General features: G+C 47.8%; 2 protein-coding genes across 22 annotated transcripts in view; both read left to right on the forward strand.

The window, feature by feature from the left end:
* The first annotated feature begins 9,317 nt into the window (after positions 1 to 9,317).
* On the forward strand, positions 9,318 to 113,712 carry C16H10orf143 (chromosome 16 C10orf143 homolog). Of its 5 annotated transcripts, none has more exons than XM_033841587.2 (5): positions 9,318 to 9,477; positions 33,983 to 34,156; positions 34,255 to 34,317; positions 99,226 to 99,340; positions 113,226 to 113,712. In XM_033841587.2, the coding sequence occupies exons 1-5, from the start codon at positions 9,409 to 9,411 to the stop codon at positions 113,375 to 113,377; spliced, it is 573 nt and encodes a 190-aa protein (XP_033697478.1). In that variant the 5' UTR covers positions 9,318 to 9,408; the 3' UTR covers positions 113,378 to 113,712. The 5 variants fall into 5 exon arrangements, with proteins under 5 accessions (XP_033697478.1, XP_033697477.1, XP_033697479.1 ...); XM_033841586.2 differs by lacking the exons at positions 99,226 to 99,340; positions 113,226 to 113,712 and adding exons at positions 46,002 to 46,304; positions 46,724 to 47,164; XM_033841588.2 differs by lacking the exons at positions 99,226 to 99,340; positions 113,226 to 113,712 and adding an exon at positions 58,302 to 59,671.
* Positions 113,713 to 125,528: 11,816 nt separating this feature from the next.
* The window catches only part of EBF3 (EBF transcription factor 3), a 117,641-nt gene continuing 113,478 nt past the window's right edge, over positions 125,529 to 129,691 (forward strand). For all 17 annotated transcript variants that reach the window (XM_073793799.1, XM_033842499.2, XM_033842503.2 and 14 more), the window contains exons 1-4: positions 125,529 to 126,184; positions 126,290 to 126,446; positions 126,810 to 126,873; positions 127,573 to 127,628. In XM_073793799.1, coding sequence (XP_073649900.1) covers positions 126,051 to 126,184; positions 126,290 to 126,446; positions 126,810 to 126,873; positions 127,573 to 127,628 — 411 coding nt within the window. In that variant the 5' untranslated portion in view covers positions 125,529 to 126,050. The remainder of the gene's footprint in view (positions 126,185 to 126,289; positions 126,447 to 126,809; positions 126,874 to 127,572; positions 127,629 to 129,691) is intronic.

Below are 129,691 nucleotides of genomic sequence, written 5' to 3' on the forward strand. Positions count from 1 at the left end.
CTCTGCCAGGCACTGAGCCGTCAGAAGTCAGGCTGCGGCTGCCCTGAGGGCTGAGATGGAAGAGGCAAAGCTCCCGGGGCGTCAGGTAGGTCTTCAGTCTCAGCCTGCTACCCTCACACCCCCAGCCCCTCTACACGGGAGGCCCCAGCTCCTAAACTGCTGTGTTTATTCCTATTGCCCCAAACTCTCAGGCCTTTCTCCCCAACGGGTAAGGACCAGGAAGATGCTCTCGCCCACTTGGATGAAATGCTGCTTCTCTGGTTTCCGCATGTTCTCTGTCACTGCATCACAGCTAGAAATGACTGGGTACACTTCACATGGATTCTGGGCCCTGTTTTTTTTTCTCCCATTGAATCAGGTTATTATATCATTCCTTACCCAGGACAGAGTTATTATCGGGCATAACTGTATTTACCCTACAGATATATGTCCTTTTATGATGGGACATAAATATTAATAACAGTGTTCTGGAATTCCTGTCCACTAACACAGTAGGGGGGAGCCACATTCTGAGGAATCCCGAGGCCTACTCCAATCCTTAAATGAAATGTTCTGTTTTAAGGGATGGCTATAAAAATCTTTAACACTATTTAGCAATCTCTTTGGAGGGGTTTGTCTCTTATTTACCGGAAGATATAGTATGTGAGTTTGTGTGCCTTTGCTTTCGTTTTATAATTTCAAATAGTCAGAAAATATGGCATCTGCTGGCAATCAGTTTATTTTGATAGATAAAAAGGGGTTAATAAAAACCCCTTAGAAATAAAAAGAAGGTGACTAGTAATATATCTTTCATGGTGCTTTCTTCCAGCTGTGCATAAAGAGAGCAAGCTTTTTTACTTCTCCCCAGTAAGTCTTCTCCCCTTATTTTCTCTACCTACCGAGTCATTTATAATCATTATTTCCAACCCACATACTAACGCGGCCTCAGTCATATTTCCACATCCTGGGGGTTTCTCCTTACTATATTGTGAGAGCTGAGGGGCAAAAACACCTTATAATTTACATGAAAATACATGCCAAAAATGGATTCTCAAACATAGCCAGTGTGACTTCATATACTTGCAAATAAAAAAATCTTAGGATGAAATATAAAACATCATGCTAAAATTTTAACCTATTGTGGAAACATAGTGTCTCATAGGAAGTACACTGGTGTCTGGCACTTAACAATCATTACCCAGCGATTAGAAGCAGGGGTAGGTTAAAATGAAATACAGTTACTACTTTCTGTTCGAACCTAAAGCTATTGCTTTTAGAAGGCGCGTTTGTGGTTTATTAATATTTCAATTTTTCTACGGCACCTGTTTAGCAGACTATAAAATCCTGGCCTGCGGCGTAAAGCAAGTGTTTACAGTTCCATTATGGGATGGACGGGGGCACATATGTTATACTGTATCATACAAATCTCTGACTTGCACTGGTCATAACGTCTTTCAAATAATTATCTATTTTTGATCATCCCTGAAGAGCATATTTACAATGTCAGGAAATAATATAGGGAAATGGCTCAGATCACAAAGGTCTCCATGTAGAGATATTATTTTGAAAGTTGAAAATGATGGGTTATTATTACTGTTATTCTTATTTGCCTTAATGAAATATTCCTGGATCATTATAAGGATTGCATTTAGAAAAATCTTATACTGAGTCTTGCCATAAAAAAAGTAATAACCTGAGTTAAAATGACGTGGGAACAAAACCATGACCCTTAGGAAGATGAACATGCGCTGACTTTCTGGAGAGACAGGCATCCTTCAGATTACCCCTCTTGGGATGGGGCAGCTGTCCACAGCGCGTGGGCCCTCAAGTCACCTGTGTACTGTTGAGCTGAAGACCAAGGCAGAAGATGCAGGCAGAGCGTGGGGACCTGCAGGCAGTCCTGACCAGCCACTCTTCAGTAACACTTTGACTGTGGCCCAGAAGCAGAAGATGTAATCACCGAGACAAGAGGTGGACTAGTGCACGGCTTGTGCACTCTGTTCTTCCTTGTCCCATTTAAAATCCCAGCGATGTTAGATGTCTTTAGCTAAAAACAGCCCAGAGGGGCCAGGAGGGCAGGGGCACCTGTCTTGAGGCCTCCCTGGGCTCTGGCTGGAGCTGATGCCACACAGCTACCTCTGCTGAACTCATTTATTCACTGGCCTATCTCTGAGTACTCACGCTGGGTCCCGCCTGTGCTGGGCGCTGGGGACACAGATTCTCAAGAGGAGAAGCCCTTGGCCACACACTCCCGTTCATGAACCACTTCGAATGCAAAGGTGGGTGATCAGAATAAAGATTATTCATGTCCGGGTGCAGCAGAGGCTCACCTTGAGGAAGCCGGCTGGGACTCTGTACCTGCCAACAGCGTCTGGAAAATTGTGTGGTGAAATTAAGGCCCTTGGGGCAACTAGCAGAGCCGTTTTGTTTGTTGAACTGTTGTTGTTTATTTGTTTGATCAAACTTACGGAGGCTTTCCACCGGAACCAAAGGCAAGGCGCGCAGAAGGGTAAGAAATCCGGACAGAGTTGTGTCTGAATCCAGGTCTGCCCTTCAACCTTTTGCAGCCCTGGGCACCGCAGGCAACATCTCTGAGCCTGATGTTTCTCTGTTCCTTTATCTGAACATGAAGACAGCCCGAGCCCTGCTGTGTTGCTGGGAGGATGAAGTGAGATCAATGTTGCAAAATTGACCACTAAAGTCTGTTAACGCCCAGTGTATGGTTATTTCCTGAGTGCCAACTGCAGGCCTGCATCTGCCCAGTGGAGAACAGTCCTCCTGGAGGGGATATGGAACATCAATGGATAAAAAAAGAAAGCTTCCCACCATCCAGGCATGAGTGCCCTGAGGGACCGGAATCAGGCAGATGGGGTGGGGGCGGGGTGGGCTCGGCGTCTCTCCGGAGGGATGGTTCCCTCGACCTCTGAAAAACAAGAAGGAGAGCTGTTGCAGTTTAGAGAGAAGTGTTTCCAGGCAAAGACGATAACCGACATTGTCATATAATGTCTAAAGAAACTGTGAATTTCAGAGGAAAAAAATAACCTATTCTAGTGCCCAAAGTAGTTCTGGGAATTTTTTTAAAATAAGAGGGCAAGAAGGAAGGGAAAGAGCATTTATTAAACACTTATTATGTGCCAGGCTATGTGTTTCTGGAGATATGCATGTATATAGATACACTATATATATTCTCTGTTACATGCCAACAAGATAAGCAGAGGTAGTCATCTTTTAGAGAGGTCACTAAAGATTTAAAGAAGGAAGGTTAAGTCAATGGAAGAGTAGAAGTAATGACCTTGCCACAGTTGAATCAAAACTGTTTCTGGCACCCTCCTCACAACACATACACAGACACAGACGTGCAAGACACATGCGCATGGGCACAACCCATCTGAGGGAAGCGGAGCTGAGCATGTTATTAAAGACAACCCCCAGCTACTCCATGAAGCTCTGACTTCCCTGGAAGGCTTTATTCCTATTTTACAGATGAGGAAACTGAGGCTCAGGAATGAACACTCCCCCCAGCACACCTCACTAGTTAAGCAAACAAAACCTCTCCACAAACTTCCTGGACTCCGATTGGTCGGTCCAGTGCTCGGCTGGGAAAGACTAGAGATTCCTCATTCCAGCTACAGTGAACTGCGGGCTTGCCAAGTACCACGCATCACGCTGGGCACTATACAGACGGTGTCTCACTGTAAACTCGGAGCACTCCACTGTAGGAGACACCGTTTATATATATATATTTAAAGCTGAGGAATCAAAGCAGCTTGCCCAGGTGCTGGAAATTGGCCAGGTGGAATCGGAGCTCAGGTACCTTCCTCTGAGAGCCGCTTTCCCTGTAGGTGGTGTGCAAGGTGACTGGAAGTGGTGCACAGAGAAACAACTTTTCTTTCAATAGTTAACTTTTATTTATTTTTATTGTGTTACAATACACAGAACATAAGATGACCATTTTAATCATTTTTAACTGTACAGTGCAGCGGCATTAAGCACAGTCCCATTGCTGTGCAACCATCACCACCACCGGTGTCCAGAACTCTGTTCATCTTCCTAATTGAAACTCTGCCCCGCTTAAACACCAACTCTTCATTCCCCTCCCCCAGCCCCTGCTGCTGCCTGTCTGTGAGTCTGACTACTCTGTCCCCTCCCCCAGCCCCCAGGAGCCACCCTGCAGCTGTCTGTCTGTGAGTCTGACTACTCTGCTATTTAATAGAAGTGGAATTGTATTGTACCTGTCCTTCTGTGACCCACTTATTTCATTTCACATGTCCTCAGGGTTCATCCACGTTGTAACCTGTGTCAGAACTTCCTTTCTTTTAAAGACTGAATAATATTCCATTGTATGGATGGACTGCATTTTGCTTATCCATTCACCCATCTATGGTCACTTGGGTTCTTTCCACCTTTTGGCCGCTGTGAATAGTACTGCTATGAACATAGGTGGTCAAGTCCCTTCTTTCCATTATTTAGTGTGTATACTCAAAAGTGGAATTGCAGGATCATATCATAATTTTATGTTTAACTTTTTGAGGAAATACCATACAGTTTTTAATAGTGGCTGCACCATTTTACCTTCTTGCCTTCTCCCCTCGAACAGGGGTCCCAGTTCCCCCACATCCTAGCCAACACTTGTTTGTTTGTTTGTGTTATAATAGCCCTCCTCATGCAGGGGTCCCCAATCCCCAAGTCATGGACCGGTGCTGGTCCGTGGCCTGTTATGAACCGGGCCACACAGCAGGAGGGGAGCGGTGGACAAGTGAGCGAAGCTTCATCTGTATCTACAGCCGCTCCCCATCGCTTGCATTACCTCCTGAGCTCCACCTTTTGTCAGATCAGCGGCAGCAGTAGATTCTCATAGGAGTAGGAGCTCGAACACTACTGTGAACTGCAAATGCAAGGCATCTAGGTTGCACGCTCCTCATGAGAATCTAATGCCTGATGATCTGAGGTGGAGCTGAGGCGGTGATGCTAGCACTGGGGAGCGGATGCAAATACAGATCATCATTAGCGGAGAGGTTTGACGGCACAGAGACCATAATAAATCAACTGCTTACAGACTCATATCAAAACCCTATCAGTGAGCGGCAAGTGACAATTAAGCCGCATCTTACAGAGTAGACTGGATATAAGCAACACACTTCGGGTGTCACTGTCTCCCATCACCCCCAGATGGGACCATCTAATTGCAGGACAACAAGCTAAGGGTTCCCACTGATTCTGCATTATGGTGAGTTGTATAATTATTTCATTATATATTACAATGTAATGAAAATATAAATAAAGTGCATAATAAATGTAATGTGCTTGAATCATCCCCAAACCATCCCCCACCTCCCTGGTCCATGGAAAAATTGTGTTCCATGAGACCGGTCCCTGGTGCCAAAAAAGTTGGGGACCGCTGTCCTAATAGATATGAAGAGGCATTTCATTTGGTTTTTAAAGAATTTTTTTAAATTAATTAATTTGTTTATTTTTATTTTTGGCTGCCTTGGGTCTTTGTTGCTGCACACAGGCTTTCTCTAGTTGCAGTGAGCAGGGGCTACTCTTTGTTGCGGTGCACAGGCTTCTCATTTTGATGGCTTCTCTCGTTGGCTTCTCTTGTTGCAAAGCACGGGCTCTAGGCACGCAGGCTTCAGTAGTTGTGGCTCGCAGGCTTAGTTGCAGCATGTGGGATCTTCCCAGACCAGGGCTTGAACCTGTGTCCCCTGCATTGGCAGGCAGATTCTTAATAGCTGCACCACCAGAGAAGTCTCTCTCATTTGGTTCTGATTTGCATTTCCCTAATGATTAGTGATGTTGGGCACCTTTTCATGGCCATTTGTATGTCATCTTTGGAGAAACGTCTATTCCAGTCCTTTGTTTTTTAAACAAGTTGTTTGGTTTTTGTTGTTGAGTTGTAGGTGTTCTTTTTTTAAATTTTTTTTCTAAAATTTTATTTATCTATTTTTGGCTATGCTGGGTCTTCGCTGCTGCACACGGGCTTTCTCTAGCTGTGGCGAGCAGGGGCTACTCTTCGTTGCAGTGTGTGGGCTTCTCATCGCGGTGGCTTCTTTTGTTGCAGCACACAAGCTCTAGGCATGTGGGCGTCAGTAGTTGTGGTGCACGGGCTTAGTTGCTCTGCGGCATGTGGGATCTTCCCGGACCAGGGATCAAACCCGTGTCCCCTGCATTGGCAGGCAAATTCTTATCCAGTGCGCCTCCAGGGAAGCCCCTGTAGGTGTTCTTTATGTGTTGCGGATGTTAACTCCTTATCAGATATATAATTTGCAAATATTTACTCCATTTCTTGGGTTGCATTTCACTGTGTTAATAGTGTCCTTTGATGCACAAAGGTTTTACATTTTTATACAGTTCAGTTTATCTAATTTTTCTTTTGTTGACTGTGTTTTTGGCATCATATGCAAGAATCCAATGCCATGAAGCTTTCTCCTGTTTTCTTCTGTTAATGTATTTAACATATTAGAATAACAAGTCCTTTAAACTATTACTTTATAGATATTTTGTATTATTTTTAAAGTCTTAAATTTTAAGATATTAAGAATTTAAATATACTAGGTAAATAATAGGAGAGGTTTAGTATACATCTTTCGGTTGGTACCCAAATGACTGATGTTTGGTAAATAGTGTGATAAGCTAAACTGCATCCTTCTAAATATACCAATTGTGTTAAAGAAAAAAGTAATCGTGACACTTGTTAAAGAATGATAAGGCAGACTTTACTCAGGGGGACCCCACTGTGACAGGTATAGTGACTACTGAAATGGGCTTTTGCAGGAGTGGAGAGATTGGGCTCAACTCTAAATACAAGGGAAAGTGGTAACTTATAGCCAAGGAGCATGGCGGGGTCGGGGAGTGGGGTCAGTGGATGGAAAATTTCTACGAGGAAACATCAAGGGTAAGAGGAGATTCTAGCTAAACTAACCTAGCAGCATTCTTGCTGAAAGCAGGCCACCATGACCAGACAACCCCTGGGGGATGTTGGAGGATGAGAAGCCCAATCAGAAACCAAGGCTGGGGGCTTCTGGCTAAGTTGCCTTAGCAAGATTCTTGCTGAAACTGGAAAATGCAGGGATGAACACGGGAGCCCAAAGGTCAGAGCCTAGTTGATAAGAGATTTCAGAGGAACCTGAGTAGTTTGGTCAAGGAGACCATCTGTCACTACTTCAGGGACTAAGCGTTTGTACCCCCATTACCCAACGGTTGGCTCAAGCATCTGAAAAAGCAGCCCTAGGTGCAAAGAACAGTGAAATTGAAACTGGACGACAAAGCAGGTCATTTAATCTCAACTGCAAGACACATACATGCAAAGTTTTTAAAGTAGAGGTAGTAATACAGGTCCACAGTAGTACTTTATTTTCAATTCTGAAATGCAAAAAGTTCTAAAACATAGAAGTTTCCCCCTAAGTTTGGAGCAAACTCCTTGGAACTAACATAAGACTATAGCCTTTATATATCCCACTTCGGGTTAATATTTGTGAATATTCACACATTTTTGCTGCAGAAATATTGTCTTTGATTATATGCCGTTCCAGACCCCGCTGAAGGTGTTTCATGCAGTATGCATACTGCCCTTTAACACAGAATCCAAAAAATTTTGAATTCCAAAACATCTGGCCCCAAGGTCCCCCACCCCCATCTTTATTGAGCTATAACTGACATTTGTCATTTAAGTTTACTGTGTACAATGTAATGATCTATGTATATACTGCAAAATGATTACTACAGTCAGGTAAGTTAACACATCCATCACATAGTTACATTTTGTGTGTGTGTGTGTTGTGTGAGAACTTTTAAAATCTACTCTCTGATCATCTTTCAAATATATAAAGAAAACAGGATTGCTAACTATAATCACCATGCTGTATATTACACACCCAGAACTTAATCACCTTGTAACTGGAAGGTTCCAAGGTTTTTGATACAGGATTAACTAGTAGTCCTAGAAGTACTAGTAGTAGAATTGAGCACTTAGTTTGTGTCAGGCATGGTTCTAAGCACTTTACATTTAATCCTCCCAATACCAGAAGAGTCATCATCTTTTATAAATGAGAAAACTTACGTGATTAGCTACTTAATTTGCTGAATATCCTGCATAAAGTAGCCCAGCTGAGTAGGGATTCATGCTTTTCACCACAACGGGTAAGGACAAGTCTTTGTGACAAAAGATGCCTCCAACTGAAGCAAAATGGTAAATTTACAGTGACTCAAATAACAGAGACAAGACAAGACGTCTGGAGATTGGTGGTCAGCTGGTTTGGGGTTGGTTCAGAAGCTCACATTGTTAGAGCCTGGATGCCTTCCTACTTTTCACTAAGTTTCCAACCAGCTGCCCTCATGGTGATAAGAAGGCTGCAGCAGCTCCAGGGAGCTTCCACTGGCAACAACAGCAGGAAAGAACTAAGCCCCCAACCATCCAGCCCCTTTTTTAAACAGTAAGGAACATCTGTCCCAGAGCCAGCCATGCCCCTAACAGACCCACTAGCCAATCACTGTCAAAGGACTGGCTTATACTAATTTTAGTTAACCAGAAAGGACCTCGGGCTCGGCGATTTGGTGCAGAAGCCGGTGCGGCTCTGCGGTGGGGTACTGGTGCCGGCCGAGCCTGAGCACGCTCCAGCCTGGACAGGTCCCTCGGCTCCCTGAGATGAGGGCAGTGCAGCTCCGCACAGCACTGGGTCGGGGGTGCGATGCCCACGGTTTGGGGACTGCTCACAGAGGGAATCCCACCCCACGACGGCGCGGACAGCAAGGCCTCGGTTTCCCCTTCCGCACAGCCCAAAGGCCCCGGCAGCTCAGGCCTGCTGCCTCAGAGAAGCGGGTGCTCCCGGGGCCTCCAGACGAGAAGCTACCGTACAACGAGCAAACTCGGCAGGAGGCCACTGCGCGGTCTCGCAGCAACCGGGGGCCCACTCCCACCCGGAAGTTGAAGCTGCATCCCCGGGACTACATCTCCCAGAGACGCCAGAGCTTCTCCCATGCTGATAAGGCCCGCTGCGCCTTCTATCAGCCAACCAGACACAGGAAGACGGCCGCAGACTGGGCTCGGAGACCAATCACAAGAAAGGAGGCGGGCGCTCCTCCAGCCGGTCCAGGGTCTGTAGTCGAATCGTGACGAAACCCTAAGAGTAGGTTCTTTGGAGCCCCACGGCCGACTCAGTGATCGGAGAAGTGACGTTCAGCCCTCTTCCCGAATCAATGACCTGAGGCAAACGTCCCCTCGTCTCCTCAAGGCTCTGGCCTCCGCTACTCCGGCCTGTCGCCTGGGCCCGCCGGGTCTCAAGGGTTCCTTGCGGCGCCCCGCCCCCAGCCCCTCATTGGCTCCCTCGGGGCACGTGGGCGGAGAGGGCGTGGTCGCGGCGGCGTGGGGCGGCGGCGGCACCTTGCAGCCTGTGGGCATGAGAGGCTGGGCGGCCTCGGGCCTGGGCCCGCATGGACCCCCTGGCGCTGGGCCGGTGGCGACGGCGGAGGCCAGAGGAGCTGCAGGTTCCGGGGGACGCGGTGAGTCCCCCGGGGCCTGGGCCTTAGGAACGGGAAGGCGGTGGCTCTCGGCGGGCCCCCACTGGGCCTCGCGTCTTCTGGCGCCCTGCCTGGGAGGAGGCCTGGCCGGAGCGGGGCACGCGCACCTGCTGAGGCGGAGGGTAGTGGGCGGGGCCGCCCCTCAGACCGCGCCTGCGCAGAGATGCGAACCCGGGCGCTCAGGAGCACTGGAGACGTAGGGTCCCTCAGATGTGCGCGGGGCTCCCTGCAGGGTCTCGATGTCTAGGTCAGGGGGGTGTCCTGCGTTCTGCACGCCGCTGTTCCTAAGTCACGCCTCCACGTGCAGGCGCTGGACTGGGTGTGGTATGGGTGCCAGGTGAGTAGACACGCCAGTCCTTTGCTGTGAGAGAGCAGGGTAAGAGGTGATCAGTAAGGGGGGCCAGGGCCTAATCAAGCTGGGGTGGGAGGGTAATCGGGTCTCTGTGAGGCTTGAAGGGGAAACAGTGTGGTTAGGAAGCGCGTAGGCTTTTAGGGAACTGAAAGAAGTCCTGTGGGACTGGAGCAGGAGTGCAGGGCCTCTGAGCTGCGCTCTTGTCTAACACCTCTGCCTGCGAATTGCTGTTTCTCACTTCATCTCGTTTATTTCCTTCTAAGAGCAGCAAGGATCTGCCACCATACCGTGCTTCTTAATTGTTTGTCTGCTTCTTCTGGACCTACGGGCTCCATAAGCACGGGGTGTGCCTTCTGAGTTAATGCAGGCAACGTTTTTCTCAAATGTTTTGCACAGCATAGCAGGAGTGACGAGCTTTCTACTCTGCAGCATGTTTCCTCACCACCCACTGCCTGACCACGAGCCAGTATCACTTATGTTCTGTCACAGTGGCGCCCCACTCCCTTGTGCCATATTACAGGGCATAGGTTAAGCTTCTGTAACAGAGGGACTTCAAACCACATTGGCTCAAACCGGATGGAAGTTTGATTCTCCCGTACATTACAGTATGGAGGTGAGCCCAGGGCCGTGGAACACAGAGCCGCTAAATATAAGTATGGGACTGGTGGTACCCAGATCAAAGACATCCAAGGACTCAGTTACCTTTTGTCCATGGCTTCACCACTCCCTGGGTGTTGTCCTCCAGACAGTGGGAAGTAAATAGTAGAATGATACGATCATACTGACATTTAAAGAGCTAACTCTTTCCACAGAGCAGCTTTGTGGGAAATGAAAGGGATAGTGGTCAGAGGGGAGGCCAGGAATAAATAGATCGTGGGAGGCGACAGAGGTTCAGACAGAGGGGAGTGAGATGGTGACAGTACACAGACTTGGCTGTATATTTTGGAGGAAGAACTGTCAGGTCTTGCTGGTGGAGTGGATGTGGAAGGAAATATAAAGGGAGGAGTCCAGGTGACTCCCAGGGTTGTGACTTGAGCACCCAGATATGCAGTGGTGCTGTCATTGAGGAAAGATTGACGTGTGACTGCAGGAGAAAATGAGGAATTCCTGTTAGGCCACACTGAGTTGTGTGTCTTAGAGACATTTAGCAGAGATGTGGCAGATACTGCCAGTCCTTGAGCGGCTGCCATGTGGGTTATCAGTTTCACAACAATCCGTTATTATACCCGTATTACCAATGAGGAAACTCAGGTACAGAGAGGTTAATCAACTGGCCTAAGGATGCACAGCTAGCAAGTGGTGGCAGTAGGTCTTAAACCCCACTGTCTGCCTCCAGAGCCTGTGTTCTTAACCACTGGGCTATACAGCTTCCCATGGGGGGCTTGTGGACCTAAAACATGAGACTTCAAAACGAAGTCCTAAATTGGCCATCAAATGATGAAAAGTGTGATGTCATGGGCTGTCAGGGGTGGGGAGCCGGAGGTCACTATTGATCAGAGAGAACAGGAAGGGCTTAATGGAAGAGACCTTGAGTGATCTTACAGACTGGAATTGCTGAAATTAAACGCCCAGGTTGAGGCTACAACACTTCCTGATTGTGACCAAAGAAGGATGAGGTGGTATCTTATTGCTGTGGTGTGTATTGCCTCCTAATTTGATAAAGTTCTTGTTTATGTTGTATTGTGTCCTAGTCTTTGATCTAATAATCCAGATTGAGTTCAATTAAGTAGCCAAGCTCTTGTCCCAAGTTTTCCGTTCTCTCTCACACACACACCCCCCCTTCAGAATTTGGTCACTCAGGAAGTGCAGCTCCTTTCCTACCTCTGTGGCAGCCTAGTGGCCCTACACCCTGTGCGTTAAAACCAGCCGTGGAGTTAGGAGCTACAGCCACCAGGACCCATCTCTGGAATGAGTGAGAGTCATGAACCAGAGTCAGGTGCCTCTCCTGTAATCTTGTTAGTGTCCTGATCATGGTAAGGTTGGCTAATGTGGTAACACGTGCAGCAGTTAAATATCAGTAGTGATTATCGTTTCCGTCGGGTAGCCGTTTTTTGAGCATCTATTGTGTATCAGGAACTGTTCTAGGCTCTGGAAGAAGAGACGTGAGGTCCTTGCCTAGGTTGACCCCGTGACTCGGGGCATCCAGTGCCTGGCTCCTTTCAGTCCCTGCCCACCACACTCACCTTTCCTTTAAGAATAGAAGTTTCTGCCTAGAACAGCTGAAGATTCATGTCTACTCAGCCTTTCATCTCCCTGAAGACTCTCCTTCCATAAAAGCTCTGTAAAGAGCAAGTTCTCTAGGCAGAGCATACCTGGGCTCACGTTGAATTGATATTTTTTTCTGGTTTAATCTGAGGTGATCCAAGATCCCCTTTCCCAACTTTTGGTTCCTAGGGATAAGTGGCCATTTCCTGTGTTGTAATTTCTTTCCATTCTTTGTCAATGTCCTTTAGAAATAAAATAGAAGGATACATTAATTGATTGGCTATTGCAGGGTTTTTTGCCTATAATTTTTCTTTCTTTTTATTTATTTTTTAACAACATTATTGGGGTATAACAAACTACAAGTACTTAAAGTGTACAACTTGGCTTTTTGGCTATTATAAATAATGCTTTTATGAACATGTTCAAGCTTTTGTATAGACATATATTTTTATTTCTCTTGGGTATATACCTAGTGGTGGAATTTCTGGGTCATATGGTAACTCTCTAACCATTTGAGGAACTGCTAAATTGTTTTCCAAAGTGGCTGCCACATTTTACATTCCCACCGGCAGTGTATGAGGGTTTCAGTTTCTCTGCATCATCACCAACACTTAGTCTGCTTTCTAAATTGTAAATTATAACCATTCTAAGTGGATATGAAGTAATACCTCTTTGTAGTTTTGATTTGCATTTTCTTGATAACTAATGATGTTGAGCATCTTTTCATGTGTTTCTTTGGCTATTTGTATATCTTCTTTGGAGAAATGTCTGTCAGATCCTTTGCGCATTTTTAAATTGGGTTGTTGTCTTTTTATTATTAAGTTGTAATAGTTCTTTGTATATTTTAATACCAGTCCCTTATTGGATACATGATTTTCAAAATTATTCTATTTCATACCCCAGTATTTTTCCTAAAAGTCATAGTTTTAGCTTTTACATTTAGATCTACATTCCATTTCAAGTTAATTTTTATATATGGTGTGAGGTAAGGTTCCAACTTCATTCATTTGTGTGTAGGTATTAAGCTGTCCAAGCACCATTTGTTGAAAAGACTATTCTTTCCCCCCATTTAGTTGTCTTGGCACCTTTGCTGAAAACCAACCCACTGCAAAGGTGAGGGTTTTTTCCTGGATTCTCAGTTCTGTTCCATTGATCAGTATGTCTGTCCTTATATCAGTACCATACTGTCTTGATTACTGTAGCTTTATAGTAAGTTTTGAAACCTGGAAGTGAGAGTCCCCCAACTTTGTTCTTTTTCAACATCGTTTTTGCTATTCTGGGTTCCTTGAATTTCCATAGGAATTTTAGGATCAACTTGTCAATTTCTGCAAAGAAGTCAGCTGGAATTCTGAATTGAATCTATAGATTAATTTGAGGAATATTATCTCTTAATATCTTAACAATATTAAGTCTCTGATCTATGTACATGTGATGTCTTTCTAAGTTTCACTGATTTTTCTCTATTGCTTTTCTATTTACTTTGTCAATAATTTTCACTCTCATCTTCTTTATTTCCCTTTTTCTTCTCATGTTGGGTTCACTGGTTCTTTTGTTTCTTGTGACTGAAGGTGGATTCTGAGGTCACTAGGTGGAGGCCTTTCATGTTTTCTAACGTAGGCACTGACCGCTATACATTTCTTCTTTAGTGAATGTAATGTTTTGTTTTTTATTTTTTCAGTTCAAAATGCTTTATAATTTTCCAGTTGATTTTTTCTTGGATGCATTTGTTATTTAGAAGTGTGTTATTTAGTTTCCAGATATTTGGGGATTTTCTAGAGATCTTTGTTACTGCTTTCTAGTTTAATTCCACTGTGGTCCAAGAACATACTTGGTGTGACTTGAATCCTTTGAAGTTTACTGACACTTTTTTCTTTTTCTAAAATTTAATTTAATTTATTTTTAAAATTTTATTGTAGTAAGAATGCTTAACATGAGATCTGTCCTCTTAACAAATCATAGGTGTACAATCAGTTATTGTTGACTGTAGGTACGGTGTTGTACAGCGGGTCTCTGCTGATGAATAACTCTCCATTTCCTCCTCTCCACAGCCCCTGGAGTTAGCATTCCAGTCTTCGTTTTGTGAATTTGACTATTTTAGATACCTCGTATAAATGGAATCATGCAGTGCTCGTCTTTCATTATCTTGCATATTTTGCTTAGCATAATGTCCTCGATGCCCCTCCATGTTGTTGCATATTGTGAAATTTCCTATTTTTTAAGGGCTGAATGGTATTCATTGTTTGAATATACCACATTTTCTCTATCCATTCATTTGAAATGGACATTTCGGTTGTTTCTACATCTTGGCCATTGTGCATAGTGCTGCAGTGAACATGGACATGCTAAATGTCTCTTTGAGATGTTGATTTCAATTCTTTTTGATAAATGTCCAGAAGTAGGGTTGCCAGATCATATGGTATTTTTAATTTTTTTGAGGAACCTCCATACTGTTTTTCCTATGAGATGACTTCTTTTATGACTCAAAATATGGTTAGTCTTGGAAAATGTGTATTCTGCTGTTGAGTGAAGTGTTCTATAAGTGTCAGTTAAGTCAGGTTGGTTGATAGTTTGGTGTATATCTTCTGTATCCTTAACAATTTTTTTCATGTCCTATAATATTTTTAATGTTGTAATGGTTTTTGTGAGATGGTATTGAAACCTCTGAATATAATTGTAGATTTGTCTTTTCTCCTTGCAAACAACTTGCAAAAACTCCTTGCAAAAACTTCTATAAGTTTTTGTTTCATGTACTGTGAAACTCTTATGTGCATATACATTTATGAATTGTATGTCGTCTTGATTAAATGACTCCTCTGTCATTATGAAATCACCTTTTATATCCCTGGTAACATTCTCCATTCTGAAATCTATTTTGTCTGATATTAGTATAGCCACCTTAGCTTTCTTTGGATTAGTGTCAGCATTGTATATCTTATTTCACCTTTTTACTTTTAATCTATTTGTATCTTTGTATTAAAGTGAGTTTCTTGTAGACAGTCTATAATTGGGGTTTTTTTTGTTACTCAGTCTGATAATCTCTGCCTTTTCATTAGAGTATTTAGTCTATTTACTTTTAATGTGACTGTTAATATAATTAAAGTCTATCATATTGCTTTTTGTTTGTTTTATTTACTTCTTTTTGGTTTAGTAAGATTTTTTTATGATTTCATGTTATTTCCTTCATTGACTTAACTGTAACTTTGTTTTTTGCTTTATGATTTAGAATATGCATCTTCAAATTGTACAGTCTGTCATCAGGTGGTACCATACCACTGTACATGTAAGAACCTTACAATATACACTTCCATCCCTCTCCTCTCTGCTTTTCTGCTCTTGTCCTACAGTTTACCTTGATATATGCTGCAAACCATACTATATTATTACTACTTCTGCTTAAACAGTCAGTCATCTTTTAAAGAAGTTTCAGTAACAAGAGCAAAAACTTACTGTTTGCCCACAGAGTTACCATTTCCAGTGCACTTCATTCTTTTGTGTAGATTCGTAGATTCGTATTTCCATCTGGTTTTATATTTTGGTTTTCTTCCTGAAGGAATTCCTTTAACATTTTTTATAGGACAAACCTACTGGTGATAAAAATTTTGACCTTTTGTATGTCTTTACTTCACCCTCATTTTTGAAAGATATTTCTACGACATACAGAATTCTAAGTTGGTAGTTTTTTCTTTCAGTACTTTAAAGATGTTGCTGCGCTGTCTTCCTAATTGGTTTGTTTCTAATGAGAAATTTGCCGTCATCCCATCTCAGTTCCTCAGAATGTAATATCTTTGGTCTCTGTGTGCTTTTAGTTTTCTCTTTATCAGTGGCTTCGAGCAATTTGCCCATGGTGTTCTTTGGTATAATTGTCTCCATGTTTTTGTGTGTTTGGTGTTACTGAAATTCTTGGATCTGTGGGTTTATAGTTTTCCTCAAACTTGGGACATTTTCAGCCATTATATCTTCAAATATTTTTTTCTGTTTCCCCTCTCTTCTCTCCTACTGAAACTCCAGTTATACATCATTTAAGCTTCTTGAGGTCATACCACTGATGCTCTGTTCTTTTTTAAAAATCTGTTTTTTTTTATTTTCAGGTAGTTTCTATTGCTGTGCCTTCAAGTCCACTAACCTTTTCTTCAGTGTCTAATCTGCTGTTGATTATATCCGTTACTTTTTTTTTTAATCTCAGACATTGTAGATTTCAACTTATAACGTTTGATTGGGATTTAAAATATCTTGCATATCTCTGCGTAGCATTCCAGACACATAGAATACAGTCAAAATGACTTTCTAAATGTCCTTCTCTGCTAATTCTTACACCTGTGTCAGTTTGGGGCCAGCTTTGGTAGGTTGTTCTCTTCACTGTGCATCATATTTTTCTGCTGCTTTGCTGCTCAGATATTGTGAATTTTACCATATGGGGTGCTGGATATTTTTAGATTCCTATAAGCATGCTTGAACTTTGTTCTGGGTCACAGATAAGTTACTTGGAAAAAGTTTGAGCCTTTGGATCATGCTTTTAAGATTTGTTAGGTGAGACCAGAATAGGGCTTGGTCTAGGGCTAATAAGTCCCCACTCCTGAAGCAAGATCTGTGTAGTCTGCCCTCTGCGTCATGAGTCATGAGGTTTTCCAGGTTTGGCGGCAGGGTCAGACAGTATTCCCAGCCATGTCTGAGCACCAGGCACTACTGCTCCTAATCCTTCCGGGTGGCTCTTCTCCTGCCCTTGGGTACTTCCTTTACACATGTATGCTGATCAGCACTCAGCTGTATGTGTGTGCATCATCCTGTTTCTCGCTCTAGGCCACTGTCTTTTCTCCAGGGCTCTGTCCTGTGAGCCCCCAACATGCTCAGGAATGTGCTATGAACTCAGGGAGTCCCCCAGGCTCTGCCTCGGTTCCCCTTGCCATGCCGCAGCCTGGAAACTCAAGGCAGTGAGGGAGGGCAGGTATAGGGCTCAGCCCGTTTGTGTCCCTCTCTCAGGGGTCACTGTTCTTTGTTACTTGTTGGTCAGTGTCTTGAAATCTGTTGTTTCATTTATTTTGTCCATTTTTGGTTGTTTCGTGCAGGAGGGTGAATCTGGCCCCTGTTGCTCCATCTTGGCCTGAAGAGCTACTTGCATTATTGATTCAAAGCTTATAGAAAGAAGTTGCGACACACACACATACACTCAGTAAAGTTAAGTTTGAGGCACTCCTTAAACAGTGCAAGAATGTCAATTGTGAATGCTTTCTATCTGTTTTGACTTAGAATATTTAGAAGTTTGTGTAGGTTGTGCACTGCAGCAGCGAAGTCACTGCTAGCTAAAACCGCTAACAATGTGAATGTTTTCTGCACAGCATTTAGCTTGTCAGCCCTGGTGTGACTTTATTTAGCTGTGCTGTGTGGGCTCTTCTGCAGGGTTGAAGGTGTTCAGGTGCACATGCTGTTGGCAGACATGTTTTTCCTTGTGGGCACCACACCTGTACACAGGTCATGTCTTCAGTCCAGGGATGAGCAGGCTTGAGCTTGGGGAGAGGGCAGGTAATTGTGAGCTGCAATCTGGAATGTTTTGGATGCAGCTGTTGAAATTCAGATGTGAGTAAATTGTAAAATTCCAGTCTGCCGTTTTCACCAATTCTTGGTATTATGAATAGCTGCCCCTAAATTAGAGGGCCGAGGGTATTTTATATCCACTCTTTTCTGGATAACTTTTAGATCTGCCTTTGTTAACACTTGAAAAGTTATCCAGTAAAGCTAGTAGTCCTTGTAGGCAAAACCACTTAGACATATTGATGGCTTTAACTCCATCCAGGTTGTCCTATGGGGTTGAACTTACAAAGTGAGAAAATTCAGAGTTAAATTTGCTTGTTTCGTCCTGTAGGATGTAGGTTTTATTGGCTCATCTGCTGAATTGAGATCCCCACTGTGAAAATCTAATGAACAGGGACTTCCCTGGTGGCGCAGTGGTTAAGAATCTGCCTGCCAATGCAGGAGACACGGGTTTGAGCCCTGGTCCAGGAACATCCCACATGCCACGGAGCAACTAAGCCCGTGCGCCACAACTACTAAGCCTGTGCTCTAGAGCCCACGAACCACAACTACTGAGCCCATGTACCACAACTACTGAATCCCATGTGCCTAGAGCCCATGCTCTGCAACAAGGAAAGCCACTGCAATGAGAAGCCCTTGCACTGTAGCGAAGAATAGACCCCGCTCACCGCAACTAGAGAAAGCCCACGTGCAGCAACGAAGGCCCAACCCAGCCAAAAATAAATTAAAAAGCAAAACTAAACAAAAAACCTAATGTATAGTAGCTGATGATGCGGACCCCTGACAGAGCCCTTTTGTTTTGCCTTTCTGTGGCCACTCTTCATTCTAAGTAATTGTAACCCACTCTTCAAGAAACAAGTTATTTATTTCTCTCACCTGTCTTTTAGTTTAGAAATCATCTGTTGAGCTACTTCGTATTGTCTGGTCTACTCAGTTTAATTGTATTCAGCCATTCTTCCATCTTGAAAAAGGAAATTTATCAATCATAATTCACCTTCAGTTATAACTCTAATACAAATACTCATACTGCCAGCTACACATAGCCTCAGTCATTTCTAGTTTTCAGCAGATTTCTTTGTACATGACACAGAAAAGTCAAAATGAGGTTAGGTCAGTCAGGAGGTAGTTTTCCACGGTTTGGGCCCTTGTAGGTGTCTGTTGTGTTCAGCAGTGGCCCATGGAAGACCACGACCTGGCGTCTGCTTCTCTAATTACCAGGTGCCCAGAGCCAAGCGAGGCACCCAGTAGGTGTTCAGCACCTACTTCGTGACTGCTTAACGTGGAAGAGCATGTGTGTATGTGTGTTTAACTGAAAAGAAGTGAAGGGAGGATTACATTGATGCATAAAATTGTTGATATTTTCTAAGTTTCATTTATTTAGGGGAAATTATATATCAGCTGAGTGCAGTGTTCCCCTTCAGGACCATGCCCATGGCCCATGACTTCTCGGATTTCCCTTTTGCGCTTATCATCAAGACCACGTTGATTAGGGTTTTTAAAATATTAAGTGTACAATGAAGTGATGTTTCGTCACTTTAGTTGTGCAACCATCGCCACCCAGTTTTAGACTGCTTCACCTCAGAAAGAACTCTTGTGCCCGTTTGCAATGACTCCTGTTCCCACCCCCAGTTCCAGTCAAGTGCTGATCTACTTTCTGTTTCTCTAGATTTGCCTTTTCTGGACACTTCATGTAAACAGAATCATACAGTGTGTGGTTTTGCAGCTGACTTCTTTCACTCTCATAATGTTTTTTGAGGTTCATCCATGATGAAGCATATATTAGTGTATTGTTTTTTGATTGCTAAATAATATTCCATTGTATAGATAGCCCACATTTTGTTTATTCATCAGCGGATGGACATTGGGGCTGTTTTTCCTTTTTGGCTATTATGCATAGTGCTGAGAACTCACAAGGGTCACATAGAGATCATTGTGTGGACATAACTTTTCATTTCTGCTAGATAGATGTCCCTCACCGGGATGGCTGGTTCCAATGGTAAATTGATGTTTAACTTCCTAGAAACTGCCAGACTGTTTCCCAAAGTGGCAGTAGCATTTTGCACCTCCACTGGCCTCCTGTGAGTATTCTGGTTTGTCCACATCCTCACGGTGTCTGTCGTTTTGATTATAGTTATCCTCGTAGGTGTGAAGTTAGGTATTCACAGCAATATAAATTTGCATTTCCCTAACGACGAACGATGTTGAAGATCTTTTTATGTATTTATTAATCATTTATATCTTTCTTGGTGGACTGTCTATTCAGTTTTTTTGCCCATTAAAAAAATAGCTTTATTTATGTATCATTTTAAATGGGTTCCTGGACCCAGTTCCAATGTGTGTATGTGTTGGAGGAGAGGCTTGCCCACAGCAGTTCTGGGACACCAGTAGGATGTCCAAGGATTCAGCTCAATCCTGACACTAACTACCCAGGGACAGTATCAGACCCCACAGGTAAAGGGCTCAGTCCCCCAAGGCTGCCCTGCACTTCAGATGCCCGTTGAAAGCTCAGGTTGTTACCAACTGGCTATAAATCAGAGGGTCCCACGACCCCCTCCTTAGATTCAATTAACTTCCTAAAACAGCTCACAGAACTCAGGAAGCCCGTTTACTCACTAGATTACCAATTTATTGTAAAAGGACATTGAAGGATACGAATCAACAGCCAGATGGAGAAACACATAGGATGAGTTCCTGAACAAAGGAGGTTCTGTCTTCCTGGAGCTTGGGGCCTGGCACACTGGTTGTGGAAGCGTCTGGTTCCCCATCCTGGAAGCTCTCCGAACCCCCTCCTTCTGGGCTTTGTGGTGGCTTTGTTATATATGCATGGTTGAACACTGACTCTGTCCCCTCTCCCCTCCCCGGAAATCAGGGGGTGGGACTGAAAGTTCCATCCATCTAGTTTTCTACCTTTTTCCTCAGGCAGCAAGTGCCCCCACCCCCCAGGTGCTTGTCAAAAGTCACTTCATTAGCATAAACCTAGTTGGGGTGGAAGGGGGCTTGTTATGAATAAGGAGACACCCACTTCACCTTTATGGCTGTGAAGTGGTTTCAGGAACTGAGGACTAGAGACCACGTATTATTGACAGAGAACACTCACGTTGCTCTAATCACGTGGCAAATTCCAAGGGTTTTGGGAGCTGTGATCCAGGAACCATGGACAAAGACCACATATATCTGAAAAATATGTGTTGGTCACCGGAATGACGATATATATATTTCTTATAAATCACAGTATTGCAAATTTATATACCGTTAAGTCCACTCTGTTAAAGTGCACGGATCCGTGGTTTTAGTGTACGTACAGGGTTGTGTAGACATCATCGTAATCTAATTTCAGAACATTTTCATCACCCCAAAAGAAACCTGGTACTCACTAGCAGCTCCCCCTCCCCCAGCTCTGTCTCTTGATTTGCCTTCTCTGGCCACTTCATATACATGGAATCACACAGTGTTTGGTCTCTTGTGACTGGCTTCTTTCACTTAGCGTAATAATGTTTTTAAGGTTCATCCATATTGAAGCATATATCAGTATTTTATTCCGTCTTGTTTCTAAATAACATTGCATTGTATAGATAATACCACATTTTATTTAACCATTTCTCAGTTGATGGACATTCAGGTTGTTTGCACTTTGGGGATTTTATAAGTAATGATGCTGTGAACATTCATGACCGAGTTTTTGTGTGGACATATGTTTTCATCTCTCTTGGGTGCGTACCTAGCTGGGGAATTCTGGGTTGTCAGCTAACTCTGCACTTAACATTTTGAGGAGTCACCAAACTGCTTTGTAAAGCAGCTGCACCATTTAAATTCCCACTAGCAACAAATGAGTGTCCCATTTTCTCCACATCCTTGCCAACACTTGTTTGGATTATAACCATTCTAAGTGGGTGGGAAGCGGTATCCCATTGTGGGTTTTTTTTTTTTTTTTTTGCGGTACGCAGGCCTCTCACTGTTGTGGCCTCTCCCATTGCGGAGCACAGGCTCCGGACGCGCAGGCTCAGCGGCCATGGCCCACGGGCCCAGCCGCTCCTCAGCCTGTGGGACCTTCCCGGACTGGGGCACGAACCCATGTCCCCTGCATCGGCAGGCGGACTCTCAGTCACTGCACCACCAGGGAAGCGCCATTGTGGTTTTGATTTGCCTTTTTCTAATGACTAATGATGTTGAACATCTTTTCATGTACTTATTGACCGTATGTATATATTTGTTGGCAGAATTACTATTCAGATCCTTTGCCCGTTTAAAAAATTGTGTTGTCTTCTTGTGAGGTTGAAAGACTTCTTTATATATTCTGGAGACAAGTCCTTTAACGTGTGTATGGTGTGTAAGCAGTTTCTCCAAGAATGTGCCTTGTCTTTTCACTTTCTTAATGGTGTCTTTTGGAGCCCCAAAGTTTTCGATATTGATCAAATCCAATTTATCAATTTGTTTCTTTTACGAGTCATGCTTTTGCTGTCATATCTAAAAAAATCTTTGCCTAACCAAAGATCACAGAGATATTCTCCTATGTTCTCCTCTAAAAATTTAATACTTTTAGTTCTGACATTTAGCTCTCTGATCCATTTTGAGCTCATCTTTGTGTGTGGTAAACGACAGGGCCCTGTGCTTCTCTTTGTGTGTATGGATATAGCATTACACCAGCACCATTCCTTATAAAGACGCTTCTCTCTCTGTTGAATTGTCTCGGCACTCTTGTCAAAAGTTAGTTGACCGTAAATGGAAGGGTTTATTCTGGACTCTCAATTCCATTCCATTGATCTGTTATATGTATCCCTGTGCCATTACCACACTATCTTGATGACTATAGCTTTATATTAAGTTTTGAAATATTTTTCCTACATTATTGTAAAGTTTTTAGTGTTGCTTTAGTGTATGTTTCAGTCTTGTCTCCCCAGTTAGAATGAATGCACACTGAGCCCCAGCTCTGCCATCTCAAATCACCAGGCAAGTTACCTGAGGTTTGTGGACTTCATAGAAATAAAATTCCCTATCCTTCCTACGTCGCAGAATTTTTGTTTGTTATTGAAATAACAAATGCACGGACTTCCCTGGTGGCGCAGTGGTTAAGAATCCGCCTGCCAATGCAGATAGAACCCTTCCCGGACCAGGGTTCTATCCCACTTGCCGCGGAGCAACTAAGCCCGTGCGCCACAACTGCTGAAGCCCATGCGCCTAGAGCCCGTGCTCCGCAACAAGAGAAGCCACAGCAATGAGAAGCCCGCGCACCACAAAGAAAACCCTTGCCGCAACTAGAGAAAACCCACACGCAGCAACGAAGACCCAAATGCAGCCAAAAAACCCCAAAAAACCAGAAAGAACACATGCAGAAACACTCCAAGCTGTAGTTTTTTATCATTGCAGGGACGGTTACTAGGCTCCACCTGTGGTGAGTAGATTTTTACAATTTAGGGTTATAGTGTCCTTGGTAAACCATGCAAGCAGAATTAATCCTCAGCCTAGAGTGTGCATTTGTCTTTTAATTGGAAGTAAAGAGTGATTTTTCTTCACTCTCCTCCGCTACCTTCCTCTAGGGAACCAGCTCTCACTCCTGCCCGAGGCTTAACCTCGTTCATCTCCTCATCGGGAGGTGATGCATTCTCTTTGCTGAGCTAGACTTGGTCCAGGGCGTGGATGCAAGCCCGTGCCCGGTAAGGTGTGGAGTCTTCTGGAAAGGGCAGCTGAGGGAAGCGCAGCATCTCAATATTACGGTCCACGTGGCTGAAGTCCTGGGATGCCCTGACAACATGGGGTTGAGAGTAGGGACCCTAGCTTCTGGTGTTTTCTGTAGTTTGCTCTGTGCCGCAGAAAGCAGCCCCTCCCCAAGAGCACAAGGTCGTTTCCAAGTGTCACTGAGGGGGAATCTCTGCTTGATGGAAACACACTTTCTTTCTCAACGACAGTCTGTAGGCCTTATTAATCCTGTTCATAAGCACTAAGGGTTCTGTATCAGAGCTGATGGACGTCTGCATCCTATTCCAGAAAAAGTAAACTTTCTTTACTACGATAGAGTTAAAAGTAACCTATAAAAAACTCACTCAGCAGATTTTCTGATAACTAGAACCCAGTTAACCAGCATCACACGTTTATAATACAAATGATCTTTTGAATAATCTCCATTAGTCAATAAAAATCCTTAAAATACCTTTGAAATGAAAGCTGAGATTATTGTGTGTGTGTGTGTAGAGAATTACCTTTAATTGCATTACCAACTTCTAATGATTTACACTGGTGTTCTAACTTAAATATGCTTGACATATATTAGCATACGTATTATATATGCTTAACTTAAGGTTTTTAAGAGCGTGCCACTTTGTTGCTGTGCTGACTGAAGAGGATACACGCTGTGTTTCTGTCAGGGTTCAGGAAGTTGGCGTCTTTATCCTCCACATCCTTCTCGAGCACAGAGTCGAGAAATGGGTTTCCAGAGGTGGCCGCATGTGTGGGTTCAGTCCAGGTCAGAGCTGGCCCTCGACAGAGCCGGGCTGGACGGTGCTCTGTGTGCTCCCTGTTGCTGGCTCACCCATGTGTGCCCGGGCGCATCAGGAGAACAGCCCCCGTCTGGTTTCTACTAGCCAGGGCTGTGCACTCCGTTTCTGCCAGCTTGTGAAACCTTTACCCCACCTCCCGTTCACCCCACTCACCAAGCTCGCCGGGGCCCCATCACTTCCAGTAAAGGAAAGAGTCCCGGCAGCAAAGGCATGACCTGCCTTCTCAATGGAGGGGAGCTTGTCTTTCCCAGACAGGCCAGCTGTGTGTCCCATCATTGTGGGAACATGATACATCTTTTATGTTTTAATTTATGCATCTTATCAAGTGTCTTCTCTTACTCAACCATGTTCCTGTTTCAACTCCTCTCTGGCGAGGTTGCTGTTCGGTAGATCTTCAATTATTAAGTAAGTAATGGGGTCTTTGTGTATACTCAGGATTTTAATTTTGTTTATACAGAGCAAGAGTCTTTTATTTGGGTGGTAAATCTTCATCTTCATAGACTTTTCCAGTCTATGAGGCTTCCTCAGTCTTTCCTGACCTTGGCACTTTTTTTTTTTTTTTAGTAAATTTATTTATTTTTGGCTGTGTTGGGTCTTCGTTGCTGCGTGCGGCCTTTCTCTAGTTGCAGCAAGTGGGGCTACTCTTCCTTGTGGTGCATGGGCTTCTCATTGCAGTGGCTTCTCTTGTTGTGGGACACGGGCTCTAGGCGCATGGGCTTCAGTAGTTGTGGTACGCGGACTCAGTAGTTGTGGCACGCGGGCTCAGTAGTTGTGGCTTGCAGGCTCTAGAGCTCAGCCTCAGTAGTTGTGGTGCATGGGCTTAGTTGCACCACAGCATGTGGGATCTTCCCGGACCAGGGCTTGAACCCATGTCCCCTGCATTGGCAGGCGGATTCTTAACCACTGCGCCACCAGGGAAGTCCCGACCTTGGCACTTTTAAGGAGCAGTGGTCAGTTATTTTGCAGAAGAACGTCACTCAATTTTGGTTGTTCAGCATTTTCTGTCATGAGGTTGAGGCCGTGCATTTTCGGGCACGAATGTCACAGAGGTGATGTTACACTTTCTTAGCGCATCCCATTGGGGGTCCATGATGTCAGGATGTCTCATTACTGGTGATATTAACCTTCATTCTATCTCTGGATGAAGGTGGTTTCATCCCCTGTAAAGTTACTGGTTTTCTCTTCATAATTAATACATACCTTGGGGGAGATACTTTGAGACTGTGCCATATCCTACTTCTCCTTAAACCTTTGCCTACTGATTTAGCATCTAGTAGTAAATCTTGCCTGAAATTTTTTTTACTGTGGTATATACTTAATGATGATTTTGTCTTTCCCTCATTCATTTTATACTTATTAATTAGAATTCATCTGCAGGGAAGAGCTATTCTTTCTCCCCCAATTATTCAATTATTTTTGTTTTGGTTAGCCTCACAGGTATTTATTCTGTGGATTACAATCCACTGCTATTGTTATTTATTTTATTGCTTGAGCTGTTTCAGCTTTGGCCGTTAGAAACTCCTTCAGGTTGGTGCTATTTTTTTTTTTTTGATGTGCCCTTGTCCTTTAAAAAAAAGCACAACTCTTTCTTATTTTGGGTGCCAGAAAATGTTTAAGGCTCAGCTTATATTTTCCCCGCTCCATCCCTGAATCAGCCACTTTCCACGGAGCCCAGATTCCTTTAATGGGAGAATGATATTTAGAAACCAGTATCTAGGGGCTTAGGTGTAGTCTTGCTGGTAGGGTGCCATTGTTCTCAGCAGACATAGCTAGGAAATGTATATATTATATACATATTTATAATGTGTACATTATAAAATACATATTTTATATATGTGGGTAAATGTATATGTATTTGTATTTACATATGTATACACACATCTATGTATATTTCTGTATCTCTATCTGGATATGTATTAAAAACTGTGCATTCATACTAATAATTCCATTGCTAATCCAGCACCCCTGGGTTCATTGTAGCCTTCTCCCTTTCTTTATTTGTAATTTTTCTTCATTAATAGAAAGCTGGCTCTCATTATTGACAGTATATTTACCTATTTATTCAATCCTAGTATGCCAATAAAGCTTCAAAACTGGTAACCCTGCGAGAAACAGATTTCCTAACTAGAGTCAGTAATTGCATACAGCCTCTTTACTTTAAAAGAGGTACTTTTAAAGAGGTGGCCTCTTCTCTTTTCTCTTTATCCTTGATGTTCTGCAGTTACATTGTGATATGTCTGGATATGGGTTCTTCTTCTGTCAATCCTGTGTGGCGTTTGGTTGGATTTTCAAATCTAATTCATTTCATGCCTTGGTTCTGAAAAATTCTGTCTTTAGTTCAAATATTGCCTCACTATCATTTATTTATTTTAACACTCCAAATCTGGAGGATGTGTGAGTGTTGGATCTTCTCAGTCTACCTTCCTTCTCCTTTACTGGTTTTCATAGTTTTTTGTGTCTCTGACTCTGCGCTGCGGTCCAGGTAATTTTTTTGGTTCTCTCTCATAGTTGATTAGTGATTTTTCATCAGTGACTCACTGTTTAGTGATCTACTGAGTTTTTCCATAACTACTTTTCATTTCCATAATTTCTAATGGGCTCTGTCATTAGCCGTTTAAGTTTCTAGTCAGAATAGTATTTTCCAGGCTTACTCAGGATGGTTCTGTCCTTCAGTGGCTATGTTACTCTTTTGTAATACAGTTCTGTTTGTTTGTTATTGTTTGTGTTCCATTTGGGTACCCTCTCCCTGACATGCTTTTTGATTTAAATTTCAAACTTATTGTTTGGGCACATGAAATGTTACTATGGTTCTAAGACTCGGAACTACCCAAGAACAAGCTCAGCAGGGCGGGGCTCCCGCCTCATCCCTGGTGCCAGCCCCCTTCTGGCCAGCCCCTTCCCACCCACTGTCTTCAGCTTCTGATATATCCTCCCAGTATTTCTCTTGCACAGATGAGCAGAGAGGTGTATAATGTCTTATATCCCCTTCTTTCTTACATGCAGGATAGCAGATCATAGATATTCTCTTGCAGTTTGTCTTTTTACTTCATGGTATATCATGGAAATCAGTGCAAGCCAGGGACCCTCCTCCTTTTTACCGCTGCATGGCACTCCACTGCCTGGAGAGTACCATGTTTGTCCGACCACTCTCCATCTAGGTTGTTTCCAATACCTTGCGCTTTAACCAGTGCTGCCATGAATAACCCCGTGCAGTTTTTACTTTTCACACGCTTGTTGCTGTGCCTGGAGGGTAGATTCCTAGAGGTGTAGTTTCTGGGTTAAAAAGTGAGCTTTGTTGCATACCGCCAAATTTCCCTGCAGAGTGCACTCCCATCAGCAGCCAAATTTCCCTGCAGAGTGCACTCCCATCAGCAGCGTGCCTGTTTCCTACAGCCTCACCAACAGAGGCCGCATCACACTTGAAAACTTTTGCCAGCCTGATAGATGACAGTGGTATCTTGATATTGTCTTAATTTTCACTTCTGTAAATATAAGTGAGTTTGAGCCTTTCCTGTGTTTGGAGGCCATTTTTATAACTTTGTCTGTTCATGTCTTTTTTTTCCTATTTTTCTCTTGGGTTTCTGGTTCTTTGTCCCTCAATTTTTATGAGAGTTTCATGTATTAGGGTTATTAGCTCTTCTCTTGTGGTGTATGCTGCAAATACTTCCCTCCAACTTGTAGTTATCTCTTTACTTTGTTTAGGGTTTGGTTTTGTTTTGCCCTGCAGACATCTTTATTTTTAAATAGTCAAATTTATCCATTTTTGTTTTGTTGCTCTGGATTTTGAGTCATAGTTAGAAGGTGTTTCCCTACACCAAGGTTCAAGAAGCATCTATTCGCATTTTCTTCTAGGAATTATAGTTTCTTTTCTCTTTTACATTTAGCTCCCTAATCCATTTGAGGTTTACTTTTGTATGTGGTATGGGATACAGATTGTATTTTATCTTTTTCCAAATGGCTGCCCGGTTGTCCCAGCACCATGTATTAAAGAGTCCATCTTTATCCCACTGGCTCGAGATGCCAGATTTTCATACACATTCAGGTTTCTTTCTGAACTTCTGTCCCATTGGTCTGTTTGTCTGTTTATCACCAGTACTACCCCTCCTTTTTCTCATTGAAGTATAGTTGATTTACAATATTGTGTTAGTTTCAGGTGTACTTGTGAAATTTCTTTTTTCAGATTGTATTCTTTTGTAGGTTATTACAAGATATTGGGTATAATATCTTGTACTATACAGTAAATCCTTGTTGCTTATCTATTTTAAGCACAGTAGTGTGTCTCTGTTAATCCAGTACTCCTACTTTCCCCCCCACCTTTGGTAATTTGTTTTCTATATCTGGTGGGTCTGTTTCTGTTTTGTATATAGATTCATTTGTAATATTTTTTTAGATTCCACATATAAGTGAGGTCATACAGTATCTGTCTTTCTCTGTCTGACTTACTTTACTAAGCATAATATTCTCTAGGTCCATCCATGCTCCTACAAATGGCAATATTTTGATATTTTTAATGGCTGAGTAGTATTCCATTGTGCATATACACCACATCTTCTTACGTCAGTCGTCTGTTGATGGGCACTTAGGTTGCCTTCCATGTCTTGGCTATCGTAAATGTGGTGCTGTGAACATTGAGGTGTGTGTATCTTTTTGAATTTGAGTTTTCATTTTTTCCAAATATATACCCATGAGTGGAATTGCTGGGTCATATGGTAGTTCTCCTTTTATTTTTTTAAGGTACCTCCATAATGTTTTCCATAGCGGCTGTACCAATTTACATTCCCACCAACAGGGTACAAGGGTTTCCTTTTCTCTACACCCCCTCCAGCATTTGTTATTTGTAGACTTTCTGATGATGGCCATTCTGTAACTCTATTGGGTAACATAATACCTCTAGGACAATGGTGAACTGAAGTGGAGACTGGGCATTCTTGCTTTGTTCCTGATCTTAGTGGAAATGCTGCTAGTCTTTTTACAATAAATAAGATACTGGCTTTAGGATTAAGCTATGTATATTTTTCCATGTTAAGAATATAACACTCAATTCCTATTTTCTTTAGTTTTTATAAATGGGTTTTAATTTTGTCAAAGGATTTTTCAGCATCCATGGAGATAATATTATTTTTTCCTTAGCTTTATTAATACAGTGAATGATATTAATGGATTTCCTAATACTGAACCCAACTTTCATTTCTAGAAAAATATCCTACTTGGTCATGATATGTGATTGCCTAATGTGATATTTAATTCTATTTGTTAATATTTTATGTAATATTTTTGCATTGAAATTCATAAGTGATACTGGTCTGCAGTTTTCTTTCTTTGTTCTGTTTATCTGATTTATCAGAGTTATACATGCTTCATAAAAGGAGTTGGAAAGTTTCCTTCCTTGTCGGTGCTCTGGAATAATTTCTGTGTAGTGCACTGGAATGATCTGATCTTTGAAAGTTTAGTGGAATTCCCCTGTGGAACTGGCTGGTCCTGGTGCTTCTTGTGGGGTACTTGCTCATAACCCTTTCTGGTTTTTTCTCTATGGCAGTCATCTGTTTAAGTTTCCTATCTCTGATGGGGTCAGGTTTTGTCATCTGAATTTTCTTAGGAAGTTATCCATTTTGTCTACATTTTCAAATTCATTTGTATAGAAATCTACAAAATAGTCTCTTACGAGTTTTAAAATTTCTTGTGTTTCATTTTATTTCCCTGTGTCATTTCTTATTTTCTGTATTTGTGCTTTTTCCCCTTTTTTTCTTGGTTAAGTTAGCCAGTGGATTGTCTGTTTTGTTAATTCCTCTCTCCCCACCCCCAACTCCCCAGGATTTACATCTACTGTTTTTCGATGGAAAAAAACCCTCTACTTCATTAATCAGCTTTTCCCTCCATTATTTCCTTCCTTGTGTTTTCTTTTGGGTTACTGTGTTGTTCTTTTCCTAGTTTTTATGAGCTGAGGTTTTATTAATTTTATTCTTTCATTTTTATTGGTAACATGTTAGTATAATGAAGTTTTCTCTGATAACTGCTTTAAATCCATTGCATAGACTCTGATAGGTAGTGTTTTCCTTGTAGGTTCTTGAGAAGAATGTGATTCTGTGTTATCAGGGTATGAAGTTCAGTACATAGCCGTAAGATCTACCTTGATTGAGAACGCCATTTAGATCTTCTGTCTTCTTCTTACTTTTTGGAACCCTTGCTCTGCCTTGTACTGAGGATGGTGTATTAAGTCTCCTATGATTAGCATGATTTTGTCTCCTTGTATCTCTGTATTGTCTTTGCTTCGTAAAGGTGGTGGTTATATTGTTTGGTGCATAGATGTTCATGAGCATTAAGTCTTCACTGTGAACTATGGCTTTTAGCATTAAATATGTCCTCTGTTGTATTTAATGCTTTGTGGCTTGAAATCTACTTGGTCTATTCCTTCTTTCTGTTTTCATTTGCTGGTATATGTTTGTCCATTCTTTTTATTTTTAGCCTTTCAAAATCATTTTATTTTAGGTGTGCCTCTTGTATACAGCATATAATTGGGTCTTGTTTTGTGAACCAAATTTAAAACCTTTCTGTAAAAATAGGTGAGTTAAGCTCATTGACATTTGACGTGACTGATTTATTTGCGTGCAACTCTATCATAATATTCCATAATTATGTATATTTTCTTATATTTGCTATTTCTTTATGCAATCTGTATTCTTTGCTTTTTTATTGAGATTTTTTATTTTGAATTTAGGAGGATTTGTATTTTCTAGTGATTAGTTTTATATTTAAACCTATTTTAATGTCCTTAGTAATCAGTTTTATCATTTAACTCTTTACTGTCTGATTTATCAATTTTTTCCTAGTATTGTTTAATATGCTCCTGTCACTTATACAGTATTGGCCTATACACAGTCAGAATTTCTCGTAGTGACTTTTTTTTTTTCTTTTTTTTTTTTTGTGGTATGTGGGCCTCTCACTGTTGTGGCCTCTCGTTGCGGAGCACAGGCTCCGGACGCGCAGGCTCAGCGGCCATGGCTCATGGGCCCAGCTGCTCCGCGGCATGTGGGATCTTCCCACACCGGGCACAAACCCGTGTCCCCTGCATCGGCAGGCGGACTCCCAACCACTGAGCCACCAGGGAAGCCCCCACAGTCAGAATTTTTCCTCTTTCCCTCCCCCTTCGTCTCTCATATTTTAGTTGAATTATTTCTGCTTTGTCAGAGTATTTAATATTTGCACATTAGTCTTTCGACCTAATCCCACCTTCATTTTAAATTTAGTCTTAGATGTACATCTAAATACTTTCAAATGCTTACAAAAAATCCTTATGCTGGAATTTTCCCAGTCATCGCTTGGTGAGATAAAGCTTACCTTCATGTAGAATCCTCAGGAAGGGCTGATGGGTGTGGTATTCTCTAAATTCTTATATGTTGAAACTCTTTTTCTGTAATCTTGATATTTGAAGGACAGCTTGCTGGATTTAAAATTCTTATTTCATATTTTCTTTCCTTGAGATTGAAAAGAATGTTTCTCCATTGTCATCTTACTTGTATGTTGGTTTTGAAAAACCTGATGCCAGTCCAGTTCCTTTGCACTTTCATTGATCTGCATGCCCAGGGGCCTTGAGGATTTTATCTTTATCTTTGAAATCTCCTAGTTTTATTAGGATATATCTCAGTGTTGATCATTCTGGGTTAATTTTCGCAGGTGCCCTGTGAGCCTTTTCATTTTAAGATTCAGTCATTTTTTTTGTTTTGGGGAAGTTTTCTTAGGTTACAGTTTTAAACATTAGCTTTGCTCCATTATTTTGTTTTCCTCTTTTCGGAACTCTGATTTATGAACACTATTCCTTCTTTGTCTTCCATTTCCACTGCTTCCTTTCCTACCCTTTTTTTTTCCTTTATGTTCTTTTCCTTCTCTTGGTTGTGCTCCTGTCCTTCTTTAGTGCCCTTTATTTTCACTTGAATTTATTCTCCTTATTGCATTTTATAATTTATTCCTCATTTCTGAGATAATTGTGCTTTTTCCTTCCATTACTTTCCTGAACTCATTCAAGTCTCTCCTGGTTTCTCCCTGCTTTTGTCCCTTTCTGTTTTTACATTTCTAATTCAAGGTGGTTTTTCATATCTTCAAATGTTTGTTTGAGCGTTTAAGTATGTTTTTAGACTGTTTGAATTACAATCTTCTTTTGATTCCTGGTTGTTTTTCAGGAGGGATTTTTATGTTAATGCGTGTTTTGTAAAGATTGCTGGTCTAATGGCAGTTCTTCTGTTAATTTGGCTGAGTCCAGGTATAGCAGGTGTCTGTCTGTCTGTTTTGGTGATGGACAGGGGAGGGTGTGAGGCTCCTGGTATTATGGTCCTCGTGGCTTGCAGGACCCTAACTTCCCCTCTTTCTCCTTCTCACCACCCAGCACCCAAGGGGCACTCCCCCAACTCATTTGCCTGTTTCCCTCTCAGGACCTGTGAGTTTGGAGGAGAGCCTCTTTAAATGGCATCTGTTTCCACGGTGTGGACTTTGGAGGCCCTGCCCGGAGTCTGTGCTCCAGGGCTCAGGCTCCCCCCGAGCTGCCGTGTCTGGGTGGGCTTTCCGGGGGCAGATCACTCACACCCTCACTGGCGTCCCCGCTCCGTCCAGCTCACAGCTTCTGCCCTTGCTCAGCGTGGAGCCACGCTGGGGGTGTGGGCTGGAGTAGAGGGGACCCCGCACTGGGGTTTGGTGGCTTTTCTTTCTCACTGGCCGTATTCTCAGATGTCAGTGTTCTCTGATTTCAGGTTGTGCCCAGGGTGTGGTTCAGTGCAGAAGTGACTGTGACCTTTCTGTATTTCCTGGTGTTCAGGAAGAACTGTAGGGAGAGGGGTGACTGCCTCTGCCCTTGTCTCAGCCGCATGGATTCCACACTTTATTTACCCCAGGACATTATTCTCAATGGTTTAAGGGGCTCAGATGTCAACATTTTCCATTTTCATCCTCAGGTATCTGTTTTAAGGCATGTTAGGGAAGAGTAACCCTGGCACTCTAAACCCATGATAGGAGCTTTCTATCAATATATTAGATAAATCCATTAAGTAAAAAAAAGTCAATTTAGAAAACCATAAATAAATAGGACAGATAATGAACAGATTTGGCCCCAGTCATGACGATGGTTTGCCAGTGACTGAAGAGGGTGTGCAGGCCGCCCGTGTGCTAGGGTGCTTTCTGACTCAGGTGGGAGCTGTCCACCAGCGGGGCCGCCCTCTGGCCCAGGGACCCAGGATGGAATGCTGGCGCTGGCAAGAGGTAGACGTCCTGACCCTCAGCTCTGTGTCACTGAAAACATCGTTACCCTGCAAAGTACACAGTCTTCGCACTTAGAGAGTGAACGGTTTTCCTTTAGCATTGGAGGGTTGCTTTTGTAATTCATCTTTAGTTCATGGAGAAGCAAAAGCCAAATGCTGACTTTCCCAAAGGTTATCAGTTATGGGCTGTGTGTGCAACTTTTGAAATAAATAAAATTAGTTTACTCTTCAGTGTCAGTAAGACAAAGAATTATCCACATGTGAATTATTCATATTGTATTAAGAAAGTATTTGCCTTGATACCAGGCAAAATGTATTGAAGCATATAGCCAGTTTCTTGAACAAAATTTATAGGTTTTGTACATTTTCAATATCAATAAACCAGTCACAATAGTTTATTACAAGAGTTTCAGCCAAAATTGTTTAAAATGACTATTTTAAATCCGTAAAGCTAAGTAAATATCAGACAATGCTAGAAATAATGAGGTTAAGTGTAATTGATGGTGTTTATTCCCGAAAGATAAAGTTTAAAGTCATCTCCTCAAATGTCCTATAAACTTTCCCAGCTCCACAGGGGTCTGTCTTTGCAGCTGAGGTTCTCAGAAAGCAAATTCAATTAGAGTGTCGTGTGCTTTACAAGGCCATCTCAAGTGAGATTTTGTTTGTTGCAGAAACGGGCATGCAGGAGATTAGAAGCAGCGGCGCAGGAGTGGGGCTGCCCCCAGGTGAAGGTGCGCGTGCCCACATCCTGGGGCAGCAAGGAGCCCGAGTCACCAGATGCCCAGCCCAGAGGCCACCTCCCTGCACCGAGGCCAGACGGTGGCCAGGGGCGACCAAGCGTGGGGGTAGGTTTCTGCTCCCACCAAACCAGCCTTTAAATGTCTAATGAAAAGTGTAAATAACCACCGTTCTGATTCACCTGCCGCTGTGATTTGTTAAATAGGTTCCTCAGGACGGTGGAAAGAGCTGGGCCCAGCCTTGCCCAAGATGCATTGCGGGGGAGTCTGTAAGTACATTAACCTTCTTGCTGTGACATAAAAGATAGACTTGGCCTTAAATATTAGATCCATAAAACAAAGTTCATAAAAACAGCAGATACGTTTCTAAGGAGTGAGGGATGTAAATAAGAAGGTGCAGGCAAGCTTTTCTTAGCTTTCTACCCGGCTGCGGACTGATTTGTTTCCAGCTTCAGACTGGAAGTAGAAATTGAATATACATTTTAAGTTCTTTCTAAAACACAGGGTTCAGGGAAGGGAACAGGTCTCTGGATATGGTTAAAATAGAGGTTATTTGAGTACATCTTAGAGAAAAGTCCTAACCTCATTTACTTATCCAAATAGGAATCAACGTTGTTTTTTCTCTTTTCCCTCTTTAAGCTTTTCTTTCATGTTTGCATAAACTTCACACAAACCACAGATTTCAGAAGGAGAAACACAGTATTCACACCATTAATTCAAAGTAAAGGGAGGTCTTAACGTGACCAGAGTCAGATTCTCAGTCTCCTGTGCTGGGCAGAAAATCGTAAAGTGTGCGTTAGCATCATGATACCCTCGTTACTAATTCTGAACTTGTTCTAAAAACAAGTTAATAGGTTTGAAACCGCTGTAATTCTTGGTTTTTGTTTTTGTTTTTTTAATTTTAAATTTGCGGTCTTCATATTGCAGTAAGATAGAATTGTGTTTAATTTCCACATAGAAAGCAGGAGTGTCTGTGTGTGTGTGTGTCTGTGTGAGTATTTTCAGGATTGCCCCCTAAAGATCTTTATAGAGAAACACATTGCTGTTTTTGATAAGCAAAAGACTGAGTCAGTAAACTATAGTCTTCACGTGCTGCATTGCAGGCAACTTGTTTTATAGTGAGAGGCAATGACTCTGTTTTAAACTGAGGCCTAGAACTGTGTCAGTTATCGCCCATGCGAACCTCTGACTCTGTGACGTCATCAGACAAATATGAAGACAAAGGTTGGTGGCAGACCTGCCCCAATGTGCTTCTCTACTTTTTGTCCTCTATCTTCCGGGAACTTTCCGCAGGTTGTATTGCGTTTTGTGGTGTAATCCTGAACAATGGTGAAATCAAAGATCCAGCAACTTGAACTTACTGTATTTCGGTTGATTCACTGTAACTGCCAAACATGCCCTGGATTTCGAGTAAACAGTGCAACCCCATTATGGGTAGATTGCATTGATGCTGGTGACTAACCAGGACCTTCCTTATTCTTATCCCATTTCCATGGAATGTATCTTTCAAATCCCCCATCTGCTGGGCAAACAGTTGGAACGTAATGTGGGTTCTTCATGCTCTGAGAGGTCGTCTTCTGGCACGTAGGGCTTAAAGAAAAAAAAATTTGGCCCAAGCAGCTGATTGGATCATTTAAGCTAATGTTCTGTTTGAACAACAGTACCTATTTGATTAGGGTTTTCCTTCCTTTGTAATTCCCCAAGCTTGCCTCTGTATGTTTCCTAGGAGATGAATCTGCGCACAGAAAACCTATATTGATATGTAAATATATCATTTTTTTGTTAATGCTCGATATTCTTTTCATCTAAATTTCAGAAAGTGACTTTAAAAAATCAGTTTCCCTTTATTTGTAGTTATTCTCAATAAAATTTCACCCAAGCTTGGGTGATTTAATATTTACACCCACTACTTCTAAAAGTCTTATGTAAATAAAGATTGAAATGTGAATTTGAAAAGTCACACCTCTTGATATTTGAACAGACTATAGCTGCATATATCTTCTTTTTCTAATAATATGGCTAGTTTCTCTCTTAAGCTTTTAAAATAATAAGACACTATTTTTGTATTCTAGAACATCAAAAGGCTCAGTGTTAAATAAAAAGCAAATAGTATTTTTAGAAGTGCAAGATCCCAGGGAGAAGTGCTTAACGGTAAATCACTGATGGGCAGCAATTCCAAATTTCAGAAGACTTTATTAAACACACAGCTCCATTCACAAGTGTGCCCCCCACTTCACACACAAGCCCGCCCTGTCCTGGCCCACAGTTCCCATAGCTGACCCGGGATGGCGACCTTGGCTCAAAGAGAAGCAGAGGTTACGTTGGGGAGTTTGTGTGGAATCCCTGACAGAAAACATAGACCTGTGTTTCTCAGCTTGTTTGCTGCTTATCCCTGAAAACCTCCTTTGCATCCCAGTTCTCTGGGTATTTCTGACCTCAGCAGGGTATCAGCTGATCGATGGCTTCTGCTCTGAATTCTCACGTGGCTGTCTAAGCCCGCTGCCTGAGTTCCTGTTGTCTTTCTCCCGCGAAGCTTTTCCTTGTTGTTACCATGAGTCGTTGCTCACTATGCAAGGACTTTTTCTGTAGACCTTCTCAAACTCATTTTCCAGGCGGGCACACGAGTCTCCTGTTTGGTCTGTTCCAGCTCACTGTAGCGGGGATGACTGTTTCAGTCGTTGCTGACAGTTTCTTAGGGTGGTCACTGTTCAGGTTCAACTCCTAGTACAAGTTATTATTTAGAAACAACTCCTCTTCACCCTGAGTCACCCTGCTCATGTTACGGACAACTGGGGTGAAGCCATCCCCAATTGTGGTGGTGGGACATAGTGTTATGTCACTTGGGGTGTCCACCCCCGACCCCGGGGCAGGCTGCCCTCACTGCTGTGCACCGTCCAGGCTGCAAGGCCAGGAGCAGGGTGATGGTCGCCGTCTCTAGCAGGCTCCTTTCCTTCCACGAGTGGTCCCAAGGCCGGGCTGCGCCTTGCAGCCAGCTTCCTTCCTCGGTCAGCTCAGCCCGCCTGGCACAGGGGTCCATGGCAGCCAGGTGTGCCATGGAAATCACGCTCTTCTTGGAGATTCTGCCCATTAAATGAAACCTAGTGAGGCTGCGAGAGGTCTCCATGATAATGAAAGGAAGATGCGTGAAAGCGGTGGGCATTATCATGCAGGAAACTACAGGAAGAACAGAGTTAAGATGTTCGCTGGGGGGACAGCACCCCGTTTTCTGAATGGTACCTGGCCACTGATGCTCTACAGCTCCTCAGGGAAGGGGCCACCTTCAGACTTTATTGGGTCCGCGTGACGGTCACTTGTCTGTTTTCTCTCAGCTCCGTTCATCACGCTTGTCTCCCCTGCATTTCCCAGGGCATGGCTCCCTCCCCCTACCCCGCCCAAGGCAGCCTCTCAGCCCCTCCCTCCGGTCCCAGCTCCTGGCCAGCTCTGGGGCTCTGCAGTCACACCATCTCCTCCCTTTGTCCTCCCAGCCTGCAGGAGGGTGGGGCTTCTACTGGGGGAATATTTGCCTCCCTTCCCCTGTGTGGCTTCTCTTCTCCTCCATCACTTGTGAAGTTGAATCCCTGTGTATGAAATACCTAGATTGATTTCCCTTTTCTGACTGGACCCCACCTGGGCTAATCATCTAAGGAGTGGACAACTCCTCCTGAAAACAAAAGCCTTGCAGTTTTAAATGTAGGCCTGTGGGTCTTGGTTGCCCAGCAGGCTCAGCATTTAGGAGTGCCCACAGAGTGGAGAACCTGGGCGTTAAGTTGAAAAAGGTAGGCCTTATGTATTGCACATCACTGGTATTCCTTTGCTTCAATTTATCTCAGGTTATTGGGTTTTTAACCCAAGCTGGTAGTGAATTGCCACATAAAAGCCAACATGCAAAACAGGATGTTTTGGGTATTGTGGACCACCCCCCACTCCCAGTCCCCGACAGATTGATTTTGGATAACAGACTGTTTGTTAGTGTTGAGGGCAAATACTAAGGGAGCAGCCTTAATAAGCTTCGATGTTACTCACTTTTTGACGTGGAAATCCTTTGCCGGACAGTGGTGTTGGGGGAGGGGAAGAAGAGAGGCGGGACGTGAGAGTAGACATTGGGGGGGGGGGCCGGCGGCACGTCCCAGCTGTTGTCTGGGCTCCGTTTTCCCTGTAGGGACGGCAGGAGGAGCCCAGGGATGATGATTCTGATTCTGAATGGATACATTTTTTTCCTTGTACTACTTCTTATCTCCAAATGGGTGACCTTTAAAATATTTGCCTTATTTTATTTACCTATCTGTCTTATTAGCCACTGCTTCCTACATCTGTAGCATCTGTAAATACTGCACTGAAACGGAATGGACCCGGAAGCTGGTGTAAACAGGATTCTCTCTCTCTCCTGGGCCCAGGGGTCAGGCAGGAGCAAGGGCCGAGGATGAGAAGGTAACACTGTGCTGTAGGTGAAGACAGATCTGTGTGCAGTGGGCTGGTCTTCGTGTCCCGTTTCAGCAACAGTTACTCCTCGTGAGTCCTTTACTCTTACGTCCTGAGAGAAGGAAACACAGTCATAGAGGGATCAACGGGAATTTCATTGCTCATTCTGTAGGAATCAAATTGCGCTCTGTGCGTTTTCCCTGAGGTCTGTCAGGGACCCCAGAGGTCACCGGTCTAACCCTGTCACCTTACAGATAAGGAAAGTGAGGTCCACAGGGGTTAAGTGACTGGCCCACTGGGCACCATGGCTGATGGGGAGGTGGCGGCCCCAGGACCGACACCGCAGCCCTCTCCTCTTCCCGCTCTCCTGGCTGGTCCTGTGCTCATAGCCCGTGTGGCAGCAGCACTCCCGGACAGTGCACAGTGACGACCTGCTCTAACCCCTCTGAGGAGCACAGTGTGAGGTGGTGGGTCTTCGTGGATGTTGTTCCCAGACACAGTGAGAGCTTCCTGGCTGAGACGTAGGGCTGAATTATTCAAACGGTGGAAGAACAAGCTGGCCAAGAGAGGAGTTTGGCTGTGTCAGTGTAGCCAGACGTGAATCCCAAAATGGACGAGTTTGAATAGACCTGCTGCCAGAATCTTTGGATATAACTTCTGATGGTAAATGCTTTCTCTGAATATGGATGCCAGAAAAAGAGTTTAAAAATTTTTAACTGTGTTGTTGAGATCATTTCCAGGCTCTGAAGGAACAGATAGCCTTCAGGTGACTAGAAGAACAAAACTAAACCTTTCTCTAGGAATAAAATGTTATACTATGAGGAGACGGTGAAATGGATTTTTACAGAAAAGATAGTGTTTTAAGAAAAATGCAATTTAGATTTCCTACAAGCACGTTAGACTAAGCTAATGCAAATGTATCCCTTCCTGCTACAGATAAAAACATTAGATACATAGTTAATAATATAATAAGTGAAGAGAGAAGCAGAGCAGTGGATACAAACATATTCCTTTGTGGCTGTTGTTAGGTCTTGGCCTTTGTTGGGTTTGGTAGTAGAATGGGCCCAGGGCATGGGGGCTAGAATGCTGATGTCCAGAGATAGATGAGACTTTGGCCAGTGGAGATGTGGGAGCTAGAATTTGGACCCTTCCCTAAAGTTCTCTGCCTTGAAGATCTGCCTATACCATAAAAGAGGATTAGAAGTTAAAGTACCGGTCGTACATGGGTGTGGGCTCCAAGTTTATTCTGTCTCAGTGCTACAAAAATCAAAAGTTAAAGCGTGAACATAAAAATAGACACGGACTATTAAAGTCCTTAAGGCCTCGGTTAGTGGCAAAGTCAGAATCCGCCTGGAGGGATGCTTCCACCATCCAGAGCGTACAGGATTCAGAGGTGAAACAGCTGGCACTGTGCGTAAGGTCACAATACAGTGATATAAGCTATGTAAACAAATCTACCGTGGTGGGGCTGGGGGGTGGAGTAGGGGAGTGGCGTCAGGAACTCTTAACAAACAGGAGAATACAAACCTGTAAGAATCTGAATTAATAGAAGAACCTGAAGTTCATTATAAAGGTAAATATTTTAAGAATTTTAAAAATGACTTAAAAAGAATTAGAGCCATGATGCAGAAAAGGATGGTATGAAAAAGGAATTGGGAGGTTAAAAAAAAAAAAGAAACAACTTCTAAAAATGAATGATACAGTCATTGAAGTGAAAAAAAATTCTCAGGTTAGACACAGTTGAAGACAGAATTAGTGAACTAGGAAATTTATCTGGGGAAATCATCCAAAATACAGCAAGAGAGATAAAGAGATAAAAAGTGTGATTAGCAGTCAGAGGAAAGAATGAGAAGGTTCATTAGGGAATCTAGAAGGAAGGAATTTAGAATATGGGAGAGAAAAAGATAATGAAAAGATCTGATTTGAAAAGAGTAATGGCTGAGAATTTCCCAGAATTGAAGAAAGGCATTTGTAGCCAAGTAGTTTTGAAGAAGAACAAGGTGAGGGAGATCACCAATCAGATGTCAAGATATATTACAAAGCTGTAGTAATTAAGACAGTGTTATTGGCCTAGGGGTAGACAGACAGACAAGTGAATAAAACTGAGAGCTTCAGTTAACCAAGCAATGTAGCTCCAGTGCATATATGGCAGCTGGATATATTACAGACAATGTGTTACAAGTCAGCTGGGGATGACCAGTCACTCTATAAATCGTGCCAGGACAATTGGCTATCCACATGTGAGGAAAAATAAAATCAGATCTCTACCCCACACAAAAATCAATTCTGGGAAGTGGGGGAAAGGTAAAGAACCTAAATGTGGGGGAAAAAAACCCAAAACAAAGAAACCTTTAAAACCTTCAGTAGAAAGTATAGGAGAATATATTTATGACGTTGGGAAGATTTATAAAAACTAATAAACCCAAAGGGAAAGGACTAACATATTTGACTATGCACATAAGACGTTGCATATCAAAATTGCTCCTTCACTGTTTAAGAAGATACCATAAAGCAGGGGACACATTTGCAACACACAAAACAGAGAGCAGCAGACAGAGGGGTGAAGTACATGAACTGGCAGTTCAGAGAAGAGGACACCCGGTCAGCCAATAAATGTTAAGTGGAGATTCAACCTCCCTAATAATTAAGGGCGTGCAATTAAAGCACCAAAAATAAAAATGTCTGCTGATGTGAGTGTGGGTGAGGGTGTGGACCTGGAGGGTCTGTCCACTTCAGTGGAGCCGGTATAACCTGGCATAGTGACTTGGAGAGCAGATGTCTAGTAAAGGTGATGGTGGGTGTCCCTGTGGCCTGGAAGTTTCAATACTAGGTACATATTCAGATGTGCCCAGGGAAATGTGTACAAAATAATTGTAGCATTGTTTGCTTAGCAGAAAGCCAGAAACCACATAGACGTCCATCAATAGGAGAATGGATAAATGAACTGGCTATATTTATTCAGTGAAATACACACTGCAGTGAGAATGGATGGACTCAGAAAAGGAAATTACAGAAGAAAATGACACCATTTAGATACAATTTTCAACAAGTAAAACGTCGATACATATTAACTAAAAGGATAAAAACATTCCTGAGAATGATAGACTGAGTTCAGCATGAGAAGGTTATTCCTACCTAGGGAGTGAGGGCTCAGGTATGGTGCGTGTTTCAGTTATATCTGTAATATTTTACCTCTTAAGCTATGTGATGGGTCATGGGGGTTGTTATATTGCTGTCTATACTTTGTTGTGTTTCTGAGAAGTCCTGGTGAGTCTTGGATGTGATGTATGTGCACATCCATCATGGTGAAACTGAAGAACATTAAAGACAGAATTCTGGAGAGCTGCTAGAGAGACAGGACTGGTATCCATGAGGAAACAGGGACTTGAGTGACAACAGACCCCCCATTAGTAACAGACACCAAAGACCTTGGAATAACGCTCTGAAATGCTAAGGGGACTGTCCTGTGTGAACACGTGGCTGTGCTAGGCTCAGAGCTAGAATGACCAGTGCAGTGGGAATTCTCTTCCCCCCATAGTAATTCACTTGCCAAAACTGACTCTGGAAGAGAGAATGTAGACCAATCACAATGGAATAATTTGGGAATGTTCTCAAAGGCTACCATCCCAGATGGCTTTATAGGTTTAAAGAAATCCTACCTGAAGAACACATGGATGACTTGCATTAGAAAAATGACTACATTGTTTGGTCAAAGGAGGAGGAAAAAAAACAAATGATCATCTTAATAGAGACAGAAACAGTGTTCAGTTACTCCAGATCACACTCATGATAAAACCAGAAATAGAAGGTTTATCCTGGTAAGGCTTAAGGATCCTCACACTAGGTGGGCATTTCTGCTGATGAAGAGAAAAACACAAGTTTGTTTTCTGTCTGCTTACCAGGGTTTCTAACTCAGACAATTAAACAAGGAAAAAGAAACAATGGCAACAAGAATTGGGAAGGAAGAAAGCTAAATTGTTATTTCCTGATGATATTATTATCTACATAGAAAATCCAAGAAAATCTACAGATCAACTACTAGAACTAATATTCAACAAGATTGTTGAATAGAAGAAAAACATGCAAAAATAGGATGGATGAGTGGTTAAAGAAATTGCGCTATACATACAATGGAATATTATTCACCCATAAAAAGAAGGAAATCCTGCCATTTACAACAACATGGATGGACTTCGGGGCATTATGCTAAGTGAAGTAAGTCAAACAGAAAAAGACAAATATTGTATGATCTCTCTTATATGTGGAATCTTAAAAAAAAAAAAAAGCTCATAGATACAGAGAACAGATTGGTGGTTGCCAGAAGTGGGGGGGGGGGAGAAATTGGTGAAGGGGGTCAAAAGGTAAAAAGAAAACAGCAACAAAAATCTTTTTTAAAAGCAGCAGCAGCACTGGGTAAGTGGGCTCTTTAAGCTCCTGAGGCTCCTTCCAGGGCAGCCTCTTAAGACGTCAGCATCCCCTCCAAGGTGCCAGGATGTCCCTTCCTGAGCCCATGTCAATGAATTTGAGATAAAGCAAACTTATGTAAGAGAACAGCCTATATGTATTTTGGAGAGTCTGTCCTTAATGCCTGCTTTTGAAGTCCAGGAAAGCTGTGCCTACAATTTTTTTGGGTCTTAAACTCAAGACTTTTCCTAGAATATATACATTCATCCTTACACCCTATTTCTTTATTTTTGGCTGCGTTTGGTCTTTGTTGCTGTGCGCAGGGTTTCTCTAGTTGTGGTGGGTGGGGGCTACTCTTTGTTGAGGTGTGTGGGTTTCTCATTGTGGTGGCTTCTCTTGTTGCGGAGTACAGGCTCCAGGTGCGTGGGCTTCAGTAGTTGTGGCATGCGGGCTCAGTAGTTGTGGCACGTGGGCTCAGTAGTTGTGGCATGTGGGCTCAGTAGTTGTGGCACGTGGGCTCAGTAGTTGTGGCTCGCGGGCTCTAGAGCGCAGGCTCAGTAGTTGTGGCTTGCGGTCTCTAGAGCGTGGGCTCAGTAGTGTGGTGCGCTGGCTCTAGGGCATGGGCGCAGGAGTTGTGGTGCGTGGGCTCCAGGGCGCGGGCTCAGGAGTTGTGGCTTGCAGTCTCTAGAGCGCAGGCTCAGGAGTTGTGGCTCGTCTCTAGGGCGCGGGCTCAGGAGTTGTGGCTCGCGGTCTCTAGAGCACAGGCTCGGGAGTTGTGGCGTGCGGGCCCCTATACCCTATTTTTAAAGTTGCCTGTTTGTCTCACAAGCTCAACAACAGCTCCTCTGCAAAGCTCTTGATCCTTGTACATCTGAGGTGAGAGCGCTGCCTGTCGCACTGCTGTGGCTGGTGGAGCTGCGCCCTGCAGAAGCCTGGGCCTGGGTTCAGGCCTGTGTCTTCCTTCCCAGCGTGAGCACCTGACTCAGCCTCAGAGGAGTGGAGAAGGTTGTGGGGTGTCATCTCACGCTACCTCCCCTGACTTCAGTGCTACCCACTTACCCTTTCCTTGGTCTAAATGGATTGCTTCCCAAACTTGATCCCCTTAAAGATATTCAGTAGGGGACTGATTATAAACATCGTGTGCTCATCGTTGTTTGAACTGCTCACCAGACGCTGTCGTTGGGTACCGATAAGTACTAAGCTTTGTTCGCGTCGGCCATGCCCGCCTCCTAGAAGGGCCCTAGCGGATTAGGCTAGGACACGTTCCAGCACACGGGAGCTACGGGACAATCTGGAACAGAGGTAAAACGTGACCGCAGGAATCAAGTCTTCTTTTCCTTGGTTTGTGCCCTGCTCTCCAGCGCTACTTCAGACTTATACAGACAAATAATCCTTCCTAACAAGGTGGAAGGCCAGGTTCAAATATAGAATTCTTGAATTTCTCAGAGTGCCACGCCGGGACATGGTGGAACGAGGGAAAGCTGGCCCCTGGCCCACCCCCCTCCTCAGCTCAGGCCTTGTCCTGCATGACAAGGGGCCTTGAGCACGTGCACGTGGACACGTCCACCCCATCCACGTTCCTGCTCCCACATCTCCACACCCCTCTCCAGCAAGCACCCGGCCCGTGGGCATCTTTCAGGCTTGCAGCAATCACACTAGTGATGTGCTGTGATCTCAGGAGAATGCACCTGCAGGAGAGGCTGGCCTAGCCAGGGGATAGGCTCCAGAAGGGGACAGGGCCTTTGGGTGGGAACATCCATGGAGAGGTACGGCCAGAGGGGTCCCTCTAAAGCATGAACCCAAATCAGGGGCTCAGTGCCCATACATCCCCCATCAGACGTGCCTCCAGTGGCTGGTCCCTGCCACCAGGTGTGTCGGAGTCTGAGGACGTCAGGCCTCACATCTGTATCAGGGACAGGACAGGTCCTCTGTGGGTGCCCCTGGGGGTCTGAGCTTTGACGGGGGCTTTGAGAGGAACACTGACAAACTGGACTGTGGGGAGAAGAACATGGTGATGTGGGAACCTGAAGTCGGGTCAGGGAACAGAGATTGGGTGGGAGGTTTCAATGAGTGGTTCCTTTGTGTGGGAGGTTCTAGGTCTCAGTGCTCTTGTTGCTGTGCCTCGCGCGTCCGATTGTCCTAAGTCCTATTTGTTCTGCCTTCAGCGTGGCTTCATACACACCCCACCCAAGCAGGCGGGTGGGGGTGGGGGCAGGAATGAGACATCTCACTGAAGACCTTTTCAACAAAAAAAATTTTTTTGACCCACGTGGTGGTGGTGACGATGATGATGATGAAATTAATTAAAAAGAGTCGCTCGTCTTCTCCCCGCCCCTCCCCCCAGTCCCAGTGTCTCTCCCGAGAGGCCCGTCTTCTCTGCAGCCTTGCCTGCTGACCTGTCCCCTCCTCTACCTCTCCCGCGGCCCCTCCACAGAGCCTCCACCCTCTGTCTGGCCTCTTCCCCGCCTCCCCACCGGGGGCCCTGCTGCTCAGGGGCTCCTGACAAGAGTTTCCGGCCAGAGAAGTTCGGGAAATGCTGCTTCCTTTCCCCACCTTTGGAGGTGTGATGTACATTAGACTGTTGGTCCCGAGAATCAAGTGAAGAGATGGGTTTGATTTTGCTCAGCCTAGTATTTCTAGAACATCCTTTTGTCAAGGGACGCCTGTTATACATGTGCTTCTGAGACTGTTTTGGAAAACACAGGTCCATTGAACAAATCCAGCCTCTGTATTCATCGTGGTCTTCAGGACCTTTTGCAGCCTGGCCCAGCCTGACCTCCCCTGACCTTCCAGGCAGATCTCCCATCCCTGTCTCTGTGCACCATGAACCCTGGCTTCGGTCACCCAGGCAGCTGCTCTGGTTCCGGAACACTCTGACCTGCCGTTCTCACTGCCTGGGGTGCCATCTCCCATCTTGTAAGGTTCTGCTGTGCCTCCACGGTCCACGTGTGTGAAGCCTTCCCCACCCCTCGTCAGGTTCATCAGCCACAGCATCCCGTTCCAGTCACCCCAGTGAGCCATCCGTGTGAAACGGGTGTTCACGAGCCTGGGTGCTGCTTCCCTTGCCGACCGCAAGTCCTCAGTCTCTCTTGTTGGGTCCCCGTGGCTCAGGGCAGCACCCGCCTTTCAGGAAACAGGATGCCATCGTGGACCGGACTGCTCTGTCCCCCCACCGCCTGGCCCACCACTCCCTTCCTGGCCTCAGCCAGCGCAGCGAGCCTTCTGCCACAACGGCGCAGCCTTGGAGTGCAGGGGTGCCCTGCCAGCCTCTTCCCAGGGGCCACGGAGCCACACTGCTCTTTGCCGGGACAGTGGCAAGTGTGATAAAGGTTTTTGGTTGCTGGACAAGACCTCTCATTTCATGGTGGCACAGTGTCTGGCCACGGGTCTGCCCCCAGCCGTCCGGTGCTCCTAGTGACTTCTGCGGGCGAAGGTGAGGAGACAGGAGGTCTGCTCCAGGGGCGGGGAGGGCGGGGGACCGGGTGCGGATCCTCCCGACGCTGGGTTACTTCCAGACCCTGGCCCCTGCTGCAGTGCTTTTGTGCTGAATCATATTCCATATTTAGACATCATTTTTAAAAACTATTTATGAATTTATACATGATTTTTATTTTTTTTCCCTCTCATAGAACTGTGGGAGAGAAGAGAAGTAACATTTATTGAGAACATTCTGTGTACCAGGCACTGTAGGAAGTGCTTTAAATATCTTATAGTATTTTATATATATTCTATAAATATGTACTTACCGCAGAAATAAGTGTTAGCTCAGCCGTTTTAAATGCAGTGCTTTGTGTTGGTGAATGTGAAGCCAAGGTAAATTGATTCCCACGACATGCTGTTTTATCATTGTAGGGACATTTTAACCATCTGGAGAGTTGGTAGAAGATGCAAGCTGAAAAAGGAAGATTCCAGTTGTGGTTTTGAACCCTCATGTGCCAGCGAATGTAAACCTCTCCTGGGTGGATGTGTGTGCCCACCTGTTCAGATAGCGCCCGGTACCCTCCCGTCAGGAAATCCCACGTCCTCCTCCGCTCCAAAGCCAGAAGAGCCTCCAAATGTTACTCCTCATGAAGCCTCCTTTCAAATGCATCTTGCTTGAGAAGAAGATCAATTACTTTATTTAAAAGTTTAAAAAATTCAGTATCAAACTTCCCGTGAGGTTTGAGAACCCTGTAGCTTATGGAGCCATATCCAGATGTCGCCCCACTTTATACTTTTCTGTTGTTTTGTGGATGTTTCCAGAGCTGCTTATGTACTCTTTTTTAATTAAAAGTCTTATTTTTATATTGAAAATGCTCTATAATCTTAAACTGAATTTCAGTAAATGTTAGTATCCAGTCTGTTCTGTGTGATTCCCCAACTAAACTTATCAGGCAGAGGACCACCTTTATGTTAAAATGGGAATTTCTCACCTTCTCTTGGGTTTTCAGTGTATGGCCTGACTGTGGAGACTGGCATTGTTCCCCTGGGTCTGCAGGCACCCTGAGATGCCCTTGTCACCTAGAGACGGGTCCCGGTGAAACCACTGGGTCGTAGGCTTGCTCTCGGGTCCTTTGCCCGGGCGGACGCAGCCCCATGCTCGCCGTGTTGCCCTGTGTTAGCTGTGTGGCCGTGTCCTCTGCCAGTGACGGGCTGCAGCATCCGCGTCCCGAAGAGCCCGACCCGTAAACCACTGTGTGTAGTCACGGAGGCACCTCATACTGGAAAGATGGGGCAGAAGACACGGGGCAGAAAGGAGCTTAGTGCGACCGTCTGTGATATGGATTACCCAGTCACTGGACGCACTGCCAGGTTCAGGACAGAAAGCTGACTTTTCTGTCCGCAGCATCTTAACCCCGAGCAAGCTCGCAGAGCCGTGACTTGAGGAAACGCCAGTCAGGGCCGAGAGAAAGTATTGAGATTTGTGGCCTTAAAAATACATCTTTAAAGAGCTTTAATTTGCTTCTGTCTTTTCCAAATGAGATACACATCTTAAATTTTATGGAAAACGTGAAAATTCTTAGATGACAACATTTTGTTTTGTGTATAAGCTCTTCCTTTTCCCCCAAATTCATGGGGCGAGGAGGTGACCACATGTTCACAGCTAGGTGTTTTGGTAATTGAAGCAGCACAGCGGTCGCCCCAGCCGTTTACATGGACTGAAAGAAAGCTCTCCGGGGGGGGAAGAGCCCCTGTGCAGCACCCTGCCTGGCGCAGGACGGACGCCCTTGGGTAGAGTTGGGTGGACGTGCAGTCAGGGCTCACCTCCCCGCGCTGCCTCCAGCGTCTCGGCTGCCGTCCCTCTGTGAAAGGGTCTGGTGACCCACAGGCTGTCATTAGTGTGAGACCCAGGAGTGAGACCGAGGCCTGGCCACTGCTCAGGGTCTGTCCCCTGCCCTGCCACACGGCCCCTCTGAGACCAGAGCAGGCGACCTTCTCTGGAAAAGCCCTGTATGAGGAGTCCTCACAGTGTGAACGTGACAAGAGGGGTGAAGTGAAGCCAGCCAGCGTGAGGGAACCGGCAGTTTTATCCTAAATTCCTACAGTTCTTAAATGGTACAGAGAAAACGCAGCATGGAAGAGCTTATGGGGGCCCCTGGGAGGTGTGGCCTCAGCATTCTCTGTCCCTGTAGAACAGGCCCGCGGTAGAGTGTGCTGGGTCTAGGCTTCCAGAACCACCCCTGTGCCCCGCGGAGCCCACCAGCAGGCCTTCTTGCCCAGCAGAGACCTCTGGCGCTGCAGAGCCTGGCAGCACGTCCTGCAGCCCACCTCGCCCACCTGGCCTTTGACTTCACCCCGGCTCCGGAATCGTCCCTTCTGTCCCGCCCAACCCGCCTCCTTTTGGGCCCTGCAGCCTGCAAAGGATGAGGGAGACGACGTTTTGGTAAAACTTTCTTAATTGGCTTTTTTATGATCATAAAAATAATACTTGTTCATGTAGAATAAAGTAGAGAAAGGAAAACAAAACCCCTCACCCCGCATTGCCACCCTTGGCCTGCTGGCGGGCCACCCTCCGGATGTGGACTTCTTTTTTACTTCTGAGTGTTTTGTAGTGAACATGCTCCCACATCATTGTAGGAAAACGTCGTTTTAAAAGGTGGCACGGTACCCCACCTGGGGGCAAGCAGGCCATTGTTTTGATGGCTCTGACACTAGCTGTGCCCTTTGGTGGGGAAGGGCTGGCTTTAGAGTCCGTAGACAAGTTTGCAGGGAGCCTGTCTGTCTCTGCCGGGATGTAAGGGGATGTGACAGGCAGGAAGCAGGCCCGCCGCCCGGAGACCCCGCACAGGGACCACCTCTCCCTGCCACACCAATTTGTCCACACCACAGGTATGAAAACAGACTAGCGACACGCAAAACCTGTACAGATTCCACGAAACGGGGTTTTGACACACCCATGACGGCATGGAATGTGATTATCCCTTTAAGGTGCTTCGTCTTTCTCCTCTTGTCAAAAGAGGAGGAATACTCTGAGGAAACAGACCAGGCATTTGCGTATGTGTATTAGATATACATATACATGAATATCCATCCGTTAAATTTTCCATTTCTTCTTACTCATGATCTGTCATTGTTTGCTCTTTGTGTAGGGACAAAGATACCAACACATACCTCTTATCATTTTACCAAATAAGTTTATGATGGTTTCTAAACCTCGGAACAAATTACAAAACTCTCAGAAAATTCAAAAGCATGGTAAATGGTTATCGAAGACTTATTAACATCACTTGAACCGTTTTGCCTGCTTTTAAAATAGTTTATTTTCAAATTTGTTTTTAACGCATTTCAAAATGATACCTCAAATTCACACTTACTAAAGAAAAATTTTAATTTTAGATAAGTTGAAATGAAATATAAATATAAAAGTCAGGGAGCTTCCCTGGTGGCACAGTGGTTAAGAATCTGCGCTCCCAACGCAGGCGACACAGGTTCAAGCCCTGGTCTGGGAAGATCCCACATGCCGTGGAGGAACTAAGCCCGTGCGCCACAACTACTGAGCCCATGAGCCACGACTACTGAAGCCCACGTGCCTAGAGCCCGTGCTCCGAAACAAAGAGAAGCCACCACAATGAGAAGCCCACGTGTCGCAACGAGGAGTAGCCCCCGCTCATTGCAACTAGAGAGAAACGTGTGCAGCGACAAAGACCCAACACAGCCAAAAATTAATAAATAAAATAAATTTATAAATAAATAAATAAAAGTCAGGGACTTCCCTGGTGGCGCAGTGGATAAGGCTGCGCGCTCCCAATGCAGGGGGCCCAGGTTCAATTCCTGGTTGGGGAACTAGATCCCACATGCGTGCCACAACTAAGGAGCTGGTGAGCTGAAACTAAGGAGCCCGGGAGCTGCAACTAAGGAGCCCGCCTGCCGCAACTAAGACCTGGTGCAACCAAATAAAATAAGTATTTTTTTAAAAAGTCATCTATAATTCCTATGCAAAGGTAACTAATGCTTACATTTCAGCGTGTATCCTTATAAATCTTTTTCTGTGTGGACACGCACATCTGTAGGCCTGTACTTTTGATGTTAACATCATGTACATCTTCTCATGTCAGCAAGTGTGTATTAGGTTGTCATTCTAAAGGGCAGCATCAGGAGTTCCCTGGTGGTTTAGTGGTTAGGATTCAGCACTTTCACTGCTGAGGGCCCAGGTTCAATCCCTGGTGGGGGAACTGAGATCCTAAAAGCCGCACGGCATGGCCAAAAAAAAAAAAAAAAAAAGAGGGCTGCATAGTATTCCATTGACTGAAAATACACAGTGCATTTGCCCACTTTCTGTCTAATGTGCATGTAGGTTCTTTGCATTCATTCATTCTTTCTTTCTTTCTTCCATCTACTTGCTATCACAAAAATTGCTGGATAAATATTCTTACATGTACTTTTTTAAAAAAATTTATTTTTGGCTGTGTTGGGTCTTTGTTGCTGTGCGTGGGCTTTTCTCTAGTTGCGGCGAGCGGGGGCTACTCTTTGTTGCAGTGCGCAGGCTTCTCATTGCGGTGGATTCTCTTGTTGCAGAGCATGGGCTCTAGGCCCGTGGGCTTCAGTAGTTGTGGCACATAGGCTCAGTAGTTGCGGCACGTGTGCTCAGTAGTTGTGGCTCGCGGGCTCTAGAGCGCAAGCTCAGTAGTTGTGGCGCACGGGCTTAGTTGCTCTGTGGCATGTGGGATCTTCCTGGACCAGGACTCGAAACCGTGTCCCCTGCATTGGCAGGTGGATTTGTAACCACTGCACCACCAGGAAAGTCCTACACATACATTTTTATAAAGTTTTTCAATTATATTCATAAGAGAAGATTCTAGAGGTTGTATTGCTAGGTCAGCGGGTACACTGGTCTTCTGTCCTCTGGAAAGGTGGTCCCATGTCCCTTCCCTTTCACCAACACTGAATAGAACCCACTCTTATTTCTTTTTAACTTAGCACGTCTTAAACACACACAAAAGTAGGCAGAAGAAATAGTACAAGGACCCCCTTTAGCCTTTGACCTGCTCCAACAAGGGTCACCACAGCCAGTCCTGCCCACCTCCTCTCCCCCTCCCTGTGTACTGGAAGCAGATCCCAGACATAATATTAGTTCAACTATAATTATTTCAGTCTGTCCTCCCAAACAGACAAAGTGAAAGGCATAACCACAATACAATTTTCAGCCCTCAAACAAAATTTACAATAATTCCTTATACTATGAAATCCCTCTGTAGTCTTTGGTCAAATTCCTACATGCCTCTTCGATTTCACAGGTGATTGTTTTTATTTTGTTTGGTTTTTCATGACTTGTTTGAGTTGGATGCAGGACGCAGACAGGGTCCACGCACCTGAATGGCTGACCTGTCCTGAGTCTCTGATCACGGGTCCCCCACCTCCTGTCCCCACTTGCAGTGTATTTTCAGGAAACTATTCGTAGAGTTTGTGCTGAGATGTTGCTAATTGCATCTCCCGTGTTCTACCTACTTCTCTGACCTCTGTACTTCCTATAAATTGATGTTGATCCAGAAACTTAATCAGATTCAATTTTGATTTTTTGGCAAAAGTTCCTTTTTGATCCCTGCCAATCTGACCTTTGCACCAAGTTCGTGGTCTTAATGCGCGGGTCCTGCGTTGCGTTTCTGACACGTGTCATTGGCCACGTGGGCGTCCTTTCTGAATGTCCCATCTTTGGCCATTTTCCTGTTGGGGTGCATGTCATGGTCGTTTATTTTTAGGAGTTAAATAATAAGTCTGTTTTCCTCTCATCTGTTACATGTATTTTTTCCCCCATTTACAATTTTTCACATTCTTTTCAGTGAGGTCTACAAAGTCCTTTGCTGGAAGTTTTTAGCTGTCGTATCTGTTGGCCTCTTTTTAGCCTGTTTCTCCTCTTGGAACCATTCGAGAAAGACCTTCCTTTCCCCCGGATTACATACCTTATATGAACTGATATGTAAATCACGCATCGACATTTTTCATGATTCTGATTTCATTTTGAACACATAGAACTTTGCTTTAGCTACAAAGTTTGGGGACATAAAGGGTGATATATCTAACTTTTCTTTTCCCCAAATATTAACCAGTTATTCTAACCACATCTTTCTGCACCGATTATAAATCCCACTTCTATACGTGGGGTTGCTTCTGTACTTCCTCTTCTGTTCTTTGATCTTTCTCATCTGGTGGCTGTTACACCACCTGTGCGTGTGGGATGTGTATGTGCGTGTGGCGGGGGGGGCCTTTTTGTTAAAATATAACACATGAACAGAAAAGGGAAAAAAAGGAGTGTCCAGGCCCAGCGCACATGCTGTGTGGACGGCTGATGCGGCACCTCCCCCTGGTATTTGTCAGATGCTCCCGGTTCTCCTCACGTGCTCGTTCTTCCAGATCAACTTCAGGATCGTTTTGTCAAAATATCAAAAGTAAAAACCACATAAAGTATTTATTGGATTTGTGCTGAATTTACCGATTAATTGTGGGATAAGCGGTGACTTTACACTGTTGTGACTTGTCACCGGAGACACACACACTTTGCTCTGATAATACTTCTTCCGTGTGCAGCTAAGTTTCCTTCTTTCCCCTCATTTTTGGTTTTTGTTTTGTTAGTATCTGTCTCACACTTTAAGCTCAGTCCTAGATAATCTTTTTTCCATTACATTTTCTGATTATAACTGTTATACCAGATCATTTCCCGAAATTTTGCTGCTTAAAACTCAAACAGTTTTTTGGTGCATTTTTTCCCCAAAAGCAAAGGGAAGGAAGCTGCCCTTTAGAGAGCAGCACTGTATGTCAGATGTTGTACTAAATTATCAATTTTAACCCTCAAAAAGCCCTTTGGGGAGAGAATTATCCTCACTGTACTTATAAGGATAGAGGATCAGTGAGACCAGGTCAGTTATCCACGGCCAGGCCACGGGTCCAAACCAGGCTCCTTGGACCCCAGCATCTGCCCCTCCAGACCCGCCCGCTCTCCTCAAAGCGCTCCTGGATCCTGGGGGCGGGAGGGGCTGCTTAAAAAGCAGAGTCTCCGGGTCTGGGGGAGGGGCTCCCAGGAGGTGCCCCAGGAGGTGCCGTTGACCACACTCTGAGAACCGGCATGTCCCCGAGTCACTTAGGACCCTGTGACATGGGGCCTTCGTGGAGGTGCAGGCAGTCCTCGGGCTCCAGTGTGGAAGGTGTTTCCGTTTTCCTGGAATAACTGGACAGCCTAGGAAGTCCCTAGTCTCGGTGTCCAGCACCTGCAGTGGTGACATCTGATGGGTCGGGGGCCCGGGGCTCCTGCCGCTTCCTCACTCCAACCCAGCGCCTCGGTTTCCTGCCTGTGAAATGGCAACCACGGTGCCCCCCTTGTAATAAGCTGCAGCGGGGCCGATGCGGTGATGTACTTGAGGTGCTAGAACGGGGTCCACTGGCATGGGGCCTTTGAGCCACCCAGCCCAGTGTGCAGGGTCACAGGCAGTCTCGACAGAGGAGGTTAAAGCGGGCTCTCTCTGCCCCTGACACGGACCCTGTTGTGAAGCCCCCTCCCTTGCCATCAGAGCCGCATGGCGAGTACCATCCCAGACCTCATCACCACGGCCCGCGGCCCCCGAGCTCATGATAGTATTCTTGATTTTTGTGCTTATTTTAGAGAGCCTTTAGGAACTTCTGGCCCATCAGTTACTTACAGAATGCGTGCTTATTTGGTGAGGATTCCTGGGCGTCCGCCTCCCATGATCACTGTCACTTCTGCACCCAGTGGGAAGGCAGGGCTGTCTAATGCAAACAGCAGGGCTCAGAGCGGGAGTGGGGACAGAACTTCTGTTGGGGAGGACGGAAAAGTTCTGGACATGAAAGGGGGGTGATGGTTACACAACAATATGAATGTACCGAATGCCGCTGCAATGTACACTTAGAAATGGTTATAATGGTAAGTTCTTTGTCGTGTATTTCACCAGAATAAAAAATCAAGACTTGCAGTGACTCAGTCCTTCCCTTTCTTCTTTGTTGGCTGCATCACGCAGCATGCGGGATTCTAGTTCCCCGACCAGTGATCAAACCCAAGCCCCCTGCAGTGGAAGCACAAGTCTTAACCACTGGACCGCCAGGGAAGTCCCACCGCTTCCCTTTCTTTTCCTTGCTTCCTGTAAGTCACCGGCTGTGGACAACCCAAATCCAACCACTCATTTTCCACTTCTTCCTCTTCCTCCAGCCACTGGAAACCCTGGGATAATTCAGGAACTCAGACAAGCCCCCCTGCCCTGGATTGTTTGGGAAAATGGTCACGCAGAGCTGGGGATGACCCTTCAGTCCCCAGTTTGGGGACACAGCCCAGACAAGCGTTTGGATGGAGTCCATTCCTCTGGGCCACGCTCAGGTGTCCTGGAGGAGTTGTTGGCGCTGCTGGGCCTCCCGCCGTAATTGCTGGAGGGCAGAGGCTGTGGACGGTGACGCATGTGGCGACTGTCATTTAGTCAGTGCTGCAGGGGAGGGTCACAGACAGCGGCACCTGCATGGATCGTGGCCTTTCCCTCCATTGCACGCAGGGACAGCCGAGCTGGGCAAGAAAAGAAAGGAGGATGAGGAGAGAGAATCCTCCTCTGTTAGAAGCTTGAGCTGTACAGTAAATTTCTGCTCAGAGCCTTGCCCAGCCACCTGACATCTTTCACCTGGGACCCACCTACCCCACAGCTCCTATGGAGTAGAAGCAACCATCTGTCTCAAGAACTCAGCAATAATCCCTCCAGATGACCTTCCAATGGGGGCGGGTCAGTGTCAGGCTCAAAATCAGGTTCCTAGGTTTCCAGTCGCTCTGAGGACAAATATCTTGGTGTGGGTCCAGGACGGCATGTCAGTTTGATCTACAGGGCCGGCTCCGAGCAGTTGGAAGGCTGGGTGGTCCAGTAAAGAGAGGCCGTGCACCTCCCATGGCTGGTGACGGTAACTGGTTCGCATGGTGACTGGTGGGGACAATGCAGAATGTGGGTTTGCGTCTCCTGGCTCTCATGGACTCATCCGGGGTTTCTGTCTGACCATCCGTTTCCTCTGCTGTATTTTGGGGCCGACATCTCCTTATAGAGTCTGTGACAGTCGTCAGCCACCTGAGGTGAAACGCCGGTGTGCATGTAGTGTGGTAACTGCTCGGCGTGTGGCAACTGCTACTTCTGCACCCATGTGTGGTTCTCCAGGTGCTCTCCTTGGTCTGCAAGAAGCACTCCCACTTCTTGACTCATGGTAAAGGTGAGAGCCAGAGGCTTTGGAGGCCTGGGGGCAGCCCTTCCTTCTGGAACGAGAGCCCAAGCCCTTCCAGTGGCCTGCTCAGGTCAGCAAGGGCTAATTGAGCTTTAACTAAATCCATAATGACTTTTTAGCCCCAATTCAGGACAAAACAATATTCCTTTACGGACATCTAAATTTACTTAGGTGAAAATAATTACACTAATCCAAACTTAAATCACGTTTAGTTATGACCTTTATTAAGAATAAAATTATAAGATGTAACTGTCAACCACAAATGTATATGACATGTAAAGTGATCTTTTTGGTCGGTCTTCAGGTGAGGCCCACTTACTCATGTGTCAGGAAAGCCAGTTGAATGAGGATCTAAACCTCTTAAATTTTCCAAACATTCTTGACATGCCTCTTCATAATTAATTTGAATTAGCAGAAGAAACTTAACCTCAGGGGTCATAAATGCTTCTTCCAATCCCTAAAAGTTGCCGATCATCAAAAATGTCCTGTGGCCATTTGTGTGTCATCTTTGGAGAAATGGCTATTCAAGTCCTTAGTCCCTTTAAAAAATGAGTTATTTGGTTTTTTGCTATTGAGTTATAGGAGTTTCTTACATATTTTAGAAATTAACCTTTTATCAGATATATGGTTTGCAAATGTTTTCTTCCATCCCATAGGTTGCCTTTTTACTTTGTTGATTGTTTCCTTTGCTGTGCAGAAGGTTTTTAGTCCGATGTAGTCCAGCTTGTCTATTTTTGCTTTTGTTGCCTGTGCTTTTGGTGTTACATCATGTCATTGCTGAGATCAACGTTATGAAGCTTTTCCTCTACATTTTCTTCTAGAAGTTTTACAGTTTCAGATCGTTAATCCATTTTGAGTTGATTTGTATGTATAGTATGAGATAAAGGTCCAGTTTTATTATTTTGTGTGTGGATATCCAATTTTCCCAGCACCATCTGTGGAAGAGACTATCTTTTCCTCATTGTGTATTCTTGGCACCCTTGTTGAAGATCACTTGACCATATATATATGCATGGATTTACTTCTGAGCCCTTTATTCTGTTCCATTGGTCTATATGTCCATCTTTATACTGTTAACATACTTTTTTGATTACTATAGCTTTATAGTATATTTTGAAATCAGGAAGTATGATGCCTTCAACAGGCATATGAAGAGATGCTCAACATCCCTAATCATTATAGAGATGCAAATCAAAACCACATTGAGACAGCATCTCGCTCCCGTTAGGATGGCTGTTGCCAAAAAAGCAAAAGATAAGTGTTCGTGAAGGTGTGGAGAAGTCGGAACCCTTGTCCACTCTTGGGAGGAATGCAAAGTGGTGCAGCTGTTATGGAAAATAGTATCATGGAGGTTCATCAGAAAATTAAAAATAGAACCACCAGATAGATGATCCAGCAATTCCACTTCTGGGAATATAGTCAAAGGAATCGAAATCAGGGTCTTGAAGTGCTATTAGCACTCCCATGGTCATGGCAGCACTATCCACAACAGCCAAGATACGGAAGCTATCTAAATGGCCGTTGACTGATAAATGGATAAAGAAAATGTGGTATATGCATACCATGGAATATTATTCAGCCTTTAAAAAGAAGGAAATCCTACATTATGTGAAAACATGGATGAACCTGGAGGACATTATGCTAAGTGAAATAAGCCATTCAGAGAAGAATAAATATTGCATGATTCCACTTATGTGGGGAATCTAAAAGAGTCAGACTCAAAGAAGCAAGGGACAGAACCCTAGTTGCCAGGCTGGGGGAGGGGCACACGGGGGGGGTGTTGCTGGGTGGGTGGAGTTTCTGATGTGCAGGGAAACTAAGCTCTGGTGCTCTGCTTCACGACAGAGTGCCTGTGTCAGCAAACCGTGTGTGTTGCACACTTGAAAACCCGAGAGGCTGGATCCTGTGTTACGTGTTCTTACCACAGTAAAGTTAAAAAGACCGCGGTGGCACTTGGGAGGGAGGGCTGCACTTACTCTTGGACTTCGCACTTGGGTTCGAATGCTGCCCCTCCCCCCAGAGGGTCGTCGCTGAAGGGCCTCTCCTCCCCCTCCCCGTGGTCAGCAGTTTCTCCTCCGACCAGAGCAGGAGGAGGCTTTGCACAAAGCCTCTTTGTCCCTCCAGATGGTTCCACTTATGCCGCGGTTTCACTGGCATCCGGGGTAATTGACAGATGCGCTCAAGACCCCGTGTCTGCAAGTCCAGGCTCTGGAGCAGCCCACGCTGGCTGCTGTGCCCACCCGGACTGCAGAGTATCCCACAGCCGGCCAGCTGTCCCTCCGTTGTCAAGTTCGATACCAGCACCCTGACACAGGTGGACGCGGTCCAGTGAGGGCCCTACATGCTCTGGGCCCTATTCTGGGAAACGCCACCTCAGACACAGAGGCACAGAGGCTTGTCCCAGAAGATCTGACTCTGTCCCCAGAAACCATGTGAGCAGCAGTGATGGGCCCAGCGGATTACAGAGGTCCCGGGGCAGCTGAGCTTTGCTTACATCCTCTCGAGCTCCGCGTCACTCTGAGGAAGTGTGGGTCTTAACAAAAAAGACGTCCTGACACAATTGGTATAAATGCGTAAGGTGGCCCCTTGTACCCTCAGTGTGGCATTCAGATTTGGTGTTTCTTTGCTGCTTTTGTGAAATGAATTCACAGGACTCTGTCTTATGTGAGGTAGAAAATGTCATGTAGATTTTCACATTTCTTTTAGAAATCTTATATGTTAAAGTCTTACTGTGATTACACCTTATTTTCTCTTCCAGCTTGCCTGGATTTTGTGGATTAGTGATGTTTATATGTCATGGATGATGCCAGGTCCCTGTGCCATTGTCCCCCGTCCAGGCACGCTGGCTCGGCCGTCAGCTGCCGGCCCAGGGCGCCCCTCCATCTCTGTCTACCCAGCCCCCCTCCCAGAGCCCTGAGGGAGGCTGGCCTTGGAGGGCAAGGGTGCGAGGTTTTCTCGGGCCCGAGTGGAGTCGAGGACGGTGCTTCACTCGGCGGTGCCCCAGAGCTGGGCAGGGTTCCCTGGCACCCAGAGGGGTTCCGTGAATATTCACAGAGTCGATTGGAACCAATTTTTAATGAACTTCAGGAGCCCAGCCACCACCAGGCCAGCAGCGTGCTCAGCCAGCGGGGCTGGGGGCGGCCCACCGAGGACCCTCGGCTCGTGGTCCTGCTGCCACATCCTGCAGGGCTCCGACCTCGCAGCCACGTCCACCACCTGCCTCCCGCTGCAGACCCTGCCCTCAGCCCTAAGTGTCACCGTGTTGCCGGTGATTCTCTCCTGGGTAGAAAAGCCACGCGTGTGCGCCGCAGGTAGGCTGAAAAGAGAACACGTGGCGATGAGGTTAAAATCACTCAGCGTATCACCGAGGGACAGTCCCTTTCTAAATGTGACAGGATTTCCTCGTTCTCTGCTTTGATTCCCAACAATGTGCAACAGAATTTCTTGAGGTTTTCATTTAACATTTTAAATGTTTCCCTGACTTTCTAACTCTAAATGAGAAGAACTCCAAGTCTAAACCCCAGGCGCAGCCTCCCAGGAGTGGAAGCGGCACTTACTCCACGTGGCTTCAGGAGGAGTTGTCACTTTGGCAGCAAACCCTACGAACAAAATGACCGTAAAGTCGGACACCACCTTGGTGGCCGCGAGCGAGCCGGGCCACCCAGCCCAGGACCCACCCCAGCCCCCGAGTGGAGAGGCCTGGATCTGCCTGCCCGGTGTCTTAGAGAGTCGCTGTCCTGCCCGGATGACACGCTGTGCCCCGGGAAGGCACCGTGTGGAGCTCGGATTCTAACATGAAGACCGAGCCCAGCGGAGGAAAGGGGACCCGCCCGAGCTGGACCTCCTACCCGCCAGGTGGCATGGCCATCCTCCCCAGTCTCAGAGGTGGGAGTGTCCAAGCCCTGCCCGGCACCAGGACGCCTGCTCATCCCCCATCCCCTCGGCCGCGTGATTTCCCCAAGCGTTGGGATCAAACACGTGAAGGATGAGTGAGCAAGCCCAAGCCCAACCTCGTACCCACCCTGGCCACCCTCGGGGACACACCTGGGACAGTGCTGAGGGCTGGAGCCCCCCAGTTCCAGGGGCCTCACGGTATGTTCCAGGGCCTCTGCAGTAGTAATAAAGTCTATTAAGAACATGTCTCCCCAGCTCTCTATTTCATTCATGAGCTTCCTCTGTGATGCACGGCTTGTGCACGGTCTGTGAGAAAATTTGCTGAACTGCCGGGACCTGTGTAACTGTGGGGATGGTGGGTGGCCCTCAGGGCCTGAAGCCGACTGAAGTCCCTGCAGGCCTCACCTCCCCTGGGCCCCTGGGTCTGGAACAGCAGCCAAACCCACTCACCCTGAGTCCTGAGTTGGGGGCCCACAACGCTGTCCCAAAGCCCCATGGTGGCCCCAGAAGTGGGTACTGGGGACCTAGTCTGTCCAGCCAAGCCATGGGCCACGTCGGTGACCGGGGAGGAGGAGGGTGCAGGGGGTGCTGGACCCGGGCGGGGAAAGCGGGTGCCTGCCCCCAGTCGGCCTGCCCACCTGGCCAGTGGGAGGGGCGCCCAGAGAGCCAGGCTCCACCCTCAGGCTTAGCGGGTGGGGCCGGGGCGAGGATGCAGCCAGACCAGCCTTTACTGCCCCGCTGTCCTACAGCTTCTAGAGGGAGCCGGGCAGGCCAGTGCCAAGCACATCTGTGATGAGCCACAGAGAAGGAGGTAGAAGACAGATTCGTCACCAAAGCAGAGGACCACTGTCCGGGGGCCAGGCTGCCGGATGCGAGCGTGAGCTTTTTCTCTCGGCTTCTAGGGCACGGAGATGGTCTGCTGTATAGACTGCTGGCCCAAAGAAAGGAGGCACACCTGTCCTTTAGGAGAAACTGCGTTACTTCCCTGGAGCTGATTCAGAAGGAACACTTCCAGTGGATCTTTATGTAAATGACATTGGCGGACGGAGGGGAACATCCCTGAGTTGGGGCACCGGTGGGATGTATTGAATCTAGAAACGTGAGGAAGCGTGTCTCCGGGGCCAGGTTGGTGTGGCCGTGGTGTTGCCGATCTCAGCTGAGGCAGGGACGGGAGTTGGAGGAAGTGGGCGGTGCCCCTCCCCCGCATGCCTCCCCCACCCCCTCCCAGCTTCCTGGGATCCACTGGTTTTGTAACGGGGGAGGCTGGAAGCCTGGAGTGTGGGTGTCTGGGTTACTCACCGAAGGGAGATCCGGGCACTTCAGAAAGCCCTGCCGGCTGCAAAGCTGTGGGCACTGCTGAGGCATTAAGGCAGCCCCCGGGAAGGGCAGGGCTGCTGGAGGCCCCGGGTCTCCCGCATTGTCCAGGCTGTTTCCCCGTCAGGCATCCAGCCTTGAACAGGAGCCTCCAGTGTCCTGTGGCGACACTCAGGATGAGAGAGAATGAGCACATTACCTTTATTGCCCGGGCAGTAGCAAGACGCTAACGAGATAACGTTTGTGAGCGGTTCCGCTGTGCGGCCAGTACTTCTCCAGCGTGTCCTCTGATGGACGCTTGGTCCCCACGATGACGCACATCCCAGCTTCATCCCCACTTCACAGATGAGAACGTCAAGTCCAGAGAAGCTACAGAAGGTACGTGTGTATCATCTGAGGTCCATGGTGGGTTGAGTGGCTGCTCTTGGAGCCCACCTGGATATCAGCGGGAGTCCGGGTCACCCTCAAGGTGGTGATGTGACAAACCAGGTGACCCTTGTAGGTGGAAGACCCACCTGGATAAGAATGTGCATGCCTTTCCTTGCAATTGAAAAGTTTTATTGCCTGTTGTTTAGAATGCAGAGCAAGTGTGCCCAGGTGTACACACACACACACACACCCCTGAGGTGTGATTCACACTGCCCACCGACCCACCAGGGAAAGGTAAGGGGACTCCCCGTGGGAGGCAGAACAGGCCCCACCCCGGGGAGATCTAATGACCCACATGGTACAGAGGACATTTGATTAAATGAACCTCTCATCCTTTGTTTAAGGCTCCTGACGCATTGGAGCAGGTTTAGGTGCCGCTGGCGGCCTTGCTGCCCGGGAAACACGCCCAGGCCATCGCAGGGGCGGCTGGCAGCAGGCGCCGTCCGTGACTTATAGGGAGATGGCAGCTTTACATATTTAAAAGGAGCATGGCCGGCTTCCTATCTGAAGTATGTTTCCCCAGAGAGACCACCACCATTTGATCTATTTTTGATTAAAATGTAAAAATTAAAAATTAAATCAAATGGTAGTGTAACTCCTTGGGGAAAACACGCTTCAGTTACGAAGTATTCCCTAGAGTAACCTTGAGACTCTTACGGCAGCATTGTCTCATTTGCAGGTGGTATCTTTATGTCACACGTAATTAAAATAAATTGCGGTGAGAACCACCAAACGCCTGCCTTCGGATGTACGGCCTGCAGGCTGGGCCCCTGGGGCAGGTCCTGGTCGGGGAGATGCCAAGCAGAGGGGCAGACGGGGCTGCCCAGCCAGCACGGGACCCAAGGGTGCCCGCTCCGGCCCCTCCCCTTCCAAAGCCCCTGGTGCAGTCTCATCTGGCCCGTGTCAGATGAAGGATCACACCCTCTCTTCTCAAAGAGCCTAAGTACAATCATGTACCATCACCAAATAACGGATACTGCCCCAGAAACCAAAGCAGGTGCAATTGGATTTCCTAGGAAAATGTGCTTTGCAGAATCTAATCTACAACTGATTGGTATCAAACTACTTTATCAGCCTGCCTGGGAATACGGGAGAGCATTGGATAGGTTCAGGGGACGGTCACCTCGCAGACGAGATGCCAGCGTTTGCCTCGGCGATCCCCGCTGCTGACGGACACGAGCCACGCCGCATGCGGGGTGTGACTGGACATGCCATGGCCGCCTAATCAGACTTTTTTGTCTGCATTCATTGTTTGAAGCCTCTGCTTCGAATGAACATTCCTCAGAAGAAAAACGTTTCTGGAATAAAGGTCTTAACGCAGCTCGCAGCCATGCTCTGCCGTGGTTTCTACGTGAGCCGTGCCGGGCCCGAAGGGCTGCAGAAGTGCTGAGTCCCACGTCAGAGGGCACGAGGGCTGTTGCTGTCGTCGCACACGGGGTGCAGGCTCGTGCCGCTTTACTTGCCTACTAGTGTCAGACGCTTGGCACGTGTGGATTTCCCTTTCTGTTCTCAGATGTTCTGGCAGCACAGCCTGGCTCGCTGGAAGCAAGTCCCGATTGTCGGGATTTGGGAAGGCAGTCACGTGATGCGCATGGGCTGGGCGGGCTCCATCTCACGTCTTCCTCCCTGATGCCCACTGATGCCTCCTCCTGGGGCATGTGTGTGCGAGTGTTTGTATGAATGTGCGTGTCCACACATGGGCGTGTGTGTACATGTATGCGTGTGTATGCATGTGTGTGTGTGGAGGTTATTAAAATTATACACAAAACTCCTGCAACTTTCATTTTCACTTAACACTGTGTCCTGAGCATCCTTCCTGTAAATATAACTCATCAGCACAGATCTGGCTCGTTGTTTTAAGAGCCACGTGTTATTACATTGAATATATGAACAGTAATTCATGTTGCTGGTATCCTCTTGATAGACACTTGGGTTGCTCTTGAATTTTTGCTACAGCCAAAAATGCTAAAACTTGTAAGTTTAAAAATGCAAGTCAAATCTGTTAGATATTTTACAATCAATTTGGCAAGAAGTTTTAAAAAGCGTAACACTTGGTGCTGGTGAGGATGTTGGAAAATAGGCACTCAGTCAGTGTTGGTAGCAATGAAAAGTGTTACCATCATTTTGGAAGGCCATTTGGCACAATCTTTTAACGTGTCAAATGCCCCTGCTCTTTGCTCAATTCGTCACCCTCCTAAGAATCGATTCTGTCCACAGATTTATGCCCAAAGCTGCGTTCTGAGCCTACGGAAGGGACCACCGTCTTCTTTCCCTTCTGGGGTCAAACGTCCTATGTGGGGACGGTGACACCTGTCAGGGCCCCTGGAGATTTAGGTTTGTTGAAGCCACCAGTACTCCGGATGTCTGGTCTCAGACACAGCGTTCAAAGCGGAACAGATTTCCCCAACTCTGCCCTCCGGTGGCGGGAAGGAGGCGATAGCGTTTCGGATGGCGCAGCACCCCACATCCACCCTAGGAGGCCTCACAGAGGTCCGGGTGGGGCATGGGTCCTGACCAGGATGCAAGCGTCCCCTTGCATGGTGGCTTGTGTCCAGGAGTGGTGCCTTGGACAAAGAGGCTGTGCAGTTTCCCCCAGGCCCCCATGGCCGTCAGGGACCCCTCTCGCTGGGCCTCCAGCTCCACTCCTGTGGTCTCTTCTTCTCCTGCCCTTTTGAGTAAGGGGCTTTACCACGGGAGGCAGGCAGGGTGGGCCAGGCCAGGAGAGAATCACCGAGGACGCTCGTCGCTGCCTTATTCCAGTGAGGGGAAAGAATTTGAGGCCAGTACAGAGTTGATATCCATGAACCAAACGGCCCACTTCCTGATGTTTTGCAAAAGGAGCCTTGACGTGGCCTTCGCCTTGGAGAGACCCAAACGCTCACATGGTCCTTGCACCGCAGGGACAAGCAGATGTATGACACAGTCATGGTCATGACTTTGTGGACTGCCTGGCACAGGTTACCAGGCACAGGGGTGCCTTTAGCCCAAAAGGGGTTGGGGACTGGGGGTGCAGGGACCCGGGCATTCCCTTAAAGAGGCGGCCCCCAGACTCAGACTGGTCGAACACCAGCCCCTTGTGTCCCCACCGATGTGTCCACTGTCACCCGCACCCATCCTGGAGCACCCTGACTGGCTAAGTTGTTGAGAGATTGGAGCCTCCAGGCCTCCTGCTGACAGTGGAGCCACTTCCCCATACGAGTCAGTTTCTTATCCCAAGCTCTCCACCGTCGATGCCGTGCGACTTGCTGCGTCTCTGAATGGGTCATGCCCATTGGCTCCCTGGGGACAGCAAACTGATGGTAGCCTTCCTTAAAGGCATCCAGAGTGCCTTGGGGAGGGCCACGGACCCAAACAAAACTGTATGAAAAGCCGCGAGGTTTCCTAGAGGTGAAAGACATCCTTATCCACGGTGTATGGATGAGGAAACAGGCCCGGGTTGCGAGCTGACTTCCAGGGTCACCCGGATGGGACAGAGCAGCACGGAGCTGGGTTTCTGGCTGCCAGGGTGACCAACTGTCCTGGTTTGTCCGCTACCGAGGGTTTCCTGGGACACAGGACTCTCAGTGTTAACAGGGACGTTCCAGGGAAACCAGCCCCAGTTGGTCACTCTATGCAACATCTCCCAAGCGCCTCCCTGGGTGCTCCCTGCCAGCCGGAGCCCTGTCCCCATGCCCTGCTCCTCGCCCTGAGCTCAGAGCCCCCAGTTCAGCACTTCTTTCTGGGCTGCCGTCTCTGCTTCCTCCCTTCGTTTAGGTCTGGAATGGAATAGCATACACAGTCGGTGCTCAGTAGTTGTGCTCTGAGCCACACTGGACTGACTGTAGGCAGGGTGTACAGGTAATAATCGGGGACAGCCCAGTCCCAGATTCAGGGGCTGGGCAGTCCAAAGCCAAGGCAGGCATTGTTCTGCCAGGCTGGGGATGGGGAGGGCACCGTCCAGGCAGCTGGACCCTGCTGTCCCATCGTTTAAATTGAGCAAACTAATTAACAAAATAATCCCCCCAGATCATTTCCCTCCCAGGCTTCCTGTGTGTGTCCAGCGGCAAAGTCAGGAGGGGCGGTCACACAGGCTAAGGTGGACCTTAGCAGCGGCTGTGGGGACCACCCTAGTCGGGGCCGACACCTGCGCAGGAGCCGGCAGCCAGGGGACAAGATGCTCCCGGAGGATACCAAGCACGAGGGAGCGGCTGTGACAGGAATCGCGGGCCAGGGGGCTTTTCTGCACCCGCCGTTCTCTAATGAACGTGTTTCTCTTCTGGTGAATGACGTGCCACTGAAGATGCATTCCTCCTAAACAAATGAGAAGTTCAGAACCAGAAACTTCAGTCTGTGGCAGGAACAGGACCCCTGTTCCCCACTGGCAGGGACACCTCAGGGCCCAGGCCCTTCCTCTCTGCCTGGACCTGCTGGGAGCCGGCGCCGGTGTTTCTTCCTGTCACGAAAGAATTAAAGACAACATCTTGGGTGGGAAGCAATTGCGGAGGGTGGAAGTTTCTGGCTAGGCAAATAAACTGGATTCAAGTATATTACAGCCCTAATCTTTCCTGCCTCTCTCCAGACGCTCTCCGTACATGGAAAAATGAGAATGTATTCGCAGACAAAGCGTGACCTGAGGGAGAAGGCCGCTGGAACCTGGATTTTCAATAACATAAGACAATAAAGCTTAGACTTCTAACCTGCTGCAATATGGCTGAAGTATAAAGAGCTTAGCTGCTAATAAAAGGGAAGGGGCTTCCCCTCCTATCTGCAGATCCGAACCCCCCAGAAGGACACTTCACAAAGATCATAATGGGTTAGCCGGGATCACACAGACACGGGGCCCCTTGTTGACTGATTGTCTGACAGTTGTCACCTATGTGTCTGATATTACTAAGTCCCGTGTTGATTTCCTTGGGGTATTTTTGTCCCTTTAATTGCATATCTTCCTGTTGTGACCCTACACGGGGCAACATGTTGGGCTAGAGTTACCTGATGGCAGGTGCACATGCACTGTGCATGGCACCTCCTCGCTGGGGTGGGACTTGGCAGCGGCCACCCCACGGGGAGGGCAGGCTCTTAGGACGCAGGACAGAGCCGATCGCTTCCTCCTGGGAGGTCAAGCACCCAGACTCCTTGTGCAAAAAGGGAGCTGGTGAAATTCAGGAGTGTGAGCGATCCTTCTCTGAATTTGTTTATCAAGTACTTTACCCGCAGATTAATGGGTTGCCAAGCTGTTCCCCAGACAGTGTAATTGAGGCAAATTGCATGAATACACTGCATCAATATGAGTGCATGAGTCAAGCTGGGGGAAGGCAGCAGTGCTTGGTTAAAAATGTTCTTTGCCATGTAAAATGAGCCAGCAATGGAGCTGTGCAGAACTGCAACGCCAGCAGCCTTTCTGCCTGTCCGTCCCCTCCCTCTCCTCCACCATCTCCACCCAGACTTCCAGGTGGCTCAGGGCTGGTCCAGGCTGGCCCATGGCTCAGGGCTGTGCCGTGCTCTTCAATATCATCTGCACTTTAACATGACATTGAAGCCAAGTTTTCCAAAACATTCCAATTCTGTTCATTCCAGGTGTCACATCTTCCCTCCAGCTACACCTCGGAAGAGCCAACCCCATTGCGTAGAGGACACATCTCTAGAAGCTTTCATTTCCGCAGCAGTCCCTGAGGTGGGCCGTGTAGCCAGGCCGTCCTCTGGGAACTCAGACACTGTACAGTGATTCACACCCATGTGGAGCCATGTCACTTCTCGCTCGGGTCGTCAGATACAGACCGTGGAGACGTTGGATGCTCACAACACCACACAGCCGGAAGGCAGCTGCCGATGGGTGAGGAGCCCTCCTCTCAGGTGAGGGCTTTTAGAAATGCTCTGGCCCTGGTGCTGGGGGCCTGAGGAGAGAGCTGCCTGCCTCTGGGTCAGGCTGTTGGTGCTGCCAGGAGGCAATTCTGAGCCACAGACAGAGCCCACAGAACTATCTGGACCCCTCTGTCCAACATGGGCTCTGCCCCAGTTGGTACTTTTGGTACTGTGTTGGGAGGTCCTGAGGTGTGTGGTGGTGCCCACGACCTACTGGGCTTGGAGGACCAGAGCCCAAGACCCAAAATGGGCTCCCAGTTAGACAGGCTGATGTGGGAAGTGGGCACCAGATGTGCCACTCAGTAGCTCCATGACTGCGTCCTCCAGAGCCTTAGTTTCCTCATCATAATATAAGGATAACATGGGTGCCACTGGGTGGATCAACTGAATTAATTACAGTCTTTTAAGAGAGGGCAGTCCTTAGCCTTTGAAGGGCAGTGTTATGAGATGAATTGTTTCCTTCTCAAACTTCATATATTGAAGTCCTAGCTGCCGGTAACTCAGAATGTGACTCTATTTGGAGAAAGAGTCTTTAAAGGTATTTAAGGTTAAAATGAGGTTATTAGGGTGGGTCCCAATCCAATATGACTGTTGTCCTCATAGGAAGAGGAGATTAAGACACAGACACACACAGAGGGAAAAGACAGACACACAGGGAGAAGACAGCCATCTACAGGCCGAGGAGAGAGACCTCAGAAAGAAACCAAACCTGCTGACACCTTACTTTTGGACTTCCAGCCTCTAGGACCGTGAGAACATGAATTTCTGTTGTTTGAGCCACATAGTGGTAGCAGCCTGAGCAGACTAATACAGGCATATTTGCCCACAGCTGGCTCTGCCCTCAGCCTAGAGAGAGTTAACCTTTTATTCCTTAATCTCTTCTGTTTCTACCTGTCACTGAGTCATCTGCTCAGAGGCTTCCCAGCTTTGTGACAGGTGAACAAAACACCTGTGCGTTGGAAACAAGCATACGGGTATAGCCAAGTAAACTCCTACTGGACCTAACCCTCTTGCATATAAACACTAAAAACTCTGCACAAAAAGAAAAAACTCTGCCCAAATCTCTGACTGATATCTGAACCACACATGCTTGTAGGTAGAATCAAAGCAGTTTAGCTAAAATAAAAGATCTGCGCTGTGATTTGGGCTGATACTAAAGACAGAGTTTGCAATTTAAGTCCAGTCATGTTAACTGCCTACCAAAACAAAAAAGTCAACATTCTCTGGAGGATTAGAATAGACTCCAGAATCTCTGCAACATAACATTCCAATACATGACATTCAGCATACAGTCTAAAATCGCTTGACATATGAAAAAAAAAAAACAACAGGAAAATGTGACTCAGTCTCAAGAGGAAAGTCAATCAGCTGAGAACAATCCTGAGGTGACCCCCAAGATGCTGGAATTAGAAGGCAACACTTTAAAGAAGATATTATAACTACACGCAATTAAGTAAGGAAAAATATGCTGGCAGTGAAAGAAGAGATAAGAAATCTCAGCTAAGAAATAGAAATTATAAAAATCAGAACCAAAAAGAAATTCTAGAACTGAAAAAAATAATTGAAAAATATTTGAAATAAAATATTCAGGGGATTGGCTTATTACCAGAATGGAGATAATAGATTAAAATCTGAGTCAGTGAACTTCAATATAGATGAATGTCAATCATCCAATCTGAAGAAGAGAAAGAAAACAGGTTGAAAATAATGAAGAGAGCCCTGGGAACCTGTGGGACAGTATCAAAACATCTAACACATATGCAATTTGAATCCCAAGAGGAGAGAAAGCAGAGAATGTAGGAGAAAAAAGTATTCGAAGTTATAGTGGCCAAGACATTTCCTAAATTTGGTGAAACACCTAAATTTGAATTTCAAAAGGTTCAGTGAGCCCCCAAACAAGATAAATATAAATAAAACCATGTCTGAGCATCATAATCAAACTGCTGAAAATCAGAGGAAGAGGCTATCTCTGAAGCAGCCAAAGAAAAACTATACACATTGTACGTGAAGGATACGATCTGAGTGACTGCAGACTTCTCATCAAAAACTATGGAGGCCAGAAGGCAGTGGAACGATGTGTTTGATGCTGAAAGACAAACCCATCAACCTAGGAGTCTGTAACCAGGGACAGTATCCTTCAAAAAGGAAAATGTTTTCAGATTAAATAACAGAGAATCTGTTGCTATTTATGAGAACTACTAAAAGAAGTTCTTTGAAGGGAAATGATACCAGTTGGGAATTCAGATTTTAGAGAAGTAATGGAGAGTATCAAAACTGGGAAATATGTGGGTACATATAAATGAATGTTAAAATCTTAATTTCTTTAAAATACATAAGACTGGGGCTTCCCTGGTGGCGCAGTGGTTGAGAGTCTGCCTGCCGATGTGGGGGATGTGGGTTTGTGCCCCGGTCCAGGAGGATCCCACATGCCGTGGAGCGGCTGGGCCCGTGAGCCATGGCCACTGAGCCTGCGCGTCCGGAGCCTGTGCTCCACGATGGGAGTGGCCACAACAGTGAGAGGCCCACGTACCACAAAAAAAAAAACCCATAAGACTGTTTAAAGCAAAAAGCTGTAACATTTTCTTCTGGGGTTTATTATGTATGTGGATACAATACCCATGACAACTATAGATTAAAGGACTGGGGGGACATATGGACCTATACAAACTATAGATTAAAGGACTGGGGGGACACATGGACCTATACAATTATAAGGTTTCTACATTTTACATATGGTGCTACAGTATTAACTCTAACTAGACCGAAAAGTCAAGGATGCGTATTGTGTATGCTTTAATCTGTAAGCAGCCACTAATAGTGTAATGTACAGAGGTGTAGCTAAAACACAGTAGGTTAATTGAAATGGATTTTTTAAAAATATTCAACTAATCCAGAAGAAGGCAGAAAATGAGGAACAGAGGAACACAAAACGGAGGGAACGAAAAGAAAACAAATACTTAAATTAGCCTAAATCCAACCACATCAAAAATTACATTAAATTTTAGTGAACTGAGCATGCCAATTAAAAGGCAGAGGGTGTCAGAATGGACTTTAAAAAGCAAGACCCACACCTCATACTCATTAGGATGCGACAGTGAAAAACCCAGAAAATAACAGGTTGCAAGGATGTGGAAAAATGGGCATCCTTGTGCACTATTGGTGGGAATGTACAATGGCACAGCTGCCGTGTAAAACAGTGTGGTAATTACTCAAGACTAAAAACAGAATTACTGTATGATCCGACAACTCCACTTCTACATATATACCCAAAAGAACGAAAAGCAAGGACCTGAACAGATATTTGTACACCATGTTCATAGCAGCATTATTCACAGTAGCCAAAAGTGGGCGGCCACCTATATGTCCATCGATGGGTGAAAGGGTAAAAGCAAAATGTGGTAAATACATACAAGGAAGTATTATTCAGCCTTAAAAAGAAGGACATCCTGACACAAGCTACAACATAGGTGAACCTTGAAGACATTATGCAAAGATGTTTCTGTCACAGCCCCGAGTACTGAGGGGCGTCCACACACCCTCCCCCATGCTCAGAGCCCTGAGGTCCAGATACATCAGGGCTGTGTCTACTCCTCACATGCTGGTACCTGCTTTGACTAAAACAGGAAGGAAAACCCCAGATTCAGGACTGGGGCTCTCCCCTCTGCCCTGCTCCCCTGTGCCTTCCAGTGCAGAGTTCCCAGGAACACCCTCCCTCGGGCAAGCCTGGCCGCCGCTGCCCAGCCCCTCTGGCCTCTCTGCTCTGGGCTGCAGCCTGCGATGCTGTCTGTGAGTGGGGCCCGTGGGCCCGTGCAGGCAGGCTGGTGGCCGAGCCCAGGGGCAGGCCGTTGACCTGGACACGCAGCCCGAGCGAGAGGTTAGTTCTGGACAATTCCGCCCTCGCCAGAGATTGTCTTCCTGGGATGGCAGGGCACAGCCTACCACTCTGCCTGACCTGGGGCAGGGGAGCCAGAGAGGGAAAGAGAGCAGGGACTCTACCTGTGGACAGGGGACCGGAGTGCTGGCTCTGAGTCCACATGCCTGATGAGCCCAATGAGTGGACGTTTTAGTCATGATGAACTGTTCCTCCTCCTTTCTTTTACTGCTATCTGAGTTCTGTTTTGTCTGGTGTTAATGTCGCCAGCCTAGCCTTCTTATGCTTACTGGTTTCAGGGCATGTCTTTTTCCATCTATTTGTGCCCAGCCTATCTGAGTTTTCATTTTAAAGTAACGATTTTAAAGGAACCTATTTAAGCTAACTATTACAGCTGGGACTTGCTGTTTTCTCATTTCTTTTTCATTGTGGTAAAATACACAGAACATAAAAATTCCCTGTCTTCAGTGTAATTTACCATTTTTAAGTGTATAGATCAGTAGTGCTACGTATATTCACACTGTTGTGCAGTCAGTCTCCGGAACTGTTCATCTTGCAAAGCCGAAACTCTGTACCCATGAATAAATGCCCCGTTTCTCCCTTGCCCTGCAGCCCCTCGAGACCACCATTCTGCTCTCATCTCAAAATCCTGGGGGCTGTGAGCGTGGTGGAGGGTGTGTGGGTGTCCCCTCACTCAGGACCCTTTAGCCCTGTGAGCCATTAGGACACTGGGTGTCACCCAGGTCCTGCTGCTCTGAGGCACAGCCTGTGGCATTGGCCAATGTCACGCCGCAGCCTGACTCCTGTCTCTCACTGGCCGGGGCCATGCTCCCTGGCAGATCTCGGGCCTGGAGTCCAGGTCATGGGCACTTGTTTATACTCGGTGGTCTGGGGCTTCATAGGACCTCCTTTATGGTCGACGAGCCACAGGTGTGGGGAAGTCCCCAGGCAAGTCCTCCCCGCTCAGGAGCGCGGCTGGAGGAGAGAAGCGCAGAGGACCTCAGCGCCTGGCCCTGGCTCAGTGCACTCACCTGCCACGCACGTCACTGCCTGGCCCCCCCGTGCATCCATGGGACTAACAGGCCTGTTTCTCATCGGGACCCCACAAGGAAACGGTTTCAGCTGCTCCTTTTCTGTGTCTCAATGTGCACGCAGCGGTTTTCATCACCCGACCAGAACGCCTGAACTACTTCTCTACCCGCTGCTGCAGCAGCCAGCGCTGGAGCTCTGATCCAAACCTGAACACTGGGCACGCTTGCGTGAATTCTTGGGAGCTTGAGGGGAAAACATTTCAAATTAGGGAGAACATCCCAGTACTTGGGAGCACTTGGAATCCTCAACAGCACCACCATTTCTAAGTGCATTTCAGAAGAGGAAAAAGCTCCTCTGTGAGCATCCCTTGAAATCGCCTGACAGAGAATACTCTGCAGGGGCCCGTGGGTGCCTCCTAACTTTTGTGGGAGAAGGATCTGAAGAGCCCAGAGGCCGGCACCCTCTACTGTGTATCATACAAGCAGTGTGAAACCTGAGGAAACACTACAATGCTTTGGACACAACACCAGTGACCTGCCCACGTGCTGTCACGGCATCTTCCCACCGGTGACCCATCATCAGGGCTGCAAACTGATACCCGTGAAACCACCACGTGGAACGTGAGCCCCTGAGCCATGGGCCTGGGAAGGTGAGAGCATCATTCTCGCAGCCCTGGGGGTGGGGGGCAGGGGAGCTTCCAACAGTGTTCACGGCAACCCTCGACCTGTCAACATAGATTTTGAAACACTCACACCCATCTTGGAATGTGGCAGAGTATCAACCAATGAATCGATTTTAAAAATTGAACTTTAAGGACAAATAAATAAGATCAAGGAGGCTTTGCTGTATTTGTCTGCTAGGGCAGCTGTAACAAAGTACCACAGGCTGGGGGGCTTAAACAAGATGAAATTTATCTTCCCACAGTCCTGGAGGCTGGACATCCAAGATCAAGGTGTGGGCAGGGTTGGCTCTCCTGAGGCCTCTCTCCCTGCCTTGTAGACGGCCACCTCCTCCCTGTGTCCTCACGTGTCTGTCCTCTGTGGTCACGTGTATCCAGTGTTTCTTCTCATAAGAACACCAGTCCTAGCGGATGACCTGATGACCTCCTGTAACCTCAGTCACCTCTTGAAAGGCCCCATCTCCTGGCAGGGGTGCCGGGACCACTTGGACATGTGAGGCCTCCGTCACCTCTCACACCAAATGGGGATCGGAGCATGACCCCCGTCAGATGTCATGAGGAGAAATGAATCCATCCAGGCCACAAGAGTTTGGAACGGATACATCAGGCCCATGATGAACAGGAACAATTGTTTCTCAAATCCCTGCTTTGCCGGCGAAGCCCCAACTGGTGCTTCCTTAAGTGCGTCCTCTCCGGCCAAGCGTGGAGATGGCCAGGGCCGGTGTCCCCGCCAGGAGCTCAGTACGTGAGGGAGGCAGATGCAGACACAGGCACTGGCATCCTCTGAGGTCACCGTCAAAGTGGCCTTTTTCACAGGGCAAAGGGAAGCCAGGTAAAGGGGCACTGGGGGTCTCCAGGTGTGGGCAGGGTGCTTCCCAGGACAGAGCGGATTCTTCAGGAGGTCCAGGAGTCCGCAGAGCTGCAGGAAGCAGAGTGAGGGCTGTGTGTCAGGGGAGCCGCTGGCTGCTAAGAGTTCAGAACCAGAAGCCCAGGTGGGCGCCGGGCCCTGGCGGGGGGCCTGACTAAGGAGTTGTTCCCCACACTAGTGTCCTGGGGCCGCTGTAACCAAGTGCCACGAAGTGGGCAACTTAAAACAGCAGAATCTATTCTCTCACGGCCTGGAGGCCAGAAGCCAAGGTGGCGGCAGTGCCCTCCCTCTGGACGCCGCAGGGCACCCTTCCTGCCTCCCTGGCTTATGGCGTTCGCTGGGGTTCCTCGGATGGCAGCTCCTCCGTCGTCATGTGGACGTTGTCCCTGTGTGTTCTGTTCCTCTGTGTGTGTCTCTCCTCTCCTTACAAGGACACCAGCCATTGGATTTGGGGCCCACCCTAATCCAGAATGACCTCATCTTTAACCAATGACACCTGCAAAGACCTATTGCCAATTGTCACCTTCCAAGGTTCTGGGTGGACGTGCACCTGGGGAGACACGATTTAACCCTGTGCAGGAAGCATGTTGTGAAGAGCAGCCCCCTTTGTCCCATCTTGGAGAGACTTTCTCACTCCCCAATTCACCCCTGTGATGCCCCAAAGCGGCGTGTGATATTAACTGAGTCACAAGTGTTTTCTGAAGAGAAGCTTCTTTTCTTGCTTCTCTCCCCAGGGATGGAAGACGAGCAGGTGCTTCCTTCCCCAGGCAGGGGAGGCTAAACCGAGCCCAGGACTGCGGGACCGCGGGTAAGAAGGGAGGCTCCGCGCCTCTGGCCTCGGACAGGCTGCAGCCCCCGGGCCGTCCCTGCCCCTTTCTCCCCTCTGTGCGTTCACTGCGCTTTGCCCACTTGCATTAGATCATACTTATTTAATAGGACTTAACAGGACTCATGTGTTTGCAAGTGGTCAGAACAAAATGGGAGCTGGCTAAGGCAGCCAGGGGCTTGTGGAGAGGACTTGGAGGCGTCTCTAAGAGCCACTCAGCCCCTAGGAAAGCAAGCACAAAGCAGGGCTGGATGTGACATCCAGGGCCACGAACGCCCCCAGGCCCCTCCAGCTGCCTCCCCGCTCCCTGCACTTGGTTCCCTTCACGTGCGCGGCGCATCAGCTTTCTCCACGTGGCTGCCGACGGCCCCCAGGTGGGTCTGCCTCAGCCGACGGAGCTCCAAGTCCAGAACCCTCAGGGCAGCAACTCGTTGGTCAGGTCCCTCCCGGCCCCGCGCAGCATCGGAGGCCGGCTGGGGACAAGGAATTGCCCACGGAAAGGCGAGGGCCTGGCAGGGAAGCCTAGGGAGGGCTGCTCCCTGCCGCCATCACTCGGGGAGCGCTTGTTTCCGGCATTTGGGAGCCACAGGCTCATGTTTGTCACTTGGAAATCATGTCCTGTGCAGAGCTGAGCGAGCTAAAGTCAGACGGAGCCATTTGACTGACACCAAGCCGTGAGGGATTCTGCGGTGCTGGGGCCTCCAGGCAGCAGGGACCAGGGACGCAGGCCGTGCACTTGGAGGGCCAGAGGGCCATTCCTGCCTGTCTGGCCAGCTCTCCCTGAACCAGCCCGACAGGCCTCCCTATTTCTGGTCTGGGCCTGGGGTTCCAGTCCATGAGAGACAGTGTGCCTTCATGAAGTCAACCTCACGTTCCCCCATGCTTTTCAAAGGCAGGAGAACCCAGCCAGTGCCTCCTAGAAGAGAAACGGAGATGGGGAGAGCGGGAGGGAGGAGAGGTGATGCCAAGCTTTCAGGAGAACTGCGGATGGAAGGGGGCAGGAGCAGCAAAGGCTGAGCAGTGAACAGAAAGCTGGGAGGAAACTCTGACCCAGGGCACCGCTGAGGGCTGCCCAGCGGCCGCAGCAGGCGGGAGCTTGAGACGGTGGATCTTAACTGGGAATTTGATGATCACTTGAGCAAATGGTAAAAAGAGGGTTTGTTGGCTTGAGCTGGAGAGTCCTGAGACGGTGATGGTTTCGGGGGGGGAATGACCCGCATCAGGGGTCGGCAAACTCTGGCCCTCGGGCCACATCTGTCCTGCCGGCTTTTCTCGTAAGTGCATTGTTACGGGAACACGAGCACAAGCATTTAAGTGATATCTGTGTCTGCTTTCACACAACAAGGCAGGGTTGAGCGGTGGTGCCGGAGACCATCGTCTGGCAGAGCCTAAGATATTTATTACCTGGGCCTTTACACGAAAGGTTTGCTCACCCTGGCTCTAGAGCTGTGCTCTCTAATGTTATGACACTTGAAACCTGTCTAGTCTGAACTAAGATGGGCTTAAGTGTAAACTAAGATTTCAGAGGCTTACTAGGAAGAAAAGGGTATTAAATAGCTCATTAAGAAATTTTGTATATTTGTTTGCGTGTTAAGGTGGTATCTTTTGATATGTTTGGCTAAATGAAATATAGTATGAAAATTAATTTCACCTGCTTCTTTCTACACTTTTCCCGTGGCTACGTGAAAAGTGTAGAATTTTCAACTGTGTCTGTGGCTTCTGTTGCATTTTTATTGGACGGCGCTTGTTCAGACTCCACGCCTCTCTCCCACCTCCCGGGTGGGGTTCCTGCACGTGGTAGAGGAGGTGGCTGCCGGCATCATCTTTTCAAATTGCAGGTCACAGCCTATCAAGTGGCCAGGAAATTAGTTTAGTAGGTCATGGCCAGAATTTTTAAACAATGAAATAGAACAAAAGAGAAAATATTTATAGTGAATTGCACACTAAAGATACTGGTTTGCAAAACCTTCTTAAGTTAAGCATTTTTTAGTTCATCGATCTAAGTGCTAGAAGTTGTAAGAGGTACAGCTGACCCTGGGGGTTGGCTCCAGAACCTCCGTAGATACCAAGACGCGAGGATGCTCACGGCCCTTATAGAAAATGGCTGAGCATTCTATTTGCATTTGGTTGAAACCACAGATGCAAACCCCATGGATATGGAGGGCCCACTGTGCTCTAATTTTATGAACAACTAAGAAAGAAAACACACAGCCAATTAAACCATGATGAACGCGTTAAATGACAGGCATTCGGAACACCAGAATCAGTCCCAACAGCTTCTTGGTGCTTTGAGTTCCTTGTCTACCGTGTAGGCCTTGGCCATTTATCCTGCCTTGGGCTGCATTGCTGGGTGTGGTATAGTCAGTCCTTTTGCATGTGTCTTGGTCACCAAATACAACCCAGCCTCACCTACTTATGGGCCTCTTCTTTCCTTCAGGTTCATAAAGCACTGGATGTTGTTTTGCAGAAAACCGTGTGGCCTCCCAGTCATTCTCCCAATGATGCGTATTTGCTTCCCTAATGTTTTTTTTTAAATTAATTGATTTATTTATTTAATTTTGGCTGCGTTGGGTCTTTGTTGCTGCGTGCGGGCTTCCTCTAGTTGTGGCGAGCAGGGGCTACTCTTCATTGCGGTGCGTGGGCTTCTCATTGCGGCGGCTTCTCTTGTTGCGCAGCACAGGCTCTAGGCGTGTGGGCTTCAGTAGTTGTGGCTTGCGGGCTCTAGAGCACAGGCTCAGTAGTTGTGGCGCACGGGCTTAGTTGCTCCGCAGCATGTGGGATCTTCCCGGACCAGGGCTCGAACCCGTGTCCCCTGCATTGGCAGGCGGTTTCTCAACCACTGCACCACCAGGGAAGCCCTGCTTCCCTAATATTGAATTCTGATTCAATATTGATTTGAATTCGAATCAGCTGCCCTGCTTTGGTGCGTTCTACATACTCAAAATTCTTCCATTTCAATGCTGAATCATAGTGACTCTCTTTGAAGACATTTTAACAAAAATGAAGTTCACCCCATGTGGTACCAAAAAGATGGGCAACTCAGGTGAGCTGAGGAGGGTGCCAGGCAGCGTTTCATTGCAAGGTGGGGTCTGTGTAAGACAGAGTGCATTTCAGAGAGGCTAAAAGGTTAGAATAGACCACACGTGAGATATGAACATGTGAGGATTGGTCCAGCATAAACCACGTTTCCTGCTGTGGGTTGTGTTGAAATGTGTCAAGCGGTGCCATTCATGTTTAACGTGGAAGGTGGGGCGGGGCCTTGTGGGGCCCACACGCGTGCGTTCTCTCCTAGGCCATGCAGGATGGTCTCTGTTCTTTCAGTAGTTCAGGAAGGATTATGGAGCAGGTACCCCATGCAAGGTATGAGCTGGCGCCAGAGGAGCAGGGGGCAGCCTCGGGACGGGGAGAAGGAGGAGCCCAAAGTGCAGCAGGAGTTAGGCGAAGTTCTGCCGCATGGCAGCTGGTGCGGGGGGTGGAGTGTGGCCTCACTTGAGATGCAGCACGGCAAGATGAGATCTTTCCAGAGAGACGCCCAGGCAGAAGCAACACTGTGAAGAGGGAGGAGAGAACACCCAGTGGGTCAGTTAGTTAACCAGCCAGTCAGCTGCCCTGTGTGCCCGGCTGCCCCCTGCCCCATGCCAAGCTCCTCGTGGTTGGCAGAGGTTCCGTGGAGATGGTTCTGAGTGTCTGTGCACTAGAATTGACGGCTCTGAGACTCTGGCCAGCCCCTGGGTCCTCTTTGCTTTGTTGTCCCCTTGGGCTCATCTCCCGGTGGCCCAGGATGGTGGGGGCCCTGCTGCCTGCCAGTCCCCTCTGCACAGAGCCAGTGGACCCTGCAGGGTGCTAACCCCATGGGCGGCCCACAGGTCTGGGCCAGTGGCCCTCCCTGCCCTGCCCGTGCTGCGGGAGCTACTGTGGTCTCAGGCATGGACACATGTGGGTTTGCTCTGGTGGCAAAGCCTGAGGGTCCTTTGAACTGAGTCAGTAGTTTCTCTGGGGGATGCACAAAACAAGCAAAGCTTCATTTCCCATGTCTCCCGGGTGACAGTGGCCAATTCCCACCCCATCCCCCGGCATCCTCCTTGCGTGCCCGCCGCCTGGACATTTTGGCTCCAGAAGAGGCAACGGAGCTGACACGTCTTTGGTGGCGAGCGGTGAGCACACAACTTCGTAATGAGGTCGGAAAGTTTGGGGCTACAGACTTATTGAATTTTGTATTAAGATATAACACAGCTGCTCTCATTTGCATTTCACAGTGCTGTTTAGAACGGATGTTTAATACTTAATGAATTGAATATTTAGATATGGCGATGCATTTGACACCTACCATTAAAGAAGAGAGCTTCCAAAGCAGTGAAGTCCTCCTGAAGCTGTGCTTTCGGGGTCTAGGCAGTGAAATCTCCAATGGGCCAGAGGGGGACGAAGGTCTCGAAGATGCTCTGTACCTTCTTCCTGTGCAGAGGGGTTCCCGGGGCCTCCTCCATCCCTAGTGACCACCCAGGCTGCTCCCGCCAAGCACCCCACCTCCTTCAGATGAAGCATTGGGTGAGCTTTCCTCTCTGACAGAGATTGTTCTAGAAAGGCATCCCATCCCTTGTGGACTGATTCAGGAAGTTAAAACAAAGTTATGAATACCCGACAGTTTTCTGTATATTATGATGTGTACTGTGCTCCGTGGAACACTGCAGCGTGCTTATTACAGTTTATTTCATAAGTCGATGCACCTTAAGAACAATTTATTCCAATATTAATACCTCTTAAGGGAGACATCATCAGCCTCACTAGAAAACAGTATTATGGTAAAGTCCTGGGGAAAACCGTGCAAAGCAAGGCAGCAAAATCAATAAAGAAGCAAAGGAACACTTGGCACATGCGATGAAGGACACGAAGGGCTGCCCTGCGATGTTGCTGAGTCTGCTCGGGGGCCGCACAGACCTGGCCCCTCCCACCCGGCCCCCTGATAGCAGCCCAGGGAGGCCAACGGCAGCCGGGGGCCTTGCCACGCGGCCGGACAGGCCCCACCTTCCCGGTGGCAGCCGCTGGTCTCAGTGGGGCCCGTGAGTGGTGGCAGGTAACGAGCCTCACGCAGCCCAGCCGGGCAGCCTGACCTGCTCCGGGGAGCTGGCAGACGGTCCTCTGCCAAGAAAGGGTCCCAGCTGCGCTTCTCACGCTGGAGGCTGGAGCCCGAGGCCCCTTCCCAGCTGTGTGGCCTCGGACGCATCTCCAACCCTCTGTGCCTCGGTTTCCTCATCTGTAAAACTCAGATAACCCCCAGTGACCTGTTGTGAGGACTAAGTGGGTTAATAGTGGAGAAGCAGTCAGAGCAGGGCCTGCACAGAACAAGCATCATGGGATAATGTGCCGCTGCTGCTAGCCTCCTCACAGGACCAGTCATTTCATCTCCGGGCAAAAGAAGAAGCAGAACGATGATAATACCAGCAGTGTCACCAAGCAACTAAGTGTGATGCTGGGCTGCGGGGCAAGCACATGGTCTAGAGGCTGCTGGGGGAGGCCGGCCCCGCCCTGTCTCGGCGCATGGAGCCACGCCCCACTGCCTAAGCCTTCGGGCTCATTGGCCTAGGAAGAGGCAGGCCAGCTGCAGCCTCAGTGGAAAGGCTCATTTGGAAAATGGAAATGCATATCCTAACCCCATTGGTCATGTTATCAGCGCTCATGACAGCCGCATGGCACGATCCAAAGGAAAGCTTTAGACCTAATGGGGAAAAATCAGTTAAAATTGACGTATCCATTAGAAGATTTTAGAACTGAAAGCATATTCTTCACAGAGTGTTAGGATGACTTCTTAGGTGATGCTAAATCAATATCTCATACTTGGGAGGAATTCATTATTTTGTTTTACGAGAACCGTCTGGTTCCTAAATTCTCTCCTGTTCTGCCTTTTCAAAAACACCCAGAAAAGCCCCAGATGAATCTTACAGACACCAGCCACAGTTCCAACTCGGAGCCCCTTCAGAAAGAGAAAAGATGAGAGGGAAGGGGCAGACGGTTTCAAACGGCTCCCTCCTCACCAAAGGGAGCCGACCTCTCCCAAACCCCGTCTGGGGCACGACGCCATCCCAGGACACAGTGCCTGGCTCCACGCCCACGCCTGCCCCTCCGAGTCTCAGATCCATTAAGGCTACAGCCTCCCGCCTTTTTGGTCCCTGCGCTGCTCTGGCTGTCGACAAGTGTGAGAGACTCAAAGTGGACACCAGAGTGGGGACGATTGCACCTACAGAGAGGAGGGTCCACCACTGCACCAGGTGGTGGAGGAACGGATGGGGGCAACAGCCTGTGCGGGGGGAGCAGCCCCCAGACCCATCAGCCTCCTAAGCCCGGCCCACCCAGAACTGTGCCCCGAACTCAGCAGCCGGGTGAGATTAACACCCTTGAGGGGAAAACAGAAAAGGTTTCCTTATACTTTTTCCCTCTGAAGTGATGCTTTCCTTCACATCCAAGAACACACCGCGTCACTGGAAAACATGAAACTGGGTATAAAATATAAGCCTTTGAATGAACCGTTTATTCTGATGAGTATGAACTTTCCTCGGGGAAGCAGTGAAGGGTGGGGGCTGAGAGTGTGGCTTCTGCATCCAGTTTGCCTTCGGACGTGTCCCGGCCTGGCCCTGCACGGGGCGGCCGGCTCACACCCTGTCCTCCACCTCTGCGGTGTGGACAGGGCTGGGGTTAGGGTCCCCGCCCCTCGTAGGTGCCACAGAGCACGTGGCAGAGCCTGGCTCTGGCTGTGCGGCAGTGAGCGTCGGCCGTTGTTATTACCGTTGTTTTCCACCCGTGCGGCTGGTCAGCAGCCTGAGGTTTGCGGCCCTGGCTGCCGGGGCAGCGACATGCCAGTGTCCCTGGGCTGGCACTCCCTCCAGCCCCGAGACCCCACTCTGTGGCCTCAGCAAGGTGCCAGATGTCCGTGAACCTGGACACCCTCGCCGGGGGTGGGCACAGCCATACCCACCTGTCTCTGCTTCCCGTGGCCGCCTAACACGCCACCGCAAGCTTATTTTATCTCAACGTATTTTAGATCAACAGAAATGCGTTCTCTCACAGTCCTGCAGGCCAGAAGTTCAAAATCAAGGTGTCATGCGGGGCTGCGCTCCCTCTGCAGGCTCTGCGGGGTGGCTTCCCACTTCTTCCAGCCTGCCTGCTGCTGTGGTGCTTCTCTCCCGTCTCTGCGTCCATCCTCACACGGCCTCCCCTGTGCATCTGTACCAAACCTCCCTCTGTGTCCCTCTAGGAGGACACCTGATGGCATTTCGGGCCACCCAGATAACCCAGGATGAGCTACACCCCTCAAGAACCTTAACGGCATCTTTCGTCATAGAAAGTAATAGTCACTTGTCTGCCAGGCGAGGTCCCATCCACAGAAACTGTGATTAGAGCATCAGCGTGGGGCTCTCAGAGCGAGGAGGGGGTGAGATCCTGCCTGATTCCCGGTCAGCCACCACGGTGGCCGTTGTTCAGCCTGCACGAGACCTGCCTCCAGTCCGGGAGTGAAGCCATGGGGACATCGGTCCCCTCTCCCCGTCTGGCTCTGAGCCCCAGCTCTGCACTGGAGGGAGGGACAGGAGTCCCACTCCTGTCCCTGGGCCCCAATAGCCTGTGAGAGCTGCCACCACTGCCCTCTGAGGCTCTCAATGCCACCTGCCTGGCGCTCTCCCCCAGCCACCAAGCCTTCTGTCCTCGTGGGGCAGTGACCACAGCACAGCCTACGTGGTACCCCCAGCAACACCACCTGGGACCCAGCTTTGCACGATGGGAGAGCCCTCAAGCCCTCACCAGCCAGACGACTGTCTGCCTCCTGCCCTGAGATGCCTGGAACATCCGCGGTGCCCCTTCTCCCATCAATTCTGGGAGCTCCTGGCAACCCACCAATAAACGGCCTCTGTCAGCTTGCCCGCCAGAGTCAGTCTAGCAACCAAACCTCCACCTGGGAGCAGTGCTGAGACCACGACACCTTTCGTGCTTGAGTTAAAGTAGATTTATCTTTTTTTTTCCAACCTGAAGAGCCCCATCTAAACTACCTGCTGCGTGCTGGGACCTGCATCTCGCGGGTGCCACTCTGTGCCCCGTGCGGCTGTGCAGTTGAGGAGACAGACACATCAAACCGACAGCGACACGGCGACAGACACATCAAACCGGCAACGACACAGCCTTGCCCTGGAGCAGCGCCAAGGCCCCCATGGCGCTGGGAGTCTGCGGCAGGCCGAGTGCGCTCACCAGATCCCGTGAGGGCTGGCGCTGAGACACCGGGAGGTGCAGCCGCTGCCCGGAAGAGAATGTCACAGGTCAGAGTGTGGGTCTCCCTCTTCTAGGCCTGTCTCTGCCCTCTGGGTCCCCACTCATCCCACAAGCCTCCTGATGGGCTTCACGGGGCCGCAGCAAAGCAGGACCCACGGGTCTCCTGAATGTGCCCTGCCTCCACTTTGGCTGGACTTTAGGGCTAAACATGCCAGGCTGGTGTTTTCCTCCAAACTCCACAGCAGGGACAAAGCAGAACGTGGGAATCCAGACCCCAGGGCAGCCACACGCACACCTGTGCCAGATGGAGTGGGAGGCCGACCGGGCGATGGCAGACGGGCAGAGGCTCCACGCGGGCCTGGCTCCAAGCAGGCCCCCTCCCGACGGCAGAGCCAGGCTTGTCCTGCTCGAGGATGCCGTCCCGCTGTTCCTCCACGGTACCCCTCTGGCTAGCGTCTGCATGCTTTTCTCGAAGCCCATGTCAAGGGCGAGCTCGTGGAAATAAAGCTTCGTTCGTAAGGATCCAACAGCCATTCTAGACGCAAGCCCCCTCTGGAACTAAAAGTCTGTTTTGTCAAAAGTGAGCAATGCAGGATACATGTGCAGTGATAGTAACTTTCGCCCCAGCCACGTGCATCTTATCTAAGACACCAGCCGAGACCCGCACGTCACGATGACCACGGCGAGCCGACTGGGTGAGCTCTCACCAGCTGTGGGCCTGCGTCCAAGTTATCTGCCCCAAGAAAGCAGGATGGCCCGTCTAATCCATCTTTTAATTATCCTTCTGAGGATGTGGTTTATAACCAGAACCTTTCAACAAGAAAGGGATTGATGTGGAACCCAGTTCAGTTTTACCATAAATGGCTGCAACGCCATCCAGAAACAGGGAAGAGTCGGCCGAGGTCACTTAGGAGAATGTACGTGCGTTTTCCCAGAAGTTCACGAGCACTTGCTGGGCTTCTGAGGACTGCGCTCTCCCAGCCAGACGGGCACACGGAGGGCGTTCGGCGCAGCAAAGCCCACGTGGACTCGGCCTTCTTAAAAAGCAGGAAGAGGATGTTGGTGAATCTGCAGGACATCGGACTGGCAGACATGGGCTGTGGGCCTCCTTTTCTCCCCAGTAGCAAAAGTAACTGCTTATTGCAAAACTTCCTACAATTCGGAAATGAAACAGAGACACAGTTCGAAGTTCAGAGCAAAAAGCTCCCATCCTCTTCCTGCCCTAGTCCCATCCCCGGAGCAAATGCCATTGGCAGGTCTTTGCTGTGTAAGTACAGATACACACATTTCTTTTTCAAAACTAGTTTATTGAGATACAAGTCACATAACATACACGTCACCCATTTGAAGTGTGTATTCACAGATAAGTGCGCCCATCACCACAGTCATCACCTCAGAAAGCAGCTGAACCCCCGCGAGCCCTGCGCGGCCTGTTTTCTGTCTACTTTCTGTCTCCATAGGTTTCCCTGCTCTGCACGTTTCATGTAAATGGAATCACACAATGCACCGTCTTTTCGTCTGGCTTCTTTCACTCAGTATAATGTCTTCAAGGTTCATCTGCGGTGAAGAGTGTGTTAGTATTTTATTCCTCATTATGGCTGAATAATATCCCATTGTACGGATATATCACATTTTGTTAGTGCATTTGTGACTGTGCAAATGTCCACATTTCTTCTTGTGTATGAACATTTCAACAGGATTCTATGTTCCTGCCGCCCACGGACTCCATGCCCTCCAGCACGCTTGGGGATCCCACTGTTTCTCCTGGCTGTGTGGCATTCCCCCTGGGTACTCACCGTCACATCTTTGAAGTCGAGGTCCCAGCCGGTGGCCTATGTGCCACGTTTGGCCCACCAGTGTGTAGTCCCCTGCCTGCTCGGCGATTAGCTGGCTTTTTTGGATAAGTAAGGGAGGCAGCCCCTCTGCGTGCCCTCACCACGTGGCGCTGGGCTCTGAACGGGTTGCAATCTTAACTTAAGTTCTCCTTTCCCGATAGATGTTCAGGTTGTTTGTTAGGATAAGCTAAGTAATAACAAAGGACTCCCCAACCATAGTGGATTAAAATAACCCGAGTTATCTCTGGCTCACGCTCGGGTCCAGGTGGCCCAGACCCTTGAGAGGGTCCCAGGCTGGTCCATCTCCTTCTAAACTGGCTGCTCAGCCACGCAGAAGGGGAAGCAAATGCTGACTGATGCTAGAACGTGGCCTTTAAAACGTTTCCAGGAAGTGACACGTGACTTACCCTCAGGGGGCCATGGCAAATGTCAAAGGGACGTGCCCACATCTGAGCCTGGAAGGTTGGCCAAGTGGTGCCTGGGACTCCTCAGGTACCAGCTGGGCCGAGGTGACGTCCAGCTTGGGCATGCTTGGTGGCTCTGGTTAGACACAGCCAGGTTCCTTCTATTTTGCCTTTCTTTCTTTCTTTCTTCCTTTCTTCCTTCCTTCCTTCCTTCCTTCCTTTCTTTCTTCCTTTCTTTCTTTCCTTCTTCCTTTCTTCCTTCCTTCCTTCCTTTCTTTCTTCCTTTCTTTCTTTCCTTTCTTCTTTCTTTCTTTCTTTCTTTCTTTCTTTCTTTCTTCTTTCTTCCTCCCTTCCTTCCTTTCCTTTCTTTCCTTTCTTTCTTTTCTTTCCTCTTTCTTTCTTTCTTTCCTTTCTTTCTTTCTTTCTTTCTTTTCTCTCTTTCTCTCTCTCTCTCTCTCTCTCTCTCCTTCCCTCCCTCCCTCCCTCCCTCCCTCTCTCATTTCTTTCTTCTTTCCTTCCTTGTTTTTTTTAGTTGAAGTATAGCTGCTATACAATATTATCTAACTTACAGGTGTACAATACAGTTATTCATAATTTTTAAAGGTTATACTCCATTTATAGTTTTTTTTTAACATATTGGCTATATTCCTCATGTTGTACAATATACCCTTGTAGTTTATTTTGTACTTCACAGTTTGTACCTCTTCCTCCCCGACCCCTTTATTGCCCCACCCCCACTGGTAACCACTAGTTTGTTCTCTAGACCTGTGAGTCTGCTTTTTTTCTGTTATATTCACTAGTTTGTTGTATTTTTTAGCCCGTTCTTACCAGAGCTGAGAAGGAATGCATCACGTTCCAAATATGGTATCAACTTCCTATATGGCCTTTAAAAAATAATTATTTTGTTGAAGTATAGTTGACTTACAATGTTGTGTTACTTTCTACTGTACAGCAAAGTGATTCGGTTTGACATATGTATACATTCTTTTTCATATTCTTTTCCATTATGGTTTATCACAGGATATTGAATATAGTTCCCTGTGCTCTACAGTAGGACCTTGTTGTTTATCCATCCTATGTACACTAATTTGCATCTGCTAATCCCAAACTCCCAGTCCATCCCTCCCCCACCCCTCCATCCCCTTAGCAACCACAAGTCTGTTCTTTATGCTGTGAGTCTGTTGTGTTTTGTAGATGAGTTCACTTGTGTCATATTTTAGATTCCACATATAAGTGATATCATATGATATTTGTCTTTGTCTGACTTACTTCACTTAGTATGATAATCTCTAGGTCCATTCTTTAGGTCCACTCATGTTGCTGCAAATGGCATTATTTCATTCTTTTTTTTGCCAAGTAGTATTCCGTTGTATATATGCACCACATCTTCTCTATCCATTCGTCTGTCCATGGACATTTAGGTTGTTTCCATGTCTTGACTATTGTGAATAGTGCTGCTATGAACATAGCAGTGCACTTATTTCTTTGAATTAATGTTTTGTCTGGATATATGCCCAGGATTGGGACTGCTGGATCATACGGCAACTTTTTTTTTTCTGTAAACTTTGCTATTTTTATTACTCTTAACAAACAGATATCACATGTTAGCCTCCTCCTTTCCTAGACATGCATATATATCAGCACACCTCTTCATATGACATACTACCCATCCCTTCCTTTCCGTTTGGACTGTGCCTTTTTTTGTTTTATTTTTAACGTCATTATTGGAGTATAATTGCTTTACAATGTTGTGTTAGTTTCTGCTTTATAACAAAGTGAATCAGCTATATGTATACATATATCCCCATATCCTGTGTCGCCCTCCCACCCTCCCTATCCCACCCCTCTAGGTGGTCACAAAGCACCGAGCTGATCTCCCTGTGCTATGTGGCTGCTTCCCACTAGCTAGCTATTTTACATTTGATAGTGTGTGTATATCCATGCCACTCTCTCACTTCGTCCCAGCCTACCCTTCCCCTTCCCCGTGTCCTCAAGTCCATTCTCTAGGTCTGCATCTTTATTCCTGTCCTGCCTCTAGGTTCTTCAGAACCTTTTTTTTTTTTTAGATTCCGTATATATGTGTTAGCATGAGGTATTTGTTTTTCTCTTTCTGACTTACTTCACTCTGTATGACAGACTCTAGGTCCATCCACTTCACTACAAATAACTCAATTTCATTTCTTTTTATGGCTGAGTAATATTCCATTGTATATATGTGCCACATCTTCTTTATCCATTCATCTGTCGATGGACACTTAGGTTGCTTCCATGTCCTGGCTATTGTAAACAGAGCTGCAATGAACATTTTGGTACATGACTCTTTTTGAATTATGGTTTTCTCAGAGTATATGCCCAGTAGTGGGATTGTTTGGTCATATGGTAGTTCTATTTTTAGTTTTTTAAGGAACCTCCATACTGTTCTCCATAGTGGCTGTATCAATTTACATTCCCACCAACAGTGCAGGAGGGTTCCCTTTTCTCCACACCCTCTCCAGCATTAATTGTTTGCAGATTTTCTGATGATGGCCATTCTGACTGGTGTGAGGTGATACCTCATTGTAGTTTTGATTTGCATTTCTCTAATGATTAGTGATGTTGAGTATCTTTTCATGTGTTTGTTGGCAGTCTGTATATCTTCTTTGGAGAAATGTCTGTTTAGGTCTTCTGCCCATTTTGGGATTGGGTTGTTTGTTTTTTTGATATTGAGCTTCATGAGCTGCTTGTAAATTTTGGAGATTAATCCTTTGTCAATTGCTTCATTTGTAAATATTTTCTCCCATTCTGCAGGTTGCCTTTTCGTCTTGTTTATGTTTTCCTTTGCTGTTCAAAAGCTCTTAAGTTTCATTAGGTCCCATTTGTTTATTTTTGTTTTTATTTCCATTTCTCTAGGAGGTGGGTCAAAAAGGATCTTGCTATGATTTACGTCATAGAGTGTTCTGCCTATGTTTTCCTCTAAGAGTTTTATAGTGTCTGGCCTTACATTTAGGTCTTTAATCCATTTTGAGCTTATTTTTGTGTATAGTGTTAGGGAGTGTTCTAATTTCATTCTTTTACAAGTAGCTGTCCAGTTTTCCCAGCACACTTATTTAAGAGGCTGTCTTTTCTCCATTGTATATTCTTGCCTCCTTTATCAAAAATAAGGTGACCACATGTGGGTGGGTTTATCTCTGGGCTTTCTATCCTGTTCCATTGATCTATCTTTCTGTTTTTGTGCCAGTACCATACTGTCTTGATTACTGTAACTTTGTAATATAGTCTGAAGTCCAGGAACCTGATTCCTCCAGCTCTGTTTTTCTTTCTCAAGATTGCCTTGGCTATTTGGGGTCTTTGTGTTTCCATACAAATTGTGAAATTTTTTGTTCTAGTTCTGTGAAAAATGCCTTTGGTAGTTTGATAGGGATTGCATTGAATCTGTAGATTGCTTTGGGTACTATACTCATTTTCACAATGTTGATTCTTCATATGGCAACTATTTTTAGTTTTTTGAGGAAACTCCATACTGTTTTCGATAGTGGCTGCACCAATTTACATTCCCACTAAAGATGTAGGCGGGTTCCCTTTTCTCCACACCCTCTCTAGCATTTGTTATTTGTAGATTTTTAAATGATGGCCATTCTGACTGGTGTGAGGTGGTACCTTGGTGTAGTTTTGATTTGCATTTCTCTAATAATTAGTGATGTTGAGCATCTTTTCTTGTGCCTCTTGTCCATCTGTAGGTCTTCTTTGGCAAATTGTCTGTTTAGGTCTTCTGTCCATTTTTTGCATGGGTTTTTTGTTTTTGTTGTTGTTGAGTCTTATGAGCTGTTTACAGTAAGTCCCTTACACGAAACTTCAAGTTGCGAACTTTGAAAGATGCCAACGTGTGTGAGGTTATGGCCTTCACCATGAATGGGGTTTGGAAGAACCTTTTTTCACAGTTTGTTCATGAGTTTCGTGGATTTGAGAGGTAGATGAGGAGTCCAAAGAGGTCTTCAGCAACTTAGTGGCCCTCAGCAAGAAGCTGGAGCTAGATCTGCAAGAGGACGACTTCATTAAACTCCTTGCTGTACAACACGAGGAGCTTACTAATGAAGACCTGATGGAACTGGAGGCACAGAGAAAGGATGAAGAAGGACAAGAGGAAGAAAAAGTAACTGAAGAACCAGAGAGATTCATGACACAGGAAATGGTAAGGGGATTTCCTTTATTTGGGAGGCACTGTTAGTTTTTGAGGCACAGACCCAAAGGAAGAACAGTAGATGAAGGTTGCAGCAGCCGTTCAGAATGCAGTCCAGCGCTACGGTGTCATCTATGACGAGAAAAAAGAGCTACTACCCAGACATCACTGGATTGTTTTTTCAAGAGGGTAGATAGAATTGAATCCAGCAAGGAACCAGAACCTGTACCACCAACGTCAGGTGTGAGTGAAACTGCAGCTCGCCCTCCGTCTCCTATCGCTGACGACCCTTCAGCTCTACCGTCTCCCACCTCCTCTCCCTCCTCCAGTCAGTAACTCTTCTTGCCTGTTCACTCGATGCCAGCCCCTGTATGCCACCTGTTGTACTGCACTACTGTACTTTTCAAGGGACTGTACTGTAAGATTAAAAATGTTTTATTTGTTGTGTTTGTTTATATCTTATGTGTTATTTGTGTGAAAAGTATTATAAACCTATTACATTACAGTACTATACAGCCGATTGTGTTAGTTGGGTACCTAGGCTAACTTTGTTGCACTTATGAACAAATTGGACTCACAAACGTGCTATTGGAATGGAACTCGTTTGTATGTAGGGGACTTAGTGTATATTTTTTGGAAATTAAGCCCTTGTCAGTCACATCATTTACAAATATTTTCTCCCAGTCTATACGGCCTATTTTTTTTTTTTTTTTTTGTGATACATGGGCCTCTCACTATTGTGGCCCCTCCTGTTGCGGAGCACAGGCTCCGGACGCGCAGGCTCAGGGGCCATGGCTCACGGGCCCAGCCGCTCTGTATACGGCCTATTTTTAAAGAAAGGAAGAAACGGGACCTACGGTTTTAAGATAACACTGAACGCTTAAACATCATCCTGTCTGCTGTGCTTGTCCTACTTTCATGGGTCTAGCTCACCTGGGAAGCCCTCCGTCCTTTGAGGACCTGCCTGCCACTTACCAGGTGGTCACCTGGAGCCACATCTGTTTCACCTGATGCACCTTCCAGGCCACAGTTGGCTGCACGGGTGAGGGGAGCAATGAACGTGACCCAAACTACCCCCTGGATTCTTCTCCCATCTTCCTTTTTGGAATAGAGCTCTGTCAGTTCCAGCTGACACAGTGGTGTTGGTGGACCAGAGATGGAGGCCCAGCTTGGGAGTCAGTCTGCTAGGCTGGGCGCCCTTGTCCAGCCTGAGACTGTCAGCCCAACGTTAATTCTTACACTGTTAAGAATTACACTTAGGGGGCTTCCCTGGTGGCGCAGTGGTTGAGAATCTGCCTGCTGATGCAGGGGACACGGGTTCGTGCCCCGGTCCGGGAGGATCCCACATGCCGTGGAGCAGCTGGGCCCGTGAGCCATGGCCGCTGAGCCTGCACGTCCGGAGCCTGTGCTCCGCAATGGGAGAGGCCGCAACAGCGAGAGGCCCGCGTACCGCAAAAAAAAAAAAAAAGAATTACACTTAGTTTCCCAGGACATGTGACCAGGTACCACAGGCCGGCGGCTTAAAATGATAGACATTTATCATCTCACAATTCAGGAGGCCGGAGTCCAAAATCAAGGTGTGGGCAGGGCCAGGCTCCCTCTGGAGGTTCTAGGAGAGCATCCTTCCTGCCTTCCTCCTAGTTGCTGGTGGTTCTAGGTGGTCCCTGGGCTTCCTCCACCACTCCAATCTCTGCCTCTCTCCTCACCCAGCCTCCTTTCTCCCTTTGTGTGTGTCCTGGTGTCTTTGACACCTGTCATTGATTGATATACATCTTTGCACACTTAGCCAATTATTTCCTTAGTCTCAGTTCCTAGAAGTAAAACTGCTGGACTTTTGGCCACATCCTCCAATTGGCCCACAGAAGATGGTGCCTCTGGCTGCAGGGCCCAGGGGGCAGGCTCCGCCTACCTCCCACCCGCATCATTACTGGCTCTCCCCGCTCCCTGCTCCCCTCCTTCCCTTTCTCTTCCTCCTCCATTTTCAATTTTGCCAGGCTGAGGGGTAAAGAAGTTAATTTGCTGTTTTATTTGACAATTTTTCATTTCTCCTTTGGTGAGATGCTATATATCCTTTATCCTTTTTTTTCTATTGAGATATTTAGGAATTTTTCTTGTTAATTTGAGAAAGTTTCTCTTTATTAAGGATGTCAACCCTTCTGTCCTCCATATCTGTTGTAGATATTTTTCCCAGGTTGAGGCAAACTTTCTTCAGGTGAGAAATTCTGGGAGAGGTGTGCGGCACGAATCCTCGTATGGGGACATGAGGTGACATAATGGACATGAATGTCTTTCATTGCAGTTTCCAAACCCTACAGATGTGCTCTTCGATGGCTACTTTTTTTAATATAGATATATATATAAAGTCCAAGGGGATAAGACTAAATCATAAACAAGTGGAGACATTTTTACAGGAAACAAGGACATTGATGTCTGTGTCCATGGCTTTTCCCCCACATTTTTAAAATTATAAAAGTATTACACACAAAGTAAAAATATTAAAGCAGTGTAGACTGATATGAAATGAAAAAGAAACATTTCCCACCCCATTCCCCCTCTAAGGAGAGAACCATTTTAACCGTTATGTTTTCAGATCTTGTTACCGCCACAATTCTAAATAAAATGCTTCCACTCTGTCCCTGCATTTGTCCATTTTAAGCAATTTCTATCTGACTTCTCAGTATGAAAGAGAAGCTTAAGTCATTTCAACTTCATCCATTCCCCGCTTAATTTTGGTATATTGTTTTTAGCCCTTCCGTGTTTTCATGAGTAGTTTAGAATCCCATGTATGGACCTCCACTTCCGTGACCAGCCTTGGACACACTCTCCTGTCTCCCTTCTGTGTCAGGGGAAGAAGTGGGGAATCCTCTCTCTGCACTGTTCCCCCCAGCTGTGTCAGTGATGCCCTGTCATTTGCATTGGAGTATAATTGCTTTGCAATGTTGTGTTAGTTTCTGCTGTATAACAAAGTGAATCAGCTATATGTGTACATATATCCCCATATCCCCTCCCTCTTGCATCTCCCTCCCACCCTCCCTATCCCACCCCTCTAGGTGGTCACAAAGCACCGAGCTGATCTCCCTGTGCTCTGCAGCTGCTTCCCACTAGCTAGCTATTTTGGTAGTGTTTATATATCCATGCCACTCTCTCACTTCGTCCCAGCTTACCCTTCCCCCTCCCTGTGTCCTCAAGTCCATTCTTTATGTCTGCGTCTTTATTCCTGTCCTGCCGCTAGGTTCTTCAGAACCTTTTTTTTTTTTTTTTAGATTCCATATATATGTGTTAGCATGCGGTATTTGTTTTTCTCTTTCTGACTTACTTCACGCTACCTGACAGACTCTAGGTCCATCTACCTCGCTACAAATAGCTCAATATCGTTTCTTTTTATGGCTGAGTAATATTCCATTGTATATATGTGCCACATCTTCTTTATCCATTCATCTGTCGATGGACACTTAGGTTGCTTCCGTGTCCTGGCTATTGTAAATAGAGCTGCAATGAACATTGTGGTACATGACTCTTCTTGAATTATGGTTTTCTCAGGGTATATGCCCAGTAGTGGGATTGCTGGGTCATATGGTAGTTCTATTTTTAGCTTTTTAAGGAACCTTCATACTGTTCTCCATAGTGGTTATATTAATTTACTTTCCCACCAACAGTGCAAGAAGGTATCAGGTGGTGATGAGAGCTGTGGAGAAAACTAAAGCTGGGAGAAGAGGGAGGGAGGTGAGGGGTTGCAATTTAACAAACGGCTGGGGGAGAATTTATAACACTTACTCTGTCCTCAGTCTGTTAACTGTGTTTCCCCTATAATTGCCACTATGTTGAGTCTATAATTCTAAAGCTAGTAAAAATATATTATGATTTTATAAATATTATTCCTTTCCTATACCACTGAGCCTGGCTTCTGGCAAGGGGATGATCCAGGTCTCATGTTGAAATGGATGTATAATTTTTACATTCTATCAATTGCTCCAAATCGCATCAGGATGCCTCATCTGGGCCCATGACACTCACCTGTAACTCTTTATCCTGGCATTGCTAACGGCCTTTCTTTTTCCATATTGATGGAACAAGCATGCTTCCGCATCAGGAAGGCCAGCCAGCTTCCCTTCTGGAGCGCTAGTTTTTGTACTGGCTGTTATCTAGGCTCTCAGACTAGAATTTACTTTCATGTTTCACTCTTGGGTTAATGCAACTGTTTTCTTGGATTCCATTTCTTTCTTTTTCTTGAATTCCTTTTGTCGTTGTTGGCGTTGTTGGAGTACATCCTCAAGAAAATTTTCTCAGAAAGGGCACAAAAGGAGAATTAACAGATTACTTCCCCCAAATTTGCATATCTGGAAATTCAAATGTAATTGATGGTTCGGCTGAGGATAGATTCTGAGTTCAAAATACCCACCTCCTGACGTTAAAGGTTGACTTCATCGTTTTCTGGGACCCACTGGGGCTGATGAGAAGCCTGTTGCTGATTGGATCCTCATTCCTCTGTGGTTAACCTCTCCTTTCCCTCTCTAAATACTCCAGAGATCTGTCCTTAATCCTTGATATCCTGAAATTCCTCAAGGCTGGTACGGAGTCTAAGTCTCCTTTTGGGTAGAGGAATCAGAATCTCACAGGGGTTGGGTGCCCCTGAAACATGAGTGCAGCTGCTGTGGCTACCGCACTGTGAGAGGGTCTGTGCAGTGGGAACAAAGTCATACTAAGGTGTGAGTGGCTGATAGGTCAGCTGCTCCCAGGAGGGGTGAGGAGGAGGTGTTTATTTTCCATTTATTTATTATTTAAAAATTTTTTATTTTACATTGAAATACAGTTGATTAACAATGTGTTAGTTTCAGGTGTACAGCAAAGTGATTCAGTTATACATATACATGTATCTATTCTTTTTTAAGTTCTTTTCCCATTTAGGTTATTACAGAATATTGAGCAGAGTTCCCTGTGCTATACATATATATCCTTTGCAGTTACCTATTTCAAATATAGTAGTGTGTATATGTCAATCCCAACCTCCCAGTCTATCCCTCCCCTCCACCCTTCCCCCCTGGAAACCATAAATTTGTTCTCTAAGTCTGCATGTCTGTTTCTGTTTTACAAATAATTTCATTTGTTTTTTTTTTTAGATTCCATATATAAGCGATATCATATGATATCTGTCTTTCTCTGTCTGACTTACTTCACTTAGTATGATAATCTCCAGGTCCATCCATGTTGCTGCAAATGGCATTATTTCATTCTTTTTTTATGTCTGAGTAATATTCCATTGTGTATATGTACCACCATCCTAAATGTTGATGGACATTTAGGTTGCCTCCATGTCTTGGCTGTTGTAAACAGTGCTGCAATGAAATTGGGGTGCATGTATTTTTTCGAATTATGGTTTTCTCCATATATATGCCCAGGAGTGTGATTGCTGGATCAATGGTAGCTCCACTTTTAGTTTTTTAAGGAACCTCCATACTGTTCTCCGTAGTGGCTGCACCAATTTACATTCCCACCAGCAGTGTAGGAGGGATCCCTTTTCTGCACACCCTCTCCCGTGGGCACGGAGCTCCCAGTCTGTGGCGGGCTGCTGGGCGTCGGCTACCAGCACAGCTCTCTCTCCGGAACAGCTCAGAGGGGCCTTCCGCTGACCCTGGCACCCCGGCCACTAAAACCTGGATGCCGTTTTTGCTCTCCCCCGTCTCCCGGTGTCACTCCCTCCATCTGGGTTGCCCTCTGGGACCTGGGTGCAGGCTCACACCTTGCCTCACCGTGGAAGCCCAGCCTGGCTGAAGGGCAGACAGAGGAAGTTCCCGCACACTTGGTGGACGGCCAGGCCCTGTCTTTGCGGGCAGCTGTACCCACTGGCTCGGGAGTGCCTGCCGCAGGTGTCTGGAGGCCAGCCCTGGCCTCGGAACCCAGCCTGGGGAAGAGAGCCCCAGCCCACTGCTGGCAGAGCCTGGCACGCCCGGCAGGACGGCCTGGGCAGCTGGCCTCCGCTCCTGCACCAGCGTCTTCTCCACCGAGGACAGACATGCCACCTTGCAGCCGGGGGGTCTCGGCCCAGATCTGTTGCCCCCACTTCTTGAGGAAAGCTGATCCTTTCCCCCACTGTGCCTAGGTGAAGGCGGCCTCTCTGCTCAGGGTCACAGGGAGAGGCTGGGCCCCTGGCAGGGGGGGACCCAGACCCACCTTGGGGACAAACACCCAGGCTCATGGTTTCTGGGACAACGGCCGTAAACGCCACTTCTCCACAGGCTGGGGGCAGTGTGCTGCGTGGGTGCATGTTCGTGGGTGTCTTGGGCAGCTGTTTGGTCTGAATGGAATGAGCTTCCCCGGTATCCTCCCAAGACCTCTGTGAGCTGCACTGGGGCCAGCGCCCGCCTGGGGGCCGCGGGGCCTGGGCTGAGTCTCCTAAGCTGAGGGCGGTCAGGAGGGGGGACGGGGCACAGCCCTCATGGGTCAGGGCTGCAGTCCACGCCCTGGAATAGCCCTCAGCCGTCAAAGGGAGGGGACACCTATCCTGCCACAGCCTGGAGGAACCTCGAAAGCGTGATGCAGAGGGAAAGGAGCCAGACACCATCGGCCGCGTCTCGTGTGGTCTCGTTTGTATGAAGTGTCCAGAGCAGGCAGGTCCACAGACGCAGAAAGCAGATCGGCGAGGACTAGGGCCTGGCGGGACCTGGGTAAACTGAGGCACGGTACATGTTTTCAAGGGTCTATGTGAACAAACATCGATGTGAAACTGGAGGCCCGCCCGACAGGAGCGGGGAGGGGTTTATAGAGAAGACTCGGAGAGCAGGAAAGTTTGGCCACAGTTTAAGCAGCTGCCGTATTTGGGGAGACCCCACAGCTGTTTGTGTTCGGTGTCTTCAGGTCTCATCTTCCCAGATTCGAGTGCAGTGACTTGACTTAGGCGTCAGCTGGCTTTTGTGGCTACCTGGCATCAGAGCCACTGTCTGACGACCTCCTTGTTTAATTACTGTCACAGGGGACTGGGAAGCAATGCTTAATGGGTGCAGGGTTTCCTCAGGGGGCTTGAAAATTCTGTAGAACTGGATAGAGCACAACTCTGAATGTACTAACATGCACTAAATGCTACTGAACTGGGTGCTTTAAATGGCTAAAGTGGTTAATTTTATGTTACCTGGGTTTTATCTCAATTTATAAAGAAGCCCAATAGTCTAGCTGTGGGCTTGGGGACAGGTCTCAGGGCCACAGGGACCTGGCCTCAGGGTTGCTGGACACTGGGGTGTGAGGGTGAAGGAGGGTCAGTGGTCTGCAGAGAGGGCCAAGGTGGCCAGCACACCTGGGTCCTGCAGCCTTGGGGGCAGGCAGTGTCCAGGCCTGCAGGCCACCTGGAAGCCTGAGCTCATCACCAAAGCAGTGGCCTGAGCTCCTTGTGAGGGCCCAGGGGCCAGCTGCAGGGTCCCTGGACACATGCCCCAAGAGGGCGCACTGCAGGGCACTGCCCAGGCTGAGGAGGGTGCAGACCCTGGGAGCCTCATCCCTCCTGCTGGGACAGACCTGCACCTCGGTCGGAAGGAAGGACAGGCCTAGGGTGGATGGGTCAGAGGCTTAAACCAGGTGGCCAGCCCTTCCCACCCTGGGCTGAGCTAGTGAGGAAGCTGCTCCTGGTTTGAACCAAAAGTGCTTCAGGCCAGTTAACTGCATTCCTAGAAACCTAGCTCACGGAAACCAGCAGAGATGCAGTCAGCGACTCATACACAAAGAGCTCCTGGAGCTTTGCGTGTGGTGCAGATAAGTACAGAGTCTGTGCATCCATTGGTACGGGTCAGGGCAAGTCCATGTAACACAGCATTGGATCAACATCAAAATACTGATATGTTAATTACCAAAGTGCCCACAAAACGTTAAATGGAAAAGCCAGTCATGGGTATTATTGAGTGCCTACTACATGCCATGCAACGTATTAGACTGGGGACAACCATGGTGGCCAAGACACAGAGTCACCGCCAGCCGGGTGTGGGACATGGTCCAGTGGAGAAGATAGGCGAACTCTAAACGGAGAGAAAGGCCTGAGCTGTAACAGCCTGGCAGGCTGTCATCTGCAAGAGGCTGTTTTTTGGTGCTTTAAAATCATAGAAGGAGAAGCAGGCCTGAGATGAGGATGGAGGTGTTAGACTTAGTGTTAGGTGTAGGTGACACCTAACACCTTGTCCCAGGTGACAAGGGACATCCAGGGGGGAAGGCCTCTGGTCCATTCAGAATTTGGCCCTGGGGCTGCAGTGGTCAACAGGCCAGGGTTCTAGTCTCGGGGGACAGGAGAGTGCCTTGAGGTGGCTATGATTGGAGTTGTCTGGACAGAAGCGGGTGAGGCGAGATTGAAGGACGGAGGCATGGGGGCCGCTGGCATTTCTGGGGGGAGAAGGGACTTGCAGCCAAGGAGCCCGGGAGTGAGGCCGAGGGGACACGTGACCTACAGCGGCACTGGGCATTTTTTGGTCAGTGAACAGATGGGAAGCATGACCTCAACTGACCTCACGTCCCACAAGTGCACCAGGGTCTCTGGACTAGGATGGATGGGCCTGGCGGCTAGGTCAGGGTGAAGATGGAGGAGGGAGAGGTGGGGTGAGGATGGTGCCCGATTCCTAGCCTGGAGGACAGAACCAGTGGTTCAGCCATGGTTAAGATGTCTATGGCGGTTCCGGTTTAGGATGGGACAGATGAGTTCAGATCAAGACAGGACAAATGTCCAAAGGGGATGGGGGAGTCTGGCCAGAGCTATGGATTGGGAGTGTGTCAGGCTGACTAATGGCTGCTCCAAAGATGTCAGGTCCCAACCCCTGGATCCGGTAATTGTATCTTATAAGGAATAAGCGTGTTTGCACAGGTTTAAAGTAAAGATCTGGAAATGGGGAGCTTGGCCTGGATTGTCCAGGTGAGCCCTGGATTGTCCAGGTGAGCCACCACAGGTGGTGCCTGTGGCCGGGGTCATCCGGGGGGGCTGGCCCAGCAGTGCTGAGAGATGTGCGCGGGCAGGAACGGCTCTGCCCGGGTGGGAGGAGGGCATGGGGCACTGGGTGCAGTGGACACTGCCCTTTCAGACAAAGAGGGCCCGGGAGCCCGGCCAGGGAGGGAGGGAGGGCACATCCCTCATGGGGCCCAGACTGAAGGGCCTGCAGAGGCAGTGGAGGGGGGCGGGTCCTAAGAGCTGGGCCAGCTCCCTGTGCCAGAATCCCAGCTTCCACACCACTGGCTGGTGACCCTGGGGGAGCGGTCTGTCCTTGTTCAGCCTAGTGTCCTCATCTAAAGTGGGACAACAAGGACGTCCACCCTGCAGGGCTTCTGTGGGGACCGGAAGGCACACAGCACGTGCCCAGAAAACATTACTGATCCTTATGAATTTTAACTTGGTTTTCTGTGTTGAGATCAGTGTAGGTTCACAGGCAGTTGTAAAGAATAGTACAGAGAGACCCTGTGTCCGCTCTACCTGGTCTCTCCTCATGACGACGTCTTACACAACTGTGGTGAGCATCACTGCCAGGAAACCCGTGGCGATGGAGGCCGGGCACAGTGCGTTCCCACCAGCCCAAGGAGCCACACTTCTGTCCTGCCCCCGCCCCTCCTTACCCCTGGGAGCCACTGACATGTCACCTCATTCTATAACTTTGTCACATCAAGAATGCCGTATACATGGAATCGTACGGTGTGTGAACTTTGGGTTCTCTCCTTTCCATGGCTGGGTAGTTTTGTGTGGTGTGCACGGCCGCAGCTGGTTTAAGGTCACCTGGGCTGTTCCCCGGTTCTGGCTGTTATGAATAGAGCTGCTACCAACATTCGTGTTCAGATTGTTGTGCGAACTTCAGTTTCCCTTTCCCTGGGATAAGGCCCGGGGTGCAGTTGCCGGCTTGTATAGTGGTTGCGTGTTCAGTTTCTAAAGAAACCACCAAGCTGTCTTCCCAAACGGCTGCACCGTGTTACCTTCCCATCCCTGGCTGTGCGTGAGGGATTCGGTTTCCCCACATCCACACCAGGATTTGATGCGTTACTATTTTTCATTTTAGCTATTTTGATAGGAAGTTATGGTATTTCATTGGTTTTAATTTGCATTTCCCTAATGACAATGGTGTTTTACATCTTTTTCATGTGATGATTTGCCATCTGTAGACCCTCTTTAATGAAATGTTTCTTCATATCTTTAACTTACCTTCTTATTAGATTTTTTGTGTTTTTACTGTTGAGTTTTGAGAATTCTTTGTATGTTCTAGATACTAATCCTTTGTCAGATTTTCAATTTACAAATATTTTCTCCTGGTCTGTGACTTGTCTTTTCATCTTCTTCCCAGGATCTTTTGCAGAGCAACATCTTATGTTCACACGAAACCCTGTACATGAATGTTGGTAGCAGCTTTCTTCGTAACAGCCTAAACCAGGAGTCAGCCCAGATGCCGACTTCAATAGGTGAGTGCTTAAACGAAGTTTAAAAAAAATTGTGTCAAGCAATTTGCACTCCTGCCCAGTGCATGTTAGTATCAGAGGTACCAAGGGAAACAACACAAACAAGCACTGCATGGAACAGGTCTCTCCTGACGCAGAGAAGAGACTTAGCCGGTTCTGCTTCAAGAGTGGGCATCGGTCTCCACGCCAGTGGGCTCCTCCCGGCAGCTGCTGCAGGGCCGTTGGTTGCACGCAGCCCTCTTGTGCTGCATCGGAAGAACACTGTCCCCCCGCCCCCTGCAGGGGACAGATACAGCAGAAGGGTTGGCCAGGTGCTGTGTGATGCATGTAGCTAAGCAGAGCAGAGGAGCACACACTGAGTCTGGCAAGTCCAGCAGGGCTGCGTGGGCCCTTTATCTCTTGATGAGGAATTGTCCAGGCCCAAGGCCCATTCTTACGCGGCTGAGTGGGGAATTGAAAGACTATAAGCGGGAGACTTCCTTTCCCAACATATTTAATTAATTGATTAATTTTACAATTTAATTTAATTAATTAATTTTTTCATTGGGGTACCGTTGTTTTACAATGTTGTGTTAGTTTCTACTGTACAGCAAAGTGGAGTTGCCTGTGCTGTACAGCAAGTTCTTATTTGTCATCTATTTTATACATGTTAGTGTATATATGTCAATCCCAATCTCCCAATTCATTCCACTCCCCACCCCTGCTTTTGCCCCTTGGAGTCCACGCGTTTGTTCTCTACGTCTGTGTCTCAATTTCTGCCTTGCAAACTGGTTCGTCTGTACCATTTTTCTAGATTCCACACATATGCATTAATATGCGATATTTGTATTTCTCTTTCTGACTTACTTCACTCTGTATGACAAAATCTCTAGGTCCATCCATGTCTCTACAAATGACCCAATTTCATTCCTTTTTATGGCTGAGTAATATTCCATTGTATATATGTACCACATCTTCTTGATCCATTCGTCTGTCTGTGGACATTTAGGTTGCTTCCATGACCTGGCTGTTGTAAATAGATCTGCAATGAACATTGTGGTACATGTGTCTTTTTTTTTTTTTTTTTGCGGTACCCAGGCCTCTCACTGTTGTGGCCTCTCCCATTGTGGAGCACAGGCTCCGGACACTCAGGCTCAGCAGCCATGGCTCACGGGCCCAGCCGCTCCATGGCATGTGAGATCCTCCCGGACCAGGGCACGAACCTGTGTCCACTGTATTGGCAGGCGGACTCTCAACCCCTGCGCCACCAGGGAAGCCCCATGTGTCTTTTTGAATTATAGTTTTCTCTGGGTATATGCCCAGTAGTGGGATTGCTGGGTCATATGGTAAATCTATTTTTTGTTTTTTAAGGAACCTCCATACTGTTCTCCATAGTGGCTGTATCAATTTACATTCCTCCCAACAGTGCAAGAGGGTTCCCTTTTCTCCACACCCTCTCCAGCATTTGTTGTTTGTAGATTTTCCGATGATGCCCATTCTAACTGGTGTGAGGTGATACCTCATTGTAGTTTTGATTTGCATTTCTCTAATGATTAGTGATGTTGAGCATCCTTTCATGTGTTTGTTGGCCATCTGTATATCTTCTTTGGAGAAATGTCTATTTAGGCCTTCTGCCCAGTTTGGATTGGATTGTTTGCTTTTTTGCATGAGATGTTTATGTATTTTGGATATTAATCCTTTGTGCGTTGATTTGTTTGCAAATATTTTCCCTCATTCTGAGGGTTGTCTTTTTGTCTTGTTTATAGTTTCCTTTGCTGTGCAAAAGCTTTTAAGTTTCATTAGGTCCCATTTGTTTATTTTTGTTTTTATTTCCATTACTCTAGGAGGTGGGTCAAAAAAGATCTTGCTGTGATTTATGTCAAAGAGTGTTCTTCCTATGTTTTCCTGTAAGAGTTTTATAGCGTCCGGTCTTACATTTAGGTCTCTAATTCATTTTGAGTTTATTTTTGTGTATGGTGTTAGGGAGTGTTCTAATTTCATTCTTTTACAAGTAGCTGTCCAGTTTTCCCAGCACTGCTTATTGAAGAGACTGTCTTATCTCCATTGTATATGCTTGTCATAGATTAGTTGACCATACATGCGTGGGGTTATCTCTGGGCTTTCTATCCTGTTCCATTGATCTATATTTCTGTTTTTGTGCCAATACCATATTGTCTTGATTACTGTAGCTTTGTAGTATAGTCTGAAGTCAGGGAGTCTGATTCCTCCAGCTCCAGTTTTTTTTTTTTTCTCAAGATTGCTTTGGCTATTTGGGGTCTTTTGTGTCTCCATACAAATTTTAAAGTTTTTTGTTCTAGTTCTGTAAAAAATGCCACTGGTAGCTTGATAGGGATTGCATTGAATCTGTAGATTGCTTTGGGTAGTATAGTCATTTTCACAATATTGATTTTTCCAATCCAAGAACATGGTATATCTCTTTATCTGTTTGTGTCATCTTCAATTTCTTTCATCAGTGTATTATAGTTTTCTGAGTACAGGTCTTTTACCTCCTTAGGTAGGTTTATTCCTAGGTATTTTATTCTTTTTGTTGCAATGGTGAATGGGATTGTTTCCTTAATTTCTTTTTCTGATCTTTTGTTGTTAGTGTATAGGAATGCAAGAGATTTCTGTGCATGAATTTTGTATCCTGCAACTTCACCAAACTCATTGATTAGCTCTAGTAGTTTTCTGGTGGCATCTTTAGGATTTTCTATGTATAGTATCATGTCATCTGCAAACAGTGACAGTTGTACTTCTTCTTTCCAATTGGTATTCCTTTTATTTCTTTTTCTTCTCTGATTGCTGTGGCTAGGACTTCCAAAACTATGTTGAATAATAGTGGTGAGAGTGGACATCCTTGTCTCTTCCTGATCTTAGAGGAAATGGTTTCAGTTTTTCACCATTGAGAATGATATTTGCTGTGGGTTTGTCATATAAGGCCTTTATTATGTTGAGGTAGGTTCTCTCTATGCCCACTTTCTGGAGAGTTTTTATCATAAATGGGTATTGAATTTTGTCAAAAGCTTTTTCTGCATCTATTGAGATGATCATATGGTTTTCATTCTTCAGTTTGTTAATATGGTGTATCACACTGATTGATTTTCATATATTGAAGAATCCTTGCATCCCTGGGATAAATCACACTTCATCATGGTGTATGATCCTTTTAATGTGTTGTTGGGCTCTGTTTTCTAGTATTTTGTTGAGGATTTTTGAATCTATATTCATCAGTGATATTGGTCTCTAATTTTCTTTTTTTTTGTGTAGTATCTTTTTCTGGTTTTGTTAACAGGGTGATGGTGGCCTCGTAGAAAGGGTTTGGGAGTGTTCCTTCCTCTGCAATTTTTTGAAGAGTTTGAGAAGGATGAGTGTTAGCTCTTCTCTAAATGTTTGATAGAATTCATCTGTGAAGCCATCTGGTTCTGGACTTTTGTTTGTTGGAAGGTTTTTAATCACAGTTTCAATTTCATTACTTGTGATTGGTCTGTTCATAATTTCTATTTCTTCCTGGTTCAGTCCTGGAACGTTATACCTTTCTAAGAATTGGTCCATTTCTTCCAGGTTGTCCATTTTATTGGCATACAGTTGCTTATAGTAGTCTCTTATGATGCTTTGTATTTCTGTGGTGTCCATTGAAACTTCTCCTTTTTCATTTCTAATTTTATTGATTTGAGTCCTCTCCCTCTTTTTCTTGATGAGTCTGGCTAAAGGTTTATCAATCTTGTTTATCTTCTCAAAGCACCAGCTTTTAGTTTTATTTTTATTTAGTTTTACCTTTGCTATTGTTTTCTTTGTTTCTATTTCAGTTATTTCTGCTCTGACCTTTATGATTTCTTTCCTTCTACTAACTTTGGGTTTTGTTTGTTCTTCTTTCTCTACTTCCTTTAGGTGTAAGGTTAGATTGTTGATTTGAGATTTTTCTTGTTTCTTGAGGTAGGATTGTATTGCTATAAACTTCCCTCTTAGAACGGCTTTTGCTGTGTCCCATAATTTTTGGATTGTCGTGTTTTCATTGTCATTTGTCTCTAGGTATTTTTTGATTTCCTTTTTGATTTCTTCAGTGATCTCTTGGTTGTTTAGTAGTGCATTGTTTAGCCTCCATATATTTGTGTTTCTTACATTTTTTTCCTGTAATTGACTTCTAATCTCATAGCATTGTGGTCATAAAAGATGCTTGATATGATTTCAAGTTTCTTAAATTTACCAAGGCTTGATTTGTGACCCAAGATGTGATCTATCCTGGAGAATGTTCCATGAGTGCTTGAGAAGAAAGTACAATCTGCTGTTTTCAGATGGAATGTCCTATAAAGATCAATTAAATCTATCTGGTCTATTGTGTCATTTAAAGCTTGTGTTTCTTTATTAATTTTCTGTCTGGATGATCTGTCCATTCGTGAAAGTGAGGTGTTAAAGTCCCTCACTATTACTGTATTACTGTCAGTTTCCTCTTTTATAGCTGTTAGCATTTGCCTTATGTATTGAGGTGCTCCTATGCTGGGTGTATATATATTTACAACTGTTATATCTTCTTCTTGGATTGATCCCTTGATCATTATGTAGTGTCCTTCCTTGTCTTTTGCAACATTCTTTAATTTAAAGTCTACTTTATCTGATATGAGTATCGCTACTCCAGCTTTCTTTTGATTTCAATTTGCATGGAATATCTTTTTCCATCCCTTCACTTTCAATCTGTATGTGTCCCTAGGTCTGAAGTGGGTCTCTTGTAGACAGCATATATATGGATCTTGTTTTTGTATACATTCAGCCAGTTTGTGTCTTTTCATTGGAGTGTTTAATCCATTCACATTTAAGGTAATTATTGATATGTATGTTCCTATTACCATTTTCTTAATTGTTTGGGGTTTGTTTTTGTAGATTGTTTTCTTCTTTTGTGTTTCCCACTTAGAGAAGTCCCTTTAGCATTTGTTGTAGAGCTGGTTTGGTGGTGCTGAATTCTCTTAGCTTTTGCTTGTTTGTAAACCTGTTGATTTCTCCATCAAATATGAATGAGATCCTTGCTGGGTAGAGTAATCTTGGTTGTAGGTTCTTCCCTTTCATCACTTTAAATATGTTTTGCCACTCCCTTCTGGCTTGTAGAGTTTCTGCTGAGAAATCAGCTGTTAACCTTATGGGAGTTCCCTTTTATGTTATTTGTCATTTTCCCCTTGTTGCATTCAATAATTTTTCTTTGTCTTTAATTTTTGTCAGTTTGATTACTGTGTGTCTTGACGTGTTTCTCCTTGGGTTTATCCTGCCTGGGACTCTCTGCACTTCCTGGACTTGGGTGGCTATTTCCTTTCCCATGTTAGGGAAATTTTCGACTATAATCTCTTCAAATATTTCCTTGGGTCCTTTCTCTCTCTCTTCTCCTTCTGGGACCCCTATAATGCGAATGTTGGTGTGTTTAATGTTGTCCCTGAGGTCTCTTAGGCTGTCTTCATTTCTTTTCATTCTTTTTTCCTTATTCTGTTCTGTGGCAGTGATGTCCACCATTCTGTCTTCCAGGTCACTTATCTGTTCTCCTGCCTCAGTTATTCTACTATTGATTCCTTCTAGTGTATTTTTCATTTCAGTTATTGTATTGTTCATCTCTGTTTGTTCTTTAATTCCTCTAGGTGTTTGTTCTTTAATTCTTCCAGGTCTTTGTTAAACATCTCTTGCATCTTCTTGATCTTTGCCTCCGTTCTTTTTCCAAGGTCCTGGATCATCTTCACTATCATTATTCTGAATTCTTTTTCTGGAAGGTTGCCTATCTCCACTTCATTTAGTTGTTTTTTTGGGGTTTTACCTTGTTCCTTCATCTGGAACATAGTCCTCTGCCTTTTCATCTTGTCTATCTTTCTGTGATTGTGGTTTTCCTTCCACAGGTTGCAGGATTATAGTTCTTCTTGCTTCTGCTGTCTGCCCTCTGGCAGATGAGGCTATCTAAGAGGCTCGTCCCAACATATTTTGATTAAATCCAATTTATCCATTTTCTTTTCTATTTTTGGCTTGTGTTTTTGTTACAAGTCTGAGAACTATTTTACTACCCTAAATTCCCAAGATTTTCTCCCATGTTTGTTTCAAAAAGTTTTGTAATTTTTCATTTAAGTCCATGATCCATTTTGAATTACTCTTTGTATAAGGTTTGAGACTTTGGTGGAGGTTCACGTTTGCCGGTGAATGTCTACTTGGTTCAGCATCTTTTCTAATGAATGCATTTAATGCTCTACATTTTTCCCTCAGCACTGCTTTAGCTGTGCTCCATCATTTTGATATGTCTTTTTATTTAGTTCAATGGATTTATTTTTTTATTTCACTAAGGACTTCTTCTTTGGCTCATGGGATTATTTAGAAGTGCCTTGCTTAGTTTCTAAGTGTTTGAAGGTTTTTTTTCTTACTGAATATTAGTTTTATTCTATTGTGGTCAGACAACACACTCTGTATGATTTTGATTCTTTTAAATTTGTTGAGATCTGTCTTATGTCCTAGGTTGTATGGTCAATACTGTTATATGTTTCATGGATACTTGGAAAGAATGTGTATAATGCTGTTGTTGAGAGGCATGTTCTATAAATGTCAATTAGATCCTAATTGGATTGAGTTGTTGGTTGATGGTGTGGTTGAGTTCTTCTATGTCTGCTGATTTTTTGTAAATGTGTTCTATCAATCACAGAGAAACTCCATGTATAATTATAGATTTATCTATTTCTTCTTTCAATTCTATCAGTCTTTGCTTCACATGTTTTGTAGCTGTTTCTGTGGTACAAACACATTTAGCATTGCTGTGTTTTCTTTTATCAATTGCTATGTCTTCTTTTATCATTATATAATGTCATTCTCTGTCTCTGGTGATTTTCTTTGCTCTAAAGTATACTTTTTCTGATATTAATACAGGCAGTACTCCTTTCTTTTTGATTAATGTTCACACAATATATCTTTTTCCATCTCTTTGCTTTCAACCTGCCTATAGCATTATATTTGAAGTAAGTTTCCTGTAGACTGTATATTGTTGAGTATACTGAGTATATTGTTGAGTATATTGAATATATTGTTGAATCATGTTTTCTAATCTCTGCCTTTTTAATGGAGTATTTAGACTATTTACATTTAATGTAGTTTTTTGATATGTTAGGGCTTAGGTTTGCCATTTTCTTTTTGTTTTAAGTGTATTCCCTCTGCTTTTTATTTTACCTTTCTGTGGGTTACTTAAACACTTTTAATTATTAGGTTAATTAATTTTTATTTTTTATTGAAATACAGTTGATGTACAATATTATGTTAGTTTCAGGTGTACTGCATAGCGATTTGACATTTGCATACATCATGAAATGATCACCATGGTAACTCAAGTAACTGTCTGTCCTCATACAAAATTGTTAGAATATTACAGTACTATTGACCATATTACTTATGTAATACGCTGTATATTACATCCTTGTGGCTTATTTATTTTATAACTGGAAGTTTGTACCTCTTTCACCTATTTTGCCCTCCCCACTTCTCTCCCCTCTGACAACCACCTTTTTGTTCTCTGTATCTATGAGTCTGTTTTAATTTTGTTTTGTATTTTAGATTCCACATACACAAGAGATCCTATGGAATTTTCTTTCTCTGACTTATTTCATTTAACGTAATACCCTCTAAAACCATCCATTTGCTGCAAATGACAAGATTTCATTTTTTATGACCAAGCAATATTCCATTGTGTGTGCGTATGTACATATATATGTATGTGTAAACATATATATGTATACACACATACACACACACACACACACAGACACACACACACACATACACACCCCACATCTTCTTTATCCATTCATCTACCAGAGGACACTTATGTTGATTTCATGTCTTGGCTATTGTAAATAATGCTGCCGTGAACATTGGTGTGCATATATCTTTTTGAATTAGTGTTTTTGTTTTCTTCTGGTAAATACCCAGTAGTAAAATTGCTGGATCACATGGACGTTCTAATTTTTTGAGGAAACTCCATACTGTTTTCCCTAGTGGTTGCACAAATTTACATTTCCACCAGCAGTGCACAAGTGTTCCCTTTTCTCTACATCCTCTCCAGCACTTGCCATTTTGTTGTGTTTTTGACAATAGCCACTCTGAGAGGTATGAGGTGGTATTGCAATGTGGTTTTGATTTGCATTTCCCTGATAATTAGAGATGTTGAGCATCTTTTCACATGTTGGTTGGCCATCTGTATGTCTTCTTTGGAAAAATGTCTATTCAGATCCTCTGCCCATTTTTTAATCAGGTTGTGTTTTTTGATGTTTAGTTGTATGAGTTCATTGTAATTTTGTATATTAACCCCTTATTGGATATATTGTTTACAAATATCTTCTCCCATTCAGTGGGCTGCCTTTTTGTTTTGCTGGTTGTTTCCTTCCCTGTGAAAAAGCTTTTTAGTTTAGTCTCATTTGTTTATTTTTGATTTTGTTCCCTTGCCTGTAGAGACAGATCCAAAAAATTATTGCTAAGATCCATGTCAAAGAGCATACTGCCTATGTTTTCTTCTAGGAGTTTTATGGTTTTAGGTCTTACGTTTAAGTCTTTAATCTATTTTGAGTTTATTTTTGTATATGGTGTGAGAAGGTAGTCCAGTTTGATTCTTTTGCATGTAGCTATCTGGTTTTCCTGGTGCCATTTATTGAAGAGACTATCTTTTCTTCACTGTATATTTTTACCTCCTTTGTTGTAGATTAATTGACCATAATTGCGTGGGTTTATTTCTGGGCTGTCTATTCTGTACCATTGATCTGTGTGCTTGTTTTTGTGCCGGTTATACGGTTTTGATTACTGTAGCTTTGTAGTATAGTTTGAGATCAGGAAGGGACTATAATACCTCCAGCTTTGTTCTTCTTTCTCAAGACTGCTTTGGCTATTTGGGGTCTTTTGTGTTTTCATATAAATTTTAGAATTATTTGTTCTAGTTCTGTGAAAATTGCCATTGGTATTTTGATAGGGATTGCTTTGAATCTGTAGATTGCCTTGGGTAATGTGGTTATTTTAACAATATTAATTCTTTCAATCCATGAGCATGGTATATCTTTCCATTTGTGTCATCTTCAATTTCTTTCATCAGTGTCTTATAGTTTTCAGAGTCCTTTACCTCTTTGGTTAGATTTACTCTGACATATTTTATTCTTTTTGATGAAAATGTAAATGAGAATTTTTCTTAATTTCTCTTTCTGATAGTTCATTATTAGTGTATAAAAATGCAACAAATTTCTGTGTATTAATTTTGTATCCTGCAACTTTGCTGAATTCATTTATTAATTCTAACTTTTTTTGGTAGTGTCTTTAGAATTTTCTATATATAATATCATGTCATCTGCAAACAGTGACAGTTTTACTTCTTTTTTCAAATTTGTACTTCTTTTATTTCTTTTCTTGCCTGATTACTGTGGCTAGGAATTCCAACGCTATGTCAAATAGAAGTGTTGAGAGTGGGCATACTTGTATTGTTTCTGATCTTAGAGGAAATGCTTTCAGATTTTCACAGTTGAGTATGATGTTGGCTGTAGGTTTGTCATATGTGGGCTTTTTTATGTTGAGGTATGTTCCCTCTATGTCCACTTTGTTGAGAGTTTTTATGATAAGTGGATGTTGAATTGTGGTGTCTAAAGCTTTTTATGCATCTGTTGAGATGATCAGATGCTTTTATTCTTCAACTTGTGAATGTGGTGTGTCACGTTGACTGCTTTGTGGATATACTGAACCATGTTTGCATCTCTAGGACAAATCCTACCTGAGCATGGGTATGATCCTTTCAATGTATTTTTGAATTCAGTTTGCTAATATTTTGTTGAGGATTTTTGTGTCTATGTTCATCAGTGATATTGGCCTGTAATTTTCTTTTGTTGTGGTGTCTTTGTCTGGTTTTGGTATCAGGGTGATGCTGGCCTCGTAGAATGTGTTCAGAAGCATTCCTTCCTCTTCAATTTTTTGGGGATCGTTTAAGAAGGATCAGTGTTAACTCTTTTTTAAATGTTTTGTAGAATTCACCTGTGAAGCTGTCTGGATTTGGACTTTCGTTTGCTGAGACTTAAACACTTTTTTTAGAATTCCATTTTGAGTTAACTATTGTGTTTCTATGTTTACCTCTTTGTATGTTCCAAAGTTCTTTCTCTTATTGTTTCTTTATTGTTTAAAGAACTTCCTTTAGCCATTTTTTGGGGGTAGGTATACAAGCAAGAAAGTCTCTTAGTTGTCTTTCATCTGAGAATGGCTTGATCTCCCTTTTATTCCTGAAGGACATTGTTTTCTGAATATAGGATTCTGTATGGACAGTTCTTTTCTTTCAACACTTAAAAATAATTTTTTGCCATTTTCATTCTGGCTTCTATGGTTGCTGTGTTGGATGCATCTTGTCACCCTGCATTCTTTCACATGGGACCACTCCTCAATAGGCAGTTTCGGGATGGATGCTTGCCTATCAAAGGGCCCCATCCTCCTGGGGCCACCGTACTTGGTTTATGGATGATCATGTATGTGATCCAACCCAGACCAATGTGGGCTCTGCTTTCAGTTTTTATGTTAAGCCGGGGCTGGTAAATTGAAAGTATATGGTTGAAGGCTGACGGCACTGTTCTAGGTGCTGGGGGGTGGGAGGCAGACCCACAGGCCTGTTGGAGCTGGTCTCCATACAACAGGAGGGACAGATGGGAGGTGAGTGCCATGTGCTCTTTTCTCCTGACCCTCCTCCCCATCACCTATAGCTTCCCAATGGGACCGATGTGCATTTTCTCCACACTCTATGGCTCAGAGGCTGGCTTAGCCTTCTTCCGAGGCACTGGAGATGCCCACCTGGCCTCCACCCCTCAGAACAGGTCTGCTCCAGCCTGTGGCCACCCTGGAGCCAGGGGTCCCCAGGGAAAAAGCCAGCCTGTCCGCAGAGTTGCTGGGAGAGTCCACAGCTCTCGCCTTGTGTAGTGAAGCCACCGTTGGCCAGACACAACCCACCAGGCCGAGATCAGCACAGCTGTGCCAGCTGCCCTGCAGGGGCATGTGTGAGGGGCGTGGCTGTTGTTTAAGCCTCTGCGTTGGGGAAGGTCTGTTAGCAGCATTACCATGGCAACAACGGACTGATACACAGTGTAAGCAAGGAGCATCTGCCTCCAGGCTTCAAGGGTGGGTGTTTTCATTGTCTGTTGTTGGGGTAACAAATTGCCACCAGTTTGGTGGCTTTAAACAGCACCATTCACTGTCTTATAGTTCTGAAGGTCAGCTGCCTGGATGGTCTCAGTTGGGTCCTCTGCTGGGGGTCTTGCAAGGCTGAAATCAAGCTGTCAGCCTGGCTGTGTTCTCATCAGGAGCTTGGGGTCCTCATCCAAGATGATTCTGATCTTTGGCTAAATTCGGTTCCTGTGGTTGTAGGACTGAAGTCCTGTTTCCTTCCTGGCTGACAGCTGGGTCCAGTCTTTGTTCATAGCGGCTGCCTGTGTCCTCCTTGTGCTTTCTGTGTGGCCCCTCCGACAATGGCAGGCCCAGTTTCTCTCATGCTTTGACTCTCTCTGGCCTCTCCTCCGGCTCCCTTTCCTGCTACATCTCACTGACTCTTCCTCCTTCCTCATCTGCTCTTAAGGGCTCATGTCCAGAGAGTCCAGAATAATCTCCCAGTTTTAAAGTCAGCTGATTGGTAATCTTAATTCCATCTGCCAAGTTCCTTCCCAGCAGTACCTGGATTATGGTTTGATTGAACAACCAGAGGACAGAAATCTCGGGGATGTCTTTAGAATTCCAGCCCTGCACCAGGGCCGTGCCATGGCCAGCTGGCTGAGGAACGGACTTCTGTATTATCTCACACCTGTCAGCACTGGATCAGAGATTAGAACGCAGGGTTGGAAAGAATTCATTAGGAATCTCTTCTGAAAGTTAAATGCAAAGAACTGTTATGATTTACATTTTTAAAAATGGCTTGTTTTCTCTTTAGTAGAATTTGCGGTATGAAAGTACATTGTTTCAAGTTGAGGAGATAACTCTTAGTAGACAAGCAAAACAGTTAGTGTATGCATAGCAAATATCCTCAGGTTTATGTCTGCTGTGATCACATGCAGGGGTCTCCTTGCCTGTGTGTTGCTCCTTGGCAGTCGCCCCGTCCTAGAATATGCACAGTGGAGACCCTGGATTTTAGTAAGAGGTCTTCTCTAGTAAATGCTGGGGAGGGTGTGGAGAAACGGGAACCTTCTTACACCGTCGGTGGGAATGTAAATTGGTGCAGCCACTATGCAGAACAGTACGGAGGTTCCTTAAAAAACTAAAAATAGAATTATCATATGACCCAGCAATCCCACTCCTGGAAAAAATGAAAACTCTAATTCGAAAAGACACATGCACCCCAATGTTCACTGCAGCACTGTTTACAATAGCCAGGTTATGGAAGCAGCCTAAGTGTCCATCAACAGATGAATGGATAAAGAAGGTATAGTATATACATACGTATACACACTGTGGAATGCTACTCAGCCATAAAGAAAGAGTGAGGGCTTCCCTGGTGGCGCAGTGGTTGAGAGTCCGCCTGCCGATGCAGGGGACACGGGTTCGTGCCCCGGTCCGGGAAGATCCCACATGCCGCGGGGCGGCTAGGCCCATAAGCCATGGCCGCTGAGCCAGCACGTCCGGAGCCTGTGCTCCACAACGGGAGAGGCCACGACAGTGAGAGGCCCACATAACGCAAAAAAAAAAAAAAAAAAAAAAAAAAAAAAAAAAAAAAAAAAAAGAAAGAGTGAAATGATGCCACGTGCAGCAACATGGATGCACCTAGAGATTGTCATACCGAGTGAAGTAAGTCAGACAGAGACAAATATCACATGATATCACTTATGTGTGGAACCTAAAAAATGACACAAATGAAGTTATTTACAAAACAGAAACAGGCTCACAGATATAGAAAATGAACTTATGGTTACCAAAAGGGCAAGCGGGGGAGGGATAAATTAGGAGTTTGGGATTAGCAGATACACACAACTATATATAAAATAGATGAGCAACAAGGACCCACTGTACAGCACAGGGAACTCTACTCAATATCTTGTAATTTATAATTACCACGTCCCAAGGCCAAGGCCAGCCGAGACACCCTGCCAGCCCCAAGCTACCGGGCAGGTGCCCTCGCACTTGTACACGATTCCTTTGTTCCACCACAAGGCAAAAGGGCGCTCTTTACTGTGGGCTTGATGGGATTCTGTGATTCAGACCTGCTCAGTCCCTGGGAGGGCAGCTGCCACTTCCTTGCTCCAACTTTCCATCTCTGAGTGCGACCTCTCACCCTACGGCTGCATTTCTGGTGGCCCCAGAGCTTGCGGGGGTCGGGACAGCTGATGAGGGAGATGAGGGAACCCTCTGCCGTCCTCACACCTTTCACTGAAAACTTCGCCTCCTGGCCAAAGGGCTTCCCACCCTGGGATTTCCCCAGGAATGATTTTAAGACAGAAGCATCCGTCGTGTTCCTTTAGACTCAGACAGTGGAGGGCCAGGTAGGGGCAGAGATGTCTTGGGAAGGGGCATCTGATTGCGTCCGTTCACAAGTGCCTTGGGCAAGTCTTCTGCCCCGAGAGCCCCAAGTCCATCTCCACAATTTGGAGGAGTGGGTCTCAATGTGAAGTCAACATCCCAGGCAGGAAGGGCATTGGGAAGCCGGTTCCCGTCATCCCTGGCCTGGCTTATAGCCCTGTGGGCGGTGTTCACTGCTTCCCAGGCGGGACTCGACCGGGAGGGTCCTCACTTCCCCCGCCCCCGCCTCCCACAAGGGGCCCTTTTCCTGGCTGTCCGACGTGGACAGTGGGTTGTTTTCTTTGTTACTCTCGCCCAGGTTACTCCAGTGGGAGGCAAGAGCAAAGGTGTCCCCAAGCATCATGGCATATTTGACCAAGTCAGGTGCCGTTTTAACTAACATATTTTTTTTCCCCTGCAGGACGGGAAGAGAGATGGACGAACAAAAATGTTCTGAGCAGGAGAGCGGTTTCCATCTTCCATTCTATCAAGGTGTGGGTGTGTTTGAATCTTCCCATGATACAGTCTCTAAAACAGAATCACATCTGTATTAATTCAGGAAGTATTTGCTGAGCCCCCTCGTCGTGCCAGCTCTGTGCTAGGAACGAATGAACCGGATGACGGGGACGGTCCTGACTCCAGGAGCTTCTCGTAGGAGAGATCCACGGAGAGACACGTTTCATACCAGAACGAGAGACCTGCAAATAAAACAAACAATCCCTGAAACTATTTGTGCTCTGAACATGCCCACGAGCAAGTTCTGACTGCTGGGTTCAGTGGCCGAGTTTCACCTCGGCCAAGTTTCCGGGACGGGGCCCCTGCGCCTCCAGCACCCTGGACTAGCCTGTGCTATTTGGGGGCAGTTAAGTCCCCACCTTGCAGTCCTCACACTCGCAATGTTAGCTGCTTAGTAGTGGCCACTAGGCACAGTGCTTGTTCCGGGTAACATGATTAAAGTAAATATTGGAACAGGTTTGAATATTGATGTTTGTGAATTTATGTTTCCAGGTACAGTGGCCAGTGAGAGCACACAGATGTGGACCGTGACAGATGAAATGGACGCTGATTTTTTTTTTTTTTTTTTTTTTGCGGTACGCGGGCCTCTCTCTGTTGTGGCCTCTCCCGTTGAGGAGCACAGGCTCCGGACGCGCAGGCTCAGCGGCCATGGCTCACGGGCCCAGCCGCTCCGCGGCATGTGGGATCTTCCCGGACCGGGGCACGAACCCGTGTCCCCTGCATCGGCAGGCGGACTCTCAACCACTGCGCCACCAGGGAAGCCCGGACGCTGATTTTTATGTGGCTGAGAGAACTGGGCTTAACCTGTGAGATCCATGGAAGGCTTTCCCAATGCGAACATCACCAAGCTGTCTCCTTTTTCTTTCGCGTGTCTGGCTGTGACACTGCGTCTCCCGCTGCACGCGGGCAGGGCTTCCTCACCACACCTCACACACAGCTGAGCCTGGCCTACATGAATGTTCGGGGGTGGGGGGAAGGGAGGGCAGTGGAGGGGCAGCAGTCACTGTATCCAGTAAGCGAGGCACAGAGAAAGTCAATGGCTTCTACTTAAAGATACCTCTGTGCCGATACTGGTGTGTAAAAATGAGGCCATGGGGGGCCTTCTCTCAACGGCTGAGCTCTCTGAGTTTCTCTCCCATAAAAACGACAGGTTTGCTCCAAGCACCCCATCAGATCATGTCATTTCCCTCACGCACCCACCAGACCTACACCATTCCTCTCCCAGGCCCCTGACCCCTGAATGACTACCTACGTGGCTAAATGTTCTCCATGCATTCCTCATTCATGTATATATATATTCGTATATATGTACATATATATATATATATATGTATACACACATTTATATCTCCCTTGAGGACCTACCAAGGGTGAGACCAGGCTCCTTAGTCGAGTGGCGGCTCAGGAAGAGAGATGCCACAGAGCAGTGGGCAGGCACCTGCAGGGCGGCACAGGCTCACGGGCACATTTGGAGAAGGAGCCCTGGCGACAGCAGCCTTTGGGGGACAGGGGAGCAGGCAAGACTGTAGGGCATGGTGTGGGAACTTGGGGTTAAACAGCAAGGAAGGTTGGACAACAAAGGGTCACCAAGCCATCACTAGAGGATGGAACCCCTCCCTTCAGCGCCCCCCTGTCAGCACCCCACCCCCATCATTCCACAGCCGACCTGACCGAACTGATTGAGCAGAGGCAGTTTTAAGGCTCCATGCATGCAAAGTGACTTCAAGACATTGGACCCCCCGACCCCCCCCCGCCCCGCTTCCCCCTTTGCCTCTGAAGGCACACGTGGCTGCACCTTGTAAGGACCAGAGCTCTGGAGTCCAGCGCTGGGGCTGGAGTCGCAGCCTCCTGGCAGTGTGACCAGGACATGTCCTCCGTCTTTTCTGTGCATGTGCCTATCTTGGGGTGCTGGCACATAACATCCAATACATGTGAGCTGCTTTTAAAAACATGGGTAATTTTATGTCCTAAAATATTGCATACTGCTTAAATAGTTTCATGCTGGCTCACATTAAAAATGATTCCCAAGTGAAGATGACAAGGGGGAAATACTAGTTATTTAGTTCTTTTCTTACATTAAGCTATCATAATAAAGTACATTTCTGGGTTGCATTCTCTAGAGTGCTTTTTACTAAATAAATGGCCAAAAATAACTTTCTCCTTCCGGTAAGATTTCATGATTCAGCACATTCAACTTTCACTGTAAAAGGCTGAAATAAAGAGTACAAAACAAGTCTAGGAGCCAGAAACAGGGGAGAAAAACCGAGAAGGTGGAGGGTGAGGGTCACATTTCAACACACTGGTGCTTTCTGAAACAAACCTTGGTGATACGAAAGTTGTATTTGTTTAGGTATCTGCATCGCACTTAGGTTTTAAGAAAGCATGTAGATAAGAATCGGTAGGAGATAGCCCCAGGCTTTCGTCAAAGGGAGGTATTAGAAAACTGAGCAGACGGGGGTAGGGAGGGCAGGCCCGGTCAGCTCCCGCCAGGCCCAGCGTCAGTCAGAGGGTGCGGGATGCCAGAGCTCCTGACGCCCTTTCTTTCCTACAGAGCAGCTCCAGATGCTTATGGCAAAGGTTCCACATCCGGTCATTTGCCAGGTGACACCAAAGGCAGGGGTAGCGTGGTCAGGGCTGCCTGGCCTCGTTCTCCAAGAGTTACGGAGGCGCGTGAGCTGACGACGCCCCGAGCGCAGAGCTCCGCTTGGAGCGGGCCAGGTGGCTAAAGCCACCTGCAAACAAATTCTCAGGGGAGAATCCTGGTCCCTCTCCTGTTTGTGGGAGATCTCTTCCCTCCCCCATTTCACTGAGACCTCCGGGCGGAAGAGTGTTTCTCACTAGCTTAGTAGCATCTAGTCTCCAAGGAAGCGGCCCCCTCCCCAACATTACCAAAAAGGCGCGGGGCGTCTTCAGCTTGCGAGGGTGCACGCATCCACACCGACGGCTTCAGGCCTCCCGGGCTTGGGACCCCCCTTCCGGACAGGTGTACTGGCCGTGCCGTCCCGTCCGGGGCCTGGCGCGCTGTCTTGTCCAAAGCAGGTTGCGAACGCCCTCAGGCCCTCAGAGGAAGGAGCGTGGCTCAGGTCCTGGCAAAAGGGCCTCCCCACGGAGAACCCCGCGTCCGGCTAGGGGATGCCCCGCAAGTCCTCCCCCGCCCGCGGTCAGCGCGGGGTGCAGCTGCGGCCCCGGGGCACGGCGGCGGGCAGGCTGCCGGGCGCCCGCGGGTACCTTCTCGCCCGCCCACCCACCGCACCCACAGCGCCCACCGCGCCGCCACCTCCCGCGGTGGAAGACGGCGCGGCGCGTGCGCACTGGTGCGCTCGCGGCCCGGCCCGTGGGCTCTCCAGGGAGGGCGGGAGGTGGGAAGGTGGGCAGGCGCCGGGCAGCACACCCTCCCGGCCCAAAGCCTGCGCCGCTGTCACCTCGCGGCAAGGGCGCCCCGCAACTCCCGTCGAATGAGCGGCGCAGGTAAGCGCGTGGTGGCTGCTCGCGATCCCGTCGGGGGGGTGGTCCCCGCCCCGGCCCGCGGCCCACCGGAGGCCACGGGCCCTCAAAGTTGAACTTCGCGCGTCGCGGGTCGGGCGCTGGGCGGAGTGGGGGGGGGGCCCGGGCTGCGCGCACTGAGGGGTCCCCGAGCCGGGGTGCGGTCTCCTCCTCGCCTGCGGGAGCGCGGGTCGGGGCTGCGGCGAAGGAGCGCGGCGGGGCTTGGGAACGCGGGAGCCCGGGACCGTGGGCGGCACTTCGGGCCTGGCCTCGCAGTGAACTTTTGCGCCGGGCCCTGGCAGCGTCTTGGCGGCTGGCGAGCACGCCTGGGCGGCCTCGCGGGTTCCGGGTAGCCTCTCCTCGAGGCCTTCCCGGCTGGGCTGCTGAGAGGTGAGCGCGTGCAGAGCGCCCTCGGCGCGGAGGAGGCGCGCACGGGCGCGGGCGGAGATAGGGGGTTCTGGGATTTAGTGGAACGACCCGGGATTTTTCGATCCCCGCCCCTCCCCCCAATACAAAGTGAGATCCCTGGAGGGCAGGAGGGAGGGGTCGAAACGCTGAGATGCCTGGAAGAGAACGCAGGAAGCAATTAAAACTCCTCCTTTCGGATTAACAACCAAAAATTGATCGATGTGTCAGGAATACCGCTGATTTATGAAAGGTGCTTATTTCTCTGGTATGGAGAATTTTATGTTCTCCAGGTGAAACCGAGTTCACCCAGCTCCAGCGTAGATTGATGTTTTAATAAAAATAAATAAAGGCGAAAAGCTCGCCAGGTCTTTGGGGACATCAAGTCTCAAATCGCAGAGTTGGACTAACAAATCAAATTGCATTATCTTTACATTTCATGTCTTTTAACCGTGTGCCCCAAAATTGCAAGCAGGAGAGCGCCTTCATTTCGAAAGTTTTAATACAGCGCTTAAAAGTTCGACTATCTAGCAATCAATGTTTCATAAGTAAAATGGCACGGGGAGGGCCTTGCAATTGTGGTAAGTGGCAGGCGTCGCTGTGCGGACGCGGGGCGAGCGCGGGCGGCGGCTGCGGGAGGAGGAGCGGGTTCCGGAAGGGGAGAGGGAGGAGGCGGCGGCGCCCGGAGCCGCGCGGCGCCCGTAGATGGCGCCCTGGTCCCACGCTAGGCTCCGGAGCTGCGCTCCGCCGGGCCGCGCGCGGGCGGGGGCGCTGGCGGGGGCGCTGGCGGGGGCGCTGGCGGGCGCCGAGCGCGAGGCTCCGCACCGGCAGTGGGCCTGGACCAGGGCCGCACGGCTCAGCGGGAAAAATATTAAGCGTATTGTTCGCATTTTTAATTTAAGGCCGGGGCAGTGCAGTGTTGCGGGGCGGATGGGGGTCCGTGAGTCTGGGATGCCCGTGGGAGCCTAGGGGCTCCCCGGGAGAGACTCCAACTGGCTGCGGCCCCCTGGTGGTGACCGCGCAGCTCCAGTGCCGGCTGCCCGGGCGCTCGGCCCAGGCGGGGCACTGGGGTGCAGATACGCCTGGGTGCGGGCGAGGGTCGGCCATGCGTCGGCAAGGACACGAAGTTCAAAGCTGCGCACTGATCACTCCCGAGGGTGGCCCGGACTGCCCAGAGGCCGCCCGCACCCCGCGCGGGATGCGCCGCCCGAGCCCGAGCCCGCTCCGCCGCCGTGGCTGCCTGTGCACTGCGCTTTGCAATGTAAATTTCAGCGGGACAAATTGCTTATTAATAGTCTAGAAGGGAAGCGGGTTTCTTTCTTTCTTCTTTCCTTTATCTGTTTTTATTTCTGCATGGCCCCCAGCTATGCCCTGGGCAGCCTCGCCGCCCAGCAGTTTTCTCTTCATTTCAATATCCTAAAGAAAATGCAAATTTCCAGTGTGGCCTTTTTAAAAAGTTAAATTAGCAGCAGCTTTAAGTGACTCCATTAGTATGGAAAACATACACATTTTTAATGTGAGAATAGCTTCCTTTTAACGGGGCTCATTCTGGACTGTAAATTTAGCAGACCCCCGCATTGGTAAAGAATCAAGTCGCGGCTAAACGTGTCGCCAGAGGCGCACCCCCGGTGTGGCCTGCGCCGGGCTTCCCAGGAGAGGCCGTCCCGACGCCGCGTGCCGCTGGACCCCGTCCGCTGGCTCGGATCCCTTAGAAGTCGGGAGAATGTGGCGAAAGGATTTGTGCAAGAGGGAAAGGAGGAGGGCTTGACACATTTCTGTCCAAGGGCAGTGTGCTCTCCCTTCCCTCCCAGCCTCGTCCTCCCGGTCCCCGCAGCCGAGATAATTACGCGAGCGGACTGACCGGGCCCGGCCGCGGTCACCCACCTCCCCCACCTTTGCGCAGGAGAAGGGATGTGTACACGCTCCGTTAAGGTGTGGCCAAGGAGTGGGCGAAAGTGGCGGCAGAGGAGGGCGTCAGTCCCGTGCCATCCCGTTCACCTCCACCCCTTGGCTCTCTACCACCCCAACTCCTTTGCCCGGGTTGGCAAACCCGTGTTTCAAACCAGAATCTCACTGGCAAACTTTTGCGCTCCGTTGGCTTCCACAGGAGGTTGTTCAGTTCCATCATGGGATCTGGCTCTCCCCCTCCTTTACCTTTAAGCCAGTGGCAGGGCACTCCATCCCCGTCCAGGAAAGAGTTAAGATTTATGGTGTACAGGAGAGGTCTTGTTAGGATGTAATCTGCATTTTTAAACTACTGCGTAATAAAAAGTCAGAAGTTTTGAGACACCTTTCTTGATTATACCTCTGGCGATACTTTAGGTTTTGCATTTAATTTGCATTTTGTTCTTAGTGAATATTGAAGTCTTGAGTGGAGGATTGAATTTTATTAGGACATCTGGACTGACAATATCAAATCAGACACCAGTGTCCCAAAGCATGCTAAAATTTCAGAGTTAATTAGAACGCAGTGTGTTTAATTAAAGCCAATTATAATATTTGAAATTATCTGATCGATCCGTGTTTCTACAGTTTGGGTGTGATTAGGTGTTGATTGGCGTACTTCGCGCGCCGTTCCATGTAGAAGCTACTCTGGGGAAAGTTTGCTTTGTAAACTGGCGGGGGCGGGCGTGCGCGCGCGGAACCCGCGTCCGGGGCGCCGGCTCTGGCTCAGCCTGCCCGACTGCCTTGGGGCGCCGCTGAACGCAGCTCGGGAAATCCCAGCTCGTTGCGAAACCACTGTGCCTTTTCGGATCCGGGGGACCCCGCCACGCTTCAGCTGTCTTTCCCAGCACCGGTGCGCCTTCCGAGCTTGTTGCGGAGAGGCAACCTTTAAGGTTGCAAGGTGCACTGGGAGAAGCCCGGCTGGCAGAAGGCGAGTGTTTGATTTTGGATTCTCGCTCTGGCTGAAGAGCTCCCAGGGCTGACTCAGAATATGGGGTTAGACAAAGTAACTGAAAGGACCAGAGCAAAGTTAGGACAAGGAGACAGTAATTAACTGTTTCCTTTCTAATTTCGCACGCTGCAGGAGCCGAGGTGCGCCCCGGCATTTTCGGCCCCGCTTGGAGCTAGGTTTTCCAAGGAGACGGTCGAGCGCGTTCCGGTGGCGTCCGCTGCCCCCCACAGGGCCGGGCACTTGGAGCGCGCGCTTCTCTCCAACAAGGGCGTGAGCGCGGTGTTCGCCGCCTGGGCCTTGTTCCCGGTGCCCGGCTCGGCCTGACTCTTGCAAACATACGTGAGCGGCAATTAGGACCGGGCGGCGGGTGGACGTTTCTTCGCGCTCCTGAGGTCACGGGGTCAGCGAGGCCTAGGTGCGCCCGACGCGCAGAAGCCGCGGCCCAGCTGGTGAAGCCGGGCGGGGAGCCGCGGCGGCCACCTGCCCGGGGGTGGGTGGGAGCCTGGGCGGCTCGGCTCTCGGCTGCGCTGCGGCACTCCGCTCTCCTCACCCCAGGAGGCGCTGTTTATCAAACTTGGCCGCCTTGGCAGGAGGCGCCTGCACCTTCTCACTTGGAGAATTGAGCTCTTTTCGGTACTCAGGGGTGGGCCTACAGAGTGACCGGTGTTGGGGGGGGGGCGGCGGTGCAGAGAACAGGGGTCTGAGACCCTTCGGTGCTCTGTTAGCTGTAAACCCAGCCAGGCCTCCCGCCTTCCAGCGCAGGGGAGAGGAGCCCGTAGAAGCGCCCCGTGTGTCCAGGGCGAGATGCCCGGTTGATTGCCTCTGAGGGCAGGCGGGACGCGCGTCCCGGCTTGGATTCCGTCGCCACAGGCCTCCTGAGGGCCCCGCAGCTTCCGTCTCTGTACTGAGAGGGCGAAGGCGCGTTCTCTGGGCCTGGAAAACTCCCCAGACTCTGGCCCGGCCCCCTTGGTACGCAGCTTAACAGGTTGGGGTGGCCTGAGTGCGGAGCCCTGGCTTCCCCGGTCTCCCCAGGCCCACGGGCGAGCGTGCCCCCGCGGCGCAAGGCAAAGCCCGGGCGCGCTCAGTGGCCGCGTCACTGACCCCCGAGGGGCAGAGTTTGCGAGTGTCTGGCTGTTCCACCCCACCCCGCAGTTCACGGGACTTTCTAGGTGCGCCCTCTCGGGATTACTCTATTCTCCGGCTCCCCCAGCCCCTGCGACCTCCTTCTCGCCGGGGCCCAAGGTCAGTCTGGCCCTCCGCTTTCGGGTTCTTTTCCCGAGCCGTGCCTGTGCGCGGCGCCGGGCCCAGACTCGGGGCCGGAGCCGGGCTGGAGGCCGGGTCACCGGCGCTGTCTGAGCGTGACCCCCGGGCGCGGAGGACGTGGGGCGGGCCGTGCCTGCAACTCAGCACTGGCGGCGGGAAAGCGAACCGCTGGCCTTCGGCGCGTTGGCTCCCACCCTTTCCCGAGGGCTCTGAGGGACATGGCCGCGCAGCCTGGGCCTGAGGACACTGGCGCTACGACGGAGCCGCACCCGGCCGCGCTCGCGCACCCCGGATGCCTCCTGGGGATTGGCTTCCAGGAACCCCCGGCCCGGGCTTCTCAACGCCGGAAATGCAGTTTATTACTCTTCGGAAGGCTGGGAGAGAGGGCGGCTGGCTTCCCGGGCTCGGCCGCGAGCAGGAAGGGGCATTCACAGAGTGCTCTGGGCGTTGGGCCGGCGCTGACGCCGCGGCCGGCCTTGCGTCCTGGGACCCCAACTTGGCCGAAGTTTCTGGATGGCTCGGAGGCCGGCACCAGCCCGACTCCCGCTCTCCAGGCCTTGCACCACGCGGCAGTGGAGGACCCGTGACTGGGAGGCGCGAGGGGGAAGTTCAACGCCTGGCGCGCGCGGAGCAGTCCTCCCCTCCTCCCGTGGGTGGGTAGTGGGCGCGGGCGGAGGGCTTGGTGCGCGCGGCGGCCTGGACACTGCGCGGCCGGCAGGAAGGCCGGGCTGGGCCTGGGCGCGGGCGCTGCGCGCTTGTACCGCCCGGCCCAGCCTCGGGTGGTGCCGCAGGTCAGTGGCCAAGCGCGGCCGCGGCCCTGCGCCCTGCACGCCGCTCCCCGAGCGGGGCTCCAGGGGCTGCGGGCGCTGTCTCTTTAAGGTCACTGCCTGCTCCGGCACGACGTGGGGAGGACAGCTGGGCACTGGCCATCTGACTGACTCCGGCGTGACATCTGGGAGCCCACTGGTGTGTGGCACGCGAAGCGCTTGATGCCGCTATTTAAATGCAAATGTGAGGGGGCTCATTGAAGCCTCTCCCCGTAAATCCGCACAAAAGGAATACTTCCCAACCTCCGAGGGGGAGGAGGAGGAGGCAGTGGCGCGAGGGCCACCCGTGCAAATCGCGTTGAGCGCGGCGCCCTGAGCTGTCGTCGCCGCCGTCGCGGCCCGCGAGGTTTCCAGCGAAGGTCAGGCCCCGCCCGGCCCGGCCCCTGGGCGTCTGTCTGGCCCCTGGGAGCGGTCTGTGCGCGGAGGCTGGACCAGCGGTCGCGGCGGGCCTGCTCAACTTCCAAAGAGTCAGCCGGCACCCGCCCCCCCTCGGCTTCCCCCGCCTGGGTATTGGGCTCCCCTAGATCCCCAGAGAGCGAGAGGGGCGGGGGCAGGGCTCCTGCTAGAGGCGGCGGGCGCGGGGATGCGCTCCCAGCATCTCTCTGCACATCCAGGAATTGACCTGCGGCCCCCTCCGCCGTCCCCGGCCTGGGCGCTGGGCCCCTCGCTCCTCTCCGCTGCCGCTCCCGCCCCGTCAAGGGGAAAATCTGGGGTGGGGTGAGGTGTGGGGGCTGAGGGGCTGCCCTGCCAGGCCGCTCCCCATCAGGCCCGTGTGGAGACCCTGCCCGGCTGGCGAGTCCTTGTGCCCGCAGCTCGGAGCCAGCAGTGGAGTGACAAAAAAGATAAAGTTGGTGAATGATAAAGACCGTATTTTCCACGCTTTGGGTGCGGGACCAGATGATCTAGAAAATGAGCTGAAATGGATTCAGCCTCCGAGCCTGTTGTGAGAGCAGCTGATTCCCCCATTTCGGGCCAGATGGCTGCTGAACACAGATTTGCATTCATTTTCGCTTAATATCATCCAAAATAGTGGGGCAGCTGCATTTGTTGTCAAAAAGGTTTAAAACCCCTTTTCTTTCTGGGGCAGGATCGTTACCTTATGTGATGGGCTTATAGAACTTTTTTTCCCTCTTTAGTCAACAGTATCAGATTTAGAAGGATTTGTTTTAAAACCTTCTAATTTGGTAATCAGATTTAAATCGCCTTGGCGCGTGTAATCTGAATTAAAGATACTGTAAATGATTTTAAGCATGATACTTTCGTTAGAGCAAGGAAGGGGGTACCTCCAGCGTGGGCTGGGCATTTTAGGAAGTGTGCTACAAAGGGAACATTGTTTCCCCTTTCCAACTTCATCTTTTCCGAAAAGGCACTTTGCATAATCTGACAATAACGCTTGCCTGGCCGCTCGCCTTGCGGTGAGCCCCAGAAGCAGCTAAATACGCAGAGACAAAGCGATTTCTCAACCCGACCCTCCACTGTTGACTAACTTTATTTTGCGTTGTCCCTCCACGAGGAAAGTGTTCCCTCTTCCACTGGGTCGGCTGTGGGTGGAAAGCACTGGGCTTATTAGGAATACAGAAATTTTCATTTAATTTATCGTGAATAGTTTCCATACACTTTGATTTAAGGTTATTAACATTCTATAGACAGTGGCATCTTTAATATGTGGCGATCGCTTCTAAAGACTAATCTCATTACCCTCAAATAGTCATAAAATATGATTTTATTATACTTACGTATTTAATTAGACGGCCGGCACCGGAATGGATTTTGAGATGGGACTGGCGCAACAGCTGTGATAATTCACTTATCTTTGGCAATAGTCATTAACCCCCAACACCAGCAAAATAGATTGCTTTCCAGCACTGCTTTTTTTTCTCACCCCTTCCAAGAGGCTTGGGGGTCCCCAGATAACGTAAATCGGACTTTGATTTTCCTGATTAATTAAAATATTAACGCACACACACTGCCAATTCAGGAAAGAAAAAAAAAAAAAAACGAGTGCTGCCCCAGACCGGGCGTGAAGAGGCTGTCCTGCGACACACTGCACCTTGAAACCTGTTTTTTTTATTTTCTGTTTGTTTTAATCAAAAGGGCCTGAATTCTCTCGGCAGGGAAGTGCCGGGACAGCTCCTGGTCGTCCCCTGGGCCTCCGCTCCGTGTCGCGCAGACGTCCTTTGGGCGGGCAGTGCGCCTGGGCGCCGAGTCCCGGCTGCCTGCAGGAGCTCGGCCGCCGGGCCCACGCGCTACCCGCACCCCGCTGCCCTCCAGATTCCTGGAAACCAGGTCTGGAAGCCGCGCGCCGCGCGCTCACTCGGGCTCAGCGGCACCGAGGGCAGGACCCGGGCGCCCGCAGCGTCTGCTCGGCTTTTAGAGCGGCTGGCGCCGGGGAGGTCTGGTCATCGCGCGGGGCGCACAGCCGGACACCCGGCTCGGGGTCGCCGCAGAGGCCGGGCGCGCTTCCTGTCCACCCAGAGAGCCCGGAGCCGCCTTTGTCACTCGCCGCGCCTAAGGACAGGCCGGGGGACGGGGTCTCCCGTGGCCGCCGGGAAAAAGAGAGAGCATCTGGCAGAGCCCGCCTCCGACGTGGGTCCCCAGCCCGACACTCGGTGGCCTCCGCCGGGGCGGAAAGCACGCGCGCCCAGAAAGGCCCAGACGGGAGCAGACCGGCCCCCCCAGCCGCTTTAGGTCTGCTTAGAAAACAGGCTGAGCTGCGCGCCCCGCCTTGGCCAGGGAGCCCTGCTCCCCGCCCCCACCTCGCCCCCAGGCCCCAGTCCCCAGCCCCCAGTTCGTTGCTTGCCCCTCCAGCTCCCTTCCTGCGGCCTGCCTGCTTCTACCACTTTTCCCTTTGGGCCATCCCAGGGCGACCTGCGGCCCCTTGCATTTAGTGCCAGCATTTGGGCAACTGGGGGCGCCCCGGCATTTTACCCCCTGCTCCCCACGGTGTTTTGACTGTGTGGCTGATTTCGGGAGGAGGTATTAAGGGGCCAGGCTGCAGTTGTGCACTGGTTGTTTGTTTCATTTCAAGACTTATTTGGGCGAGTAGTAACTTCCTTAGCTGCGGGTGGGCGCGAGGAGCCGCGGCGCGTGGCTGGGGGCTGCGGCGGCGCTCGGTGGCGCTCGGCGGCGCTCGGCGGCGCTCGGCGGCGGCAGGGCTCGCTGGGCTCGCGGGGCTCGGGCCGGCTCGCGGCGCCGTCAGGCAGTCAGTCGGAGAGCGCGGCGGCGGCGGCGGCGGCGGCGAGGGGCGCGGCGAGGGGCGGCCGCTCCCATATATGGCGCAGGCGCCGCCCCCCGACGTCACCCTCTGACAGCGCCGCTCCCGGGGGCTTCGAGTTTTGGCTCCCGGGAAAGGGTCCATTCCTCGGGGAGAGAGGGCTGAGTTTTGTGCGCCTCCATCCGCTGCGCGCGCCGCTCCAGGCCCCGCCGCGCCCCGCCTGCGCCCGGGACTGCGCCGCGGCACTCACTGCCCCGTTTATTTGTCTTTGGAGCAGGCGGGCCGCGCCAGAAGCGGGCGATCCCGCAGTGTCCTGCAGCCGCGGACGCCGCCTGGCTAGGATGACACCACGTTGAGCGCGCCTGCAAAACAACAACAAAAACCGCCGCCGCCGCGGCCACCGCGTCCTGCTCCGCCGAAGCGCCGCCGGTGTAGCCGCCTCCGCGCCCCCGGCCGTCCGGAGCGCCCGGCCGCCGGTGTATGTCGCGCCTGCCCGGGACGGGCTGAAGCCGGCGGCGGGCCGGACCGCAGGCGCCGAGCAGGGCCAGCGCGGCCAGGGCAGCCGCCTGCCGCCGAGCCCCGAGCGCCGCTGCTCGCGGAAGCGCTTTCGGCCGGGAGCTGCGGCCGCCGCCACCAGTTTTCATGTTTGGGATTCAGGAGAATATTCCGCGCGGGGGGACGACCATGAAGGAGGAGCCGCTGGGCAGCGGCATGAACCCGGTGCGCTCCTGGATGCACACGGCGGGGGTGGTGGACGCCAACACGGCCGCCCAGAGGTACGTACCGGCCGCCCCCGCGCGCCCCGGCCCCGGCCCCGCCGGGTCCCCGCAGCCGGCCGGCGCCGCGCTCCTCACCGGGCCGCTGTCTCTTTCCTCCCGCAGCGGCGTGGGGCTGGCGCGGGCGCACTTCGAGAAGCAGCCGCCTTCCAACCTCCGGAAATCCAATTTCTTCCACTTCGTGCTGGCGCTCTACGATAGGCAGGGGCAGCCGGTGGAGATTGAAAGGACCGCTTTTGTGGACTTTGTGGAGAAAGAGAAAGTAAGTGCAAACATACAGTCACACCCTCCATCTTTCTAGAAGTGGGAGGCAGGCGGTGCCCAAGCGCGGTGGCCCCGAGTGCCCCCTCGGCGGCGGGGACCGCTCTGCGAGGCGCCCCCCGCCGCCGCCACGTGCGGCCGCCCGGGCCAGCCGAGGGCTGGGCAACTTCTCTGCGCCCCCGGACTTACTCCGGGCGAGGAGAACGCTGGCCTTCCAGCAGGAAAGTGACATCACCGCGCTGCTCCGAGCTAGGAATCCTGCCATGCGTGAGGCCAAGGGGCCTCGGTCGTGGAGGGGGACCGAGTGCGGTGGCCGCGCCGGACACCGATCGCACTAAATGCAATTATTTATCGTTACTTTCAGGAGCCCAACAACGAGAAAACCAACAACGGCATCCACTATAAACTCCAGTTGCTGTACAGCAACGGTAAGTGGCGGCGGCCGCTCCTGCCTTCCCGCCCCGCCGGGCTCGCTCTCCCTTTCCGCGATGGCTAAAGGACATAAAGATTTTGAGATTAAAATGACATGGATGTAAACACGAAATCTTCTCATGGCATAGAAGGAAAACAAAACATAAACGATCAATAAGTCGATGGCCCTTCACATGATTAACCGGTCGGGCTCGAAGCAGAAAGTAAAAAGGGGATCGATACGGGGCGCCAGCAGAACATCACTTTTAAGTGACTTTTTTCAATTTTGCAAATTAATGTTAATTATTGAAACGGGGGTAGCTCTGTACACCGAGCACAACTTACTTCCTGTGCACTGAGATTTTAAAAAAATCCTCGAGAGACATTAGAAAGAGTTCAGACTCTCACTTAGTTTCCATTTCGTGCTGTTTTCAAAAATAAAGCAGCACATGGCCCACCCGGAGCAGCGACCAGGCCTGCTCTCAGCCAGGCACATTTCTTGCACCTTTAAATGCAAACTCTAAGAGTATTGAGGTTCTTAAGTAAGAAAAGAAAAAATTTAAATGAGAAGTGATTGGGGTTCTTTCCTGCCTTTTAAAGGGCATGCCTAACTTTTGCTGCATCATGGAGGTGGCAGTCCCGGGTTACCGACTTCCTGTGCCCCCGTGTGCCCTTGCTAAAAATCCTGATGAGAATCTGTCCCTGTTTCTTCGCAGGAGTCAGAACGGAGCAGGATCTGTATGTTCGCCTCATAGATTCAATGACCAAACAGGTGAGAAAGTTTAAGCCTCGACACTAGTTTTCACTGCTCAGCTGGGGCTGCCCTGGGGTTTCAGAGACTAGGAGACTGACAAATGGATCTGGTGTATTTGTTTTTCATTTAGTTTCCTTGACATGCTAATGAGAATTCCATATTTCTTGGAATAAATGAAGTGATTGGTAAAATAGTTTATGTTGTCATTAGAACAGGACATACATGCTTTATTAAATGGCTTGTGATTGGAATCAAATTCTGTCTTAATTAATTATGGTAATTAATATTTGACAAAATTCTCAGGGTCTCCCCCCTTGTAAATTTTTAAACGTTTCTCTCTCTGCTTGGAATCATTTCATTGATTTTTTTTTTCTATAACAAAGACAACTAACTCCTTTCCAGAGCCCATTGGGTTGGACTTGATTAGCTCATTTTTTTCCCTCCTTTCCAGTGTGATGGTCTAGTAACACGAGACGTTTATTTGGATTTAAAAGTTAAATGTGTTGGGGTGAAAAGTCACCTTGTTCTCCTCTAGTCCATCTTCACCTCTCAGCCCCCCATCTCCATAATTCAAACTCCGAGCTCCAGGGGTCACCCAAACCCGTCCATTGCTCTGGGGGTGGTAGCTTCTCGTCCCTTTCCACCCTCTGTCATACCTTGTAAATAACATAATTACCAGCAGTTCCTTATTAAATTATTTAACCTGTCTTGGTCAACTTTTCCGATGATAACTATTGGCTATCAGTCGTGTGATTAAGTGCAGAAAAGTGCTTCATTGCTTTTTGACATTGTGCAGTCTCTGGCTGGTCTTGTGTTGGGTGGTATGTTGTTGTTTAGTTGTTTTAAAGATTTTCCCCCCGTTTTCGTCAAGTAGTGTGGGGGAGGGGCAAATCCCACGGCTAAGTGAAATCCACTGTGCACAGATTGATTTAAAATATACTTCCAAACTGAGCTTCACGCTTAGAAATGAAAGTAGTGTCTTCAGTTTTGATGCTAACTTGCAGAATTGTGAGCGAAGTAAAAAGGAACTCTTTCTGCTTCTTGCAGCCCAGCACGCATGCCTCCCACTCTCTGCACGGCAATTGGTTTTCGGATTTTACTTCCCCTTTAAAAAGTTTGTCCTTACCTAGGCAACAAGCGTGTTAGATTTTAATGTCTGCAGTGGTAAAACACTATGGTTTTCTCTTAGAGTAAAACAGATCTGACAGGTAAACTACGGTCTTTCTGACAAAGACGGAGGCGGCGCGCCCTTCGGTAATTATTTCACTGGGATTCAGGGAAGCCTCTGGAACTCGGGAGGCGCGTTGACAGGGTGCTTTTATTTCCTTTGTATATAAGGGCTAAATGTTTTCGGAAATCGCTGTAGTCTAACGAAGAGGTTGATGCAGGCAGCGCTGAGTTTCTGCATAGAGAAGGAGGAGGTTTCCGTTTTAAGTGCACTTTTATTGTTCATTTTTCCCTGTACCTTTACAGTATAAACGGGGCTGAGAATAAAGGCATTTAATCTCCTCTCACTGACGGAGATGGGGGGGGTGGGGAAGGAAAGAAATAGCCCAGTAACTGATCAAAGAGTCAATGGCGCTGAACCGACAGTTTATGGATTTCTGTTTGTGCTACAAAATAAAAAATAAATCAAATATAAATACGGGGATCCATCCGAGGACAAGCCGCGTTCTCAGAAGTGCTGGTGCCCGCCGCGGCCACGCGCCCTGAGCCCCAGGCGGCCCGTTGGCTTGGGGTGACACCCATCACTTCTGTGGTTCCGAGTGGGTCGGGAAGGAGGCAGTGGGAGAGGGGCTCGAGGGAACCCTTCCCTCTGCCCAGAGGGCGGCCCCGGGCTTTCCCGAGAAAGGGCTTTGTCCGCCTGGAAGTGGAGGAAAGTGTCAGAAGTGCCCGAGGAGGTTGGAAGTGATTTCCAGATAATTTTCGGGGGGGAGGGCGGGAACTGGAGAGGAGACTCCCCTCCCCGTTCCGTGGAATTTTCTGCGGGGGAACTTGCGGCTCCCGGCCCCCGCCCCTCCCCCTCCCCCAGTGGCCTTTTTCCCTTTTTTTTTTCCTTTCTTTTTTGGCGAGGCCGGCGG

Source organism: Tursiops truncatus, chromosome 16, assembly GCF_011762595.2.
Source record: "Tursiops truncatus isolate mTurTru1 chromosome 16, mTurTru1.mat.Y, whole genome shotgun sequence".
Classification (NCBI taxonomy): Eukaryota; Metazoa; Chordata; class Mammalia; order Artiodactyla; family Delphinidae; genus Tursiops; species Tursiops truncatus.

What these genes read in the sequence shown, in the direction of transcription:
- C16H10orf143 (XM_033841586.2), top strand. Translation starts at nt 9,409, where the DNA reads ATGGACCCCCTGGCGCTGGGCCGGTGGCGACGGCGGAGGCCAGAGGAG. An exon ending in TGCAGGTTCCGGGGGACGCG is followed by an intron (nt 9,478 to 33,982) that starts GTGAGTCCCCCG and finishes TGTTTGTTGCAG; the next exon opens with AAACGGGCATGCAGGAGATT. An exon ending in AGGGGCGACCAAGCGTGGGG is followed by an intron (nt 34,157 to 34,254) that starts GTAGGTTTCTGC and finishes TTTGTTAAATAG; the next exon opens with GTTCCTCAGGACGGTGGAAA.